The sequence below is a fragment of the Urocitellus parryii genome (genome assembly GCF_045843805.1).
Source record: "Urocitellus parryii isolate mUroPar1 chromosome 13 unlocalized genomic scaffold, mUroPar1.hap1 SUPER_13_unloc_2, whole genome shotgun sequence".
In the NCBI taxonomy this organism is placed as follows: domain Eukaryota; kingdom Metazoa; phylum Chordata; class Mammalia; order Rodentia; family Sciuridae; genus Urocitellus; species Urocitellus parryii.
Window position 1 is genome coordinate 271,421 of NW_027551770.1, and position 144,179 is coordinate 415,599.

The 144,179-nt window shown below is 40.7% G+C and overlaps 1 pseudogene; it reads right to left on the bottom strand.

Annotated features, from left to right (window-relative positions):
• Positions 1-113,015: 113,015 nt before the first annotated feature.
• Positions 113,016-114,100, bottom strand: LOC144251414 (14-3-3 protein theta pseudogene; annotated as a pseudogene).
• Positions 114,101-144,179: the final 30,079 nt, after the last annotated feature.

Sequence of the window (144,179 nt, forward strand, 5' to 3'; positions counted from 1 at the left end):
ATACAAACAGGGCTGTGGATGTGTCTCAGTGGTCATGTGCCCCTGAGTTCAATTCCCAGTAAGAAAAAAAAAAATCACTGGGTATCAGACCCCTGGGTATTCACCATAGAGTCCCAGGAACACAGATGAATGAATTAATAAATGGATAAAAACATTATAAAAATATTTAGATGTGTTCACTGCAACAAAACAAACAAAGGAATACACTTATGTTTGTGCAATAATGAGCAAATATTTCCGTGGGATGAATACTGTCACGAGTCGTCCATGGGCTGTGTGTGAACTGTTGAACACAGTAGCCAAATGAGGGCACAGGCCTGGCACTGCAGGCTCCCTGTGAGGGAGTCATGGTGAGATGCAGGTTCACCTCCCCTCTAGCTCTGCCTAAGATCCCACACAGCACCTGAGATGACTTCGACTTGCCAAGCTGTCGATCACTCTGCTGACCACGAGACATCACCAAGAAAGACTCCACCCTTGAACCTTGAAACCTTATCCCTGCCTCTGATGCCCCCCCACTATAAAATAATGGAAACCCAGGCTCATGTTCTCTTTCCAGCACTCTTTCCAATGTGGAAGCTGACCCTTAAGGTCACAGGGCTGTCCCGCCCTCGATTTGAAAAACTTATGTCCATGTCACATGATTTTTTGCTGTTAGCTTAACGTTGCAGCCAGTTCTTTTAAACCCAGTTTGACTGGTCTGCACGGGTCATGGGCGAGAGAATTTCTAGGTATAAAGTTGCTCAAAGTGTGCGTGGGTATTGAGCCATGAGCAATTACTATCCAGTGGGTCCTACCCTATTCTTTTACAAGCAAAACAGAGTGGACAGCGCCATGCCAAGTCTACCTATTTTCGAACTTTTGAATTTTTGCTAACCTGATGGACAGAATAGAGTACTTTAAGTTTTCATTTTTTTGATAACTAGTGGCCATGAGTAGTTTTCCAATGTTATAATTAACTACTAGGGTTTTTTTTGTTTGAATATTTTGTTTTTTTGCTGCTGTCCATTTCTTCCTTTAGTTGATGACTTTCTAACTTCTTGATTTACAATACACTGTTTGCATGGTAGTAATACTAACACTTGTTAATTTGTTACCCAGATTCTTTGTCTTTGGACTATTTCTGAGTTTTATGTTGTGGTGTAAGTTCTATAGTTTGGATCTTAGCTGCTCCCCGAGGCCCGTGGCTTGGTCCCCAGGGAGGTGTTATCAGGAGATGGTGGTAGCATTAGGAGGTGGAGCATAATGGAAGAAGTTAGGTCACTGGGAGTGTGTCCTTAAAGGTGATATTGAGACTGTGACCCCTTCACCCCACCTTTGGTTTCCTGGTCACATAAGATGATAATTTTTTCTCCATCACACACTCCTACCATGACATTCTGCCTAATCTCAGGCCTCAAAGAGGCAAACTGACCATGAACTGAAACCTCTAAAACTGTGAGCCAAACCAAAACTTTCTTCCTTTTAAGTTGTTTTTCCCCCTTCAGGTATTTTGTTACAGTAACAGAAAGCTGACTAACAAGCACACACTGCCTTTAGTATCTGGCACACCCATGAGGAGCCTCTAATTCTCTAAAACCATGAGCCAAATGTAAACTTTCCTCTTTGTATCTTAATCATCCCAGGTATTTTGTTATAATGATGGAAACTGACTCACACTGTGTGTGTGTGTGTGTGTGTGTGTGTGTGTGTGTGTATTTCACTTCTTCAACTCTATTGTTGTTATCTTAATGGATTTATGCTTAGGAAAGCCACATGTCCCTAAGATTTTAAAAATATATATTGTTTGATAACTTTTTTTGGAGGTGAGGGGGGTACCAGGGATTGAACCCAGGGGCACTCGACCACTGAGCCACATCCCCAGCCCTATTTTGTATTTTATTTAGAGACAGGGTCTCACTGAGTTTCTTAGCATCTTGCTAAGTTGCTGAAGCTGGCTTTGAACTTGCAATCCTCCTGCCTCAGCCTCCCGAGCCTCTGAGATTCCAGGAGATTCCAGGCCTGCACCACCGCACCCAGCTCATTTGATAACTTTAGTTTAACATTTAAATCTTTTAGCTATGGTTTAGGTCTCATACAAAGCAAGAATCTATTTTCTGTCAAACAGAATTTTATCCCAAAGTATAAACTCTCTGATTTTCATTGGTTTCCTAGTTACCATTTAAATCTCTGCTATTGAGTTTATCAGGGTGATTTAAATACTCTCTTATACTGCTCCTTTCTCATGTTGACAGTTTCTACGGCTCATCTTTACCTTGGCTTGCAATACTCTCTTCTTGAAAAAACAAAAACCCCAAAAAACAGTGTCAGTGATTAAGGTACTAAAACTCTCCCCAGTCAGCTTCACAAACAGAAAGACTTTAAGAGCCTGTTTGTGTTAATAGAGAACTACCTGGGATTCTGCATAAGGCTCTGCTGAATCTCTGGCAAACAGTGGCTTCAGGGCTGTCCTGAAGCAGATCCCCGGATTCCTCTTGGTTTCACATCCCTTATTCTCACCCGGCTCCCTGGCCTAGCACAAGCTGCGTGAAGGCTCGGGAAAACAGGACCATTGTCACCCTTGGGCATGGCGACTTGGTGCCCCACTGAACCAGAGGCCCCGAGTTCCAGCCTCACCGAGCTCACTGGTCCTGATGAAGGTCAAGAAGTCCCTCCATGCTCTCTTTTACTTAGCCTGGGCTCATTTGTGGGGCAGTTCACACAAGATGATGACAAATGTTTCTATCAATACCTACTTCTGTGATGAAGGGAGAGGAATAGCGGAGTGTCCTTGCCACTTGGGGAATTAAGGCACAGAGGGACAGGAATCATTGCTGGTGTCCGACACAGGTAAACACTGATAAAGGAAATATGAAAGGTGAATGTCCTTGCTGACCAGAAGAGAGGACCATTCTCCATTAGCATCCATCAGATCCTCATTACGAGTAGATAACATGAAAACAAAGGTGCAGAGCCCTGACCTGCACCCTGCACACACACCTGCAAGATCCAAGCCTGCTTCCTTCCATCTCACTTTCCTTTGCTCAGGACTCCTTATCTTGCCTCCACACACCGTCACCTCCTCTATGGGTCAGATGCCTCAGTGCCCAAAGCAGAGCATGGGTTTCAGTCAACAGAAACAGAGAATCCAGGGTTGAAGGGAAAAGAATCATGGTGGATAACCTACCATGTGGAGCTCGGGCAAGAGAAAGAGAAGTCAGTTCAGAAACTTCCAGAACCTAGAATTAGACATGTCTTCAGAGACAAAGCAAGTGTTTGGAGAGAGTCTCAGGAAGGGGAAAGCTGGTAAAGGTAACCAGCAGGCTTTGGAATCTGTATGCATTCTGGATTTGGGGGGATATCATTTCCAAGTCTGGGAGACAAGGACCCCAACTCTGGAGGAAGTGGGTTAGTTACTAGGAAGAAGGGGACACCCCTCCCATTTGAATGATAGCTGGGGTCATTTGTTGCCACCTATGTCAGAAAGCAACTCATGCCATGGTTAGGCAGGAGCTTCACTCCAGGGAAGGAAAGCTTGGAGCCTAAGACTGCGATTGAGGAAACAGGGCCCTCAAGCACCCTTCCATCACTTTGGAGAGGGATGTGCGAGTTCTATGGTTTGACCTGAGCAAGGTTGAATGAAACTGTCCCCTCCCTCCTTAGAGAACATCAGAGAAAAGGGCTCTAGCAAGCTGTGCTGATTTTATTTCTTCAAAATACAGACAACAGCATTCAACCCCAAATTCCACCCAGTTAGAGGGGCTGATCAGCAACCTGTGAAAAAAACAGATGCAAACCCCAAACGCCACATTACCCGCTCTGATGCGCTCAGCTGTCACCAAGGTGCTGTGTGAAAATAATGATTTCCAAACACATCACAGAAAACATTTCTTGGCTCTGCAGAACAGTGTCTGACACTTGCCAGCAAGTACTTACTTGGCTAAATTTGGAGGAAGAAGGTCTTGGAATAGGAAGGAAGTCCTTTTGGGTTCTCAAATTAAAAATTAAGAACCACATTTGTGGAAAAAATAAAGAAAATTCTTCCCAATTTACATAAACTTGTAAATTCAGCATGTAGTTAGCATGTATGTAAATATGCATATGTGTAGCTATATGTTTTTAAGTATTTATAGTTTCATTGTCAGGATCATCTGGTCAACCTCATGATCAGGTGGAGAGGAGGCATGAACATGGGGGACCAGGCCAGGAATACTCTCTCCAGGTTATGAAACCAAGTGTTATGGGTTGAGTTATCAGGTATCCCCAAAAAGCACATGTGGGAAATAATGCAAGAATGTTCAGAGGTGAGATGATTAGGTCTCAGTAGCCTTGACCTAATTATCAAGTTCATCCACTGATATAGATTCACTAAGGCATAACTGTAGCCAGGTAGAGTGTGACCGGAGGAGATAGGTCACTGGGGCATGCCTTTGGGGGGTGTATTTTGTCCCTGCAGAGAGGCAATCTCTTTCTCCTTCCTGGCCACCATGTCCTGAGCTGCCTTCCTCTGCCACAGTCTTTTTCCATGATATTCTGCCTCACCTTGGGTCCAGAGCTATGGAGTCAGCCAATCATGGACTGAGCTAAAATAAACTTTTCCTCCTATATGTTGTTTTTCTCAGGTCTTCTGGTCACAGTGACAGGCAATTGGACTAAAACAACAAGTCTGGAAGACAAGAGTGACTCCTGAAGATACGCAGGTCCTAATGACTGGAACCTGTGAATGTTACATATACAGTCAAAGGGATTTTTGCAGATGTGAGTACATTATGGATTCTGATTTAGTGCTGGAGAGATTATCCTGATTCATCCTGATGGTGTTGGCATAATTGCAGCCATCCTCCTTTCCCCCACCCCCCACTTCATGAATACTGTTCTTATTCCCAAGAAAAAGAAACTAGCCTGAGATAAAACCTCCCAACCTGGAGACATGTCAGTTTCCCCCTGTTCCCTCACTGAGAGAGAGGAGACAGCTTACCGGCCCCTGAGATGGGAACATGCTGGTTTCCCTGTTCTCTCCTTGAGAAGGTAAAGGTACATGCCAGTTTCTCTGTTCCCCCTCTGAGAAACAGGAAAAATGCCTGTCTCTATTCTCAAGAAACAAACTTGCCTTCTACATCTAAGATCAGAGAATGCTTACTATGTCAGTCAAGACTAAACCCGCCCCTAACACAGGGCCCTGATTCTAGCCTATAAAAGATGACATTCAAGAGGGAGTGGCTGCTGATGTCCCCCTCTCTGTGCAGAGCAGCCTTGTCAGGCTTTTGACAATAAACCCACTTCTTGTCCCAGGTGTGTGTTTGATCAGTCCTGTGCCACTCTTCTTTCAGATGGGACCACGTGTGATCACAAGCATCCGCATAAGAGAACTGCAAAGGGAAATTTGACTACGGAAGTAGAAGAGAGAAGCAAGAAGTTGGGAGAATGCGAAGAGAAGGTCAAAAGCCAGAGAATGCAGGTGGCCTCCAGGTGCAAGAAAGGGCAAGGAAACAGTCTCTAGAAGGAACGAATCTTGACGGCACCTTGAGTTTTATACAGTGAAATAGATTTTGGAGTTGCCGGTTACAGATCTGCAGGAGAACGGGCAGTTGTTGAAAGCCACCAATTTTGTATGTGATGGTAACAGTCAAAGGAAACAACTATGCCAAAGAAGTCATAGAAATTGTTTTTTCTAAACGTGAATCTGATGCAAAAGCAGATAATATTCAGAATATCAGAGACTGGCAATTCATTTATAAGACTCACTTTTACAATCCAAACCTTTTGAGATTTAATAGGATGAAAACCCACCATGCATCATCATCACCATTATTATCATTGTCATTATTATTATTATAGTGAGCACTTGTGACTTGGCCTCTTCCAATCATGGGGAAGCATCCTCAAACCTAGCCCCCAGCTCTGCACTCACCAGGATGAGATCAAGTTTCTCCACCAGGCACAGAAAGGGAGAACCAGGCAATTGTGCTCACAAGTAGGGTGACAAACCACTCAGGGCACCTAATGCAGCCCAAGACAAGGCATGGGAGATTGGTGACACAGGTTGAGCAGGCCTTGGGACTGGGGCCCAGCAATTCTGCTACCTGGCTTCACCTTCCTCACTGGTCAACACCTTTTTTCTTAGGTTTTTATTTTCTTCTGCAATAGCAGCTTTGTGATTGGTCCTTTTCCCAGGAGGCGATACCACTCCTAAAGTAGACGTGCATTTCAAGTGGAATTCCTCTTCTATTCTGACAACCATTTTCAGGAAAATTGAAAATTGATTAATATAGCTGATTTGGAGAGAGAATTTTAAATAAACTACTCTTTTAAATCATTTGAGCCTCATTGGCTAATGTGCTTGTAAACCTACAGCCACTGTCTCAGACCTGGGAGAAGATCAGACACCCCACAGGTCTTCAGAAGAGCACCTCAGCTAGATCCCATCCCTCAGGGAGAGCACAGGTCAGTTCTCAGGACAAATTAGGAACTTGATACTGCAGTTCCTCAGAGGCACACAGACATATGGAGGGTCTAATAAGGCCCCCAGGTTCGACATTATCTCTAACATTTGGTTAGCATTCTTCATAGTATAATTTAGAGTTGAATATTATTAAGTCACTGTAAAGTCATCTAAGTTACAGGAAATAAGCATTGTTTCCTAATCCACTAATCTTGAATCATCTCTCAATGTATCTGAGAATCAATCTGTCTACGCATCTGTCTGTCTATCTATCTACCTACCTACCTACCTACCTACCTGTCCATCATCTCAGGTATCCACCAAGATACTATCTATCAGCTCTTCATCTTTCAAATATCTTTCTACTGGCCATCTGTCCATCTATTTGCTATTGGTTGTAGGACATGCCTATAACCATGGATGGATGCCACCCTGAGTTTATGATGGCAGGACTGAGGATAAGGTCATGATGATATCCTGTTTCTCCCCTTTAGGAGTCAATTAATGAATTTTAGAAGGATCTGCCTTCTTAACAGGTTATTTGGTTTCATCTGGTGGTCTAATATGTACTTTGCACCTATTCTTAATTAACTAATGCCCAGATTTTGTATTTGGTTTTCATTTCTGGGATTTATTGTTTTCTACATATTACAATATGGTCATGATTTTTTTGTTTTCTTTTTAATTTCATTATTTTTATGTAGATGTACTATTGGCACATCTTTATGGAGCACAGTATACCTGATTTAATATAGGTATACATTGTGTAATGATCCCATGAGGGTAATAAGCACTTCCATTCCCTCAAACACAAATCATTTCAATGTGGTGGGGATTTTTATACTCTTCTACATATTTTGAAGTATAATGACTTCCAGTTCCATCCATATTGCTGCAAATGACAAGATTTCATTATTTTTTATGGCTGAATAATATTACATTGTGTCTATAAACCACATTTTAAAGAAAACATATAGGAAAATGTGGAATCCATAAAGGACATTTCAATAACGTGCAAGCCCTTGTAACTTTCACCTGGGTCACGAATACCTCTTATATTCTTGAACACACAACCTGTTTTTTCAAAGACCACCACTACCTTCCACTTTCATGTCAGTCACTGTCTTTCAGTTTTAGCTTTCTGGCCCAGGTAAGCACTGGGGACCCCAAAGCTTACTTTGTTTGTTTTCAGACTTTATGTAAGTGGAGACTGTGTGATTTCTTCCACTCAAGATTGATCCACATACTGTGCTGTGAGCATTATAAGATCATTGCTTGCCACCACACACTCCACGGCGAGCCCATCAAAGGATTCGTTGTTCTAGTGCTGATGGATATTTCTTTTGTTTCCATTTGGAACTATGAGGGATGATTCAGGTTGACATATTCTTGAATTTTTCTTTGGAGCTTTGGTCCTACATTTTTTTAAGTACATCTTTAGAAATGGAAGGGCAGTTTCAGATTTTCTAGGTGATGTTGACAGTTTTCCAAAGTCATTGTACCAACTCCAGTTTCTGAACATCTTTCCTGACAAGTGGCATGACTAGTCTCTTCCATTTGACTCATAGTCTCAGTATAGAATTCTGTCATATTTTGGATTTTATTTGTAGTTCTTTATGTACTTTTATGTACTTCTTTATGTACTTTTTTATTTGTACTTCTTTAATGAACAATCAGTTTGAATCTATATATGCATATGGTGTGTGTATGTGTGTGTGTGTGTGTGTGTGTGTGTGTGTGTATCAGGGACTGAATAATTCAGGATGCTTAACCACTGAGCCACATCCCCAGCCCTTTAAAAAATTTATTTAGAGACAGGGTCTAAGTTGCTTAGGCCTCACTAAGTTGCTGAAGCTGACTTTGAACTTGTGATCCTCCTACCTCAGCCTCCCAAGCCACTGGATTATAGGCATGTGCCAACACACTTGGCTTTGACTATTTTCTGGATATCTTCTTGTTTAACTCTTTATTTTACTGTATTGTATTTTTTCAATGGCAACACAGTAAAATTTACTTCCTGGAGTATGGTTCTGTGCATTCTGCGTATGGATTTGTATAACCACCACCATAACCAGGATACAAATTGTCTCATATTGTGAAAATATTTATACATATCACCCCTTTATAGTGACATCTGCCTCTCACAAATAACTCCTGGGAACCCTGGATCTACTTTCTATAAGGATAGTTTTTATCTTTTTCATAATGTTATATATTCAGCTATTCTTTTTTTGCTGGATGCATCCAAGATTTTTCTTTGTCCATAATCCCCACCTATTTGTGTTCAGTATGTCTGAAATGGAAATTTAAAAATTTTTTTTCAGCTCCTAAGTTCTTTAAGTGTGTGGGTTTTGACCAAATTCTCACAGGTAGCTACTCCTTATCCTCTGTTTTGTCTTTACTAAACATTAGTGCGACTTCCCATTTCCCATCAGGCCCTTGAGCACTTCTTGCCCTCAAACAAGCACAGAAATAAGGGTAATCCCCCCCAAACATCATCTTCTCCTGATAATCAGTTGACTCTCTTCCCATCAGCCCCCCTGGTTATTTTCTGTTGCTCATCCAATGTCATCTCCACAGATTCTGCTTACCTCTGCCTGCTCCCTCCTTTACGTCTTTTTCTATGTGATTTTGAGACATCACAGACTTCTGAGACTGGTGTGTTCTCCCTATTGCAATAATCTTTCTAATTAAAACCCTGCCTTACATGAATTCATCGCTTGCCTTTTCTTTCTTTTTTTTTCCTACAAATTTGGGGAGTCTTTAAGTAATATTTCTTTAAGCATTTCCCTGCCCCCCATATGCATTGTTTGTTTTCTCCTTCTGAAATACCTTTGTATTGAACATTCAGCTTTTTGGTATGCACCATAAATCCTTAAGGTTCTGTCCCCTTCTCTTGTTTCATCCTTTGCTCTCTTTTGCACAGATTGGGTCATTTCTATCTTCATAATTCCCAATTGTTTCCTCTCATGTCCATTCTGCTGCTCTTGAGATCTTTTAGTGAATATTTTATTTTGCTATTGCATTTTTCATCTGTAAAATTTCCCTGTTTTTTTAACACTTTCTACTTTTTTCTTCCTGTGATTTTTCTAGCTGTCCATTCATTTCAAATGTGTTTGCTCTTCCATCTTGGAGCATGGTTATAACAGTTGTCCACACAGAGTGATGAGAGCCTTCTCTTGACTTTCCTTCTCTCTGTGATTCCTGTGGTTCTCTCCAGTCCCTGAAGCCTTCTTTCCTTGTGTTGTCACCATTGGTTAGGCTTCCTCATTTTCCCACACTATTGCTGTGGCGTTCTGCATCCCAGGGCAGGCACTCAGAGGACAGAATGAGAAGAAAGAACAGGAAGGATTTGCCACACACTCTTGGGATTGCAATTCTCTAGTTATAGGAACAAATTTCTCCTCCCTCATTTTTGGGACCATGCCATGGCTATTAGTGCTGCTGCTGTGGCCATGGTGCAGCCTGAGAACTGGCTGCCGAGAAGGGAAAAATGAGAAGAGAGGCCTGTCTGTTCTTTCACCAGTGGTTGTCCCTTCTCCTGCTTCCTAGAGCAGAAAGAGGGCTTCTCTTACAGCTCATCTGTGCACATCAAGTGCACATGTAAGGGTTTCAGTCTGTCTTTGGAGTCCCATTCAGGTGACACTGGAAGAAAAGAAAATGATAAAAACACCCTTGGTTTGGTGGACATTTGAACATTCTCCCCTCCTGGAATCACTGGAATCAGTACCAGATTTCATTCTTGGTGAAACATCTGTTCAAGTCTTTTGTATATGTTTTCCATTGGATTCTCTCTCTCTCTCTCTCTCTCTCTCTCTCTCTCTCTCTCTCTCTCTCTCTCTCTCTTTTAACTTAAAAATAATTCTGTAAGCTGAGTGTGGTGGCACATGCCTGAAATCCCAGTAGCTTGGGAGGCTGAGGCAAGAGAATGGCAAGTTCAAGCCAGCCTCAGCAACTTGGGCCCTAAGCAACTCAGCAAGATCCTCTCTCAAAATAAAAAACAAAAAGGGCTGGAGCTGTGCCTAGTGGTTAAGCATCCTTGGGTTCAAGCCCTGCTACAAAAAGAAAAAAAATGCCATGAGAAGATGGTTCCTGTTAATTTTTAATGACTCCTTGGAGTGCCACACTTCTCAAACACTCAGATTGATATCACAGGATTTTCTCCTTATATTCCTGAACCCCTTCCACTTTTAGAGGGATTATTTTTGAGATAAATCTGGTTTCAAAAAAAATGGAAATTATATATCTTTTAATATTGAAGCAGGAAAGTGAGAGTCCCCTTAAGGAGACAGAAGATAACGGTACCAGGAAATTGACACTGGCTTGTTATTACACTGATGCCCTACATCCAGGTTTTGCACAGCCTCTCGGGAGTGGGGGGCAATGGAAATGTGGATCTCATCAGCTAGAGATGTTTATATGTCTCTATATAGTACTTATATCAAACTGCTTGACATGAAAACACTGTAAAATTAAAGTTCATACATCTATTACACTTTTATAATCTTAAGCAGATACATAGGTAGGTAGAAGGACCCATGTTTTCATTATAGCTTGAAAAAATAATTTAAAATATCTCTGATGTTCAATTGGAGGCCAACAAAAATTATTGTGCTTGTTTATGTGATTGATGATTAAGATAGATCGTCATCTGCTTCTTAGATATTTATGAGTTTATCATTTTTAGCAAAATTTAGAAAACAATAACCAAATACATGGTCCTTATCTAGTATCTTCTCCAGTGGATTCAATAATATTTTTTCCATAGTATTGCTCCAGGGCAAACTGTATAAAAATTGCACCAGTTTCTCTTCTTATTTGAAGGACATTATAACCTTAAAAGCATCATTTTTGTATGTCTCCAGCACTCAGGAAAAACTTCTTTTTTCTTGAAATTATAACATGTGTAATCAAGTTCATCAACTATACTACTATATATTATAAATCACATAAAATAACATGTCAGGAGGGGTATTATTTGTAATATCCAGTATTCTTAGGTCTAAATACCTACTTTTTATAGCAGTAGATAACACATGTGTGGTATATTCATGGTGATGATGTCAATACTATATTAGTCACTTAAGAGTATTTTAATTCAGGACAAAATGTGGACATTTTCCTTCCTAATCTGCTTAAAGTGGACACAGCAATTATGATGTATGATAGAATTCTCCACCTGGTAATCCTGGTTGCCATGGTGATGACCGTGTGGGCAAGAAGCACTGTGACTCACTTTATTTTCTCTGCTTGACTTCATCATCTCTGAAGGGGAAGAATGTGCATCTGGCCAAGGATTGCCTTTCAGGCCCCTTTGTATCTCCAGACCTGTCAGTTAGGAGGGAGATATGAACAGTGTGAAGTTGCCTTATTAAACACGATTTCTGCACACAAAAGAAGGGGGTAATCTGTTTTGTTAAAACACATTCTGCAACAAAACAAAGAAAATCTGATTTTCCATCATGGAGACAACATGATTATTGTGGTCCAGCTACTGAGGCATGATTAATACTCTGCGCTTGATGATAAAAATCAAAACAAATGTGCACTATTTAGGTTCTGCGCCATGTCTCAGCCACTACTGCAATTGTGAAGTGAAAGAAAAAAACGTTTCATTGATCAATCTAAAACCACTTTGATTCTCTGGAGGTGAGTTTTTAAAAAATATTTAAATGCTTTTATTTTTATTTATTTTTGGTACCAGGGATTGAACTCAGGGGCACTCGACCACTGAGCCACATCCCCAGCCCTAATTTGTATTTTATTTAGAGACAGGGTCTCACTGAGTTGCTTAATGCCTCACTTCTGCTGAGGCTGGCTTTGAACTCTCAATCTTCCACAATAATCATGTTGTCTCCAAGCTGCTGGGATTGCAGGCATGCGCCTCTATGCCTGGCTGAGTTATATATTTCTAAAACATCATTATCAGTTCAGAGATGTGCAGATAATTTGAAGTTATGATTCAATGCCTGGATGCTTTATCTGACTGCTCTGAGACCTTCAGAATATTACTTAATGACTCAGTGGATTGATTGTATCATAGTTAAAAGAAAAATATATAATATTAATATTATATTGTATTTAAAAAGAAAAATATATAAATATATAATAGTAAATATATAATAGTAAAAGTACATAATGGTAAAATTGGAATGAGAAATATATGTGAAAATATGTTAGTATATAATAGTTTCCCTTTCTACAGGAATGCATTCCAAGACTCTTGTGGATACCTGAAATTAGTACCTACATATACTGCAGATAGAACCTATCTCTACACTATGGTTTTCTTCTTACACATGCACACCTATGATAAAGTTTAATTTACAAACTAAACAAGGAAATTCATGCTAAAGTATAATAATAAAATATAATAATCATAAAATATATATTGTAGTAAAAGTTATTTCAAACTTATGAATAATATGCTTCTGGAAGTTTCCATTTAGTATTTTCAGACTGCAGTTGACCACAGGTAGCTGTGGAAAGTGAACCCACATGGGTATACAATTACAGTACTTCATAATCCTTCACTGAATATTTGCTATCGTCATCCTTATTAAGTATCTCAGCGCCCTGTGTAAGGCAGCTCCATTTCTCTAGGGTCCCGAAATGCTTGAGGTCTCCTAACTCTTGTCTGAATCTCCCCTTGGATTAGGAATGGGAATGACAGCAACAGGCCCCAAGTTTCTCACTTAGGTGGAGTTGCTGTGCTCAACACTGAGATGAGGGCTTTCTGGATTAATGATGACTGGAAATTTCCCCCTGGGGACTGTCCCCAAATCAGCTTGGCAGGCCCCTTGGCCTTAGGCTAAGCAGCCTTCCTATTCCAACTAATCAGCATGTGAGATGATTGGCTACTGCTTCTACTCTTTCACTTCTGATAAGAAGCAGGACTCATGTGGGAAGAAAGAAAACCATTTAAGCATCCTCTCAAAAGATCATCTTTGTTTTTTAAAAGGCTTAACATTTAATTGATCTATCTTCTTGAATCCCTGCCAAAAGAAACAAAATGTAAAAATGTCCCAATAGACTCCTGGAATTCAGGGATCTGATTTCTATGTGAAAATGATAAAGGAGATGATTTTTTTTTGGTAGTATGTGTTTTGTTATGAGATATTTTTCAATTATAGGTGTTGGATTTTTACATTTCCACTTATCATGTGTTTTGTTATGAGATATTTTAAAATCACAGGTGTTGGATTCTTACACTTCCACTTCTAATATGGTTCAAGACCACCAAGGACTTTCTGAATCATACCTATTCAGTGTTTGAGCTGCATTTTCATGACACTGTGACTTTATCCTTCTGTGGTAATGAAATAAGAGAGGATAGAACATTCAGATCTGATCCCGGGGATGTGCCCCAACAAAACAGAGAGCTGGGGCAGGGACATGGTGTTTCAGCTGACACAGACTGCCTGGGAAATAGAGAAACACACTTGGTAAAATTTACCAGGTGAGTCTAATCCAATGACTCAGAAGATTCCAGAAAGGCTGAATTCATCAAAGTTTGATCATTCTTGAGGATTTCCCAGTGATGTTTTCTTTATTAGTCTCATGATGTTCTTCTTCTTCTTCTTTTTTTTTTTTTGGTGGGCCTTACCTCATCAGTAAAGTCTTAGTTTGGGGAAGTTGTCAGACTCGCAATGGCAGATTGGAAGACAGCTGTCTGTCTGCATCAGTGGTCTCTGTGGAGTCGACCAAGCACTGAGTGGAAAAACTGGAAAAGAATGTTGTCCATACTCAATGTGTCCAGACTTTTCTTTCTTGTCATTATTCCCTAAATATTACAACTGTTTATGTGGCATTTGCATTATATTTAAGTGTTTTATAAGTAATCTGGAGAAGATTTAGAATGTATGGGAGGAGGTACGTAGATTATATGTAAATACTGCATCATTTTATAAAAGAAAAGAGACTTAAAAGTCCACAGATTTGGATATCTGCAGGAGGTCCTAGAACTCTGTGCACACAGACACAGCTGTACTTCAAGATTCTAATTTTCATTTGAAAGCTCCAATGTCACTATTGGCAACAGAAAAAAGTCAATTATTTTTCCTGAGTTGACAGGTTCACTTTGTTCATTTTTAAGAAAATGTCTGAAAAATCCAAGTCTGTTTAACCATAGCTTGCCTGTTGGTAGCTCTAGCCAGCACAAATGGTGTTCCATGAGGAACGTGACTAATTCGGCCACAAACTCCAATAAGAATTGCATGTGTGATTTCCTTGAGGCTATTCTCTTACCTACACAGGGCAGACCAGGCCTGTGGGCACCCCTCCTCCCATCACACACAAAATGGAAGAGATGTGTTCCTCTGGGTAACAATGTATGAAATTAATCCATTTTCCTGTTTAATCAAGAGCATTCCTTTTGTATATCAGGGATTGAACTCGGGGACACTAGACCACTGAGCCACATCCCCAGCCTTATTTTGTATTTTCTTTAGAGACAGGGTCTCACTGAGTTGCTTAGCGCTTTGCTATTGCTGAGGCTGGCTTTGAACTTTAGATCCTCCTGCCTCAGCCTCCTGAGCTGCTGGGATTATAGGTATACACCACAGCACCTGGCTCATCAAGGGCTTTCTTAAGCATCAAGGCCACTTGTTTCCCTAGGAGCACGTGGGGGTGGTGAATGCAAGGAACACTTAATGCTTGTACCACTGATGTAAATATCAATGCAGCAAGAAAAGCAATTGGCAATTGGTGTCATTGTAAAAATAGTCTGGACCCCATTAACTTCTTGAAAGGGTCTAGGGAACCTCTGGGGTCCACAGATCATACTTTCAGAACTGGTAATTTAGCTCATTTCCCCTATCCACTGAATATTAAGGGTCTAGCTACATAATTAAACCAATTTGCATATATGATGGTGATGTTTAAGATTAAGTTACTGAAGATCTTAAAGAGAAAATGTGCTGGGACACATCAAAATTGAATGAGCAATATTTAATTACTTTTAAATAAGTAAATGATTTCAAATGAACACCTCATATAGATTGAGCTGTGTGAGACAGTGATGAATCTTCTAGATTAAAAAACTAGAACATCACAGGATGACCACAAAAATTTCCAGGATTCATCTTATAGCATGACAGAATAATTATAAATATGACAAAAACAATTTTCCTCCCTCAAGCTTCTCAATGATTATTAGTGTATCCAAGGTAACAATATTATAATTATTCTTTAATGTCCAATTTGACAAATTATATTTTCAAAATATCCATGTCACGTCAGTATTCTTTTCCTATTGAAAGATTGCCCATTAAATTACTAAAGAAAATGCATGATTGTGATTGCAACTCCAAATTTGTCTAAGTCTCTCAGGAGGAATCAAAGAATATGGGCTGATGGTCATGTTTTACAAAATAGCTCTGTTTATACTAGTGTCACAGAATTTCTTGAGCAACTTATCCTTCCTCTTTTTTGAAACAACTGTCTATAGGAAGCTTTCCCTGTTTTTCTTCAAAGACAATGAACACTTCTCTCTGAACTTCAGAGACCTAGAGCTTGGAAAGTCCTTAATTAAATTCAATTTCTTTGTTATTAGACTATGAATTTTTTAAAAAAATTCCTACCCTAGACAATTTTGTCATTTCATATTCTCTCAGAATATTATCCATCTCATCTTGGCTTGCTATATCTACTTGTTTAAAACATTCTTTTAAACGATATACCTGTGATTTCCCCTTTCACTCAGAAGTATGCTTCTTCAAGTCTACTTAAGTGACCAGTCTTTCTGGGGCTTTGTTTATATTTTCAAAGAAATAGTTTTAGCTTTTGGTAGTTTTTTCTGTTAGGTGGTTAGTCTTCTTTTTCTTTTTCTTTTTTTTTAAGATGGACACATCTTTATTTATTTTTATGTGGTGCTGAAGATCGAACTTAGTGCCCCACATGCACAAGGCAAGTGCTCTACCGCTGAGCCACAACCCCAGCCCCTACATGGTTGTTCTTTAATCCAGTGATTTATTTCTGTTTCTTTCTTATTTACTTTATGGTAAGCATTTTTCTTTTGTTTTCTTTCTTTCTTTTTCTATTTTTGGTACCAGGGATTGAACTCAGGGGCTCTTAATCACTGAGCCACATCTCCAGCCCATTTTATTTTTATTATTTCTTTTTTACTTTTGAGACAGGTGTTTGCTGTTTCTTAGGGCCTTGCTTATTTGCTGAGTCTGGCTTTGAGCTTTAGATTCTCCTGCCTCAGTTTCCTGAGTTGCTGGAATTATATGCATGCATCACTGCACCCAGCTTATGGTATGATTTTTGTTTAAATGAGTTCTTTTTCCTAACTTAAATTCTTGGTATTTGACATCTTTGCTCTTCTGAGTTAAAAGCATGGACTTTCCTTTTACAATCACTCTGAATACTCATGGGTCCTGGTTTAACATACATATTGTCATTGAATTGAAGTCATATCAGAAGGTCACTTTTTTTATTTTCCACTAAACAGGTCATGCATATTTAAGTTTCACACACATGATCACACAGAAATCGAATGCTAACACTTTTTCAGTCTTATTTAAGAAAGCTGCACCTAACTTAAGGTCAGGAAGCTATCTTATCTGAAAGTTTCACAGTTTTACCATTTTCCTTCATGCCTTTAATCCATGTGGAATTTGTCTGTGCATGCTTTAAGGTAGGAATCATTCAATTTCTTCCCCGTGGACAGAGTTGTGTTGAAGAGACTGTGGTGTCTCCACTGTATCAACAGGAAGTGCCACTGTATGTGACATCAGTTTCTATGATGTTTACTAAGATTGACTTATTTGACTACCTCTGCCCAAATACTATGAAACCTTAATTATTATAATTTGTTATAATTATAAAATGAGTTTTGACATGTTAGAACTAGCCCTCCTAGATTGTTTTTATTAGGTAAACAGTTAATATTCCTGGTCCTTTGCATTTCCACATAAAATTTTTAGAATCAGTTTATCATATAACATGCACAAAAAATAGAATTTTTTTCATTGAAGCACAATTTGGGAAAAAAATAATTTATTGAAATAGTATTCCAATCTATGAACTTTAGGTGTCTTCTGACTTAGTCTGTTGTACTATTTCTCAGTGTGACAGAGGCAGCCGTGACACCCTCCACTATGAGAGAGCAGAGAAGCCACCCCAGTCCCATGTTCTAATGCGTTTTCTTTCACAAGGTGACCACTGCTCAGTGTCATTGCTGGCTGTTAACAATGCATTCCCCATGGATCCAATCTTCAGAACAGTTGGCAGTTTCTGACTTTGGGTGCATTGCAATGGGCTGAAGCTCTCAGGCTAAGAATGCACATGTCCAATACACACCAGTGCTACATTAGCCCAGTGAGATGTCTCCAGAACAGATCTGTTGGTGAATTAGCCAAGCAGTCCTGGTGTTTGTGGTATGACAGAGTTTCCCTACTTCCACCATAATTAGACCTCGACTGGTCTCCCTACCACACACATACTGACTGAGATACACGTTGGTTTTGTGTTTCTGATCTGAACCCCAAAGAACAATTTGATAATTTTGCTCTGAACTGAAAATTCCATATTAGTGAACATTGGCAATACATTACTGGGGCTGGTGGTCAGTTGGAACATCTCCAAACACCTTCAGACACCTTGAAACCATCCAAAGCCATTAGTATGAGATCAACTTACAAAGGATAGAGAACTTGGACTAGAACAAAAACTTGGCATTTTTTTCTTTTTTCTTTTTGATTTTTTTAAAAAATAAAAGCAGAATGTATTACAATTCTTATTGCATGTATACAGCACAATTTTTTATATCTCTGTATATAAAGTATGTTGACATCAATTCGAGTCTTCATACATATACTTTGGATGATAATGTTCATCACATTCCACCATCCTTGCTAATCCCCTGCCTCCTCCTTTTCCCTACCACCCCTCTTCCCTATCTAGAATTCATCTATTCCTCCTATGTGCCCCCTCCCTACCCACTATGAGCCAGCCTCCTTATATTAGAGAAAACCTTCGGCATTTGTTTTAGGGGGATTGGCTACTTCACTTAGCATTATTTTCTCCAACACCACCCATTTACCTGCAAATTCTATGATTCTATTCTCTTATTGCTGAGTAAAATTCCATTGTATTACTGATTGCTGTCATGATAGACAGCATATTCAGGGACTGCTAGAGAGATGCTTAGAATTATGGCATTGAGTTTCTTATTTAAAACAAGATGCACAAGGCAGGTCTACCTACCAAACCTTCCAATTGGATTTATTGACTTTTGGGGTATAAAATTCTGAAAGTGAATCAACTGCTACAGAATTGCCATATTTGTCAACATTTCTGCCCCCCCCCAGAGTGACTCATTACCATGAGAAGTCTGTTGCTTAATGCCATCTGGTGATGAACATTTTGGCAACATTTTCCAGAATATTCGATAAGACCACTGTGAAGAAAGCAGCTTTCTGTGGCTGCCAGTAGGGTTGCTACGGTGCGTCACCTGACGGTGACATCACGGCATTGCTGCTTCTCTTATTATACAAAGGGTAGAACTTCAGAAAGGAAGTTGTCTCCTGTTTAAATTTGTCAGTTGAAGGGTAATGCACGGTGTTATGTTGGCATGGTAAAAGTTATGTTTGGTGGGTAATGTCTAGAATTTATTGATTTTGTGATTTAGTTCAACTTTTACGTCTGTTAAATTTGACAATAATAAAGATTTGATAATTTGAAGGCAATTTGTTTTTGAATGAATCATACTAATATTTTTTTCACTCCTATTCAGAGCAGCAAAAGCCATGTTCAGATCAAGGAAAGAATAAACCCATCATTTGAGGAAGATGAGCCCCGTACAATAGAGAACAAAGAAAGAAGATGCTCTTAAACCTGCTTTTCTTCCTTACAAGAGCAAATGCACATTTCCTTTGGTGTTGAAAACAGCAAGCCCTAGTTCCCTAACACATGAATAACTTAGCATGTGGCAGAGACATTTGAATAGCTCCTAGCCAAAACTGCTTTATTTTGGAAAGACCATGGGCTTTCACAACGCTTGACATCCACAGGAGATTCAGCAAGATCACACTGCAGAGCAAAAATAAATAAGTAAATAAATCTTGCTGGCTGAGCTGACGTTTACTGAAGATTTCCCTCATGGCTGCAACAGAAATTGACTGAGCCCTGTGCCAAAATCCAGAGCTAGTGCCTGGGGCGCTCACTGCTTTCTGCTCTTCGATTTTCTTCTTCTAAAAACACCAGCATGCTTCTTGCCCAATTTGTAACGTTAAAAGGATATCCAGAAATACTAATACTTGATCATAGTATAATGGCTGAAATTGATTGAGCATTGGATATATGTGTTTGAAGATCAATTAGGATAATTCATGTGATGATCTTAAATATAGTAGAGCATATGTTGAATCAACATGAGGGCGTCTGTGCTTCTTGGCCCTCAGGGATGCTAACAATGAGCGTCCAGGGAAAAATGAAGTTACGTTTTATCACCTTCATTTTATTTACTTTAAAATGACCTCCACTTCAGGTACAGGCCCTCTTGACCATCTACAGTGGGACATTCTTGGGTCCACATATGGCTTTGTTTATGCTGGGCTCAGATTCCTGCTTCAGGTTCTACTCCCTGAGTCATATCCATTCTGGATTCTTGGCCCACTTCCTTCTGATCATCAGCTTGACCTGGTGATTCCTGTTCATGTTGGCTCCTTTCCTGGCTTTGTCTGATTGACAGCATTCATGCTTTTCAGAATCTAGACTCTTTGTGTGTCCCACAGGGACACATGCTACAGGAGTGTGGGACAACATTGCTTTTGCTCTTTCTTACAGGTTGCAGGCTAGGAAAAAGCCAGATATATAATTGACGATCAAACTCACTGAGTCATTATGGAATTTCAATTTTCAAAGTCTCCTTTTATCACAATTATGAACTTCATACATCTTTCAAATTAGCCGTCTTTGAAGTGACTATGTTATTCCACACATTTGGGAAATAACCTTTTCAGTTTCCATTTTAAGTATTATTAGTGTTTTCATTGGTTTTTCAGCCAGCTACCCTGAAAGTCACAGTATCTGAATCACAGTGAGGTGCTCAATTTCTTTCTTTCTTCTTTTTTTTCCCCTAATACAAAAACACAGAAGATTCACTTGGGGGAATCTTACAAAAAAAGAGGCAGCCTGGAGATGAAGCTCAGGGATAGAGCACTTGCGTAGCAGGCAAGGGTCCTGGGTCCCATCCTCAGTACCACGAAAAAATAAAGAAAATAAAATGAAATAAGTAAAGATGCTTACTATTCATCTCCATCCTCACCCAAGGGCTTTCTGTTGAGAGAAGCAAATGAGTTCATGAGAAATCAATGCACTGGTGGCTTAGGATTCCATTCCTGGAGGACACTTGTCAGAGTCTCCATATTTTAATTGTTATCTGCTTCATTAGCCAATGGAACAAGCAACTATTACACACTAGACACCAAAAAAAGATGCTGGCACATCTAGAAAAATCATCTGTGTCAATGTGAAGGATAGAGTCAAGTTCCTGAAGAAATAGGAACTGCATTTCAGTATCGTAACGCTTCTGGTTTCCCAGTCAAACCTTGAGGCAGCTTCTGGGCTTGGGGCTCATCTGTGGAATTTCTTACTTGTCTTGAGTTAAATTTCTCTGAGTTCTGGAGCTGATGGAAGTTGCTAGAATGCTGAAGGTACACCTGGAGGTAATCTGCAGGAAAAAAAAAAAACTCAAAAAACCCAGAAACCAAAACACCACTTCAAAAACTAAAACTTGTGAGCTCTAGACTGGTGACAATTGTTTCTTTTTATTGCTTCTCTGAGGTTGCCAACACCTTCAAACTTCATGTAGAAGCAGAAAATGAAATTAGGATTGATAAGAGCCTTGAGTAATGCATAATAGTTTTTATTGTCTCAAAGACTGAGTCAGGGAGACAAATATTTCCCATATTCAAGAGAATATGTGGGTTCAGGTTTGCTTCTTTTATTATCTTTTAACACGCTGTGCTCAAAATATGACTTGTGTTTTTCTGATTCATACATATGAAGCCAGGATCCAAAAACCTGCACAGCAGCTCAGGCAGAGTGCCCTCACTCAATAGATGCTTCCCCAGGCTTTATAAATCCTAGTCAGAAGCGCAAAACCAGTGTGGCAGGCAAGTGCACCCCAAAGGCTCAGGTGTTGAAGGCTGGGTCCCCAGCCTGTGGGACTATCAGGAGGTGGTGGAACCTATAAGAGTTAGAGCCTCCTGGGAGCTTTTAGGTTATTGGTAGCATGTCTTTAATGGGGATAACAGGACTCTGGTCCCTTCCTCTTCCTCTCTTTTACTTTTTTGCCAGGCGGTGAATGGCTTTCACTCCATCACTTGCTTCTTATCATGATGTGCTCATCTTATCATGGGCCCTCAAACAATGTGAGCAGTTGATGATGAAATGAAACCTCCAAAGCTAACATTTAACATTTCCTCTTTATAAATTGGCTACCTCAGGTATTTTGTTACAGTAATAGAAAACTAACACACACAGATAAAAACTGAAAATTTAGCATCTAAATAATACAAAACATCTATTGAGAAAAAAGTACATGCCAGACACTATTCTTATACTTACACTCATGAAGTAAGTGCACTTTTTAATTCCCATTTTACAAGAGAAAACTATTGCCCAGTTAGGTGAAAGCTGCAGGACCACAGAGCTATACTCTCACCCTCAGACGACTATGGAAATGAGAATGTGAGCTTGATAGCTATCAGTGTCCTAGAGACCCTCCCTTATTCTTTTCTTCCTTTTCATGTGTTCTTGGGCTTCCAGTTGAGTCTGTTCAATGTGAAAGAATTGAGCAAAACTTGAGAAGAAATGGAGGTCTTAGTATTTATTCCTTCCCCGAGGCACCAGTGGGTTAGAGTCTTGGTAAGTCAATGACTATCAAGTGGTCCTTCCACACCACACCCATTTTTTTTCTGGCTTCTGGTACTTTCTTCTTATATTGCCCCTTTAGAGAGGAATAGCACCCACCATGATCAGCCGTGGGAGAGATCCATGTCTTTCTTCCCAACTGCAATACCATCTTTTTCTGCCAGAATCCGGGTAGATTTACAGAATCTATCAGAATAAGTTTCAGCAGAAATAAATGATAAAACTCCTGGGTCATTTCTCAGCCTTGGGAAGGGGATATATCCAATGAGTATTTATGAATGGTCAGTAAAACAGACATGTCTGAGCTCCTAGCATAATTTCTGATTCACAAAGTGCTTCAGAAATTGGATTAAAGCAAATTTGAGTCAACAAGTGCTTTAAATCTTTAAATTACTAACCTACCTCTGACATGCTGCTATATGAATGTATCTTGGCAATTTCTCTCTATATTTCTTAGCCTTTTTCCCATCCTGAATTTTAAGGTACACATTCTACTCTAAAAATTTTAAATTTTAAATTAGTAATGTACTAGTGTTTAAATTTTTAAGGTTTTCTTCCAAGGCAGAACATTGGAACTGTGTGAAATTAGAAAGTATTGCATCATGCCCATCGAGTCCAGGGAGGATCTCAGACGTAAAAGATCATTAGTGTTCATGACGACACATGGGCTGCTCTCTGAACAGCCCAGCTGAGGGGATGAGATGGTTTAGCTTACTCTTTGGTCTGAGTCATATTCGTTATCATTTGTAGACTTTAGCAGGAATGAAAGCACCGGAAACATTATTTCCCAGGAAGGTGAGGATGGCACAATCTGGATTTATTTGTGCTTTGTTCAAACAAGTGGGATGAATTAATTCATGAGAATGAATTAATGATACTTGGTGATAAAAATCCCGCTTGGTGAGCATTGTCTTGGCAAGTTTTCTGGCTCCTCTCTTAACAGCCTCCACCCTACGTAGAATCCCATCATCTGTTATGTTGTGGCCTCTATTACCTGCAGCTGTTCACCTGATGTGTCTCCCTTATGGGGCTGTGGTCCTATGTGGATAGAGGGTAAAGCATAACCTGTAGGAAGAACTCCATCAGTGCTTGTGGAATTTCAGTAAGCTACCATGACACTAATGAAAACGAAGAGCTCAAGAGTGCAGTCTCTGTGTTCGAGGGTAGGGTGTGATTTGTAACAGGTCTGTGGACATTTACTCTAATGGTTTTGATCAAGCTGGAATGGAAAATCCCAAACATTGCAAAACAAGGATAGAGAATGAGGACCCAAACAACCTTAGGTTATAGTGCAACCTTAGTTAAATCAAAATCCATGGTGGGAAACATGGCTTTAGAATTCAGAGGGGCTGGGGTGGTGGCACCGTGGTAGATCATTTGCCTGGCATGTGTGAGGCACTGGGTTCGATTCTCAGCACCACATATAGATAAATAAAATTAAAGGCCCATTGACAACCAAAAAAGTATTTAAAAAACACAACACTTAATTCAGAGGCCTTGTTTGTCACTCATGTAGGAGGGTTTATCATAATGCAAAGCTGAGGAAATTGGCCGGGAATAAAATGTCAACTTGGGAAAGATAAAATCAACTTTGACAACAGCTAGATGAATCACAACATACTCTCTATAAAAACTAAGAGTTCAAGGTTTGTGAATTAGCAAAAGCTACTGAAATTCCAATTTTCTGTCCATCAATTTGGGTTGTTTTGGACCAATATATCTGCTGAGAAAAACTAGAAAAAAATCATAAAATGTAAAAACAGAAATTGGCTCAATATGAGAATGAGTGGGGTCCAGGAGAAAAAAAAAAAAGCGCAACCAAGACAAATGAGCCAAAGTCTCCGTGTCAGTTTTTCCTTCAAAGAGACATTTGTTAGTTTTAAAGGAGTGATGGAGAAGATGGAAGGCCTAGCAGCTCTGTCAACAGCCAGGTGGGTTTAGGAGGGGAACGTTGGAGAAGAGGCCGTGTCAGGGAGGAGCAGGCCAGAAGATCCTCCGGCCTCTGGCTGAACACAAACTGCTCTCAGATCCCATGACGTCCCTGCCTGAGGCATTTCAATTCCTTTCTGTATTCCAGTGGTCACACTTTTGACAAGGCCAGAGCAGTAGTTAACCATCTCTGGGTAAGACAGCACCATTTAGAAAAAAATTGCCTTAAATTCTTTTTTATACAAATTTCAGCTTTCTATGAACAATAAGGAGAAACACATGAATGAACTGGACAGATCCACAGGAAAAGCAGCCAATACAAACAGATCCAGAGATGACCTAGATAATGGAGTTATCAGACCCAGACGTTAAAATAATCACAATTGCTGTGTTAAAGAAGGTAAAAGACAAACTGGAGAATTCTAGCAAAATAAAACTTAAAAGAGCCAAATGGAAATTCTAGAACTAAATGTATATCAATGTATTCATACGATTGGTATGTAGGTAGAAATCTGTAGACATCTATCATCTGTCTGTCTCATCCATCTATCTATCCATCTGTCTATCAAATTAAGAAGCTAATGGATAGCTTTTAGAATAGACCCCGTTGAAGAAAGACGAGGAAAGAGAGAATATACAGTCGGGACACAATTTATTTTCTTTTTGCCTCTCTTTAAGATTGGAAAATAAGAAAAAGACAATAAGAGTTTATAAAATACAGTGTCGAGGTCTAACTTATGGGGGAAAGTGGAAGCAATCTTTATGGAGATAACAGATGAGAAGGTCTAAAATTGATGAATGATATCAAGCTACAATATCAACAGCACCATGAACACCAAAGCTCGGACAATACAAAGAAAAAGAAGTGGATACACATTTGATATAACTGCTAAACAACAAAGATAAAGAGACTCATCTTAAGAAGGAGGAAGACATCTTCAACAGAGAAACCAAGACCCAAGGCCAACTTTCCCCATAAAAGACAACAGAAGTAATTAGAAAATGCAAAGTTATCTTCAAAGCACTTAAAAAAACAAATCAAAGTGAAATGAAACCCACCAACCTAGACTTTCACATCCAGAGAAAATATTTCTTGAAACTTTTTCAAACATCCAGTGAGTGAATTTCTGTGGGCACACTCACCCTAAAGTGGATGCCAAAGAGTGTCCTTTGAGTAGCCTAAGAACGATCCTCCATGAAATTTCAGCCACCTGAGGAGTAACAACCATGGGACAAAAGGTAGGCAGGTTAATCTACATTAATGCTCACTGAGCTAAACAGCTACTATCGAAATGTCCTGGGGGATTTAAGTACATATCTAAGTATCCATCAAATTAAAATGCTGTCCCAAAATAGCAGCATAAAAGTCGGAGTCTATAAACCCTGTCAGTGTTCTGACTCACCCATGAAAGTGACAGCACAGATGTTTGTGTGAACTGTAGTTTTTAGGGTAATTACTGAAAAAGAAAAAAGAATGTATAATCACCACTTAATTCAGCATGAGGAGAAAATGAGGAGTAAACAATATTTATTTCAAAAGCAGATGAGAAAAGATAAAGGACAAAAAAAGGGAATATAGTTGTATGGAATAAGAAGAAAATTATAAAATTATAGATTTAAAACAAAATGTGCAATGGTTATATTAAATAAAAATGGAATAAATTCTCCAACTATAGTACAAAAGTTACCAGTCTGGATTTAAGTATATATGTTTAAATTTGTATCAGTCTGAATTTATATATGCAAATATATATATATATATATATATATATATATATCAATTTGAATATGTATATCAATCTACATATATACATATGCATATATACATATACATATATATCCCTATGATAAAGACCTAACACTAAGACACAGAAGGCAGAAGTTTAAAGAACAGAAAATAGAAATCAGATAAACCAAATAAGAACTATGTAAGTGTAACTACACTAATATCCACTTCTATTTTTAAGTTAGATTTTATTTGGAAAGTACTGCAGATTCACCACTGTAAGAGATAATACAGAGAGCTTATGCATCTTTGACCCAGTTTTCCCCAGTGGTTACATTTGGCAAAAATATAGTAGAGTATCCCAATTGGGACATTGACGTCGACATTCTCAAGATATAAAAATTTCCAGCACCACTTATGCCCCCTTCAATAACCACGCAACCTTCCCTTCTTCCCCTGTCACCTGCTTAGCTCATGGAAGCCATTAAAATGTTTTTCATTTCTAAAAGATGGTCACTTTGATAATGTTAAATAAATGACATCATATAGTATGTAGCCTTGGGGAGCTGGCTTTTGTCACTTCTAATTGATTCTCCAGAGAGATTCATCCAAGTCATTGTGTGGATCAGAAGCCACTCCTTTTTAGGGCTGAGTAGTAGTCCACAGTGCAGATGCACCACAGTTTGAATTTTATCTGGGTTGTCTCCAGTTTTGTGCTATTACAAATAAAACTTCATAAGTCTCCTCCTAGATATGTTTGAGTGGACATCAGTTTTCATTACTTTGGGATAAATACTCTAGAATACTATTGCCAAGTCATATAGTTTTACATTTTTAATTTTTAAATAAACTATCAAAATATTTTCTAAACTTGCAAAACCATTTTACATGTAGGGGTATATGTATGGGTGACCCAATTTCTTTGCATCCTTTTTTTTTAGCCATTCTCATGGTATATAAATAATGCTATGTATTTTTTTATTTTAACTTGAACTTTACTGAAAGCTAATGGTATTGAACATCTTTTTCTGTACTTATTTGCCATCTGTACTATCCCCTTTCAGTGAAATGTCTGCTCATGTCTTTTGCTCATTTTATGATTGGATATTTTTTAGTGCTTTGTAGTTATGAAATAACTGTGGGGTTCATTTTACATATTCATAAATGCATATGACACAGCCATCTTCATTTCCATCCCATCCTACCTCTTTCTCTCCCTCCTCCCTCCTACGATCCCCTTCCTCTTCTCTATTGATCTTCCTCCTACTGATGTATTTATTTTTCAGCTGGTGCACTGTAGTTATATATAAAACTGGAATGCATTGTGATATTTCATACATGCCCATAGTGTGATTTTGTCAACTCATTCACCAGTTCTTCCCTCTCCCCTCCTTCCTCTTCTTCTTACCCTGCTTCTATTCTACTGATCTCCTTTCTGTTTTCTCAAGATCTCCCTTTTCTTTGTTGTTCCTTTTTTCCTCTCTAGTTTCCACACAAAGAGAAAAGCCTTTGATATTTGACTTTCTGGATCTGGTGTATTTCATTTAGCATGATGATCTCCAGTTCCACCCATTTACCAGCATACCATGTAATCTCATTTTCTTTGTGGCTGAGTAGAACTTTATTTTGTATATGTACCACATTTTCTTTATCCATTCATCTATTTGTGGGCACCTGGATGGTTCCATAAATTGGCTATTATATTGGTATGTAGGTATCAGGATAATACGCTGATTTTAGTTCTATTGAATAAAGACTGAGGAGTGAGAGAGCTAGGTTATATGGTGGTTCCATTCCTAGTTTTCTGAGTAATCTCCATATTGCTTTCCAAAGTGGTTGTACTAATTTGCAGTCCCACCAACAATATGTGAGTGTACTTCCCCCTCCAACATCCTCACCAACAATTAGCATTATCTGTGTTCTTTATGATTGCCATTCTAACTGGGATTCGATGAAATTGCAGTGTTGTTTTGATTTTTATCTCTCAGATTACAAAGGCTACTGAATACTTTTGCATGTATTTGTTTGTCCATTTGCATTTCTTCTTTTGAAAAATGTCTTTCTAGATCTTTCCCCCATTTATTGAGTGAGATTTTAATATTTTTTTTGGTGTTAAACTTTTTGTGTTCTTTATATATTCTGGTTATGAACCCCCATTGGAAGAATAGTTGGCAAAGATTTTTATCCATTCTGTAGGTTCTCTCTTGATACTCTTATTTCCTGTGCTCTGCAGAAGCTTTCTAATTCAATTCCATGCCACTTATTGACTTTTGGTTTAATTTCATGAGCTTTTAAGCGTCTTATTAAGGAAGTTGCCTGAGTCAACATGTTGGAGTGTTGAACCTATGTTGTCTTCTAGCAATTTCATTGTTTCTGGTCTTATTCCTAGATCCTTGAATATATACCCATATCTTACTAATCCATAGTAAAAATATAAACATCTCAACATAACAGTCAAAATATTTTAACTTCATAGAAGAGTGCACGTGAATGTATAGTGAGCAGGAAAAGGTATCAGAAAATGAAAATAAAAACCGAAGTGATATTATGATTTCAAACCAAACAGACTAGCTGAAACACAAAGAGGCTCACAGCATCAAATATTGTTGACCATATGGAACAACTAGAACTTTAAATGTAAGATGTTCAACATTTTGGAAAATTCTTTCTAAAAATGTAAATCATACATCTGCCCTCAGATGCAGCAATTCTGCTAAGGTAGTTACCCAAGAGGGATAAAAATACATATTCTTGTACAAGGATGTTTATAGTTAGCTTCAAGCTGGAAAGAACACAAATGTCCATCAACTTGAGGGTGTTTAAATTACTTGTAGTAGAATACTACCCAGTAATGCAAAAGTTGAACTACTGAGGCACACAATCATATGACTGAATCCCCCCTCCCAAAACTTTGTATTATGCAAAAAAAGTAGTAAAAATATATTTCTACTCATATGAAGTTCAAAATCACAAAAAAATTAATCTGTAGTAATCCGAATCCGTAGTGATTGTCTTGTAGAAAAAGGGTGGTTTGGGATTGAGTAAAAATGGGCTGATGGTAGCTTTAGAAGGTAATGGGAATATTCCTTATTTGGTGTGAGTTGGTTACATAAATAGAGATTTTTTAAAAAAAACTCATTGAATTGTACACGCAAGTCTTCTGGATTTCCCTATACAATTTTTTCCCTCTATAAAATTATTTAAAACACATGAGCTAACTTATGAAAAAGATGTATGCATCACACCTCACTTAGAAGATACACAGATATTATCTAGAGAAAGTACAAATTTTACACAGAAGTTACATAGAAGTCAGTTTTCTACTATCTTCCATAGTCTGCTTCACAGAATCATGACATTAATCTCTAGTCGTTAAAACTAATTCCATGTTTTTCACATTGTGCAAAAGTGAAGGTTACCATTATAACAAAATATATGGACTCAAGTAGAATAATAATCTGTCTTCACTCATGTGATTCCCAAAGTGATACTTCTGATTGGCAGGTCCGCCTCTTCCAGGTGGTCTTTCTCCTCCCTCTGTGGCACCATCATTTTTACCACTTGTCACATTACACGTTGGCTCTGTGCCAGCCACGGGAAGGGAAAGCAGCTTGGGGATTCATGCCTGGCAGGCTTTCAGGTGTCAGATTGGAAGGATCACACACCATGTCTACTCGCATTCTGTTTTCCAGAACACAGGCCCACAGCCACATCAAATTGCAAGGGAAAAATGGAATGCAATCTAGCTGTGCGCTCAGAGAGAGAGTAAGTCTGATGAACAGCTAACCTGTCACATCTAAGAAGAGCTCTGTGCGCAGGAGAGATTTCTGTTTCTTTCTACCTCGTTTGCTTCCTCCTTCCTTTTTCAGTTTCCACTGGGGAAAATGTTCAAAGGATTTCTTGTGCAAATCTGAATACTGAGTGCTTATTATTTAATCCTAAATGCATTGAGAACCAAATTGCCGGGCATATGCATGAAGCCCTCGTATTCTACATTTTCTGGCTACAAGTGTTTGAGAAAATGACTTCCTGTCTATGGCCCAGAGAGTCCAGGGGGACCTCAGTGAAATACAAAAATGCCCGTGAATCTACATGACATCTAAGTAAGCATTGTCTTGCAGATAATGTAAATGCCATGTTTCACACATTTGGGTTCTACTATTTTTCAGGAATGGTAGCACATGCTAGTTAATGCCCAAGTTAATTGATAGAGATGTTTTTGACTGTTTTTTTTTTTTTTGTCACTATTCATTCTTTCAATGGCACTTTAGTCTTTATTCTAGAATGGGATTCTTAGGTCCAAATATTTGGAAATCATTTTATTCTAGATTATTAGCAAAGCTAAAGCCAACACAACACAGTGTTTCAAGACATGGATTGGTTCAGATTTTAAAAAACCAATCAGATTAATCATGATTATATGTGTAATTATAATGCAAAAATTATATAATTAAAATAATAACAGTAATGGAAGGAGAACAGTAGAGAATGGGGGTTGGGGGAGGGAGGAAGGAGGGCAAAGGAAGGTACCCAGAATGAGATTGATCCAATTATGTCATGTGAATGTGTGAGTAGGGTGTAATGAATCCCAGTATTTTTTAGTTGTAATATACCAATAAAAAAGGTGGGTCTTGGGCTGGGAATACAGTTCAGTTGGTAGAGTGCTTGCCTGGCATGATCAAGGCACCTGGGTTTGCATCCCCAGCACCATACACACACACACACACACACACACACAAATGGATCTTAGGGAGACTTTTGAAAAAGAAGACAATCAGATTAGTTCCCAGCATTAAAATCTTTTGAATTTCTTAAACTCTTAACATAATTATTTTTCTAAAAAGCTTTTTTATTTTTTATTTATTTTTTTGTCCCAAGAATTAAAAGACATCAAAGCAAATCTCCTGCTGGGAAACAAACCTCCAGTCATTGAGCATGAAGTTCCAAGACAATGAGATCTCTGGTATAGTCCCAGCCTTGTCCTGTGGCCAGGTCTCTTTTGAGGAATATGCCTCTCTGCTTATCCCTTACCACCCTGCATTTCTTTCTCAACCTTTGAGCCTGTCACATTCACTATGCATCTGCCCCACTAGACTTCTCAAGATGACCTCTAAACCTCACTCTCCACCTGATTCTGCCTCTTCTTTTGCACAACATCAGCTCCACCCACTAGCTGGCAGATCTTTACAATTAGTGTCTAGAATTTTATCCTTCATCTTAGTAACTCTCTGTAGGAATACAGTTTCACGGGCCTTATTCGCCTCTGCAGAAGCAGAACCGTTTCTGCTCTACAAGTGAACAGGAGGCAAAGTCAGAAAGTCAAGAAGACTCATCTTGCTACCCAGGGTCCAGCCATTTCTTTACTTGAGTAGACAAGGAGATGGTGCCCAGCTGTTAGAATTAAAAAGGAAATGCCTATCTTCTTTTGTGTTTGGAAGAAAATAGGACAAATTGCTTTTGCTTTTTTAGTTGTAAATAAGTGCGCTCTTAGAGGTCTGGCATCTTTATGGAATTAAAGAACCCGTTGACAAGGCAGAACAAAAGACATCATGAGGTACGTAAATGAACTGAGAAGAGACATTCCAAGACCCTGGGTACCAGGCAGTGGAGGGACAGACTGCTCTCATGGCCAGTATATGATGCTCAGAGCCAGGTGGCAGCCTTGGAACAAAAGAGCAATATGGATGTCAAATGGACCTGTCTTGGGGTATGACATTATTGAACGGAGAGCTCAAGTTCTCCTTCAAAACATACTTCAAGACGGGCCTCCCACACAATTCCTGTTTATGTGAAATAAACGTAATTGATATCACGTTCTTATTTTACGAAGTCCAAAATATAGTATATAATAAAAGTCACAAACTGTCTCATGATCCTTGGACATAAAGTCCCTTAAAAAGGGTTTAAAATGTTAAAAAGCCTTTCATGTCAGACTCTTGGCAGCTTATGGCCACCAACGTCATTAGCCTGTCTGTTTGACTCTAAATGAATTACTCCAGCATAGAAGCTGATTTTGTGGCCTGGAGTGGAAATGAGAAAATGCAAAAGCGTCAATAACAACGTTCAATAAACAAGATGCTGACATGAAATGGCTCCTCGCATCTTTGCTAAGTTACCTCCTAAAACTCAGGGCAGATCTTCTCTTCCAAGAGCTGGGTCCTCTTTTGCATCTACAAACAGATTTGAGGAGAACAAAACATGCTCATGTCTGTCACTGTTAATTAGTGTCTCTGGAGTGTGGCTTCCTGCCTGAGGCGCTGGCCAGACCCTGCCAAGCCCTACAGGGACACTCAGAAAAACCTTGTTTACAACCCAGCGTGGCTCTTGTACCTAGCTATTCTATGGTATTACAGAGAAGGACTCATCAGCTCCTTTCTGCGGGAGTGGGAATCATTTGATATGCAGTGAGAAATTCACCCGAACTAATCTTGGAGTGTGGAATCCTCATATTTATGATTATGGTTGTTGAAATTCTTTCCCAGGGCGATCACAGGATCTCAAATTAATGTGCCACACTGACACATGCTTTCAGTCGTGGTTGTTAGATTATCTGTTGCTGGGTGTCCTCCTCAGTCCCCTTTCCTTCTCCTGGTGGCAGGATTCACCTCCCAGCCGTGGATGTGAGACCCACTGGGCCCTGGGACCTTTTCCAGGACTTCTCTGGTGCTGTGGGGAGAGAGGCAGGGTGTAACCCTGGCTGCAAGCCCAGGATGGAGAGCCGGTAGAGCTGGGTCGTGGTCCTTCCTGAAGATAAAGGAAACTGGAGAGACAGAGCCAAAGGGGGGGGGGGAGCAGAGCCAACAGGTGGGAGCGCTGGGGCTTTGGTGGGATAGTGCTGTTGCCAAGGGAATGTTGGGGAACAGACAGATGAGGATGGTGGGAACACGTGGTTAAGGGGACAATTCTATAAAATGGGCCCGCTGTGCTGACATCCACAGGCTTTGTTTTCCAAGAAGCCATTTACCTGCAGCCGTGCCTGGTCTAAGTGGACAGGATAAGTCACATTCCTCAGCAGACTGTGTTCACTGCAGGAGAAATGCAGGCCCAAGATAATGTCCATGGGAAGAACCCAGAAGATTTTTGTGACCAGATCCTGAAACTCTGGGAGGAAGGGTAGTTCCTCCTAACGATAAAATCTGCAAGAACATATGGTTAAGAATCCAAGTAGAACTGGTCAGCATGGGCAGCTGACCTAGAATTGCCCTGTCATGGGGACTTGAGAGTCTGATGTCACCTGCTGTCCATCCAAAGTCAAGAGGTGGACTTGGGTAGGACTCCAGGACTCTCGGGTCACTTCTCTAGAATAAAACTGGGGTGTAGAGGGGAACTTTCTCTCTCTCCTCTCTCAGAGGACCCACTCTATCTTGAGGGTGTCCCCTTCCCCTTTTCCTATCCCTTCAATAAACCCATTCCTGTTACAATGAGTGACGTGTCTGGAATCTTTCTTACTTAATCACAAGAAGAGGCATTTGAAGAGGGTCTTCATGGTGCCTCAGTTTCTCAGAAGGCCCTAGCTCCAGAACAGGAGGAATCCCCTTCCTGAAGTATGGTTTCTTCAGGGACCATCCCTCCTCCATTTGGACTGGGTGTCCTTGTGTGCCATCTCCCTCGATTCAGGAGTCCAAAGCCGACTGGGGTTTAGAGAGGAAGTATCCCTACCAAGTCCTTTTTTATTTTTCTAGTTGAGAGATAATATTTGTACAGATTTAAAAGATACAGTATGATAACTTGAAAGAGGCCTATAATGTGTCATGTTCAAATTAGGGTGATAAGCATTTCTTTCTCCTTGAATAACAATCATTTCTATGTGTCAGGAACTTTTGTCCTTTAATTTTCTGCTTATTTTGAAACATACCATGGACTGTTGTGGGCAATAGTTACCCTACAGGGCTATAGGAAAACAGAAGTAGTTTCTCCCGTTTGTGTTTTGAAGCCTCTTATCGAATCTCTTTCTTTTCCTTCACTCTTCTCAGTCTCCTGTGACAATTATTCCACTCTATCTATGAGATCAACTGTTTAGGGTCCTTGAGTAAGCATAATATGGGTATTTCTGTACTTGGCTTCTTTCAGTTTGCTTAATGTCCTCTAGGTCTGTTCATGTTGCTGCAAACTAGGGGGCTTCAGTCTTCTTTATGACTGAAAAACACTCCTTTGTGAGTGTGTGCCACGTTTTCTTTATCTATCCGTCCATTGAGAGGTCCCTCAGTTGATTCTTGGCTAATGTGAATAACACTGTAATAAACATGGGCATGCGGGTGTCTCTTTGGTATGCTGATACCATTTCCTTTATATGTTTACCCCAGTAGTGAAACTGCTGGATCTTATGACAGTTCAGATTTTAGCTTTTTAATGAACCTCCAAACGGTTCTCCACAGTGGTTGGGCTAATTTACATTACTACCAGCAGTGTATAAGAGTTCCTCATTCTCTGATGCTCACCAGCATCTGTTATTTTCTTTCTTTTTGATAAAAGCCATCCTGACAAGTGTGACATTTTGATTTGCATTTCCCTGATGATGACTGATGTCGAGAATCTTCATATATTTGTTGGCTATTTATCTTTTGATAAATGTCTACCAGTATCATTAGCCCATTTTCTAATTAGATTTTTTTTTGTGGTTGGTTTTTTGAGTCCTTTATATATCCCTCAAAGTCTTTCTGTGTGTCTTATCTCCATAGTTTCTATCTCTACTTGTTTAATGATTATTAGAAAGAACCAGCTGCTCATAATAATGGAGTATTTGCATAAAGCTACTCCTGTCTCCATATCCATATCCATCTCACTCTTTTTGTTCTTTGATTTTATTGAGACAAAATCACTGTCAAATTGGATAGTGTTTGATTTGTTTCAATGCTTTTATTCATCACAAAATAAAATTTGGAATCTTTTCCTATGTGAGACCTAGAAAAAAATAACACTAATTTTTGAACACCATAGGCCAACTCTATTTTTCTTGGAAAACTACTGAGTAGTTATTGCTTTGCGGAATGGTTGGTTTATATTTTCCCTTAGGCTCAATGGTTCTGGGTATAGACATAAAGAAGTGATTCCTCACACACCCAGGAAACACCAGAACTGTTCTCTGCCTAGTGACTTCACAACACAACCCACTTTCACACTGCCACCCACTTCCGGATAGGGAGAAAGGAGAAGCTTTGTGAATGACAGCTATGAATTGAAGTGACTTGAAATTATCCTTTGGAGATCTGTGTTAGAAATCCTAAAGTCAGAAATTACTTTTGCCAGACGGTTGGATTACCGGGCTGTACTGTCTGGCCTCAGCAGATTTCTTTTGACTTTCTGAGCTTGTGTTTCTTTAGTCATAAGTTGGAGATCATAGAAATTGTCTGACTTTTGTGAGGGTTAAAGACTGTCATCAACATGCATCATGCCAGTGTGTTAGTAGATTGTCAATCTCTTTTCTGTTGCTAAAACTGGATTTCATAGACTGGGAAAATTGTGAAGAATAGAGGTTTATTGAACTCACATTATGGAGACTGGGAGGTTCAAGTTCATGGCTCCAGTACCTGCTTGACCTCTGGAGAGAGCCCTCTTGCTGCAATGTGGCATGGCGAGGGCATCCCACAGTGAGTTGGAGCAGGTATGCTAGTTTGGGTGTCTCTTCCTCTTCTGGTAAAGCTACCTTGGGGATGACATTTTTAACCATGAAATTTGGGGAACACATTCAAACTATAGCATTAGTGAGGAAATACAAAACACTGTTGCTATTATCTTCCTCCATTTGTTCACGGCCTCTAGGTCCTCCATATGCATTTCACCAGTTCTTTGATGATCCCATTCTTATGATGTTGGGATTAGAGACTGTGGACACTTTTCTAACCCTCCAAACAGGTGGGAAGCCATATCTATCAGGGAGATAGTAAAATGGAAAGGGACACAGGAGAATAGAGGTGCATGCTTAGGTCCTAAAAAGTAGTCATGGATGGCTAATTCAGAGAAGGGCACGGGGGACATCTCCAGGTGGGGCTCACCTGCCCCCAAGGAGGGCTGAATGGGCTGTATGAGGGTCACAAAGTGGTGCACATGTTCAGAACTCCACTGAGACTTCCCCTTGCCAACTCCTCCTGCAGCATCAACAAATAGTTCATATCTCTGTTACGATTTGGCTCTGAAGTGTCCCCCACAGGCTCACATATTGAAGGCTAGGTTCCCAGTGCTGCTAGGTTCCAAGGTGGAGCTCTGGGGAAGTGGCTGGGTCATGAGGGCTCTGACTCATTAGTGAATTAATCCATTGGTAGCTGAATGGACGCCAGGGAGGCAGTGGGAATGGGGAAGTTTTTGCAGAAAGCAGGTTGCTGTGGGCACTCCCCAGAAAGGTATTTCTTGTCCCCAGGCCTTTCTTGTTCTCCTCTCTCTTCTTCCTGGCTGCTAGGAGCTGAACAGCTTTCTTCCTCCAGGCCTTTCACCATGATGTGCTGCCTCACTCCGGGCCCAAAGCAACGGAGCCTGCCAACCATGAACTGAAACCTCTGAAATTGTGAGACAAAACAAATCTTTACTCCTCTAAGTTGTTTTTCTCAGGTATTTGTCACAGCAGCAAAACACTTACTAACACAAGCTGCTAACACTAAGATCTGGAAGTTATGCCATGTCACGAAGTCTTCAGGCCCCTGACATGCATGGTGGGCTGGCCAGTGCACTGCAGAACTTGTCCAGGAGGGGAACCAGAATCTCAGAGAGAACCAAGGGAATGTAGTAAAAGACTTAGACTAATGTATTTAGAGATCTAGGTGAAACTGCCATGTTTTCCAAAAAACAATATGACCAGAATTAACTTCAGGGGTTAGAAAATCTTAAGATAAATTCTAGAAGTGATTCAAGAACTCACCTGAAAACAATCAGGTACAGATAAGTGGGTGATTACTGGGAACTCTTTAGGAAATAGCAGCTTCCTAAGGGTTGGAGATGTTGTCATAGTTTGGAGAATTTGTATTCCATCCCCAGTAACACACACACACACACACACACACACACACACTCACAAACACACGTACACGTATGTGTGCACATACACACACAAAATGTGCTGCTCCCTAATCTACAACATGAAGAGAGTTGGTCATTTCAATTTCAAATAAGTTTGCCAAATGATAATAATGAGTTTATATTATATGAAAAAAGAGTAAAATCTTAATTAGGGTGTAAAAATGACATAAAGACATGAACATAATGATCATATTTCTGATACTTCCATTCAATCTGGCAATTCTCCCTGAATCAGTACATTGAATGTAATTCTGATCACAATTTCAATGACATTTTTACAGAACTTGACAAGCTCATTTTAAAGGTCATGTGAAGGAGGAACTATCATAGATCAGCGCTAACTCAGTGATTGGATAAAAGGCCTGAGGTGTACCAGGCCCAGCAGACATCTTAACAAATCATGAAATAAAGAAGACCAGAAATGCGAAGATAATTAATAAATGTATAACTCAGGGGACCACATGGAGAATTCAGACAGACAGACACATACACACCCACTGTGGCCAACCTATGGACATCAGGATGTTTTAATTTAAAGAGGAACACATTGGAAAGAATGGAGGGGTGCACATGCCCCTGACATGGGCTCCTGAGGGGATACGAAACTGGAATAACCCAAACATCTAAGTGTTTGGATCTCTCATACAGAGGCATTGTTTAATGGACTATGGAATTTCAGATGTTCTTTTGAACATTCTTGAGTCTTGTGTGGTCTTCTGTTTTACTAATTTGTTTAGCTGTTAAATTTGTTTTGTGAAATGGAAGAAAGAACTTAGAATGCCAAGACTTTCCCCTTGGGCTAAGACTTCCCCTTTGAACAACTGTGTTGGAATCCTGGCTGCAAACCTTCCTGACTGCGGGATCCTGGGTGAGTTATTTAAGCTCTTTGGATCCCAAGTTCCTCACCTGGGAAATTGGAGACAATACTACTCTAAGAAGGTGGAGATGAGACAGGCCGGGTGCAGGATAGGAGAAGCTCCTTAGGAATGTCAGTGTGACACAGAATGAGGTCCAGCATGTGTGGAAGGCATGGGGTTGGTGGCTGATGTCAAGAGGAATAGTTTAAATTTCAGATGATCCCTCAAACAATGAGAAGCATTGGAAAACTTCTGTGCCACAAAAATTTATCATCAAATTTATCCATTGAAAAAATTCCCTTGGCAGATCAAACTTATTGTGTTATAATTTATTACATTTTATAATTTAATTCTATGCTGTAAAATTAAATCTATTCCATACTACACCAAAAGTCTTAGTTAATAGTCAATATGAGCACTCATGTATAAAATGATATACACTTTTAAAAGCCTGCTTGTGAAGCATAATTGACAATTACCTTACCCAAGAATATATTTGGGGGCTCACTCAGTCAATTTAGAAGAGTTGAGTTTTGCAGCCCACCTAATTGCTTGTGAGACAGGATATCAAACAGAAAATCCACTGTCAAACAGAAAAATCAGCTCCCCAGGCAGCTCAGAAAAATCTTTGGAATTCAAACTTATGACCTTGGGACACTTGAGTTTCCAAATTATATGTTTATTTTGTACTTTGTTACCATTATTATTTCTTAGTTCACTATTTTTATTATTCTAATTTTAATTTTTATTTTATTATATGAAGAATTATTTTAAGAAGCACCTCATCACTCCAGTCAGAATGGCAAATATCAAGAATACAAGCAACAATAAATGTTGGTGAGGATGTGGGGGGAAAGGTACTCTCATATATTGCTGTTAGGACTGCAAATTGGTATAATCACTATGGAAGGCTGTGTGGCGATTCCTCAGAAAACTTGGAATGGAACCACCATTTGACCCAGTTATCCCACTCTTCAGTTTATACCCAAAGGACTTAAAATTAGCATACTGCAGTGACTCACCCACATCAATGTTTATTGCAGCACAATTCACAATTTTTAGCTTATGGAACTATCCCAGGTGCCCTTCAACAGATGAATGGATAAAGAGAATGTGGTAGATATCACAATGCAATATTACTCAGCCAGAAGAAGAAGAAAATTATGACATTTGCAGGTAAATGGATGGAGCTGGAGCATACCATGCGGGGGGAAATAAGCCAATTCCCTAAAAACGATATGCATATGCTAATTCACAATAAGGGGGTGGGGCTAGGGAAAAATAAAGGTATTTTGGATTAGAGAGAGGGGAGTGGAGGGAGAGGAGGGGATATGAGGGTTGAAAGGATTATGGACTGAATGGGACATTATTACTTTATGTGCATATGTGACTATACGACCAGTGTGTTTCTACAATGTGTACAATTAGAAGAATGAGAAGTTATACTCCATTTATGTATGACGTGTATGCATTCAACTGTCATGTATAACTAATTGGAACAAATTAAAATAAAAAACAAGTACATATGTATACATATTTAATTTAGATATATAAGCACAAACCTAAGCTTCTGAATAGAATTAGAGTAAGTGGTACTGAATTGCTTCCTATGGCATCAGAGAGTGAATAGAGAATTTTAATGCACATTTAAGATTTTGACAGCATATATATTTAAATTGCACATAAAGCTGGTCTCTGAATGCAGCGTAAAAGCTTTAAGAAGACACCCTTCCTAATGTGTCTCTTTTCTACTTATTTTAAATAAACATATGTAAGTCTTGTGACTTACAGGGTGTTATACAGGCTGCATTTATTTCCAGTGACTCTTACTTGCTCTGCCTTTGACATTTCAATCTTTCCAAAACATTTGTCAGATAGGTCGAGAAAAACAATTCTCTTTTACAATCCTAGGGAGAGAAAAATATCTGCTAAAAAAAATGTTGGTGGAATTGGATATTTGTCTTAAGAAAGTAAACAGAGATATATTAATGTAACTATTGAACTAAGGGAATCGATAAGGTGAGGTGAACTGAGTACTTTGCCCATAATTTTGATGCTAAGACAGAGAAAAACAGATGTCCATACCATAGAGAATTCTATAATTGTTTGAAAACACATTTTCCAGTTGTTTTCAAAGAGTGAATGGATACATTATAAAGAATATAATGCAAGTATTTATATTAGAGGAAACAAATATTTGTCTTAAATTAGAACTAAAATGTTCATTAAAACTCAGCTCATTTTCTGAGACAAGTTATAATCTTGTGGGTGTGAAATAGCTTAGGCCAGAGACCTGGATGAAGAGATTTCTTCTGCCTAGAAAAAAAGTAAAAAAATATAGCTTTTCTTTAAATTTTGTGAAATTGAATGATATTCAAGAATTACCAAATTCAGTCATTGAAGTTTTCCATTTCTGTGAAGTACTGGCTTTTAAATGACCATAACCATTACAGGATATTGGAAGTGATCGTTACATTTTTAATAGTTATTTTTAATCTTCTAACCATGAGTCTTATTAATGTACTTTAAATAGGGAAATTTAAACAATATTAATGGAATGTTTGCAAATTTACAGTTAATATATAGAATATTTAAAAAACTGGCCTGGCCAAACCCCAGTGACTCCCACCCCTCTCTTCAAGTGCCCCCTTCCTCTTCCTAGCCCTCTTGCCTATTTGGGACTTCATACATGCTTTCTGTGTATAGAATGAGTGACAGAGAAGAGCTCTGTGGTTGGTTATTGGTTTAGCCCTCGGTTCCAGTGTCAAGTGAGATGGGAGCATCTGTGTTTTCCACCGATTAAAGATTACTACCACCCACATCCCCTCCAGCCAGGAGCTGGGAATGGGGTTCCCCTTGGTGGAATGGGCTGAGAAATAAAATCCAGGAAAAATAGAACAGCAGGAAAAAAAATCAAAGAACACAGAAAGTAGTTTCAAAAGCAGGAGCCGGCCAGACAGCTTATGACACAAAGGATCCCGGCCTGTTTTATTTATGTGGGAAGACATTAAAGAAATTCCCTGGAAAGTTCTTCCCCCAAACAGGTTAAAGGTGGGGCCAGGTGGGCTGCTCTGTTCCTCAGGAGTTACGTCCATCTCAGGTGCTATATGAGGGGCCTCTCTAGCAGAGGGGAGGGGAAGGTCTGTCACCCTGGGAGAGTCACGGCAAGTTCCCAGGGCCAGACCTAGTCCCTCCCTGGCTACCACGCTGGGAGAAGGGCCTCCTGGAGTTCATGGATGGCTTCCCGCAGGTTACCTTCCCATCATGCTCCTGGAGCCCAGGTCAAGTGGGAGGATATGTGCTTGACTTCCCTGGCAGCGGTTAGGTGGCCCTGGATCCCTGTGTTTCCCTGGCTTTGCCCTCCAGTGTCCAAGAGCTGAGGCCCAGGACAAGAGGAGCAGAGGTGCTAATCCACTCTCTGCCATTTTTCTTTCTGTCAGGGGAGTCACTTTATGAATGAATCTCATCAGTAGGTTCCTGTGCCCCCCTTGCTCTAGTTCCTGTGTGTGTTGGCCTAGTGGGAAGGGCTGGAGGGAGAATGGGGGGCAAAAGGAAGGAGAAATCAGGGTACAGATTCTTCCAGCACTTTCTCTACAGGGATTCTGTGAAAGGAAGAGTATTCCAATGTTTGGTAAGATGGCGAGGAAGACACTTTATTCAGAATAGGACCACTGCAGTGTCAAGGCTGTTGCAACAGGGAGAAGAGATCAGGGTCAAAGCTAAATACTGTCAACATGGGAGTCCAGGAACAGGGTGGAGGAGTCCGTGGGTGAAAAGTGACTAAGAGGAGCCCAGTATGCTAAACTGGCACATCTGCATTCTCAGAATTAGGCAGGAATGATCAGACATCACTCAGGGAGAGGTATGGGTTGAGGATCCCAAAGGAATATGGGGATCAGAAAATGGGAGTGCAAGGCCTCTCTGTAAATTGGGTTCTTCTTAATACTAGACTCTCTAGAAAAGGACATGGAAGTCCAAGGACAAGGCCTAGTTGAGGAGGGGGCCCAGGAGCCAGGGCTGGTCAAGGCCATGTTTCTGTGGGTGTCCTCTCCTTCAACTACAAAATTTGTTTTATGTCAGAAGAACCCCCTGGGCAAGAGGTTTGGGGTGGCTCCCTGCTAGGATGCATACCTCCTATTTAATTTTCCATAAGTTTGACTAAAGCTTGGTAAAGAGTGTCCTTTGAGAGCACTATCAGTTTTCAGCTGAGACTTGATAATGTGATTAGCTGATACCGTTTCTTCCATGGGTCTCTCTCTCTTTCTCTCTCTCTCTCTCTCTCTCTCTCTCTCTCTCTCTCTCTCTCTCTCTTTCTCTCAAAGCTCCAACCAGGCAACCTCTGTCCCTTGCCCAATATACAAATATGCCTCACATTCATGGCTTGTAGTTCCTAAAACTATACCTCCCATTCTTCCGTCTCCACTCTCTTCTTTTTGTTCAGACATTAATTCTAATGCCATCTAACAAACGAACTCCCCTCCCAAATATTGTCTCAACCAACATTTCTTCTTTGCATTGATCACAATCTGAAACTCTATCCTTCAGACATGTGTTTACTGGAATGGTGAGGGTTCTGTTGCAGACAGCAAAGTTTACTGAACTACGTTTAATCAGCAGAGAGAGTTTATTTTATTTATTTTTTATATCTTGCATGATTTGGCTTACTGAATCTCAAAGATTCTCAGATGATCTATGTACCACTGCATACTCCAGGCCTCCGGTGATAACTGCTATACTCTAAGTGTGCAACAACTTTTAGTGGCATAAGTGAATTCTAAAAATAGATTTTATTTTTTTATTTACACAAAATGAACATGCCATATGGTCTGTATCTGCTTCTATTGTTCTTTAATCATATGTCTTAGAAAATTTTTCCTATATCAGCATGGATAGATTTACTATACTACTTTTTAATGTGGCATGGAACAATCATTACATAATTATTCATGCTATTTAAAACCAGTTTCCTCTTATTAATTTGTCTTCAATGGTTTCAATTGTTTAATGTTGAATTGATGATATAATAATAAAAAAAAAAACTGGAACACATATACTGTCAAGCAGGACCCTAAGGTAAATTTCTGTCTGGGAAATCGATATCTTAGAGTATGTGGATACATAAAAATTTAGATAATATTGTCTAGTTTCTTTTAAAGAAACTGAACTCTCAGTGAAAATAACAGAGAGCCTAGTTCTCCACATTTTTGTAGCAAAATACTATAAAGGCATAAAAAATTCACCATTTTATCTATTTATATTTTAACACCAACGGCAGTAAGTGCATTCAGAATACTGTGCAGCCCTCAGCTCCACGTAGTTTGAGGTTTTCATGACCCCAAGTGGAACCCCAATACTCATGAAGCAGTCCTGCATTCTCTGCAGCCTTTGGCAACCAGTGAATTTTCACAATTGGCTCCAGGTCCAGTAGTAGGATCCATCACCCCCGAAGAACCTTTTTCTCATAAGCCAATTTCCCCGCTAACCAGCAACATGAATTTTAATCCTAGAGACTGGTTCTGCCCACATTTCTGCTTTACACAAATGGAATCACAGAGAATCATGCACTTGAATGTCTGGCTTCTTTCATTCAAATTCATATTTGGAGATTCAACTTTAGTATCGTGAATCTTATGATTTTTGTACTTTTCCTTTCTGTATAGCATTCTACTGAGTGAACACCTCATGGATTATTTATTTTAGACATTTGGATAGTTTCCAGAGCAGTGTTGCTATCTTGACTTTGTTTAGCATGTAATTACTAGGTTATAATGTATGCATATAATATGTTTTAATAGAGACTTCCAAAAAATTTTACAATGAGACTATAGTAATTTATACACCCACCAGCTGTGTACATGAGTTCAATGAGCCTGCATCTTTGAAGATGCTTCATATTATCAGTCTTTCTATTTTAGTCATTATGTTGGCTAAGTTGTGATAACTATCAAGTTTTAATTTGCATTTTCTTGATGAGATGTGAGATATTCACATTGTTACATATTTATTGGCCATTTAGATGTGACTATGTGTAAAGTACCTATTCAATTTTCTTGTCTATTTTGCTATGTGTCTTTTGTTCTTATTGATTTTAGGAACTCTTCCAATATTATTTCCCTTGTTAGATATTTTCAGTGTAAATATTTTTTTTCACTGTTTTCACTGTTCTATGGTATTGTTTGATATAATCTTTGAGCTTACAATTCTCTCTCTCTCTCTCTCTCTCTCTATATATATATATATATATATATATATGTATATATGTCATAAATAAAAGAATTGAAACTATATGTGTGTATATATAATATACATATAAATATCACCATAAATAAACAATATATTACATTCTGTTATCATATAAAAAAACAGAATGAATTTTTAAAAAAGAAACAATATTTTGGTATATATGTATACATGGTGTATATATGTGTATATACATATATATGTGTGTGTGTGTGTATGTGTGTATATATATATTTGCCATATATATATACACACACATACGTGTATATATCCTATTAAGAAAGCCATTTACCTAATCTAAGGCTTGGTGTTGATTTTTTCATGGCCTGTTATATTAAGATCCCCAGTCCTACATTCTCTAATTACCTTTTCATTATGGTGTGAGGGAGGAATCGAGAACTGATGTTTCCATGTTGATATCTGGTGGGCTCAGCATCATTTGCTGGATAGGCCGTTGCTCTCCACACCTCTGTGGGTTCATAAAGGTGACACTGTCACTGGTGATTCCAATGGAGTCGGCTTCAGAGACCACTCTGTCCTTTTGTCTAGTGTGTGAACTCTTGCATGAAACCACACTGATTTTGCTCACATTAACCTTATAAAAATCTAATTATCTCTATAAAAGTGCTTGATAAATCACTTGATGAACTTTGTTCTTCTTCAAGTAGAAACGAAACAGGATCTAGAGACAAACCATTATGAGTAATCAGAGGCTATACAGCAAGTTCTCTGGATATAAAGTCAAATATAAAAATTTAGTTTCAACTAAGCAAGAAGCTGGAAAAAAAATTAAAGACATTTAGTTGGACAATCTCAGCACAGTCACCAAATACTTAGAAATAAATCTAACCTCTGCAATGTCTCTACACTGAAAACTAAGCTAATTAGAGAAATTAGAGCAAACATACATATGAAGGGAAGTACCACATTAGAGCCTGAAAGCCTAAGGATTGTAAAGGGGTGTCTTCTTCCATGTTGATCAATAGATTAAGTTCAATTCTATTAAAAATTCTAAAAGTTGGTGCACATATATGTGGAATCAGACAAATTAAGACTAAAACTCATAGGAAATGCAAATGAGGAATCAACAATTCAAGACAGTAAGATAATTTTATTGCCCTTTTGAACTTATGTTTATTTTGAAGATTTATTTTATATCTTTAAGTTTTTGCTATTTCATGGTTTTGTATTGTTGTGGCCTTATTATCATTAAACTATTTTACACAATAGTCCCACTGGGCACGTATCCATATTGTGAAAGACTGAAGACTTCAGTGCAAAGTATCCCCATCTGGTAACCATCCCCAATCTCCATATATATATTTGAGGGGGGATAGGTAATGGAATATATGATGATTTTATTAGGATCTTAAATTATTGCTTTGTCTTTTGGGGTCAATTGTGTTAATAATTATTTTTTTCTTTAGAATTTCATCCATTTTTATATAGATTTTAATTGTGTTTATACCAAGATTCATAAATCATGATTCTTTCATTTTGTTGGTTTCTGTGATTGTGATTTGCTTTTACAAATTCTCACTTGGATTTGTTTGTTTCGTCTTAAATTAGATAAACTTTATTATCTTTTGGGGAAAAAATGACATTGTTCAAGATATGAGCTCTAGAGTAGGTAAGCCATTTTCTGTTTTGGGGAGACCTGCCTGTCTTGAAGTGTTGACTACTCTTTGGCATTTCCTATGAATTTTAGTCTTTGCTTAGCCCAGCTGCCCGATCCACAGTCACATTGGCACTTAATATGCCACAGCTGTCCTGAGTCTGGGAGGAACATCTTGGAAAGTTCAGGGAACCACAAGAAGTGTGTGAGTCGCCCCTGTAAGAACTCACTTCTGTTCCTGCCCACCGATGAGGACTGTGTGGGTCAATGTTTTACTGACACCTGTGCCACTGAAGCATCGGGCTTTCTTCTCTGCCCCCAGGGACCTCAGGATTCCCAAGGGGCCCCACCTGTGGAGACTGCACCACCTCCCAATGGTGCCGACATTCCAGATCCAAAGGACAGCATCCCGACACCCATGCCCTCGTTTATAGGCCTGTCCTTGCCACAGTTGTGATTTTTGTGGTTTGAAATCAACCACAGTTTAATAATATTACTATAATGCCATGAAGAGTGAAGATTTTTTGGGGGCGGGGGGAGAGGTTACATTCAGTGACTTTTATTGCCATCTATTTTTATATTTATTTTACTCTATTATCAGTTATTGTTAATCTTTTACTGTTTCGAATTCTGAAACTTCATCATAAGTTTGTAGATAGGGAAAAACATAGTATCTATTGTAGTGGCACCTTCTTTCTCTACAAAAAAGTCTTCACTGGGCTTCTCCAGAAACCTTCCCCAGGGCTGATTTTGGGACTGTCAGCAAAAGAGTCTCTGCAAAAGAGTTCAATGTAGATAAACTTCCTATTTTCGTGTCGCCCTGTTTTACTTGGCCACTGGCCGGGAAGAAATCAGCACTCCAAGGTGCTGGACACCCCTTAACTAGTTTTTCACAAACATGTATCCAGTATAGTAGTTTGTAGAAATGTGTAAACAAGGCCTCTGGCCTTGAGCTAGGCTTCACAGAGATGTCTACATTTCTAAGATGAGAGAAGTTACTAGTTGGGCTCCATGGTAACAGCTGGCAGGGGAGGAAAGAAAGGGGAGGAGAAGCTCTCCCCTTCTCAGGTGCTGTCCTTGAAGGGTTAACTTGCCCAGAACAGCGAAAGAAAAAGCTGCTTTATGTGAACTTCTGCAGACTGTGAACTTCTGAGCCCTCCCCTGACATGCTGGGTATAAAACTCTGAAACTCCCTGAACTTGGGGTTCAGGGGATTGATTGATTACAGCAAAAGCCGTGCCCTCTGCACCTGGCTGCAGCCAAATTAAACTGTTTCCTGCTCTCTTCGGTGCCTTCCCTCGTTTGTCCCTACAACATCTATAGTATGTGGTGCTGATGTTTTAGGAATCCTTTGGGGGTCTGGGAGTACATCCCCCAGAGATTGGGGGCGGGGGACACTGTAGGTGACTCTAGAAAGGGCTTGAGTTTTCTTAACTGAGGGTGTCTGTCAAGTTTGGCTTTACCTTGTGTTGAACCCATTCTATACTTTTTAAAAACATTTTTACTTTCATTATCACTGCTGTGTATTTAAAAGTTTTAAATTAAAAGTCTATTTCATATTTAATTTTATTTCATTCATGAGAAAGGGATGATCTGAGGCAGGAGGGTCTCAAGTTCAAAGCCTGCTTCAGCAAAAGGGAGGAACTAAGCAATTCAGGGAGACCCTGTCTCTAAATAAAATACAGAATAGGGCTGGGGAGGTGGCTCAGTGGTCGAGTGCCCCTGAGTTGAATCCCTGGAGAAAGAAAGAAAGGAAGGAAGGAAGGAAGGAAGGAAGGAAGGAAGGAAGGAAGGAAGGAAGGAAGATGACCTGTATGGTACCAGAATTTTCTTTGGATCACAGTTTGAACACAACTAGTAAGATTCCACATCTTATTTTCCTTGTATTTCCTCATTTTTTTCTCCTTCACAACCATTTTGTACAGGTTTAACAAAATCCTTCTTTTAACGATTACTTTTTATCATCTCCCATAGCCATCAGTGAATGTTGTTGCTGGTTTCAATTTTCTTTTTTAACTTGAGATTTTTTGCTCGTGGTCAACTTGGCTACATTTCTCAACATTTCACAGTTGCTTCAGACACACATATTACTGTGTGACTTCTCTGTCTTATCTGTGTCTGCCTGACATGTGGGCCCATGACGGCCGGGCTGTAAGTTCTCTCTCTGACACCATTTCTGTCCCTTGCCTGTTGGATCTCTTGGGCCTGTAGACTTATCTCTGTATGGCTTTGTCATTGAGGACAGCTTTTATCAGGGTTTCTTTCCCTCTTTGTTTGTTAACAACCTTTGCTTTGAATCCAAGATTATCAGGTATAATTTCAAACCCTACTTTTATTTAGCTGCGATTTCCTGTTTAATCTTTCTGGATCCTTTTACTTAAAAACTTTGTAAACTGTCTATTGGAAATAGCATACTCTTGCATATGGGTTATTTTTTCATTATTATATTATATATATTTTTTAGTATTATATTATGTTCAAATTTAGTATTAACTAAATTTACATATATACTTTTATGTACAATTGTTTATATGTTGGTTTTTTGGTTCTTTTTTTCCCCCTAATGATCCTTCCTTTGCCAATCAAGTCCCTTCACCCATGAAGAGAAATCATGACAACTTGGTCTTCATCCTCCAGATTTCTCACACCTGCATTTACCTGTAACTGTGTCCATGTCTGAATCTATATCCACATCTCTCCCTACACCTGCCTCAACACCTGAGGGTGTCATGCAGCCCAGCGCCAGGCGCCTGAGTGTTGAGCACTGGGTCCTTCCAGATTCTCCTCATTAATTTCTCAAATATTTGAGGAAGTTCAATGCTCTCGAGACAAGTTGTAAAAAAGTCAAGTCTGCTTTAAAACCGGGTTTTAGTGGGATGGTTGACCTAAATGACTTGGTCTATTGTTATTAGATACTTGATGTTCATTTCATATTAATTTTTGTAAAATTAACATGTATGAAAAGCAGTCTTTATATCCTTCCTGCTTGTTTATTTCTTATTTTTTTGTCTTCTGAAACATTGTCTAGTTCTGCAGTGTATATGTATACATTTTTATCTATGAGTGTGTTCTGTATATATGTATATGCATATGTGTGTAGGTATGTGTATGTGTGTATGTGTGTGTGCATGACAACATTCTTTTTTAGGTATATTCTTGTACATTTTTAAAGTTTTGCTGTTCTTGTAAATATAATGTACAAATGCATACAGTAGTTTCCTCTTTATTTGCAGGGGATATGTTTCAAAACCCCAAGTGGATGTCTGAAATTCCAGATAGTGCCCAAACACCTACACACACACACACACACACACAATATTTTTCCTATGAATACGTATTTAAGATAAAACCTCATTTATAAATCAGATGTAGTTAAATATTAACAACAATAATTAGCAATAATTGATAAAATAGAATCATTACAGTATAGCAATATATGGTAGTGAAAGTTATATGACACTTAGGAATAATTTATTTCTGGAATATTTCATTTATTATCTTCAAATTTTAGCTGACTGTAACTGAAACTGTGGAAAGTGAAACTGAGATCAGGCAACTACTGTGTACACGTTTCTTTTTCTATTTGCTTATTGGGAGAAAGCACCCTGCTATGGTGGAATAATATAAAACGTACACTTGGTCTTTGTCCTGATTTCCTGGTGTAGTACTGCTAAAACACATGTAACTTCCTGGGTGATGGGGATGAGGGAAGCTTCATGGTTACTCAGGACTAGCCCCTTTAACCCCCTGGATAGTTTTAGAATGGGGGCTGGTTGCCGGAGGAATCCACCCTGCCAAGCCTCCTGGGAGGAGAGAGGGGCGGGACAATCCAGTCAATCACCATTGGCCAAAGGATTCATCAGTCCTGTCTATGTAATGAAACTGCCATGGAAACCGTAGGCCATGGGGTTCCGAGAGCTTTGGGGTTGGTGAACACATCCACTCGTCAGGAGTGTGGCACATCCCAGCTCCACAGAACAGATCCTTGGGACCCTTCTGGACCCAACTTGTCATCTGGCTCTTATGTACATCCTGACTAATATACTTTATGGTTAAAGCAGCAAATACAGGTAAAATGTTCCCCTGAGATGGGTAGGCCTTGACCCCACGTTATCAAACACCAAGAGAGAATTGGGAGAACCAGGTCAGGCAGAAGCTGTGGGTAACCGAGGACCTACTACTTGCAACTGGTATCTGAAGTGGGGTTAGTTCTGTGAGCCTGAGCCATGGGATCTGTACCAGCTATGGGGAGTGTCAGAATTGAATCGGATTTTTCAGTTTGGATCTAAAGAAAACTGGATGATTGCTTGGTGTGGAAAACTCACATCCTTGATGTCAGTTGTGCTCGGTGGATAGAAATTAGATTATAGTAGCATGGTGAGCACTTAGGGACTTTCATTTATGTTCACCAAACTTGTTTATTTTACCTGGAGTGTCTTGGCTTATCTGGGATATTCTCATATCAACAGCAAAGAGAATTAAGCTTCCCCCTTGTATTCCAATGTTTGTATAAGCTCTATAATTTTGGTCTTGTATTATTAGAACTGCTCAATGTTGAAAACTGCTGGGTGCCCTGAGATTGAGTCAGTTTTGAAGAAATATTTAGGATACTATTGACTCCTGGCTTTTAAAACATATTATCGTCATTTTCATGTAAATTTCTTCAATTCTCAGTGCTAATGTTTTGTTTAGAATTTTTATAGCTGTATTTGTGATTTTTCTGTCCCACCTTTTTATTTTAGAATTATAGTTATGCTGACTTTTTAAAATGAATTAGAAATGTCCTGTGTCTTTCCTGTGCTAACATCCACAACTTGAGCTGGTGAGTGGAATCAGTGGGCTTCATCCTTTTGTTAAGGGAAATTCTCTCTCTCTCTTTCTCTCTCTCTCTCTCTCTCTCTTTTTGTTTTTTTTGGTACCAGGAATTGAACCTGGGGCACTTTACCACTGAGCCACATCCAAACCCCTTTTTTATATTTTATCTAGGGACAGGGTCTCGCTGAGTTGCTTAGGGCCTTCCTAAGTTGACAAGGTGGCTTTGAACTAGAGATCTTCCTGCCTCAGCCTCCCAAGCTTCTGGGATGACAGGCATGTGCTCCTTCGCCTTGCTCTTTATTTTTCCCTCAGTGAAAATTGGTCTTCCTTTTGGTTCACTTTGAGCAGTTTACATTTTTAGAGTAAGTCATCTCTTTCCTCCAATTTTGAAACATCGCAAAATATTGCCTCTGGAAAAAAGTAATCACTTATGATTTTTCTTACCGCCTTTTCCCCCCACCTCCTTTTTAAGATGAGGCCTCTTGTGCCTGATATTGTCATTTTTTACTAACTTCCTTTCTTGTCCATTTGGCTCATGCAGGGTTAGCCTCTCCTACTCAACTTTATAAAATCCTTTTTTAAAGGACAAGATCATCTATCACACAATATCGATGTATCATATGTTGTGACTTAATAGATCACCTTATTTTAAGCCTCCCACCCCCCTTATTTTTCTATTTTTTGCTCTCCGGCTGATCTTTCTTTTTCGGTGTTGTTTTATATATGAGGACCTGTCCATGTGGGTTGGCCTGTTGGTGATTTGGAAGTCGTATGATCTGCTTTTGGTTTTCGTAGTTGTTCTTTTTTAACTTCTTCAAGATATACTTAACACCCTGTTTCTGAATTTAGCACTCTTCCAGAGCCTGTGTTGACTCTGTTATGACTAAGAGAAAATTGCCACTCTTTTACTTCCTCTCTCCTCCCCCTCCACCTACAAACTTTCCTTGGTTCGAACCTTATTTTTAGTTCTGGGGTAGTTCCCTTCCCACTCCAAGGAATACTCCAAAGGCCCCTTCTGGGCTCAACCTTTCACATCTGGCCACGACGGATGAGGAAATGACAGTCCTTGCATTTCCTGCTTCCTCCCTGATTCTTGCTGGTTTTATGTGGGTTTTCATTTCTTTATGTGAGAAACATAAAGTTGGGTGGCCCATTACCAGGATACAGTATTTAACCTTAAAGATAAAATCGGGATGTCAGAAGGGCAGTCCGAGGGGAAATCAAGCAGGAGGGAAAGTTACACAATAGCACTGCAGCCTACAGATGTGACAGATCCAAAGTCCATACGCCTAAGAGCCCCTTGACCCTTCCCAGGTGGAGGAAAGAGTGGACCTGACCAATGGAGATGGGAAACTCTCTGTTAAGGAAGAGTAACTCAAAGAAGTAAAAGCTGTGTACGTGACAGAATGTGTGCACCCCAAGAAGGCTTTCTTTCCCAGAGGGAGATGGGAACAAGTAAAGGTACATGTCTTTAAATAACCCAATAGGGGACAGTAAAGCCTAGGTGACATTTGGGTAGACTCTGTACCCCATAGTACTCAGCCAATAAGGAACCAGGAGAAGGACCTTGCACACCAGGAGTAAAATACTGGTTGCAACCATCCTGTGGGGCCCTGACTCCCAGGCACCCAATCTTGCAAGACTGTCATTAAGGTCAGTCTCTCTCTCTCTCTCTCTCTCTCTCTCTCTCTCTCTCTCTCTCTCTCTCTCTCTCTCTCTCTCTCCCCTCGTGTCTCTAAGCCCACTCTTTGGGTTTGGGTAGGTGAGCATGTTTCTCCAGATAAGTATGTTTCTCACATTTAGGTTCATAAAATGTACCTTCTGGAACTAAATTGTGCTCGGAAATTTTGTCTTTGTTTTATATTTACATGTTTCCCTGAGTGCTGAGACTCCTGTTACTGTCGAGGGGTGCTGGATTTGTTGTCTCCGTGCAGCAAAGAACACAGAGATAGCAAGCAAGAAGTAGGTTTATTGAAAGGAGACAGAGAAACAGAGAGAGATTTCTCTGGAGAGAAGGGCCCTGGAGCTGGCCATCTGGTCGAGGAGTTTCAGCCTGTTCTTTTGTGATCTCTGGAATTTCCTCCTTTCCTTATCTCATCCCCTGTCCACACACTCCTCACTATTATTGATCGGTGTCCCCTCTGTCCATGCAGCTGTTTTAGTTTTTCTACTGGGTCCTCCGTTTAGGTGCATGAGGACAGAAGTGTGTGTCTGATTGGGTCCCCCCTCTTGTGTCCACAAGCGCTCTCATTCAGCAGGAGGTCAACCTCGTCAGAAGACCCTCTTCCCGCTCCTTTCTTCTGGCCCTGACCCCAGACTCCTCACTCGCCCTCTTGCCCTGGCTGCCTAAGTCCGTCTGTATCTCCCTCACTTTGACTGGCAGCTCTTCCATCACTTGAACATCCACATTCAAGCTTTTTTTCTTTTCTTGCAAACATCACACAATGGCAATTGCTGTGGCCTGAATGTTGGCCACCCCTGCCCCTGCCACAAAGTTTAGAGGTTGAATTCCTAACCTCCCTGTGAGGGTGGTAAACGTTGGCCTATGGGGATGATTAGATCCTGAGGGTGAAGCCCTGATCCATGGACATCTCTTAAAGGAGGTCCCAGAGACCTGCCTTAGTCCTTCCACCATGTGAGTTCACAATAAGACGACCCCATTTAAGAACAAGAGAACCTTTGACAGATGGTAAATCTGCCAGTGCCACCGTCTTGGGCCTCCAGCCTCCACAACTGTGAGCAACAAACATCTGTTGTTTGTAAGCCACTCGGTTTTGGGATTTTGTTAAGGCAGCCTGAATCACTTCCTGTGTGAGCTCGTGAATCATTTCCTGGGTGAGCTGCTCCATCTCATGACAGCTTTGAATCACAGTTGGCCTGCCCTGGAGGTCCTAAGTCCCCACACCTGTGCTGCAGCCTCTATAGCCTGTAACCTGGAACGCCACTGTTTCCTTGGGCCGATTAGGTGCAGGCTGTCATTTTGTATCTACCCTTGCCCTTGATTGCATGATTGCTCTGTCCTAAGATGTCTGGTTTTTGAGAATTAAATTTAAAAACAAGTTGTCTTTGCAAATGATTTTTTTTTGCAGGTTTGGGGAGATGGTGGTTTACCCACTAGACTTGCAGCTTCGATTATTCCTGAGGTTTAGGAAAACCCTTCTATTGTATTTTGAGTACACTCCCCTTTCCTCTGTCAGACCCCAATGCACTGACCACACAGATCTTTGTGTTGGACGTACCTGTTCTTCATCAATGTCATCTCCTCTTTAAATGCCTTCTATCCGATTCCCTTCTTCCTTCTGCATGTGTAAGCTTTCTGGGTCATGAATGATTGGACTTATTATAGTTCCTGCTGTTACATTGATCAAGTACATATTGGAGACGTTTGGATTCAAATTGTTGATCTCAGATGATTTTTTTCCTTTCTGGACTAGATCTTTCTGTGTGCAGTTTCATATTATATTTCTATCTGCTACCTTCCCTTCTTTCTTAATTTTTTTTTAAATCATTGAAACATTCATTCATTTATGATGCCCAATGTCTGTGGGAACAAGGTATTTTTTTTTCCATGTTGCCCATGCTTAAAGTGGGTCATTCCATCTAGGAAACAGGTCCACCCTGATGCGGTGTTAGGAGTCCCTTACGACTTCTCCCCTCCCCTCTGTAACGGTTCCTTAAATGCAGGTGGAGACTCCACAGTAGGACGTTGTGCCCACCAGAGGGAATTCCTGGAAAATTCTGACTTTGTGGTAGCACAGAAGTTCTTCCTTTCTTAGGGTGCTATTGTTAGGATTATTTTATACTGTTTCTTATTTGCCATTTTTTATTTTAGGTGTTGTAGGAGGCAGGCTCTCATTTCTCATTTCAGTGATCTCAAAATAAGTCCCTAAACTTGTTTTTTGGGGGTGTTATAAGATGACACTCTGTTCTCCTGTGAATTTAGACATCCTGAGATGGCGGCTTTCCTCCATGCACTCAATTGGACTGGGTACTGCTGGGACTTGGCAGAAGGGCCCCTCTCAGATCACTGCCTGTCACACACTTGTCACCAGCACAGGTGCTCCAGGAGAGGCCATTGAGATTTATGAACCACACACTGTTAGACGCTCTCATTGCAACCTGTGGTGTTGTTAGAGTGTCAAAAAATAAAAGTGCTTAAATGATGTATTTTAATAGGTAATAATAAAATTGGAGGCCTCTTTGGAAGGATGAACAAGAGGATACAGATTCTGGAAATGTTGCTATAGAGAATAAAGGAACCATTCGTCTAAGTCCCTTTAAAGGTCAGTAGATCAGTTGACTCATGTGCGTGGCCAGGTATAAGTGGGAGGTGGGGGCAGTAATGAATTGCTACACCTGAAAGTGTTCATCATAAAAATCCTTTAAGCCATGCGCAGTGGCACATGCCTGTAATCCCAGCAGCTCAGGAGGCTGAGGCAGAAGGATCATGAGTTCAAAGCCAGCCTCAGCGAAAGCGAGGTGCTAAGCTACTCACTGAGACCCTGTCTCTAAATAAAGAATATAAAATAGGGCCGAGGATGTGGCTCAGTGGTTGATGCCCCTGAGTTCAATCCCCAGTACACCCCCAAATAAATAAAATCCTCTCTTGGTGTCCATGGAGGACTGGTTCCAGAATCTCCCACAGATACCAAAGTGTGCCCCTGCTCAAGTTCCTTATATAACAGAGTATTATTTCCATAGAATCTATACACATCCTCCTGAACACTTTAACTCATCTCCAGATTACTTACGACACATAAGACAATGTACATATTAGGTAGATAGTCGCTATGCTGTATTACTTGGTGAATAATTAGAGGGGAAAAAAGTCTGTACATGTTCAATCAGATGCTATTTTTTTCTGAATATTTTCAATCAGCAGTTGGTTCTATTTACAGATGTGGAACCCAAGGGTATGGCGGGCTTCCTGCATAATCACCAGCGTGGTGGGTATTTGAGTAGAGAAGGAGCACAAGGAGCACGGCCTCTCCACAATCATTTATTTAATAGTTTTGACAGTGCATCTACTTGCTGATAGCCAGCTAGATTATGATATCATATATTATAGCCATGCGTTTCTAACCACAAATTGATCCCTCTTACCCATGAATATTCTCTTACGCTTTGTATCTATTAATTATTTTCTAATGGAGAGATACTTTTCCAGCCACTTCTCGGAAAAGGTATTGTTTTCCACTTTGTTTTGAAATTCATATCAGGGATGATTCAAGGTTCTGGAAATGATATATGGAGAAGATTCTGGCTGCAGCCTTTTCTTAGTGGACATCCCTCCACTTATCTTGTTACCAATGAGACTGCTAATGAGGTCAAAGTCATCCCTTGTCCACAGAGAATCCCATTACAACCTTGTAAAGAGCTCTATGAACAGATGGGCCAATTAATTTTAAAACTAGTGTGGTAGGAGGGTCTAGAGGGAGAAGTTAAGGGTTTTTCTTCAGAAGAGGTCTGTGAACCTGAAACCTCTGAGTTACCAGCTGGTTCTGTGCTCTCCTGGGGATTCTGCTTGACATGACTGCAACCATCTTGAATCATAACTGCCATATTTGCTCCAGAGTCACCCTGGTTGGATCCCCCCCAGTTTCTCAGTACAGTAGAAATAAAGAAAGCTGTGACAGTGGTACGTGGAGCTTTAGGAGAAGACCCAAAGGCTGGCAGTGTCAGGAATGTGCCCAAAGTCTTTGACATTAATCTTGAGTTAAGCCAAGTACACTGTGGCTTCAACAAGGTCACTTTTGTCCTAACCCATATACCTGCCCCTCCTTCTGACCCAAATCACAAGAATTCCAGTGGTCTTGCTGCTGCCTAGGACCACGATTCTGTCACTAAGTTCCGAATAAATTGTACTCCATGCAATTCTAGATCTGTTTGCCTCCTTCTTGAATCTCGAGGTTCCTTGGGGTCATTTCCATACAATGAGACTGGATTGCTCTGGTACTCCTCAAAGAGCTGTTACCCTTGACAAAGTGTTTACATTATCCACATTCATCATTTCATTTAATGCGTATCCCAGACCAGAAAAGAATGGGCTCTGATTGTGTGACACTGCCCAGGGACACCTGAGGTTGAGGCTGGGTGAGCTCGTTCTGTTGTGCCAGAGACAGGGTGTTGCTAACTGGCGTGTCTCTGATACCCACCTGGGTGGGACACACATTTGATCCTGACATGCAAACACTGGATTGAGGAATAAGATAGCTAGTAAGAAGCAGAACTGCTGTACAAAGCCAGGACAGTCTCATTCCAAAACTGGTGATCCCAAACCACTGTGACAGTGCCTGGATATTGCTCATGGCTTTTTTTTTTTTTTTTGCATCTTTCTTCAGGCTCCAACCTTGAACCATGATAGTTCATCAAAGTAATATTAATGTAACAGATCTGAACTTCGGGTTCTAGGAAAATTATGAGGTTATTTCTTGCAAACATTCACAAATGAGTCATTTTCTTTCTTTGATTAAGTATATATTTATATTTAAGGCCTATTTACAAACAACTTACACTAAGCCCTGTACATGCTCAGTTTTCAAACAGACTCTAAGAAGTGCATTTGCTCCTATTTGCAGAAATCTGCTTATATCATAGACAAAGAGATTACGACACCATGCAACAAAGTGTACACTGTCTTGGTGGAGCATACCCTAGTCCTCCCTTGTCTGTGGGAGACATATTCCAAGACCCCTCAGAGCTACCTGAAACTTTAGAGAGTACCAAACCCTATAGATATTTTTTCCTACAAATACACACTTTTGATTAAATTTAATTTATAAATCGGGCACCATAAGAGTTTGGCAACAATCACTAATGATAAAATAGGAAAGTTATACTGAGATAAAAGTTACATGAGTTTCTCTCTCTCTCTCTCCCTCTCTCTCTCTCTCTCTCTCTCAGGGTTACGTGAACACAAGCTGCGTGGTACCTTCACAGTCTATACATGGGCTGCTAGGTAACTAACATACAGAGCGGATCGTGGTTTAAATGGCAAGTGACAGCGTGCTTGGAAGTCCTTGTCCTTGCCTCTCACAGCTGGAGCCAGTGAGTGTGCTGGCTCCAGGCATCTTCCATCTGGAGATGGGTTCCTGATTCAAATTTCAACTTTGGTCATTGAATCACATCATTGGACCAGGAAGACTGGTGCTCCTGAGAGAACGGGAGAGAGGAAAGGGGGGAGGGAGCAAGGTCACGGAGTAACCCAGGAGCCACACACTGACCCTTCCACCCTCCCTGGGCCCCACCTCTCTCCCTTTGCATTTTGTTTTGTTGGAATGGGTTAGAAGAACACAGCACCATCTTTTGACTGGTGCATCTCTGGGTTTGTGCCCTGGGACAGGCTGCCTGGTGGGTACGTAAAGGAAACCTTGGTACTTTCTCCATCCTTTTCAGATGTACCAAATGAAATTCCAGATGGCCCTCTGTCACCATGGGTTCTGCATCTGTGGATTCAACCAACCATGGATCAAAAATATTTTTTAAAAAATTGCATTTGCACTGAACACGATCAGATTTATTTTTCCTTGTCATCCTTCCTGACACAGTCAAACAGCTCTTCAGAAGTCATTTGCACTGTTAGGTATTATGAGGGATGCACAGGTGATTTAAAGTATATGTTCACAGGGTGTGTACAAATGCCAGGCCATTTTATAGAAGGGACTTGAGCCTCTGTGGATTTTGGTATCCAGGGAGGCCCCTGGAACCAGGCCTCTGCAGATACCAAGGGATGACCATACTCTCTGCTGAGTATCAATGAGCCAGTGGAATATCACTTCTTCCTTCCCCTGCAGGCAGACATCACGACTTTAGTTGTAAAACTGTTTATTGAGCTTGTCACATGCACTAGATATTGTGCTGGATTCTGAAAATTAGCAAGGCAGATTTCCTAGAGCTTATGGTCAAATGGTGGAGAAACATCAGACCTTCCCGTCATGCATGACACACACTCCATAGTCCTCCTGTGACATTCTGACCTGGTTCCTTCTGACCTGACCTCCACTCCTGCTGCTCTGAATCTCACTCCCTGCCACACCCACAGTCCTCCTTCTCCTCCTGGTCTGTCCAAGCTCCTTGCTGCCCAGGATGCTGGCTTGAGGCTTCTTCCTCCTGCTGTGTTTTGAGTAGGACCATCCCAGGACACACACCTTGATCCTTCAGGTTCACCTCAAGAGGTCATTTCCCAAGAAGATAGTCCTCAGTTTCTAAGGTTTTCTGCTTATCTCTTTTAACAGATCTGTTCGCCATTTGAGACTACAATAGGATTTCATCTGTTTACTTGTTTTCTCTCTATCTTCTCCATGGTTACCTTCCTGGGGAAGTCTCTTCATCTTGTAGTCCCAGTCCTGGAATAACTCATAAAGGAAGCACTTGATGTTGACTTGATAAATGGATTAAATAAATGAAAATATCTGTCCCAGTCTATTTTCTGTTGCTAAAACAGAATACTCGAGACTGGGTAAATTATAATCAAAAGAGGTTTATTCTGGCTCACAGTTCTGGAGGCTGGGAAGTTCAAAGTTGGGCAATCACATAGGATGCGGGTCTCGGGCTGCTTTGGTGAAAAAGTTGAAGGACTAGCAGGTGTGTCGGTGGGGACAGGCAAAATACAAGGGGCTGCTTTGTTTTATAAAACCTTCTCTTAGGGTAACTAATTCATACCTAGAAGAAGAGCACCGATCTCTCTTAATGACCTAATCACTTTAAAAAGTCCCACTATCCCTCATCTTTAAAGGCTATGTTGAAGACTAACTTTCAACATAAGTTTTGGATGGGACAAACCACATCCAGACCCAGGGCAGTGCTTCTTAGAAATGCACTTGACTGAAGTTTCAGAAAACACATTCTTGGACACCAAAAAAAAAAAAAATTGAGGGTTTATGTTTTTCATGACATAAAAGTTTAGGGATAGGTTTTTGTTAGAGCATGTAATTTCTGATATCTCTGAAGATCTCTGATTTGTGATCAGATGCAATGTGAAATGATGCAATTTCTGATTGTTCAGCTTTTCTTTGTGATCTCAGCCTCCGTAGTTGTTCCTGTCATTTGTTTCTGCATGATAAGCCACTCCAAGAGTTATTCCTTCACACTAACAGCAATTTATTATTTTTATAATTGCTTTTTGTTTGTTGTAATGACTTATACATGACAATAGAATGAACGTCATTCATAAATGGAGTATAACTTCTCATTCTTCTGGTTGTATGTGATGCAGAGTTACTCTGGTTGTATAATCATATATTCACCTAGGGTAATAATGTCTGAATCATTCTACTATCCTTCCTACCCTCTCACCCCTACCTCCCTTAACTCTCTTCTGCCTAATCCGAAGTACCTCTATTCTTAATTAGCCATCCCCCCAATTATTCTCTTTCTATTTCTTTGGGTTGAATTCAGTGGGGCCAAAGGACTTAAAATCAGCATACTACAGGGACACAGCCACCTCAATGTTTATAGAAGAACAATTCGCAATAGCTTAACTGTGGAGCCAACTTAGATGCCCTTCTGTGGATGAATGGATAAAAAATGTGGCATATATACACAATGGGATATTACTCAGCACTAAAAGAGAAAAAATCATGGCATTTGCAGGTAAATGGATGGAGCTGGAGAAGATAATGCTAAGTGAAGTCAGCCAATCCCCCAAAAAACAAATGCCCAATGTTTTCCTAATATAAGGAGACTGACTCATAAGTGGGGCAGATAGAGGGAGCATGGGAGGAATAGATGAATTCTAGATAGGGCAGAGGGGTGGGAGGAGAAGGGAGGGGGCAGGGGATATGCAAGGATGGTGGATTGTGATGGACATCATTAACCAAAGTACATGTATGAAGACTCGGATTGAGTGTCAACCTGCTTTATATACAACCAGAGATATGAAAAATTGTGGTATGTATGTGTAATAAGAATTGTAATGCAAAAAAAAACCCACAAAGTACGTGTATAACAACATGAATTGGCATGAACACACTTTATATACAAAGATATGAAAAATTGTGCTCTATATGTGTAATAAGAATTTTAATACATTCCGCTGTCATATATTTTAAAAAATAAAACCAATTAAAAAAAAGAAAAAAAAGAATTCAATGGCGTTGCTCTCCTGTGGAATCTCTTAAATAGTGCAGTACTTGAAAGCAATGGATTCAATGTAAGAAGACACAACTCAGGGAGTTAAAAGGCCAGCTCAAGTCCTTTGATATTCTGCAAAAGCATGATTTATAGTATATGATTATAAAAATATCTTTTAAAATTTATCTTCTGGAACAAGTTTTTCTCTTGCCTTTGATGAAAACATGTGTGAATCCATAAGTTTGTTCTCTCTTGGTTAACACGAAATCCTTTGATCAATAATTAAGATTGTTAGTATCATGGAACTCTAAGCACTGGTTCTGCTGTTGGTGGAACAATTCACATCTTTCTGTGAAAGAGGAAGGCTTTATTTTCTCTGCACTAATTTAGAACTCCTACTGCTCTATGGAAATGCAGAAAAGAAAGAAAAGTTTTTATCTAATTGATATTGTCATAATTGGACCCCAGCTCTCTGGGAGATGTTTTAAACTAATTGCATCCATCATAATTGTTTTTAATGGTTCTTCAAATCAGCATGGTTGCTGTATAACAAAACATCCAAGAACTTAATGGTTTAAAGTAACCATGATTTAATATATCTCATGACTGTCTGTTTCAGCAACTTGGGCAATAATCAACTAGGTAATTCTGCAGCTCATTTGGCATGGATTGTGGTCAGTCTTTATTTGCCACATCGCTGGTGATCTACCTGAGGTGGTGTCTGAGTCAGTTTAATGTGGCTATAACAAAATACCTGAGCCTGGATACATTGATAATGAAAAGAGGTTTATTTGATTCACGGTTTTGGAGGCTGAAAATTTAAGATCAGATGGGCCCCATATGTTCAGTTGCTTTTGAGGGCTTTATGGCTACATTACCACAGTATGACAGCCAGGAGCATGCCAATGAGATATCGTATCATGAAGAAGGAAACAGGCAAGCAAGTCAAGGAAGGCAAAGTCATTCCATGGCAGCCCACTCTCCAGTAACTAGCCCAGTCCTGGGATACCTGAGCCACTCCTGGAAGACTGGGGTTCATCTGCTCCGAGGGTGGAAGACCTAAATGAACACCAATGACTTAAGTTTCACACCAGGCCCACCACCTCTCTGTCCTGCCCTTCTGGGGACCAAGGACCAACAAATGAGCCTTTGGGGGATGTGCTTATACCCTATCAGACCCTAGCAGGTGGCCTCTCACTTGCAGCTCTTGGCTTGAGAAATGCGCACTGCTGGGGCTCATCCTTCACTTCCTGGGCCCCACACATCCTGCAGAATCTCTGCTGCAATCTGACCGTTCTCTGCTGCACCTGGTGGGCAGCACCTGTGACAACCTGAGGTGGCCACTCACACAGAACAGGAGTCACACCTCATGCCCTCACTCCTTCCCCAAGGTGGCCATTCCCCCTGGCCTTCTCGCTGGTCACCCTCTAGGCCTTCTGGGACTCTTCCTGTTTCCCACGTTGGAGTCAAGGTACAGGCTACAAGGAAGACTTAGGCTGGAGTGTGGGGTCTCTTCCACCTTCCTCCTGGGTGGAGCAGGGGAAAGCTCAGCCTTGGCCTAGGTTTCTCTCCTCTCTCAGCCCGTCCAGCCTCCTTCAGAGGCAGAAGTGATAGGCTCAGTCTAGACACATCTGGTTCCCGTCAACCCAATTTTGCAGCTCATTTGTCTTGATCAGCTTTAAAATGATGCATCTATTGCTGTTGTGCCTTACCAAAAGCAAAGATTCCCATTGAGTTTTTATTAGTTGTTGTTGAAAAATTATGTATATGGGCGTTTTGCTAAAATTAGAACTAATAAGAAAATGGTGTAGCTTGTTTGATAGTCACGATTTGATGAAGGCAGGAATATTTGGGCTACATACACACATGGCACTTTTTATAACCTCCTAAGCTAGTACTTAACACTCATGGTGGGTGGAGCACGATGCATGTTCTGTAAATACACAGCGCAGGGTACGTTTCAGATAGGCCTTTGCAACATACTGAGATTGAATTATTGCATCTGACACTACTATCTTCATTATCTCAGATCTTGTCATTTGTTTTAACTTTCTCTGCACTGTTTTAACTTTTCTCATACACAAAATTGGAAAAATAATGCACAGTAAGGTTTACATAAGACAGACATACAAAAAGTATTACAGTACTTGACACTTTCTCCTAAATGGGGCAAGAGTGATAATGAGTGAACATATTGGATTCACTTTTTACACATTAACCGTTAGAAACGACTTTACATATCTTTCTCAGAAAATTATGCCCTGAGATGACATTCCATCATATTTCACGTGAAACCTTGTTGCTGAATTACCTTGCAGACTTAATTAGATGTTTTGTGTCGAGTTGCCCCAACTGTCCATCAAACTCTTGGCGTTTATATTTTAATTATATCATTTTGATAGTCAAACGTTTGAGGAGAACTAATCTATGAGAGGAATGGTGCCGTTTTTGAACATTCAAAGGTCACATTAGGAAAATGAGTTCAAACTGTTTAATTTTCCAAAACCTTGCAGCCAAAAAGAAAAAAAAATCACAGTTCTTCAGTAATAACGGTGCCTCATCATGGTTCACCAAGTGTAAGAAGCGATGAAGACTTGTCTAATTTAAAACCAGCAGCAATTTTTGCCTCAAGTGACCCAACTCCATCCAAGAGGACACATTGAGTCCACAGTGTGTGAAGTCACTTTGTAGTGTGGACATAGCTGCTCTACATTACAAAGAAAAACAGCTCATGTGGGTCTCAGGGGAGCATGGGGTTGCAACACACCTGTAAGTCCAAATTATGAGTCATTGATTCATTTAAAAAAATTCACCAATGGGTAGATTCACTCAGTCAAAAGAGATTGGCGGTAACATGTCTTGGTGGAAAGAGCTTGGGTTGGATGTAGGAAGATACGACTCTTCATCTCTACGCTACAATATATCAGTATGAAATTACAACAGAGCCTGTTTTTTTTTTTTTTTCAATTCTGAGGCTCAGTTTCTTTTACTATAAATTGAGTCACTAATTATCTATGGTATTGCTAAGAGGACTCCGTGTATCAATCAGTGATTTCTATCAGAGGTAATTCCAACTCTTAGCAGAAGTTTGGAAATTGACTAGCAAAGGTGGCCTGGAATTGTACTTACCCTTCGACATTAAGAATCCTTCAAAATCTGGCATATCTATTCCATACTCTAGAAAACCATCATCTGTCCAAATTACTGTGAAATGTTCTAGTGGAAATAATGGGGCTGAAACCATGAGTTTAGAGTTTTTGCCCCATTTCATATATAAAAATGATGCTTTGACATGATTGTGATGTGCTGAACTTTCCAGAAATTAATCTACCATAAAAGTTAAGGGGAAGATCTTTCTGCTGGGTACTTGGAGTCATTCATTATTTTGGAAGAGCATTCTGCACTGAGAATGTTATTGCTGGTAATGTTACTGCTGGAATCATCAATAAATTCCATGTTATGAATCTGCATTTGTAGCAATCATGTTTACAGTGGTTCTATGTAAACATATAAATATGCAAATTTAGCCCTCATTTAAAAATGTCAAATATAAGAATAAAATGCCCAATAATGCTCAGTTCGATATTTAATATTGACAGCACCCCAATATTTACCCTTCAAAAACAAAGTAAGTGCATAAACTAGGTAAATATTTTTCTCCAAAAAAAATGCACAGAAAATGTCAAATATGTATCACTCTTCTAAGATGTCAATAAATTATTTGAAAAAGGTATTAACACAACTTGACATAGTGAAGCACTTTGGGATTTGAAAGCAAAATATTTTATTACATCTTGGGTGAAATCAATGCAAAAATAAAGTCAAATGTGGCAAACTATGTAGTACTAGAGAAAAATCATGCTATTTTCTGAGTAATTATTTACACAAAGATGGGAAGAATTCTAAGATAAGGCATTATTTTTCCCATTTCATGGAGCAATGCCAATGTTTGAGAAGAATTTTGAGGTAGAAAACATTTGAAATAGAACCCTAGAATGACCCTCTGGTAAGTAAAATTTCCATATAGGTAAATAAATATCTCAGGGTACAGTGAAGTTTTACAGCTTGCATATGTCAAACTTGTCAGGAATGAAAAGTCACAGATGAAATATTTTCAGAATCACTGGTGATGGATATAAAGGAGTTTCTAACTTCCTGAACCTTTGGTATTTATAAAAATAGTCATTCCTCAGTGTTGCGGCCCCAGCTGCACAGGGAGCTGAGGGAGGCCCTCAGAAAAGCCACGCAGGTGTGTGAGCAATTGTTGGCCCCTGCTCAACGACACTCAGGTGCCAAGAATGGCAGCGAAAGAGCCTTCAGATGGCATCGGGGTGCACCCTTGGATGATATATTATTTCAGGGACTTTGCAGTGATACCAAAGAGGTATTTAAAAGCCACATTCTAGGGGCTGGGGATGTGGCTCAAGCAATAGCGTGCTCGCCTGGCATGTGTGCGGCCCGGGTTCGATCCTCAGCACCACATACAAACAAAGATGTTGTGTCCGCCGAGAACTAAAAAATAAATATTAAAAAAAATTCTCTCTCTCTCACTCTCTCTTAAAAAAAAAAAAAAGCCACATTCTAGAGCCTGGGAAGTCGTTCCTTCGAGGAGCATGTATTTTAAAAGATCTTCTTCACCTTTGATGCTATTGAATAGCTTTCAAATTTATTAATGGAAAAATTATAGGGTGAAACTGAAATATTGAGAGCATGCAGGACACATTTTAAGATACTAAAAATATGAAGTGAGTGAATCCTCCCTAAATTGTAAGAAAATAGAGACAATTCAAAGAGGGTTATATTTAAATAAGTTTATTACCCATAATCTTGCTCATTCAAAATTTCTTAGGGGTACCCAGAATGGGTTTTCTTTTTTTTTTTTTTTTTTTTTTTGGTACTGGGTACTGAACTCAGGGGCACTTGACCATTGAGCCACATCCCCAGCCCTATTTTGTATTGTATTTGGAGACAGGGTCTCACTGAGTTGCTTAGTGACTCGCTGTTGCTGAAGCTGGCTTTGAACTCCTGATCCTCCTGCCTCAGCCTCCCAAGCCACTGAGATTACAGGCATGCACCACCATGCCCCGCCAGAAAGGTTTTAACTTGTGAATATATTCTTCATCATTAGAATATATTAGTTTAGAATATATAAAGAATTGTTTTAAAGCTCTCTCTCTCCATGTAATATACCAGACCAGAGTACTAATCTATTTTAAAACCAAAAAACGTGTTAACCATTTGCAGGAAGCTACATAAATTTAAAAGACAAAAAAAAAAAAAAGATTTTGAGACTAAAATATCTTTTGATTTGTATAGTTAGAAAGATTTTGTATTTAAGATTTTCACATCCACTCGTTTGGAAAGAAACAAAATTACTTATTTAGTCCCATTCCAACTCTGTATAATACTAAAGATGGGTTTAGTGCAGTAGGTGGTTACTAAAGGAAAAAAAGGCAATTGAACCAATTGTAACTTGGTAATTGCAATATGGCAGACTATGCAATATGGTAAGAAGAGGGATTCGAGGGTCTTTATATCAGATGGAGAGTAAAATACTACCAATAATGAAAATGCATGGAAAGTGGGGATCTTGGCGGATTTCACCAACAAGAAATCCTTAAAGGCATTTCCTTTAAAGGTATTTAAAGGCACATGCACACAGTTCCATGGCGCGAGAATGGGAGTTATGTGTCTTGAAAAGGGAATATTGGCTCCAAGAGGTCACCATTATTCACGCGTCCTTCTCTTACCTGTCCTCCCAGGCTTCCCGTACCAGTTCTTCATACACTTTTCACTCTTTCTTTCTTTCTCCTTTTCTCTCTGTCACTCACAGAGGGATACAGTCCCCCAAATGTGAATATAAATCAAGATAAGTAAAAGGAGCACACCTCAGCCTATTTAGAGTACAGAAAACCAAAGACAACAAAACCTGGAAGAAAATAAAACACCTTGCACACAGAGAAACAAGGAAGAAAACTGCAGCAAAGATAGGAGTAGGCTGAACTATAGAAGAGCTTTGAAATGTTTCCTTAGCAGCCTAAACCTCGAGGTTCAGAAAAAACTCCTTCCAAAGTGAAGGAGAGAGTATCAGTGTCTAGATGGTGGAAGAGAAGGTTCCCAGCCGTAGTCTCTTGAAAACACCAATTTGGATGATGAAGCCTTTGCAAGAGTGAGGTGGAGGTACTCTGGTGGGGCGCAAAAGGAAAAGATTCTGTATTTAAGAAGGGTAAGAGGAAGCAGTTTTACATTGATTTTGTTTTTCTACTCTAATAGGAGAGAGAGAGTCCCACACTGAGAAGGATCCCTTTGGTGTCTGATTTATCAAGTGAAGTAAAGAGAGACAGAGGCAAATACACCTTCCCATCAACTCAGGGTGCTACCTGAGAGGACCACTTCTGTCTCACCTCATGTGGATCACAGGGGAATGGGCATCCGTAGACCCCATGAGGCCAGCTAGGAACAGGGCAAAGGAGAAGGAGCTTGCAGGGACTGCTACGTAAATCATGGTAGAAGGTCTACGCTCCCAGTAGTGGTCCTGATCAACCAAGACCCTTGTCAGGATTTGGCTACATTAAGGAGTCCAACCCACCTGGCCTGGCCGAGGAGTGCCTCCAACTAGCTGTGTCCAACTGCAGAGGCCAGCCAGTGGTCTCACCCAGTTAGAGAACACAGCAGGCTTCCCTGCCCAACTGCAGAGCTCAGCCACAAGTTCCTTCACCAGGTCCTCTGGTGCTACCAGGTGGTCTGCACAGCAACCAAGGTGGGGTCAATGCTTCGAGCCTCTCCCTGCTGAAGGCAGTTTGTAAAGATTGGAAGAGGTGACCACCTCCTCAAATGCACAAGGGCAAGGACACAAAGATCAGGAAGATTCGAGGATGATGTTATGGTTTAGATATGAGGTGTCCCACCAAAGCTCCTGTGGAAGACAATGCAAGAAAGCACAGAGATGAAACGATGAGGTTACAAGAGCTTTAATCTAGTCAGTGCATTAATCCTCCGAAAGTGATCAACTGGGTGGTAAGGATAGGCAGGTAGGGTGTGGCTGGGGAGGTGGGTCATCTGGGGTTGTGCATTTCAGGGTGTGTATTTTGTGAGCTGAGCTTAGTCTCTCTATGCTTTCTCTTGTCCTGTCCTGAGCTGCTTTCATCTGCCACACCCTTCCACCATGCTGTTCTGCCTCATCTCTGGCCCAGAGCCATGGAATTGGCCATTATGGACTGAAACCATGAGCATCAAATCAACTTTTCCTCCTCTATGTTGTTCTCCCCAGTTCTTTAGGTTTCAGCAGCAAAAAGCTAACTAAACCCATCATTAGATTAGAAAAGGTTTTCTTTTATATATATAACAGTAGAATGTATTCTGGCAAATTATACATACATAGCATATAACTTATTCTATTTAGGATCCCACTCTATAGTTGTACATGATGTGACCTTACTCTGATTTTGTATTAAAATACAAGGCTGGGAAAGTTAGATCTGATTAATTCTACCGTCTTCTCTATTTGCCTCCCCCTTTTCTTCCCTTTGCTTTCCTTTGTCTACTCCAGTGGATTTCTATTATTCCCCTCCCCAACATCTCTTGTTTTGGATTAGCATCCAGAAATCAGAGAAAACATTCAGGCTTTGGTTTTTTTTTTTGGGGGGGGGTTGGCTTATTCGTTTAGCGATGTTATTTTCCAATTCCATCAATTTACCAGCAGATGCTATTATTTCATTCTTTATATGGCTGAATAATATTCCTTTGTTTATATATACCACATTTTCTTTATCCATTCATCTATTGAAGGGTACCTAGGTTGTTTCCATAGGTTGTCTACTGTGAGTTGAGCTGCTATAAACTACAATGTGGCTGCATCACTGTAGTATTCTATTTTTAAGTTCTTTTGGGTATAAACCAAGGAGTGGGATAACTGGGTCAAATGGTGCTTCCATTCCAAGTTTTCTAAGACATCTCCATGTTGCTTTCCATAGTGATTGCATCAATATGCAGTCCCACCAAAAATGCATGAGAGTACCTTTATCCCACCATCCTTGCCAACATTTATTGTTGCTTTTACTCTTGATAATTGCCATTCTGACTGGAGTGAGATGAAATCTAAGTGTAGTTTTGATTTGCAATTCTCTAATTGCTGGAGATGGTGAACATTTTTTCATGTAAGTTTTGACCATTCGTTTTACTTCCATGGAAGTGTTTGTTTAGTTCCTTTGCCCATTACTTGATTGAATTATTTATTTTTCTGGTATTAAGTTTTTTGAATTCTTTATATATCCTGGAAATTAATGCCTTATCTGAGGTTCTGGTGGTAAAAGTTTTCTCCCATTCTGTGGGATATCTGTTCACATTCTTGATTGTTTCTTTTGCTGTAAAGAAGCTTTTTGGTTTGATACAATCCCATTTATTGAGTCTTGATTTTACTTCTTGCCCTTTAGGAGTCTGGTTGAGGAGGTCAGTTCCTAAGCTGACATGTGGAGAGTTGGGCCTACTTTTTCCTCCAGTAAGTGCAGGGTCTCTGGTCTAATGCCTATGACGTCCTTGATCCACTTTGAGTTGACTTTTATGCAGGGTGAGAGATAGGGGTTCAATTTTGTTCTGTTACATATGGATTTCCAGTTTTCCCAGCACCATTTGTTAAAGAGGTTATCTTTTCTCAATGTATGTTTTTGGTGCTTTTGTCTAGATGAAATAACTATGTGGGTGTGTCTCTGTGTCTTCTGTTCTGTTCCATTGGTCTTCATGTCTGTTTTGTTGCAATGGCTCTGTAGTATAATTTAACGTCTTGTGATGCCTCCTGCTTCACTCTTCTTGCTAAGGATTGAGTTGGCTATTCTCGCTCTCTTATTTTTCCAAATAAATTTCATGATTCCTTTTTCTATTTCTGAGAAGAACGTCATTGGGATCTCAATAGGAGCTGCATTAAATCTGAATAGCGCTTTCGGTAGTATGGCCATTTGATAATATTAATTCTGCCTATCCAGGAACATGAAAAATCTTTCCATTTTCTAAGGGTTTTCTTTATACAAAATTTCACCTAATAAATGCAAAAGAAATAATGGAATTAGAAGATCAGCATTTTGCTAGGACTGGTTGATATAAAATTATATGTTGGGAAGATCAGACCAACACATCTCAATGTTCTGTTTAGCTTAGCATTAATAGAAGTAAGATGTTAAAAAGATTAAATTCCTCCTAATGAATCCTATGGGAGGTTCATAACACCATCTATAAAACATTTAACCTGGATTAATCATAACTCTGTGTCTGACCACCAACATATAGGACACACATTCAGAAAGAAGAACACATTGAATGATTTCACAAAGAAACAACCCAAGATGCAGCATGTGAGGTTTCTCAGTAAAATTTTTTAGATTCTCCTCCAAACTCCCCCAAAAGCAAATGGAAAAAAAAAAGAACATATAAGAACTAAGTCCAATTTGTGGTTGTTGTTTATATTATAATTTAAACAATTTCACTATGAAAATGTTTTTAAGCTAATCAGGGAATTTGAGTATGGAATGTGTATTCAGCAATGTGAAGGAATATTTAATCTTATCGGAGGTGATGGCGGCCTGGTGGCCCTCCAACAGGAAGCATATGCCAGTAGTGTGTGGAGAAGTGTCTACCGCTCCATGGCATGATGCCTAGAGTTTGGTTTGAAATGTTCCACAACATTTTTACAATATCTTGAAACAAAAGGGAGAAGATCAGTGAAAGGAAACCATCATGAGTGGATAATTGTTGAAGTCAGATCATGGATAGGAGAGGTTATCCCACCAAAGTATCCGTTTTTTGGTATGTTTGAAATTTTTAGCATGGGAGACTTACAAAGTAGCTTTGATGCTGCTGGATAGACACAGGAACTCTGACTTGGTGACAGTAGAAAGGAAATTGTCAGGTGAGAGAACACGTGGGCAAGGGTTTTATTAGGGCTTCTCCCAGGAGAAGGGAGATAGGGCACTGACCAATGTCAGGATGGATGGCCCCCAGCAGAGGGAGAGCTTTGGTTTTATTCTTTTGAAAGGGATGTTTGCCAGGGGACGAAGGTTCAGGAATGTAAACAGGTTTTAGGTGCATTTCACCAGTGTGTTTTCTTTTCCCATCGTGACACCTTAACTCTGAGGCTGTCAGTCATCCTGGAGCCAAATGTGAGTCTTTCCTATGCCACATTCTGTAGAGACTTTTGATGTGATAACCAAGGATAAGTCCCTGGGGGCTGAGGGCACGCAGAGGTGGGGAATCAAAGAGAACTCAATGATGGCAGGCAACAGGTCAAGAACCCTGGGAATTCACTATGTTGGGCTCTTCAGCAGCTTTTTATCCTTTACACTGTTGGTTCCTGGACACTCAAGTAACAGCACCCTGGCCCTAAGGAGGGCCCTGGCACTGAGGCTGAGGAGGTGGTGTAAAGGCGCTGGTAAGGGACAGGCTGGCTTTTAATACCCCATGGACTATGATTTATGGTGGGAGAGAGGAGGGGAAAAGACAGTTCTTTAATGGACGTAGGGTCATGAGGCGGGCAGTGTATTTGCCCTTCTTTGGTGGTCTCTGTTTTAGCTTCTAAAATATGTTTGACTTTTTATAATGTGATATTTTCCAGAAACACAAAAATGAAAAACTACTTGTGTTTATGAAGCTAAATTAATACAAGGCATGTTCCTTTCCTAAGGCAGCATCTTTTTTCCCCAGAATCTTGGAGCAATGGAAATACCATGCTCAACCACAAAAGTTGCCCAGTGCTGATATGAGTAACATGAACACAAGAGGAAGACAAGGGAGGAAAAGAACAAAGGAGAGGGATGAAGGAGAGAGAATCATTGATTACCTTTTTTTATCTTTCAAAAATCATCATTCTAGTAATGTGAGAATGTAGCTATTTTAACATCTTCAAAATTGTTATGTTGTCCAGCAGTTATTATGTTGCCTATCAAAAACCTCTTGCAAAACAATTTTGAATTTGGTGATTATTTTATGAAACACTCTGCAACAAGCACTTGGATTGATGTTAACAACAAGACATGGTGTACCAGCCAGGTGTGGTGGCGCACATCTGTAATTTCAGCAGCTCAGGAGGCTGAGGCAGGAGGATTACAAGTTCAAAGCCAGCCTCAGGACTGGTGAAGTGCCAAGCAGCTCAGTGAGAGCCTGTCTCTAAATAAAATACAAAATATGGCTGAGGATGTGGCTCAGTGGTGGAGTGCCCCTGAGTTCAATTCCCAGTACCAAAATAAAACAAAAAAGGTATTGTATACCACACAACTATCCAGGTCACAGAAGTACCCTCAGAGCTAGAAAGTACTTACCACAACATTGACACTGACCTGAACAGAAAGATGGACATCCAAATGCACAGCAGGTCAGGTCCCTGGCGTGAACGGCAGGGTATTTGCATTTAACCTATGCCATCCTCCCATGCACTTTAGATCATCTCCAGATGACCTCGAATACCTAACAGAATGTAAAGGTCCTGCCGATGACCGCCACACTGTGTGGTTTAGGGAATAATCACAGGAGATGGCCATATGCACACATTTCAGCACAGATGCAATCGTTTCTAAATGTTCTCTGTATGACGTTGGCTAGATCCTGCCATGTTGCCGAAGCTGTGGATACAAAGGACCGGCTGTCTGCTGAGCCACTTAATCTGAGGATTCCTTAATTGGATTTCTCCAAAGCTGAGTTCCCATGTGTAAGACTGTTGCGAGGCCACCAGTGGGAACTGGCCCAGTCCCCTGCTGACTCACTGGGAGCGTGCCATACACTATGCAGCCCTGGGTGTGCCCCTTTTTTCTTTCTTTCTTTTTTTTTATTGGTTGTGCAAAACATTACAAAGCTCTTGACACATCATATCATATTTCATACATTTGATTCAAGTGGGTTATGAACTTCATTTTTACCCTGTATACAGATGGAAGAATCACATTGCTTACACATCCACGTTTTTACACACTGCTATACTAGCGTCTGTTGTATTCTGTTGCCCTTCCTGTCCTCTACTATCCCCCCTCCCCTCCCAGGGACACTCTCGTGTGTTGGGAAGGCTGCTGTGTTGAGTGGACCGTTTCAGTCCTGGGCATGATCGACCAGGAAAGGTGGGTGGCAGGTCAAGGCCAGCTGCACCCCTGGGCTCCTCATGGGCTGATGCCGTGGGCTCAAGTCCCACCTGGCATCCAGCAGACCTTGCTGCTACCATGGAAATGCTTGTCACCTATGTCTGACACAGAGCCACAAGTCACGTGTGGCCGCAGGCCCTGCACATGTGGCTGATATGACTGGAGAACTTAATTTTCAGATTTATTTAATTTTAAGTAATTGAAATATAAATGGCTCCATGTGGAATCTCCATGGGGGAAGTCAGAGAGAGGCCTTCTGTACACACCTGGGCACCAGGCAGTGCCCTCCCTGAGACCAGGGTGGTAGGGACTGCAGGTCATGAGGGTATCACATAAACATACCCCAGGAACAGTATCTGGGTGGCCCAGATACCTCTCCCTTCCAGAAATTTCTCCTACTTGGGCCAAATTTGGAGGCTCTACTGTTTTATTTATTTATTTTTTAATTAAAAGGATGGTTACATTTTTCTCCAAATATCTAGTTTATTATATCCAAAGCTTCTCTAAAACTATTGGAAAGGAACTTTGAGAGGACCCAGAACATGCAAAGAAGGTATCCTTCTAGAAGTACAAATCTACAAAAATGTCCAGGGCATGGTCCCCAACTGGATGCTTTAAAAGTATACAATAGAGGTCAAAAATCATGTGACAAAGGTTTTAGGGCTTCAAAGTAAAAGTCATGGTATGGGGAAGGGTGTCCCTGTCCAAGGACAACCTAACTTACTAATTCCCCAACACATGATCAGCTTACAGAAAGCTTGCTTCAAAGTCAGGAGACCCTGTTGGGCAACCGCCATTCTGTTGCCGTGACCCTCCCATAACGTGTCTTAAATTCATGTGACTCATACACAACCCCTTTTTTCAAACTCCAGGTAACCCGCAGCTATCTATCCCCGATTTTCTGCACTTGACCATGAACGTTTTGCAGAGGGCCTGTTCTTCACAAGCTATTGGTCTCTGTGCTTTGCAGGGAGCTCCTCAGAGCCTGACAACAATCCCAGGGGCAGGTATTTTTAGCCTCCTTTTGCAGGTGAGGTAGCAAGAGCTTAGGCAACTTCAAGCAAAGTCTGTGCCCCACGTCCAGGGACCTGGTCTGCTTGCGCCAACTACACTCCCTCAGAGAGGACTCTTGGAACTGCGCTTTTGGGACTGGACGTTTATGGGACAAAGCCATAGTCCTAGGGATTTCCTTACAAAGTGCATGGCGTGAGCTCTGGGACTGTCCTGGGTGAGTGTGTACAGTGTGGATGGAGGCAGTCATGGCTGGGAGGTGACAGCACAGTTCAGATGGGCCACACAAGAGCAGCCTTCAGGTTACATCTATGGCAGCCTGCAAGACCCAGATGCCAAGCCATAGCCACCAAGAGACCAAACATAGCCCAAATTCTCAACCAGAAGTGAGGCTGTTTGTATCCTTCTCATGGGAAAAAAAAAAAAAAAAACAGTTCACATTAGCAGGCACATGACACAAGGTCTGATAGTGACTAAGTGCAGTGGGTTACGTAAATCCTGAGGATGGAGGCGATTCCGATCATCCTGTGCAGACAATGGCATGGAGGTGGGTGCACACATTCCTTCTCTGGGAGTTATTTGATGTGCATCCCCTCCTCCAAGTGTGCTATTCACTTGCCGGGAGGGCACTGATAACACTCGAACGCCTTCCTCTCCAAATTCTGCAGACTGACAGACTTATAATGCAAGTTCCCGTGCAGTGAGACCTCCACAATAGTGCATGAGTTCTCTCTTTCTCTGTATCTCTGTCTCTCTCACACACACACATGCATTAAATAGGGAGAGACTACTTCATTCTGTCCCATGATCAAAGGCACACACCATCGCCATTATACATGGCAACCAAGTTGATTCCAGTCTGGTGGGAACCTCCTTCCAAGATGTGCTTGTGTGCTATGAAATCCTGCTAACTAGTTCTATCATGGGATGGGCTGGGAGGCTGTACCCTGGGCCACCCCAGCATTATTGGTTCTAGGGCCTCTGCATCAGGATTGAGACAGGTTCCTAGGGTCATGGTGTGCAAATATGTTTGAGAATCAGGGCTGCCACCTGAGCTCACTCCTCACTACAAGGCAGAATCGCCCCAACAGTCATGATGGGAGTTTCCAAATAAGTTTTCTTTCTTCTCTCTCATATTATTCATCCCCCACCCCCAAGCAAACCCTATTTTTTCTAATTTGAAAAAGACACACACCTTCTTTGCAAAGACACAGAGTAAAAATGCATATTTCACTTTTTTTTCTCCAGACCAAGTCTACTCCTCAGATGAATGCTGCTCTCTCTTAGGTACTCATGTTTCCAGATTGTTCTACGTACACACACACACACACACACACACACACACACACTCATATTTGCATAGTTGGATATGCACTGTTATGTGGTAAATGAAAATCCAATGTCAATTGCATCATTATGTGCCGGCATAAGTTTTGAAAAATATAGAGTGACATGTGACAACCTGCTTTTTCACTAATATAGTTTTGATATCATTATAATTTGGTGTCAAGATACAAATTAATATCTATATTTGTAAAAAGACTGCAGAGATTATAATGCATGGACAGGTTATAATTTATTTAACCAGGTCCCTTCCTGATAGCTATTCTTTTTCCTGTTTTTTTTTTTTTTTTGCTATTACAGAAGTAAATGTTGCAATGCATTACTGTATGCATACATAAAAATTTCCCCACTTTTGTTAATATGTATGTGCAATAAGTTCCCAAAGGTGAAATTGTTGAGTCAAAGTACTTGCGAGTTTCATCCAAAGCTGTTACCAAGTGGCCCTGCGGATTCTCCCTTATGTTCTTTGTCCTATTGATTCAAAAGAACTTATTACATATTAAAGCTATTGGAGCTCTATCATAAGCACTGAAAATAAATGTATCTTACAGGGTTTTTTTTTTACTGATTTTCTTTTTTCATTTGCATAAGGGTTTTCTTTTAGGAAGTCATTCTTATAAGTCTTTATCTATTGTGAATTCCTATGTCTATCATATGTAGAACGACCTCTTTACTCCACAATATTATTAAACTGTTCACCTAAGTTTTAGTAGTTTTATGATTTCATTTAGATATACTTATTTTTTAATTCTATTTTATTGGTTCTTTAATTATATATGACAATAGAATACATTTTGATAAAATTATGTAAGCATAGATACATCTTCTAATTAGGATTCCATTCTTGTGGGTGGGCATGGTGGTGGGGCTCATGTAGGTATTTTCATAGGTTTCATAGGAAAGTTAGGTTAGATGCTTTTCTACTGTCTTTCCTATTCCTATCTCCTCTCCCTTCTTTTCCTTCCCTTTTGTCTAATCTATGGAACTTCTCTTCTCCCTGCCCCCTTTTCTTGTGGGTTAGCTTTCAAATATCAGTGAAAACATTTGACCTTTGTTTTGGGGGGACTGGCCTATTTCTCTTAGCATGATAGTCTCCGGATTCATCCATTTACTTGAAAATGCCATAAAGTCATTCTTCTGTATGGCTGAGTCATATTCCACTGTGTCTATATAACCACAATTTCTTTATCTAATCATCTGTTCATGGACGTCTAGATTGGTTCCATAAAATTCAGTTTAGAATGTATTGTAGTCTCAAGAGCAAAGTTTTATTTTACAAATAATTAGCCAGCTTTCCTTGTATCATTTATTCAAAACCCTGACCTCCCTCCCTGACAGATGTGGAATGATTCCCTGCTCTGTACTGATTTCTGCATGCAATTCGAGTCTCTTGCTCTTCTCTCCGTGACAGTTTTGACTTCTGCTCTTGTGCTCTCCCATCTACCATTCGTCATCCTCCTGCCCCTGTCTCATTTTCTTTTTTAAAAAAGCTTTTCCAATCTACACACAGGAAACACTGTACATGAAGTACTTCAGCCTGCTTGGCTGTGGTTTGGTTTTGACAGGTACCATGCTCTAGAACCCTCTGTGTATCGAGCCTATTCAGGTGGCTAGGGAGAGACTACTCTGGGGCCCTTGGTGGCACCGCAGAGAGAGACACCAAGAGAAAGGCCAGACTGATGGATCAAACTGTGTCCACCCCCAAGTTCCTTAAATTCAAATGTTGAAATCCTAAACCCTAGAACTTCATATTGGATTTTTACTTGAAGATGGAGTCTCCATAGAGGTGATTAAATTAGGATGAGGTCCCTAGGAAGAGCCCCAATCCAACATGAATAGTGTCCTTATGCAAAAGGTAAACTTGGCCAGAGAGAGACACGCCTGGGAGAAAATGGCCTGTGAAGATGAAAACAGCCATCTATAAGCCAGGCAAGAGAGGCCTGGGACAGACTCTTCCTCATACCTCTCAGAAGGAACCACCCTGCCAGCACCTTGATCTTGAACTTCTTGACCTCCAGAACACTGAGACCAACACATGCTGCTGCATAATCCAGCCAGCACAGGGTGCTTTGTTACAGCAGCCCTGAGCAAACTAATACGCCATTCCTCTCTGAATGGGAACTGACCGTTTCCAGAGTTTACTTAAAATAATTAAACTAGAAAGAATTTCTTGCATACATGTTTTTGCAGAAAATGTTGTTCCTTCAGGGAGACTGTCCTTCACAAATATTCACCTTCTGCTTCCCTTCTAGAAGGTGTCCTTCTCCCCAAAAAACAAGATGTCCTTTCTTGCCTGGGTCATCAAAAACCCACCTGCATCACAAAAGTTTCCATAACTAAATGGAAATGAGTCTCAAATTTCTCTTTTCCTCCCATTTCATTCCAATGCTGCAGAAGACCTAGTTCTCCTTCCCAGCCCAAAAGGTAGTGATGAAGTCAGGCAGAACCAATTCTACCCCTTTGAGGGACAGCCACAGATACTACATTAGTCAGCTTTGCATCACTATACCAAAATACCTGACACAGCCTACCGAGGGGTTAAAAAAAAAAGGTTGACTTGGCTCAGTTTTGGAGATTCAAGGTCATGGTGCCTGAATCAGTTTGGTTCTGGAGAGGAACAATGGCCAGAGTTCACTGGAGAAAGCAGTCCCATCTTGAGCCAGGAAGCAGAGAGAGGGAGGATCCAGGATCACCCCCTTTGCAACAAGCCTCTTGTGAGAACTCATGAGAGAAACATCATCAGTCAGAATAGGGTCCCAGCGACCCCAGCGCCTCCTACCAGTTTCCATTTCTTAAAGATTCCATGGCACCTCCACAAACCACCATGCTCAGACTGGAACCTATCATCCCAGGGACCTCGGGGGGCACCCAAGCCATCTCCGAACCAGAGCGGACATGAAGGTGTGCTGGAAAGTGACAGAGCGGGTGACTGCACAGTGTACCTTTCCAAGAGCTTCCCACAAGACGCCAGTTCACTCTGATGGGGGTTTGGAAGTGAACTCAGTCTCTGTGGAAGGGGGACAGCTGTGCAAATGTATCCAATGTGCTCATATTTACCAGTCACGGGGCCAGAGGTTTTAACAATTTCTTATGAAATTTGCTTAATTGCTCAACACAAAGCTAGAGGGATCAGAGCAAGTTTTCTGTCACTAGTGGGTGAAAAGTGAGGCCAACATATCTTATGCCAAGCTCAGGTCATCCCTCTGCCCTTTCAAGATTCCTTTAGTTAGCCGGGCGCAGTGGTTATAATCCCAACAGCTTGGGAGGCTGAGGTGGGAGGATTGTGAGTTCAAAGCCAGCCTCAGCAAAAGGCTGGTGCTCAGCAAAAAGCGAGGTGCTCAACATCTCAGTGAGAACCTGCCTCTAAGAACTCTGGGGGTGAGGTTGGCCTCCCAGCAGCATGGCTTAGTGAGTCTCATTGCCTCTAAACAGGTCAAACTAGATGGTCCCCATGATCCCTGTCACCTCCCACATCCTCTGCATCTTTAGTTGAGCGTCTAGAAATCTCGGACTTGCACTGTCCTAATTAGCAACATGGCTGTCATGGGGACTTTCTTCTTAGACTTCCTGAGTGGACTACAGGATCAAAGGGTGCCGGGTTAAGACCACAGAAGCCATCAGCATTTGGGGAACTCAACACCAAGGCCTGGGATGCACCCTCCCCTGCTCTAGCAAGTCTCTTCTCTTTCCTGCTTTCTGGGCCTACCCCCCCACCCCCGCCAACAGCCATGGCCATCAGCTGACCAGAGTCACTAAGAAAAGGAAGTGGTGGACTTCCGCCTCCAGCCCAGGCAGCCGCTGTAAATGCAGAGAAAGGAAAGAAATGACACCCAGAGCACTTGGCAGAAAATACAGCCATCAGTGTGCTGGGGTGCTAAGGACGCAGGCCGCCAGTGGCAGGGACACCCATGGAGAAGACAGGCTGCTGCTCAGGAGACCTCTACCCCCAGAGCAGGCAGGCATCAGGGGGCACAGAGCAAGGAAGCAGAAGAGGGCCTGCAGGGAGAAGTGCCCTCAGGCAGCCAGGCCGTCCCCAGCTCCCTGGCTCCTAAAAGTTCCTCTAAAGGGAAGGATGTCAAGTTCAGGTGGCTTAGACAGGAAGGGCCTGGTCTATAGGCTCACGCTGCCCCGTGTGTGTCCATGTCTTATCCTGTTTCTGTCTCATGGGGGACAGGATGCAAGATGGTACTATCACAGATGCAGCCTCAAAATACCCAGGGTACCTTGAAAAACAGACCAGTGTGCAACCTGGAAATGCCAAACAGGACAGGTCAGGAAAGCTGGGGCCACCAGGGAGAGACACCCAATGGGCAAACAGATGGACGAGGAGATGGAGCTCATGGGCAGGAGAGAACGTCTCTACCGCCACGCGTGACCAAAACCACGTGCATGTCCCGTGTCATTTAATAAAAACAAAGTCTTAACTGCATTCCTTGGAAAGGAGCCGCCCACTTGCTAAAGTAAAAAAAAAAAAAAAAAAAAAAAAAAAAAAACTCCAACAGTGGCCTGAATGAAGGACAGGACCAACAGCTGTCTGGGGATAAAGATGACCCAGATGGCGCATGCAGATAGCAAAGGAGAAGAAAAGAAAGAAAAGAAAACATGCATGACTTAAAACATAAAAAATTAGGACAGAGAATCTAAATGCCTCTCAATAAGCTACATATTTTTAACTTGGTGGAATAAATTAAAATAATCCCAGGCATGGAGCTGTCAGTCAGAGAGCAGTGAAGGTATCATGAACACACCTAACATGGGAGCTGTTGCAAATCAATATATGTATCCACATATGTACATGAACACACAGGACAAGGCTTGGGAGGACAGGTACCAAACTGCTTTCCCACCGTGGGACTGGAGGGCAGAGGTCAGGGTGCCCCTGTTGTTGTTGGCATTTGAATTCTTCCCTTTCCACATGTGCCAGTGTGTAGTTGAAAACTTTCCAGAATGAGAAATGCAGAGAGTTCTCCCCTCTTGGAGATCAAAGAAACTCACTTTCAAAGTTGTGGCTGTTCCTCTGAAACCTTCTCTGGGAGTACAGTTATTAGCCTCCATCCAAGACTGTGGGGGCAGATCCCCAAATTCCTTGCCTCCCCCACTAGGGCTGCAACAGGTCGGTCAGTCCTGACCACAGCCAGGGACCAGGCACTGCCTCTGGTATCAGAACAAAACCCCCCTCTGGGATCGTTCCATTCAAGAGTAGCTTAAAAATCTAGAATGGGGGATTTGAACACAATGAGACGTTGACCCCCAACTCTCAACCACCATCTGTAAAAGTCTTCAATAAACGTGAGTTTGAGACATGATGTTAATCAATGATCTCAAGCATTCTTAGCACTTAAGATAAAAACAGCCTCAGCATTCTTCCTCTGCCAAAGCAAATCCAAAAGACTTGTGAAGGAGCAGAAAGAGGTCACTCTGTGTTTCCAGAAGGGGCTGCAGAAGCCCCAGGCCCCCAAGATGCCCTAGGGCAGGTGCACTGCATGGTCTCAGGAGAAGTCCTCCTGAATGATCTCTATGCACATCACCTGCATGAAGGCCCTGCAGGAGCTCACCACATGGCTCCCTGCTGGCTCAACTCCACTCCACCCAGTGTTGCTCACATGTGAGCAGAGATAGCTCACACTACACAGCATCTGCATTAGGAAGCAGGGAAATCGAGGCAAAGACCAAGTCTCTGGCTAAAGGCTCATGGTCTCCCTAGAAAAAATACAAATTCTCCTCATTCATATAATAAAACATTGGGGCAGGAACAAATACAGTGGTGACAAGGATACTGATTTAAAATATAGATGTTTCACTGCTCCGTGAGAAGTCAAAAAGATCTTTCATAAATCATAATTCAAAATATCTCCTGACAGCAGAAATCACAAAAACTCTACGCAGTGAAAAATAAATAGGTGAACCAACAAATGCAGAAACACAGAGTTGAGGGAAATGTGTTCAACAATTATGGGAATGGATTTATAAGAGGTAAAATGAAAATGGAAGTTTTTAAGATGCATTTGAATACTCCAAAAGGCAAAACAAAGAGTGCAATAAACAAGTGGCAGAAAATACATGCAGTCAACAAGCTCCCCAAGGTACTCATGTACAGCAAAACGAGAGCCACTGTCAGAATAGAGCAGAAGAATTTCGCAGAAAAAGAGAAAGAAAATAAAACTGAGAGATTACTTGGTTTATCTGATTATGGAAACCTCTGTCAAGAGGGATATCCACTCTTATTCTCAGAGAATTGAGAAGAAAATTATCATAGGAACAGTGCAAACTAAGAAAAACCCCAAACAGATCAAAGTTGTGCTGCAGAAAAAAACAAAAACGGGTATAAGAAAGAAAATGTGATTATACTATATGCTGTATCCGTCTGTTTATTGTTGCTATAACAAAATTCTTGAATCTGGGTATTTGATGAAAAAACAAAAAGAAACTAGCTTAGCTTATGCTCTGGGGCTGAAAATACAAGATAAGGTGGCTCCATCTGTTTGGCTTCTGGTAAGGGCCCTAATGGCTACATCACAATGTGGCGGATAGTATCATGGAGGGAACCCATGGAAGAAGAAGGGATCACACGATAAGACAGAAAGTCAGAAAACTTCAGGGGCCAGACTTGCTTTTTTACAACAACCCACTCTCTTGGGAACTAATGGGGGTTCCATAAGAGCTACATTAATCCCTTCTGAGGGTAGTGACCCCAAATACCTAACCACCTACTACTCACTATTCCCCTACCTCTCAACACTGCCACACTGCGGGGGGGAGCCTCTTGTGGGAAGTACTCAGGCCATATCCTAAGCACAACATACACCTGGTTGTTGAACTGCAGAAGCTGCTACCCCTCATGGCTGCAGCAGGGAACCCAGGTGTGGGAAGACAGTGGCTTCTGATCTGGCGTGCTGAGTGGACGATGCTGTTATCTGTTTGCAGACTGTACTACTAGAGGCATAATAAAGCAAACACCCAAAAGCTTTTAAACCTCAAATAATACAATACTTATCCTGGGACGATGTGGGAAGAGGGTAGAAGGTGACAGGTGATCTAGGACCACCGACTCCTCAATTCTCAGGCTAGGAAGTCAGCACACTGTTGGCACTTGACACATTAAAAAAAATAACAATAGTAAAAATAACAAATACACTGAGTTTAAGGAAACAAGGAGAATTCTAGAAGAATTCTAGTTCAAAAAATTGAGAAGCTTGTTTTTGATGAGCCGAGCTCATGGATAGAAAGAATAAAAGAGGAAGTTATTAAATATCTAAATTAAACAAAAAAGGTAAATTAGCCCAGGGCACATCCAACATGTCCATGGCAAATCAATGGGAACTGATAGATGCCATAAAGTATCATATTGATGGAGATAGAATGAGGATTTATCAGTGAAGTCAAACAGATGGAGGGAGGCAAGAGTCAGTCACATGTACATTCAATGATTTTATAGTTAGGCAGAGCCCAAATAAGTCAATCTCTCTTTAAATTGCCGATTTCTTTACATCTCTGCCCTGGGCCATCTATGTCCCCATTTACAGTACCTAGGGTTAGGGCCTCAGTCACCTGGACCCCAGTCTGACCCCCTCCTGCAGACCTGCTTCTGGCCTGCTTGGTCTTCACAGGGGTCACAGCATCTCTGAAGGCCCCACTGTGTCCCCACACCTGTGTTCCCTGCCCAGTCCTGGGGGACAGCTGTGGGGATCGCAGCCTCCCAGCCTCAGGATTCAGGACCAGCATCAGGGGGAAGCACCCTCCTTGTTCCCCCAGAGAATATCCATCAGAAAAGCTCAAGCACCTACCGGGTGAGGTGAGGAATAGTGCCATCACCAAGATTCCTAATTGTCTCCACCTTTCCCTCCACCATCGGCTTTGGCCAACCTCCAGAAATAAAGACGTGATTTCCAAGAAATAAAAGAAGAACGAGAGCACCACTTTTGATTTGTTAAACCCACTGTAACATAACTGAAATATTCTCTCTCTGGGTAGTTTTGGACTTTGGATAAATTTGATTGTATTTAACATTCCAACTCAAGGACCTTTCAAGAGATACAGGGTAAAAGTTACAAACTTGATTCTTAATGTTAAAAAAAAAAGAAAGAAAAGAAAGAAAGAAAGAAAGAAGGAAGAAAGAAAGAAAAAAAGGAAGGAAGGAAGGAAGGCAGGCAGGAAGGAAGGAAGGAAGGAAGATCAAATGGATACAAGCTAACTTTTGTCAGTTATAAGCAAATAGAAAAATTTCCTGATAACAAAATATCAAAATTATGCACTTTCCTAAAATTCAATTAGCCTAATTATTATTTTAATCTTTTCCAAATCTTTCAGTAGTAAAATTCCCATCTCCTGATGTTCAAATCCAACCTGTTCAAATCAAAGATTAAGGTGAGAAGACATAATTTGGGCAATTTGATGATAATCTCATTGGGACTCTGTCTTTTTATTTCAACTGCTTAAGAAGGAAAAAACAAAAAAGGCTAAGTGTGTAGATATTTTTTTAAAAATTCCCAAAGGCCTAAATTCCTATTTTTTTTCCTCCACCCAGTTACAGCTAACTCAATACAGAAAGGCAGGAAAGTGTTAAAACATGGAAAATGGGGACAGGAGAAGTGGATTGGGAGGCAGCGGTTGAAGAAAGGTAAGAAAGCAGAAATTATATTGGATACAGACTGCCCTGCCATTCCTCAGGTAGAGATAGCAGGGGTAGATAGAGCCATCTGCAGAGTGACAGAAAACTGTGCTTCTTCCAAGAATGCAGTGCAGCTGTGCAGGGTCCTGATAACCTGTTCTCTGAGTAACTCTCATCTGCTTGCTCTCAAATCCTAAGACCTTCACAAACCCTGCTGTTGGAAACCAGATCGCTAAAGGCTGAAAACACCCACTGTACGAAAGGATCCATATTTTGATTGATTTGATTGGAACTTCAATGCTAGCTGCTATTTCAGACTTGGTGAACAAGATGGGAACTGCCAGCCCAGTTACTGGAAAGAGTGAGTTACTGGACAATGTCAAGGTCCTTTGCTTTCAAAACAGACAGTGGTTCAAAGAAGTTGAATACAGACTCAGTTCTGAAAAGGAAGGCTTTTGGTTTTCTGGGGTTTTTTTGTTTGTTTGTTTGTTTGTTTGTTTTTGGGTTTTTTTTGGCAAGTTTTGAGGAACTTCAATAGTGACAACACCTGCCCCAAACTGACACACAGCTATTTATAGTCTTTATTTATTCCACTTAGACTATGAATATGTTAACCGGGAAAGTGCTCAAGGATTCATGTGAGGGAGGGCAGGGTGCTATTGGAGTGTACTGGAGCTGTATGGAACCCAGGGTGTTGGTATGCACATATATCCACCTTTCTAAATTCTGAAATTGAGAATCTAAATTTAAAATTCCAAATTCTGCAAAAGGCTGAATTCTGAGGCATATCTTGGCACAAAGGTTTTGGAGGACTATGAACAAATAACATGGTGCATGAGTAAAGTTCTACAAGAGGTGTTCGGTTTAAAAAACAGAGTGATTGGACCTGCATATGTAATGTTATGAACGACCAATAAAAAAAAAAAAAAAAAAAAAAAAAAAAAAAAAAGAATATTAAACACCAGCCCAAGGAAGACCAACAAGAATCATCTCTGAAACGCAGACCTAGTAATAAAATAATCAGCCTACCAATTTTCTCCCTCAGGAAAGGTAAAGATCTAAAGTATATTCCCCATTTTTATCCTAACTTAAAACATTAAAAAAATTTTAATGTGTAAAGGTAATGAATTTGTTCTTCAAAAAAATGCTTTATTTATTCATATGCAGTGCTGAGGATCATACCCAGTACCTCACACAAGCTAGGCAATCTCTCCACCACTGAGCCAAACCCTAGCCCATGAATTATTCTTAACTAAAACAAAGAAATCAGATGACAGAACCAATCCCATTTACTCCAGGAATTCTCAGACATTACATGATTAATGTTTTTTTTGTTTTTTTTTCCAAATGAGTACTCAGACATGGCACATTTCCAAACCTTTTTATTACATCCTAGAATTCGGTGAAGGTTGAAAAAGAAGAGAAAAAGAAAAAAAAAATTCTTCCAGTCGATGGTTTCACTTGAGTTCAACCCAATCTTTCATCAGTCAGATAGAACTCAGAAAATAATCTGCAATAGCTTCTCACTTTTTTTCAAAAAAAAACAAAAAACTTGCAAACTCTAATTTTTCTAATGACTGTCTTCCTAGTTTCTCAAACATTCAAACAGCAGCAGGGACTACATTTGTACAGTCCTTGGGTGAGTGACTTGGAAGCCATATTGCCCCCTTCCTCAAATATTTAACTCAAATTTATATTTTCCCACTTAAAACTTTTCTCTGAGTCGTTCACGGACTGAGTTCGTTGACAGTGAACTTGTGCCCACCTGGACCCAGCAATCCTGCTCCATGTTAGCAGGGGTTCTGAAAGTTTCTTTTCTCCACGCAACTGCTCTTTCTATAGCAAAAGACCCGCGTCTGCCAAGCCTCAGAAGCCATGCGTGCATCTCCACCTTGATTAATTGACTTTGATAAATATTTTTAATATTTTGATCCTTTCCTAATGGATTCGCCTAAGGGGCCAAAGGGAAAATGCTCTATTTCAGAGATGGAGCTTCTGGGGCTGTGCCTGTCCCCGGCCTCGAGCTTCCCAGGACCTCGCCGGCTTCCGCACTGTGCGCCCAGGCTGGAGGCCAGCGCGGGAGGCGGTCCCGAGGTCACCTTCTGCTCGGTCGGACCTCCGGCGCCCCCTGCGCCCCCCCGGCAGGCCCTAGCCCCCGCTCTCCCCGCGCAGGGGCTGGACCCCCGGCTCCGTTTGGGGACAGAAGCCGGCAGGACCTACCTCCTCTTATTTAATGGTTAGGACTTTAGCGTCCTCCTTTAAAAGGCCCAGAGCCCGGCGGTCACCGCGCCCGTGTGCCCTGGCGCGCAGGAAGAGGGCAAATGACAAACACCCCCCGCTGTGCCCCCCCCCCCCGTCACCCTCCTAACCACCAGCGCCTCGGGAGCGCCCCGGCGGCGGGCCAGGAGCGAGCGCGGCCACACCTACCTGGGCCAGGTGAGGCGGCCTGGGCGGTCTCGAGCGCGTCGGTGGCGCGGGGCTGGAGCGGGCGCGTCCTCCGGGACGGCTGGGACACCACGCCGGCCGCCCGCTCCTCCTTGCTCTTTGGTCGCCAGTGTTGCCTCAGCCACCCGGCTCCCTGCGCTTCCTCATTTTGGGCAACTTCCTTAACGCGCCAGGGCCGGTGGCCCGCACTTCCTCCAGGCCGCCGCCCAGGCTCTCCCTGGCCCGCTGGGTTGACAGCACCTGGGCACCCCAACGCGAGGGCCAGTGGCCCTGCAAGCTGCAGCGGGAGAGAAGCCTGGATGGGGCGCTCCGCCTTCCCCTTCCCTCCTCCCAGCTCAACAAGCCAGGCAAGGAGCTGTCCCACGTAAAGAGAATGGGACAGCTAACAACATGAACCACAGCTGGGCCCTTAGCTGCCCATGTCCTCCCCACCACCTGGAGGACATCTTTGACTCCTGAGGCCCTCAAGGCACTCAGGGTCCCTTTTCCTTCTTTTCTTTTTCTTTTCTTTTTCCTCCTCTTCCTCCTTCCCTCCTCCTCCTCCTTCCCTCCTCCTCCCCCCTCCTCCTCCTCCTTCCCTCCTCCTGCTCCTTCCCTTCTGCTCCTTCTCCTCCTCTCCTCCTCCTCCTCCTCCTCCTCCTCCTCCTCCTCCTCCTCCTTCTCCTCCTTCTCTTCCTTCTCTTCTTTTTTTTCTTTAATTTTTTTTTTTCTAATTTTAACCATGCCTTCACTTGGAAAAAGAATCTTTCTTGTTCATTGTCTGGTGTGTTTGCAGTCCACAGGCCAAGGTACCTGCTCATGCTGTGGCCCAGAGACCCGCAGAGCCCAAAGAGCTCCCTTTTTTTTTTTTTTTTTTTTTTAAAGAGAGAGTGAGAGAGGAGAGAGAGAGAGAGAGAATTTGTAATATTTATTTTTTAGTTCTCGGCAGACACAACATCTTTGTTGGTATGTGGTGCTGAGGATCGAACCCCGGGCCGAACGCATGCCAGGCGAGCGCGCTACCGCTTGAGCCACATGCCCAGCCCCAAAGAGCTCCCTTTATGGGAACATCTAGTGGGTGGGTCCCGCCTGCCCAAAGGGCTGTTTTTCTGAGGGCTTTAATGATCTCAAAGTTCTTTCCATTGAATCCACTTCCTTCCATCCACAACTAGTCCTGGGGTCTATATGTAATCATATTAAGGGTAATTCTTTTTTAAGGTCCTTAAAATGTTAAAACCTGTCTTCCCTTCCCACCCATCCTTTTTATTGTTAAACTGTGACTCTTTTGTCAAACCTTAACCTAAATGCATGATAAAGCCCAGAGGGTGGTGAAGGAGGGAATGTCACCCACCTGTGACCTCAACAAGAACTGTCACAAGAACCTTCCAGAACCACCATCTTGCACAAAGACCACCACAACCTCATACCGTAAGGCTCTGCTTGAGGGTATCTGTCCAGCAGCTGCCTGTTCAACCTTGGGTAGATGCCACTCTTGTTAGCGATCCTTACAGCCAGGATCAAAATAATTTATAAAATTATCCTATTTCATGGATAAGGAAAATGTGATAGGTATACACAATGGGGTTTAATTCAGTCTTAAAGAAGACTGAAATTATGTCATTTGCAGAAAAATGAATGGAACCATTGAATGAAATAAGCCAGACCCAGAAAGTCAAGAGTTGAATGAGTGTCTTCTCTCATATATGGAAGCTAGAGAGAAAAATATTTTTGAAAAGGGATCCCATGGAAACAGATGGGAGACCCGTAGAATTGAGGAAGGGGCTCTGGGGGGGGGGACAGAGAGGGCTGGGACTAGAAAGTGAAATTGATCAAATTATTATGTGCATGCATGAACATCACAATGAATCCCACTCTCATGCATAATCCTAATGTACTAATAAAAACAATTCTCTTCATCTTGCCTTTGAATCTCCACCTTTTTTCTAAACCTCCTTGAATATGCTTATAGCTTCCTATGGCTCATGTATTCCCATTGCAAAATCTGCTACTCCCAAATAACTGTGCTCTTTTTGGAGAATCTCTGTATTATGTGGGTTTTGACAGGACATTAAATGTTCCCATGAAACAGGGTCCAGGTCTTCTTGATAACACTTATTTACCAATTCCTGTTTTTAAAAAATCTGTACCCTGAGCCCAAACACAATAATCCAAATAAAATACACAGTATGTCAGATTATAATCACTGTGGAGAGCAATAAAGGGATGTGGAGTGTTGACCTTCAGTTGGGCCCCTTAGTCTTTTGCACTTCAAATCTTGTTGGAATGGCTCTTCCATTAATTTTTCTAAACCTGTATGGAGGATTTTATTATGTCTCTATCTGTAAATCATTAGACTGAATGTTGCTTCGACAAGCCAGCAAAAATCTCGGTTGTCCACAGGAGGTTTTCAGAGCTGCTAGTGTTGCTGGACACCGGCACTAGGAGTCCTGCCTTGGATCAGCCTGTGAAGAGCTAACCGAGATTTTGCTTTAGATCAAGGGCTTCTTTAGGGCTTCACCTGGTGGAGGTGAGGTGAAGTTCTAGACCCATCTGCCAGCGCCCCTTCAGCACTGCTGTAGTCTTTCCCCACGTTGAGACATCTTCCGTGTTGATTACTATGCTTGCAGTGGCTTTAGAAAAAAAAAATTAAAGTCATCTCCCAAATAGCTAGAAAACAATCTTCCTACACATCAATCCATTTCTTCCACCCTTTCTTCTCCCCTTTGTAGATTTTGTTTTCCAATCTCTCACTGTAATATATCTAAGTTATTTCCAGACTCAGGCCTCCAACACAACCACTTTTTAAAATCTCCTGTCCCTTTTCCTGCAGATTATTATGTTTTACATTTCTTTAAAAATAGTATATATGGTATATTTGTTTTCTGTTTCTGCTGGCTTAATCCCAACACATGAGGTCTCTCCTCATCTGTCTATATTGACTCACTGCTTCTACTGGTTCTGAGTACCCAGTATTTTCCTTGGGTACTTGGTGATAGCTGACTGGGAGCCACTTGTCTTGAAAAAGTATTTGTGGGGATTTGTTGATACCTAAGAAGAAAGTGTTTTCTTTGAAAGAGAATTTGCCTTTGCTTCTGTTAGAAACACAGGACATAACTAGTCTTTGGACATTTTAAGGTAAATACTCAGTTTAAGTGTTTTGGACCACACAAGTAATATTACTTTGAGCTATAAGTTGGAGTACGATTTTTATCAATTCATGGTTACAGTTTCTTAAGAATTTTTTTTACTGTTTCCTGCTTCCTCTTACCTTTCTTTTGCATTGGAATCTGTGTGTCTCATATTCCTCTCACACACAGTAGTTTTTTTTTTTTTTTTTGAAAAATGGAACTAGATCTTTTTAAGACCACCCATATCCAAAATGTTTCCACCCTCATGTTTGATAGATGCTTTGGGTTGTATAGTTTTCTAGTCTTTCAATTATTTTTTCTTCACAATTTTATTACCTTCTTGCTTCAAGTGTTATTGATAGACCCAAACCATTCTTATTCTTTATCTTTAATTGTAACTTCTTATTTTCCCTTTGAAGATTGTAGCATTTGCTATATGCCCCTAGTGTTTGATAATGTATGATGAAAATGTGGATTTTCCTAGGATCAATTTATTCTTCATCACAAATACAGTGCAAACATACTTTTAAATACAATTCAGTTTTATTATAGATCTAGAGAATGTTTTATTTATGGAAAAATTTATTCAATTATTTTGTCAATGATCTTTTACCCTCATTTTTTTTTCTTTTTTATCTTTTTGGAAGTGTTATATTTGCATGCTGGATTCTTTGTGATACATTCTTATGTGCTTATACTGTTATTTTTGTAGTATAGCATCTTAAAAATGGGATGTCTGGGCCAAATATTATGTACATTTAAAAAAAATTAATTTTCAACATATTTAAACAATTTTCTCTTTCACTTGTGGAGAATCTCATTTCTTCATGCTTTCCATTTTTGTGGTATGAAGGATGCCTGATGATATCTCTGGCATATATTTGCATTTTCCTATTCTCTAGGGAGACTGAGTTTTTGGACATTTGCATTATTCTTATAATGTGCTTGCTTAATATCCTGCATCCATTTTTCTACTGGGTGGTTAATTGATTTCTGACTCATTTATAAGAACTGTCCCTCTCCTGCCCCACCCTGCCCCGGATTGGACCCAGGGCACTTAACCAGGAAGCCACATGCCCAGCCCTTTTAATTGTTTTTAATTTTAAAACAGGGCCTCACTAAATTGCTAAGGCTGGCTTAGAACTTGCAATTCTCCTGCCTCCTTCTTCTGAGCTGCTAGGTTTACAAGCATACACCACCATGCCTGGTTTATAGAAGATTATTTTTCTCTCTCTTTTTTATAAGGAAATTTTTTAAATGTAAAAAATATTAACAATCTTTTTATCATACTTGTATATATGGTCCTCATTTTTACTTTTCTCTTTTACTTTGTTTTATGGCTTACCTAATCTTTGTGATTTTCTGAAATTAAATGCATTTGATTTTAAAATCCATCTATTTTTATTTTATTTTATTTATTTTTTTGGTTCTGGGGATTGAACCCAGGAGCATTCTTCCACTGAGCCACATCCCCACCTCTTTTTATATTTTATTTAGAGACAGGTTCTTGCTAGGTTGCTTACAGCCTCCATAAATTGCTCAGGCTGGCTTTGAACTCCCGATCCTCCTATCTCAGCCTCCCAAGCCACTGGCATTACAGGCTGCACCACTGTGCCCAGCAAAAATCCATCTATTTTCTAAACTCCTTTTTAATAATGCCCACTTAAAAATCGCTAAGATCTTTAGTGTCCTCACGACACACACACATGCACACATACACACACACACACACACACACACACACACTAGAACCCTTTGAGCTGACAGATACCAATTAGCTTCATTGTGATAATCATTTCATAATGTATACATATATCAAACATCTCATTGTACACAGTAAATGCAATTTTTATATGTCAATTATACTTTAATGAATCTGGAAATTTTTAAAAAATAAAATATGGCACCAAACCTTACCAATTTCCTACACTTTCTTCTAATATTTCTAATTTTTAACTTTTAATATTCTTGCTTCCCTCTGAGATCTGTATAACCTTGTATATATCGTGTTATGTGAAATTCACCTGTTTTTTTCCCAAATGAACAATGATACCAGTTTTGATAAGCAATCCTTTTTCCACTGAAATGAAATGTCAACTTTCTCATTGAATGATCATAGCAGTCATCAAACATTGTTCCTCTTTCTGGACTCTAATCTTGTTCCATTGACCAGTTTGCCTGTCTTTGAATCAAAACCCATCGTTTTTAAAAATCATCAAGAGAATGAGAAGCCAGGCCACAAACTGGGAGACATTATTTGTAGAAGATACATCTGGTAGATTATCATTCAGAATCTACAAAAGAACTTTTAAAACTCAACCATAAACAAATCATCCAATTAAAAATGGGCCCGAGAACTTACCCGACACCTTGCCAGAGAGAGACATACAGATGGCAAAGCAGCTCATGAGACAATATTCCACCTCATTTTTCACTGGGAAATGCAAATTAAAATGTCAGTGAGATCCCACTACACCCCTATTAGATTGGCCAAAATCCAGAACACTGACAATACCACATGCTGTGAGGATTCAAGCTTCTCTTACCCTGCTGGGGGGAGTGCAAGATGCAGTGGTCACCTAGGAACCCAACCCCTCCTAGGATACGATGATTCACCAACTATGCTCCTTGGTATCTACCTAAAGGACCTGAAAACTTCTATCTCCACATGGGCACAGGGTGTAGCTCAGTGGTAGAGTGCTTTCCCAGCATGCTCAAGGCCCAGTTTGACCCCCAAAACTGCAAGTAACAAGCCAACTAAAGGATAAGCCTGCACACAAATGTTACCAGGACCTCAGTTTTGCTGTGAAGCTAAAGCTTCCCTTAAAAAAAAAAAGAAATGAAATAAATAAAGTCTTTAATTTTTTAAAAAATTAACTTTATTTTCATCACAGTGGCAAATAATAATAATAGGATATTCTTGACATGAAGAACAATACAAAGAAAATAGAAAATTCCATCAGGAACCTCAGGTGACCATGACAGAATTTTCTCTTTCCATATACGCACAAGGCCATGGAGGGGATGAGCATGGCTTTCTCTCAAAGACGATGCCTCCATCATACATTTATGTCCATATAAAATACGACGATTCTACTTAAATTTAATAGAATAAAAATCCTAGTGTGAGAAATGAAGAGTTACTGACTCTGTGGAAATGACTTGACCACAAATGTGTGTCATTTCTGGAATGATGTCACTGAATAAAGCCAGAGACAAGTGAAAATAAGCAGTTTTAGTCATTTTTTAAACAGTAAGGTTTAATTTTGGACAGTGTTGGTTAACCCTGCTGTCATGAGCTAATTCCCTCACACTGTGTTTCCCTCATCCTCCAAGTTGAGTTACTCATAGAAGTTTGAAGTTGCCAAGTGTTTTAAATTTGACTTCATTTTTTTGTAGCCATCACCCCTTGGTTGTTTATCCTTACTTCTGCATTTGAAAGGATTCCACACCACACCCAGGCCTTCTTAACCAGCACTCTGCCATTCCTAACTTCTCTATTGATTTCAACAAGTGATAGCACATATTGAATCTATCAGTTCTCCCAAAACTGAGGGTACGAGTCTATTACCATTATTACTACATGGGAATAATATCAAGTGTGGCCACATTGCTCCTTGGTCCTCTATCCTCTCAACTAAGATTAGGTAGATTTAACTCCCTTATCTTTTGGCAGGAAAAGTTGCTTGGGGAAAAATCTGAGAGTAGCCAGTCCCCTGCTCTAATTTTGGATGACTTGCTGTCTTAGTCTGTTTTCTGTTGCTATAACAAAGTGCCCAAGGTTAGGGACTTTATAAAGAAAGGAAATTTATTTAGCTCACAGTTTTGTAGACAGGAAGTTCAAGATTGGGTGGCCCCATTGCTTTTGGTTCATGCTGAACAACATCACAATGGTGGGAACATGTACATAAGAAATCACATGGTGAGGCAGGAGGCCACAGAGATATTTGGATCAGGCTTGCTCTTCTTATAACATCCTGCTATCACAGAAACGAACCGGGTTCCAAAGGAACTACATTAATCCCTTCCTAAGGCTGACCCCCCCATGACGTAGCCACCTTGCACTAGGCCCCATCAAACTCCTCAAGGTCCCCCCACCTCAGTGCCACCACCCTGGGGACCAAGCTGCCAGCAATGAAACTGTGGAGGACAAACCAATCCAAACTACAGCTCTTTCTCGTCCTCCTGGATTCCTAGAGGATACTTTTTATTATTCTGCAATTAAGAGACTTAACAAGGACATATATGGCCATGGATCAATCTGTATCTTCTGTGTTTTTAACACAATGTGCTTTTTATTGGCTCAGGACATTCGTTGTGTGTTATTTTGAATACCTTTCCATTTGCTGGGTCCTCATCTTCAAGGATGTGGATTAACCTTTTGTCATCCATATCTATTATTTTATCTTGGATTGCTATCATATGTTTTTACTTCTGTGTTTATAGTGACTTTCTTTCCCTTTTTAATCAGTAATTAGCTGTTCAGCAGGGTCTGCTTCATGGCTTGCCCTTTCTAACTTACCTGGAGATGGGCTTATTGGTCCTCAAGTTATTTACTTACCTCTGACTTCTCTCCATCTCTCCCACTAGTTATTATTTTCTTTGGTTTATTCAGTTGATCTTTGAGATTTTTAAAAATCGAATTTATATTCTTACTGAATCATTTTAATTATGTACACTTAAAATTTCTTTCAGACTAGGTTTGTGTTTTGCTTGCACATTCTGGTCAAGTTCACATACCCCGCTCGCTCCCTGGGTCATATCTCCTCTGCACTTGGCCGATCTAGACTCCCCTTGGCTCTGTCCTGTTTGGCTCTGTTCTGTTGGATCTTGTTCCCTTCTCCTTTTCTGTGTTGCCTCAGGGTTCACACCTCGTAGACAGTTCACACCTCGTAGAGGGTTCACACCTAATTTTCTACAGACTTTGAGCAGGAGAAGGAGGGATGGGCTCAGCTGGAGTTGCATTGACCACTTGGTCTCTGCTCCCTCATGAGACTGGGCACAACATCCAGGATTCTCTCCCCCTCTGGGGAGAGGTTGAGGGCCCTCCACGGTGGGTGGGGGGGGTGTTGAGCTCCTCACTGCCCCCATGAACAGTGGGTTCATGGAGTCTTCTCACTCTGATGAGGCACATCCTGACTTCCAGGTGGTCTCTCTGTACCCTCATCTCCATACCACCCATCTCCACCACCCACCAACTCCAAAACCGGGAAAGCCAAGGAGGAGCCATGTCTCCATTCACTTCTGCAGGTCCCAGAGGGAGTCTTCAGGACGTGGTGAGCCCAAGGGGCGGTCCTGGGAGGGGGAGTCTGACATCTCTGTGGCCCTCTCACACTTCCGTTTCTCCCGTGAGCCAGCACTCCAGGAAGGGCCTCTTCTGAGGTGCTTCTCCTTTTCTCCTTTGGTTGCCCTTGGAGACCATGTTTGCTTTCTTCCTCTTCCCTTTTATCTGGGTTGGGGGGCCTGAGGAAAGGGAGGGTTCCCTTCCTCCTAGACGGCAGGACCTTCTGTGAGGGTTTCACCATTTCTATCCAAAATTTAATGCCACACGCTTTTGCTAAAGAATCGACATTGTACCTTTTAGTATTAGAATGCAAGATTGTCATTTTTCACCTCTTTCACCCCTCTTTGGATTATTTGGATTGCAAGTAAAAGAATACCCAACTTCAAAACTAGTGAGATAACAAAATTTTATTGGCACACAAAGGAGAATCCAGCATGGTCAGGACTCCATCCTCTGTACTTTCATACAAATCAAATGGGGACGCAATTCATCGCAGGTGTGACTTGTCTTAGGAAGGTAAGTTAATTATGATTGACAACCCCTGGACGGATCCGTCCAGCCCTGTGAGTCTCACCTCCTAGTCCTACCCACCCAGTTGCCACTATGCCACAGAATGTAGCAAGAGGAACAATCTGCTCCGGATGGTGTCCCCCAGCCAATCCCCATTGAGCAGATTAAAAGTGGTTTGTTACCTACTAGGGACATGAGGGATGGCGTTCCTTCTGTTTTTTTCCCCCTTCTTTTTGCTGGTGAGATTCTGAGCCAAAACAAAAACAAAGTAAAGTTCCTTAGAGACCAAGGATCATGTTTGAACTCTGACCATGTTGCTGAAAGCTTGGTCCTTGTCCCTAATGCCAATCCAATAATGAGTACATAGTTTTGAGAAAAAGGAAAAAGAAGTTTCATTGCTTTGCTAGCAAAGGAGAAACACAAGGGACTTCTGTCCCAAAGGCTGTGATTCTTTCTATCAGCAGGAACAGGGGGTTTTAAGGAGGTGATTTAAAGTTACACTCCAAGAGTTCTCCAGTGCAGTTAATTTGGGAGAAAGTCATTTCTGAGATCTTCTGGTGCCATCCCCAAAGTCTGGATGACTTTGTTCCTATGGTGGGTTTGTACTCAGGGACAGGTAACTCTGCCCTGGATGGGAAGAAAGGTAATCCTGTTTCCCCTGGGATGAGGGACCTGGAACTATTAGGGAGGAGCAGGGAGAGAGGAAGAGAAAGAAACATGCCCATTAAAAAAATAAGTTACAGTAGCAGAACAGCAAGGGTTATATACAAATCATAAAGTGGACACAGTTACCACCACATGTGTGTAGACCCAGCCATGAGTACCCTGAAGGAGGTCAGAAATCAGGGAGAATATTCCAGTTCTCTGTTCCTGTCCTTGTGTGTGGCTCAGAGCAAGTCAAGTCTCCTCTGTACACTTCTGATTTCTTGTTTCTAATGAAATTTAAGTCAGCAAACAATTATTGAGGATCTTATATTGGTCATGCACCATCCTAACCACTAGAGATGAAAAGGGGTGGGGAAAGACGTTAAAAAATAACTTCTCCCCCTTATCTGTTCTATAGGTAACTATCATTTGCTGGACTGGTTACTCTTTGTAAATAAATAATTACTGAATTGGGAGATAGTTTTGCTTTTTGGGGTGGGGCAGGTACCAGGTATTGAACTCAGGGGCACTACCACTGAGCCACATCCCCAGCCCAATTTTGTATTTTATTTAGAGACAGAGCCTCACTGAGTTGCTTAGTGCCTCACTTTTCTGAGGCTGGCTTTGAACTCATGATCCTCTTGCCTCAGTTCCCCCAGCCACTGGAATTACCACCATGCCCGGATGCTCTTATTTTTACCTTAGTGAAAATCATCTCAGTCCCTAGATTTTCTCATACCAAGATACCATTCTTTTTACATGCAATTCAATTTTTGACAGTTTTTTTTGAAGGTACAATTCACGTTCTATACCACTTACTCATTTAAAAGGTACAACTGAACAATTTTCAATATATGCCCAAGGTTGTACATCATCACCCAAATCAATATTAGCATCTTCTCCAACAACAAATGAAGCCCTGTCCCCATTATTAGTAGTTTTCCATTCTTCCCACCAACACAATCCATCCCCTCCCCACTACCTGTGGTCCTAGGATAATTATCAGTCTGCTTCCCGTCTCTGTGGATGTGACTGTTCTGGACACTTCATATAAATTTAGTCATATAATCATATAACATGTGCTCTTCATGGCTGCTTCATTTAATGCACATAATGTTTTCTTTCACGTTATAGCATGCATCACAATTTCATTTATTTCCATTGTCAAATGATCTTGCATGGTATGGATATGCCACATTTCATTGACACAATCACGACTTCCTGCTCTATGACTATTGCCATGAACACAAGCTTTTGTGCTGATGTACGTTTTTCTTTTCTTTCTTTATTCTTCATCTTCTTTTTTTTTTCTTGGACTGATATCTGGAAGTAGAATTGCTGGGCCATAGGATAAATCCATGTTTGTCATTTTGAGAAACTAACAGGTAATTTGCTAAAGGGACTTTACTATCTGAAATTTTTACCAAAACAAGGAGGCAAGTTCCAATTGTTCCCACATCTTCAGTGACTCTTGCTGTTGGCCATTTGATATCAGCCATGGTGGTAGGTGAGAGGTGGTATGTCATACACAGGCTCTCTGGGGACAAGCCAGATCCTGGGCCAGCCAGCAGCAGGGGAGGTGGGGCCCCTCCTGCTCCCTGTCAAAAAGGGATAGTAGGTAGGATTAGGAAGAGAGTCAGTAGGTTTAGGAAGAAGAGTGAGTATAAAATTTGGACCAAAAGTTCTGTAGCAATAGGGTGTCGGTTAGAGAGTGAATATAAACGTCAGCACATGTGAAGAGTCAGTCACAATGATGAACTGGGGAAAATATGTAGGAAAGCAGATATCAATAGAGATATTAGGAAATCAGGCAAAGTATAAAGTGAGTGATAGGATTAGACATTTTCAACAGGGTTGAGGTTGAATATATAACCTTAGGAAGAAACAAATGTGGAGTCACCAATGGGATTGACACTGGAGAGCATTAGACAACCTGGACAAGGATGATTTTAGTAATCCATGCTCACTTTCCAATTAGGCTTTGGTACAATCATAAGTGTGACTTTGCATTTTGTGTCCAGAATATCACTGTGATAAAATGTATATGTAGATCAGGTGACATGAGTATTTCTTCCACCATTGCTGGGAGCAATATGTTGAAGAATTATAAATTAGCATTTGGGGGTACAAATAGGTGTACCCTGGGTCTATTAATATAGAGATAATGCATGAATAGACCATACTGTGAATAAATAATATAACTGGTTCCAATTTAAATGATGGATTGAATTGATATCTGAAAATATATAGGAAATCTTATATTGATACACAATCATTCATTCCAACCAGTTATACATCTAATGGTAATATTAGGGTTTTAGTTTACCATGAAGGGTGTGTGAGTGTTGCTTCAGAAGTGATTATGGAAATGGAAAATAATGTGTTTGGAAAGAAGTCTCATGAACAAACCAGTCAAGAAACATGGAGGAATACATGTGTTCTGAAGCAGGAAGTGATTGAATGTGAACCAAATGCCTAAAAATTTGTGAACTTGAGGATGAAATATATACCCTATGATGTGCATCAACTGAAGAAATAGTAATGTACCAGTGTTGAATAAAAATGAACGTCAAAATAGACATCATGTCCCATAGGAATCTACTAGCATTGATGTTAAACTGTGTCAGTTACTGTAGAAATATTAGGATTTCTATTCACCATTCCCTGAAGTTAGTTTTCAGTACTAGGAAACAAATATGTATTTCAGGTGGATGAATATTTCTGAGAATAATCTTGTGAAAAGTTGATTATAAATCCACATACATGAACATGAATGAATTTATAATAAGACATATATTTTTCATATTTTGAAAAATCTGGAGAGTGTGTGTATGTATATATATATATATATATATATATATATATATATATACACATATATATACAAACAAAACACACACAGAAACATTAAAAAGTCAAAATATATATGCCAATCAAAATTCATCATCCACAGATCCAAAAATATTTGTTTTACTGAACATGGTTTTATGTATCATGTTGTTCAAGTAGGAAGCTCACCCATAGGTTGAATTTTCAGTTCCAAGAGCATTTAGGAGGAGTGATCTCTTCTCACAATTTGTATCTGCCAAGTCAGCCACCTCACAAGAATGTACGTGGGATACCAGGTAGGATTCTATATGTGCATGCAAAAATACATGTGCTGAATAGGCTACAGAGAAAGGGAGACAGGAATTCACATATTTGTTAACTTTCAAAACACATGGAGAACTATTTCTCTTAAATTGGACTACATTTATAACACCTACCCTTTATAATGCAAAAGCAAGTCCAACTCTACACCATGCCTCCTCTGAACTGCTTGTATTTCTATTCTGTTTGGGTTATTTTCCTCCATCATAAGTCTGGCCTAAAGACTTCTTGGGAAACTGCCTCTGAGGTTGGACACTTGAAATATATGTTGTTGTCAGGAGCTTTAGCTTCCTTTGTAGTGAGACCATCAAAGCTGGGTCTGCATCTATGTGACCTGGAGGACATGGTTTCTGATTTTCCAATGAACATGAGGCAATAGTGCTTAAGTCTCTCTTTGTAGGTAAACTGTGGCCACTGGGGCTAAGTGTCTCCCCGTGTGGACTGTGAGGCCATTTGGTCATCCTCCACTTTTCGTGGTGTTTCTTGCTGCTTCACTGGGAGTTTCCTATTTACTTCATGAAATACAAGGAGTTCAACTGGGACACAGTGCTGGAGGGAGTTTTGTCACGTGTGCTGACTCAGGGTCCTAGGAGAATGCACCAACCAGGCTTCTATCCCACAGAGCTTGCCCCCTTGACCATAGCAACCTGATTCTGAATATTGCCCTGAAACCTCTCCATCTAACAAGATGCCTTTACATATAAGGGTCTGCTGGCTGCACCATGTCAGTCACAAGCCATTTGGAAGCCAATGTCAGATCCACATGGCCCCACCACAGATGTTTTATCACACACCTGCATACCACTGCTCTAGGCCCACTAATCAGCAGGCTCCAACTTACTGGCATCTCTGTTCTACACCATTTTCATGAAACCCAGTCAATCAAGGCACTTTCTGGTACACTCATGATCAGCAACAGGACATCCGAAGGTTCTCCAGTGCCACCTGGTCATGGGAATTTCAAATATTTCATGATATTTATCAAGACATTTTTCAAGGATGAAGTTGGAGGCACTGTGGGTTTCTATTCATTCAGCAACCACTAAATGGTGAAGAAGCTCATTTCAAAGAAAGCTCTGAAGAACTCTCACAAACAAGGCGTCCCAAAGAGTGGCAAAAAGGTCACATGAAGCCAGGCCCATTGAGGTCTACAATGTGAGATCCATGTGTGTTTTGACTCTCAACTATGGCTGCCATGTCTTTAAGAATAAAATCATGGTGTAGAATGACTCTTGGGATTGAAGTTAATGGTATCTGGAATAGCATGATCAACAAGCTTGATATATACATATGTGTAAATACATACATGCAGACACATTTTTATGCCAAAGGAAACCATATCTTCTTTTCAAACACCAATAGAACATTTACTAAAATTGTTGCTAAAGTAGAACATCTTGGTGAACTTCAAAATTCAAAAATTATATTAGTCACATTCTGAAGAGACTGCAAAAAAGAATGAAATAAGGATAATATTGAGAGGTTAGAAAATTGTTCATTTCAAGATTTAAAAATACAACTTCTATGGTTTCAAATGTAGTTTGCCTCTGACAAAACTCATGTTGCAATTTGGTTCCTTAGTAGAGGAAAGAGACCAGTGGGGAGAAAGAAAGGGAGGAAGGGGTAAGTACTAGGAAATGATAGTGGCCAGATTATATTGTTATATTCTATGCAAATTTCACCAGTATGTATAATATAAAAATAGGAAGAAAAAAAAAGAAATTTGGTCCCCTGTATAAGTGTGTTGCAAGGTCCTGGGATCTCCTGAGAGATGCCTAGGTTATGGGAAGTGTCCTCATGAGCAGGTGAATGCCTTTCTTGAGTGTGTGAGCTCTTGTGGGGCTGGATTAGCTACCATGAGAGCAGTTTGCTATAGAGGGAGACTGCTCCTCATGACCCCTCTCTTTCATGCATGCCCACTTGCCCTTCCACTTTCCACCATGAGTTATAGCAGCATAAAGCCCTTACTGGCACCAAATTCTTGGACTTCCCAGTCTTGAGAACTGGGATCCAAAATAAACCTCTTTTCTTTATAAATTTCCCAGTCTTAAATATAAACTGTTATAGCAACAGACAAATCCCTTTGAAATAAAAAGAAATCTAAAACTGAATCTATGCATTGTGGATTTAGAAATAAATGCCCATGTGAGTTCTACATCATGGAGGATGTGGACAAAGCAATCATTAGAGGAACCCTTGTAGCTTTCAATCCTGGTGTTGGAAAATAAGAGAGGCAGAAAAAAAATAATAAAAGAATCTCAAAGATAGTGGAAGTAAGGAAATTATAAAGTAAAAGTAAAAATCAGTGAAACAGAAAACAAAAACAACAAAAGATAATACTTTGAGCAAAAAACATAATTTAAACAAATTTGTGGCTACTCTGAACAAGTGTAAAACAGAAACCAAAATACAAAACAGCAATAAGACACAAATGAAAGCATTAGATATTAAAAACTGTCCATACCTGCATTATTAAAAAAGATTAGAATTTAACATAACTCTATGCTAGTACTTTTAAAACTTCAGATGAAAAATGGTGCAAGGAAATAGGAATGAGAGAAGAATCTCTCTTATCTAACACAGTCCAGACCTGCATCCAATAATGAAAAATGAAAAAAGTTAATTAAGGGGAGAGATTATAATACAATGTCATTACATTTTACTTTCATTGAAAACACAAAAACATACATCCACTCACCAGTCTTTTAATGTAGTGTCAGAATTTTTTATTTGAAAAATATTTTTTTTAAATTTTAAAGTGTATGTAAATCTCTTGGGGATCTTGTAACAGGGCAGACACTGAGCAGTAGATGTGGAGGGGACTCTGACATTTGGCATTTCTATCAGACTTTCAGGTGATGCTGGGGCTCCTGGTCCATGGACCACACTTTGAGTAGCAAGCACATAGATGTTTATGATTCCTGGCACCCACCCATTATTAGCACATTTAATTCTAAGTCATTGATCGCCGTGATTCAACCCTATCTATTCCTACTAAAATATTCAACTTAGTCTTCACAGAAATAAAAACCTTCTTCCACTTATTTCATGGTTTACATAATACAGCATTAAGTTAAATGATTATAACAGGTAAACCTGTCATAAATAGATTCAGGAACAAACACAACTGAAAGCTGGTATGCATTCACCTTTTGTCTTGATGATAAACACCTGAGATAAATCCTCTAGAAGGAGAAAAGATTTATTTTGGCTCATGGTTTCAGAGATTTCAATCTGTGTTTGGCTGGCTGCATTGTCTTTGGGGCCTGTGGTGATGAGGCAGAGTATCTCAGTGGGGAGCACATGGTGGTGCAAAGCCACTCATCTGGTGATAGCAAAGAGAGACAGAAAGGAGCTGTGGCCCAATACCTCCTTGAAGGCCACACCCCCAATGAAGGCCACACCCCCAATGAAGACCACACCCCTAATGAAGGTCACACCCCAATGGCCTAACTTCGTCCCACCAGGCCCCACCTCTTATAGTTTTCACCACCTCCCAGTACCACCCTGGCTGGGTGGGGACCAAGTCTTCAATACATGGGCCTTTGGAGGACCTTTAAGATCCAAACTAGAACACAGAGAAGCAGAATGTAGACTAATAACAGAAAGCAGCCTGTAAGCCCATGAGAATATCCACCTTATTGTGAAAATTCTCCCCTCAAATCACCTAACATGCCAGCGCCATGGCACATGCCTGTAATCCTATCAGCTCAGTAGTCTGAGGCATGTATCATGAATTCAAAGCCAGCTTCAGCAAAGGCAAGGCCCTAAGCAACTCAGGGAGACCTTTCTCTAAATAAAATACAAAAAATAAAAAAAAATAAAAAGGCTGGGGATGTGGCTCAGTGGCCTAGTGTCCCTGGGTTAGATCCCTAGTACTGCCCTGCCCCCCCAAAGCACCTAATGTCTGGTTTACCTAACTTGCACAGAATAAATAAGATCCATCTTACAGTTTATGCATGTTTTCCAGTTAATGGAGAATAAGACATACTGGTATAACCTTAATCCAAACTAGATTACAGTTCAAAAACATCAAGCTTGTTTTATTTGTGAACCTTCCTACAATTTAGATGTGAGATGTCCCCCAAAAGCTCAAGTGTAAGAAAATGTAAGAGGTTTAGAGGTCAAATTATTGGTCTATGAAAGCCTGTATGGTGTGGCTGGGCATGCCCTTGGGATCTATATTTACAAGCTAAACTTAGTCTCTCTCTGCTGCCTGTTTCAATATCTTGAGCTGCTTTCCATCACCACACTCTTCAGCCATGATGTTTGCCTCACCTCAAATCCCAAGGAATGGAGTCAGCTATGTATGAACTGAAACCTCTGAAACTGTGAGCTCCCAAATAAACTTTTCCTCCTCTAATTACTCTTGTTAGATCTTTTTGTCACAGAGGTGAGAAAGCTGACTAAAACAATCCTACTTAGGAAAATTCCAAATAAAATTTTAACTGGCTAATTCTAATTGTATATTAAAGAAATAAAACTTCATAAATAATTAGGGTATATTCCTAGAATATAAGTACAACTCAATATCAGAAAATATATTGACACAATTTTTTCCCTTGGTGGATAAAGAGAAGAAACCGTATATTTATTCTCTTAATATATATTTGATATACATAATATATAAAATATAAATAAATGGGAAGACTTACTGCCTTTTGAAATATCTTAATCTTACAAAGATTTCAGTTATTTCCAAATAATACAATTAATTTATCACAATCAAAATCCAAATAAAATGGCTTCAATTAGAGTGAACAAACTGACACTCAATTTTCATACAAAAGAAAGAGCACAAGAATAGCTACTCTGAAACATTTGGAGAAGACAAGGAACAAAGAGGGAGAGGACATTTTGCAAATAAAGAAACACAGTATCCCCAATGTATGAAGCATTGCAACAAAGCCACAAAAACTGTGCAAACAATGGAATAGAAAAATAGACAAAATAAGTAGACAATCCATAGGAAATGAAACACAAGTGGATAATAAACATTCACAGTACCCAGAATCAGGGAATTACAAACTCAAATAAGACTTGATTTGTTGGGCTTTTTGGCAATCAGATTGGAAACGTGAGGAGGAGTTGATAAACAAATTGTATTCTATTTACAAAGGAAAAAGATACACAAATGTACTGAATACCAAGACTGGTGGCTTAGTGAAGAAGAAGAGTTTGTTCCCACCAAGTCAGTGCATTGACTCTTGCCAACCACCTGCCCAGATGCATCCATAGGGCTCTCAACCGGGACCCAGCAGGGCAGAGGGGGGGCCAGACACAGTGTCGTGTACAGTTTTCTCTGGACACTAGTGTGCTATTTAGCTCTCATGCCTGAGGATCTCTTAACAGATTTTCAACAGAATTGCCCTAGCCAAAATTCTATGCCTTCTAGAAGAATATTCTGTTTTTGTTCCCTTCAGACAGTAGCTCAGTATAGAATAAGATGTTTCTTCCTGAAACTTCTACAAGAACTATTTGATTATCAAATTTAGCATTCTGGTCCCATAGAAAAATAACAATGCTATATGAAATTACCATTGCCAAGTAGGTGGCCAAACTATACATGTGACATTCTTCATTTTTCAACAAACTCAATATGGCTGAGGCACATTTCTCGAATGCTTCTTCCAACAGCCAAAACATAAAATTATCATCCACACAATTTACATTCCCAGAATTACAGTTTGCATTCCAACAGATGAAGAGGCTCCAGGGACCTTCCCACTGTCCTGCAGTGTGTGATATGTTCTGGGAGGACTGTCCCCTCTCTCTGGGACCTGGTTTGTTACCTATACTGAGGGGAAATTGAATGAGCCACTTCTTCTCAGAGGTCATCAAGGATCAATAAAACAAATTGGAAACAAAGAGTCTTGATCCAATATGAATACTTATTGGAACAATTTATTTTGGATTCCAGGGACTTTCCCCACTTCTAATTTTAGAGTGGAATGTGTTTTGTTTTTGGATTCGAGTTTATGAATTTCCTGGCCACTTTTAAAGCCCTTTAAATACTTAGCTATTTTGCTTTAAAGAAAAAGAGAGACAGAGATTCCACTGTTTGGGGAATTCATGCTCTGAGTAGATATAAGCCAGTGGCTTTTTATACATACAGGATATCAGACTCCAATTTGAAAATCTCCAACAGCTTTATCCTCAAACAAGTTAAATCTAGTCCCTCCCTGTCTCATTGTCTCATCAACTTGCAAAGCTCAGGAAGGGAAACCATCTTTCCACTTACCCGGAGGGAATTATGGCAGTAGAGCTGCATATGGAAGTTCTTCCCTCCTCTCCATTCTTTCAAGAGCCAGGGAGCAAAGGACAGGATAAGACTGACCTGGAAGAAAACATGCTAATGCCATCACCTCCCTCACCTCCATGGAGCAGGAGATGGGGTTTAACTTCAGTTCACACTTCTTTGGGATTTGGTTTCTGACCAAGTCAACTGGAGCACTGCCAGCCTCTCAAGTCAGCCTTTACTTTATGTCTTTAACCCAAGAAAAAAAACAGCATTTTCTTTGATGCTTAGTTTTAATTTACTGATTTTCTTTTTTTCCTTTTGAAAAGGAAAAAAAATCAATTCAGAAATGCCTTACAGGATCCCTGGAGATTTAGAATTTGAAATGCTCTTTTGACAAGTTAAGAGGTTAAAAAGAGTGTGGAAACACATGAGAGAGGCTCATGGGGTTTTTTAGAACAATTTGAAAAATATCTTTAAATGTGGGGAAAATCCTTAGAAGTAAACATGCCCATAGCATCAGACTGTTGTCCCAGTGATGCGACAGAGCTCTGCTGCAAAAGGTCGAGGCAGGTGAGAGGGGACAAACCTCAGGGTGCTGTTAAATCTCCACATGCCAATTGCTTCTCTGAGTTGGCCATAATCAATGAGTCCCTCAATCCCCCTCCCCCTGTCCCTCTTCTTTCCTGATTGAAGGGTCCCTCTTAAATGGGTCTTGAGCCTCTGTTCTAATTTGCTGTCTCCCAAATGGAACCACTTTGCCCAGCTAAGCTGCAGTCTGTAGCTTTACGGCAATACTGAATATAATTTATTTTCACTTAAAAAGTTGCCTGTTCTGTTTACTGTCACTCTTGGGGTTCTTAACCTCATTTAAAAGGCTGACTTTGCTCTGCATTATAGAGTTGTTTGGGAGCTTCCAAGGCTCTTTCATCTCAGTACTCTGCATCAGGCCAGCTCCAATCACCCTCTAGCTGCCCTTGCCCCTCTAAGCTTTTGTTCAAATGCTTGCAGGCACTCCTGACAAGAGATTTGTTTCCATTACAGTGGCCTGCCCTTTGCCAGTGTGACCATTCTGTACTTGGGGCTTTACAACTGGCATATTTCAACATTCCTAAAATCCAGAGAGGACCTCAAAGTAGAATAAGAAATGAAAATTTAAATTACAAGCAACAGCCTTCTCAGGAATGCCAACTTTGGATAGAGAGAGTCTTGTACCTTGCTCCCTGCCCCCACAACAAGGGTCCTTTTTTCCTGCACCTTTGAAATACCAGAGGCAATTACACTTCTGGTGATCAGCAATGTCTGTTTGAAAGGGAAGCTGCTTTCCAGTCACCTAAGGTTGGAAAAAGCAACCTCAAGCCTTTTGAGGGTCAAGAACCCTGGGATCCCTTGGGAATACACAATAAAATGGCTGCTAGAAGGGGTGTGCCACAGACACCCACATTTCCTGCAGGGAGAAGCACAAACAGCCCACATCACAGGGTGGATGGTGGTAGAGTGAGGCCCAGTGAGGGTTGTGTCCAGGAAAATCTGAGACTGCCATGCAAATGTGGAGTGGTGAGGCCCTCCTGATCCCACTCTGCCATGGCCCCTCCTGGGGCTGGGGTTCCAGCAGCCATCATTGCCTTCTGAACTTGGCCTCCCTGTTCCCCTGCTCAGCCCACAAACCCAACCCACAGGGAGACAGCAACTGCTTCTCAAGATGGACCCAGAACTGCGGCTCCCTCACCCACTCAGCAAAAGTTACACATTTTTTCCAGCTCAAGTTCCTACCACCAACAACACATTGAGCTTTTCCCATACACACATTGGAAAGGGCCAACCAAGTCACAGTAAAAATGGCCTGACTGCTATTTCACCTCTTGCCATGGTCTGAATGTCCCCCCCAACCCCCAAATTCATGTTAAAAAGTGAAGGCCATGTGCTGGTGTGAAACATGGAGACTTTAGAAAATGAGTAAGTCATAATGGTAAAGCCTCAGTGAACATGGTGAAGACCTTTATCAAACACGCTTCATAAAGCATTTGTCTCTTTTTGCCCTTCTGCCTTCTATCTCATGATGTGACAGGGTTCAGGGTGCCATCCTGGAAGCAGAGGAAAGATGTCACTGATCCTGATTCTGCCAGTGCCTTGCTCGTGGACTCCTGTTTCTGTGGTTCATAAATTACCCAGTCTCAGATATTTAGTTATAGCAGCACAAATGAACTAATACACTTCACTTCTCTTCTTCTCCAGTTTTCTGAGTACAATCCCCATAAGGTGTAAATCACAGAATGAGAAGCAGGGCATGTGGAAGAAGCTTAGTAGGAACATGAGACTTTAATTCTCCCTTGTGACTTTCCTTTTAGCATCTTATCTCCTGCTGGTGAAGAAGGGATTCTGGGTCATAATCCATACTTTATTCTTCTGTGTGCTGCACACTATCTTCCCTGTCTGCTCACCTTCCCCAGAGATGCTTGAGGATTCCCAGTGACATGAAAGTTTTAATGCTGGACTGTCCAGGATTGAGTAGGACACACCTCAGCTCCCTTCCGTTTCTGGGGGGAGTCCAGCTTCAGGGTAAAGCTTGAGGAAGGTGCTATTGAATTCATGGCTCCTTGGAGAATCAGTTTCCAGGAATTGGATCTGGAAGACCTGGTGTCCCAGGGCCTGTCTCCATTGGGGTACCAACAATGTGTGTTTTCTGAGCAGCACAAGGACATGGTGTGCAAAAGTCACACATGACTTTTACTGAGAATCTCTTCCTTGCTTGTCTCTGTTTGTACAAAATTATGCACTAAAGAATTTTATCAAAGGCTCCTCTCAAGGAATGCATTTAGATCCTGTGTGGTGATAGGATGCAGCCACAAGCTGTAGTACATGGGAACATTTCCTGCACTTGATACTTGACATTCAGTCTCTCCTGGTACCACCTCAGGGCTTAAGCCCAGGTTAGGTCTCTCTCTTCATCTTCTTCTTTCAAACCTGGAAGTGACCTTTTGGGGTTCTGAAATGGGTGGGGGGAGGCGGGTTGCTGCTTCAGGAACCATTCATCCAGTTGGGGTGACCATGTGCCTAACCCCCTAGCACAGCACTTTGCCAGTATGTGTTTTTGAGAAACACCAGCAGGAGAAAATGGAAACAACATAAATGAGTTCTGATTGTAGGACTCTGGGATTCACATTGTTAAGATAAATTGTAAAAGGCTGAAGGTTTCACACCTTTTTTGTTGTTTAGATCATGCTAAATATTCTATGGATTTAATATGCATTGGAATAAGTGGGTCATTGCCTGTGGCTTAGAAATAATTGAGCCAATCCAAGACCTAAGTGGCCCAGGGATGCCATTATCACTTTGACTCTTCAGCCTTTGGGAAAGTGCGTATAGCATTGATGTTGTGGGGGCTGGGGTAGCTCCATCAGAGAAACCTATGTTCCAATACTGTATCTATTTGTGTGACCCACGCAGATTAACATGCTAAACTCTAATTTCCTCAGTAGTAAACCAGGGAATAATTATAGTCTCTATTGAACAGAGTTCTGAAAATTATATGGGCTCAGCCCAGAGATTGACAAAAAGTAAATCTTCAACAACAGCCAGTCCTATTATTAAGGCTTTTAATCACTGATGTTTAACTTCCTTGCTGAGTGATTCCAAGCTTTTTGTTTTTCTCTGCAGGGGAGAGATTGGTCTGTGCTTTATTAAAACCTGTTGGCTTTCTCCACACCCTGTCCCTGTCGCCATCCAGAGTAAGAATTCATTCCAGGAGGAGGCAGCTCTGTAACTCAGTAGCATGTAAAAGGAGTCTGGAAGGTTCTGTTGCTCCAGTGGAGTGCTGGCTGGCTGGGTGTTGGAAGCTTCAGTCACTTGTTTTATCTCCCAATAAAGCACACAGCAGTTTTTTGGTGGAAACGTTTATTTTGGGGAAATGGAAACTCAGGGGCACTGGACCACTGAGCCACATCCCCAGTTCTATTTTGTATTTTATTTAGAGACAGGGTCTCACTGAGTTGCTTAGTGTCTCGCTGTTGCTGAGACTGACTTTTATCTCTTGATCCTCCAGCCTCAGGCTCCTCAGCCACTGGGATTGCAGGAGTGCACCACTAAATCCTGCAAGCACACTGTCCTTTTCTATTTTTAATTAGGAACCAATAAGGGCGTCTTCTCCCGTGTATGTTCAGTACACATTTGCAAAGAAATTGGATAAGTGACGGAATGAATGAATGATTTTCTTCTTTGTTGTTCCTTGAGAGAGGTTTTGCTTGAGGGTTAGAGCATGTGTCAGAGCTACAAGAAACTAAGCCTAGTTTCCAGTTCTGACATTGAACCCATGCCAATACATGGCTTATTTGTGTCTTATCATGTTCATTTATCTACTTATCCTAACATCCACCTCATAAGAATAGGGAGGGGGAAATTAAGCCAGGTGAGCTGGTTCATGCCTGTAGTTTTAGCTATTTAGGAGACTGAAGCAGGAGAATTGCTTGAGTTTGAGACCAGCCTGGGCAACCTAGGGAGACTGTCTCAAACAAACAAACAGAAGGAAAAAAGGATGTGTGTTTGTGTGTGTGTGTGTGTGTGTGTGTGTGTGTGCGCGCGCGCGCGCGTGTGTAGGGGGAAGTGTGGAATGGGGATTAAATGGCTTAATGACAGATTTTTAGCATAGGATAAAGAAATCTTCTGAGTTTCTCCAGTGAAGCTAGAGGCTGGCTGGATATTCAAATTTTCATTCACTTGCTCTGTCTCACAAGAGCTCCCAAATGCCTCATGACAAGACATGCATGGTAGGTTCATAAAAAGCATCATCAGTGACATCATAGTCATCATTAATTCTTTCCCTGGGCTTTTGTATTTCCACCTAAATTGCCTCTTGGATAGAAAAGGAAGAGCCAATGGTCATAGTCAACCCCAGGCCCATTTTGAGTTTCAAATATTGGTTGCAATCATTACAAATATGTGTATTGGCTGCATGTATTTACACAGGCTCTTTGTGTACTTAAGTTGGTATTTGGGTGTCTGCATGTGTGTTGTACAGAGCTCTTGGCAGCTCTGCTCTCTGTCTCGTGCATTTAGACTTTTTCCTTCCTTACCATGTTCCTTACCAGGAAGAACTTTTCATGCCTAGAGGCTTTTTTTCTCTTTTATGAAGAAAATTACCAGCATTTATTGAAAAAAATATAAAAGAAGATCTCAGTAAGTAATGAAATATGACAAATGGAGGAATTGACTTCAATTATCATAAAATTACCATTTTTCCCAAATTCAATTATGAATTCTTCATGAAGAACAGAGAGAGGAACTTGAATGACCAGACATTGATACTTAATAGAGCACTATCATAATTAAGATTCTCAAAACATTGGGTAAGTGAAGACTTCTCAAACCTTCATGCTACAGGGTGGTTCTATTTTTAGTTTTCTGATGAATCTTGCAGCTATTTTCCACAGTGCCTGTACTGATTTACATTCCCACATACAGTGTATGAGAATACCCTTTTCTCTGCATCTTTGCCAGTATTGGTTATTTTTTGTCCATTTGATGGTAGCTCTTCTAACCAGGGTGAGATGAAATCTCATTGTGGTTTTGATTTGCAGGACCCTCCCTGATGGATTAGTGAGCTTGGGCATTTCATGAACTTGGACATTTGCATATCTTCTTTTGAAAAGTGTCTGTTTGGTTCTTTAGTCAATTTTAGAACTGGATTGCTTGTTCTTTTGTTGTCCAGCTTTTTGACTTCTTTAGGTATTCTGGATATAAACTTTTTATTCAAATGAAGAGTTTGCAAATATTATCTCCCATTCTGAAGGTTTTTCTCTTTATTCTGTTCATTGTTTCCTTTTCTGCACAGAAGTTTCTTAATTTCATATAATCCTGTTGTCTATTTTTGCTCTGGTTGTCTATGCCTTTCTGGTCCTATATGAGAAATCATGCCTATCTCAGTGTCTTGGAAGGTTTCCCCTAGGCTTTCTTATTGTAATTTTTGAGTTTTTAGGTTTAACATTTAGGTCTTTGATCCATTCTGAGTTGATTTTTGTTTTCAGTGAGAGAAAAGGATCCAGTTTCAGTCTTCTCCATATGCATAGCTAACTTTGACACACCTTTCTATAAAAAAAAATTGTTGATATTTTTAAGGGAATTGCATTAAATATATAGATTGCTTTGGGTAGGATGGTGCTTCTAAAAACATTGATTCTTATTGTTCACAAAGGGGGATATATCAGCATTTGGGGGGCATCTTCTAAAATTTCTTTCATCAGTATTTTATAATTGTCACTGTAGAGAGATTTCACTTCCTTGGTTAAATGTTTTTTTTTTCCTAAATATTTTACTTATTCTTATAGCACTGTGAATGAGATTATTTTGTAAATTTCTTTTTTAACAACTTTCTTATTGGTGTATAAAAATTCTGCTCTTTTGTATTTTGATTTTATATCTTGCAACTTTCCTGAATTTTTTATATGTTCTAATAGCTTTTTGATGGATTCTTCAGATTTTCTTATGTATAAAATCATGCCATCTGCAAATATGGATGATTTAATGTCTTCCTTTCCAATTTTGTTGCTCTGCATTTCTTTCTCTCACCTAATTTCTCTTGCTAAGGCATCTAGTACCATATTAAAGGGTGGTGAAGGGAGACATCCTGCCTTGTTCCCAATCTTGGAGGAACCACTCTCATAAAGAGCCTGTAGTATTTTGTAATATGCTATTTCTATACATACTGGTTGAGATTTTTTATCATAAAGGGATGGTGAATTCTATTAAATGTTTTTCCCACATCTACTGAAATGCTCAAATGGATTCTGTCCTTCACTCAACATATTGTATGGGGTATGTTGATTTGCATATGTTAAACCATCTTTGCATTCCTGGGATGAATCTCACTTGATCATGGCATGTGATTTTTTTTTTGATGTATGATTGGATTTCGTTTGTTAATATTTTATTGATAACTTTTACATCTAAGTTCAGGAATCAGATCTTTAGTGTTATTTTTTGACATATATTCTCTGGTTTTGATGTCAGAGTAATGTGGTCCTCATAAAAAGAGTTTGGCAGAGTTTCTTCTATTTTGATTTTTTTGAATAGTTTGAAAAGAATTGGAGTAAGTTCTTTCAGTGCTTTGTAAAATTCAGAAATGAGGTCATATATTCTGAATTGTTTTAAATTGGAGATTGTTAATTATTGCTTCAATCTCATTACTCATGTTTGGTCTTTAAATTTTCTTCTGCTTGATTCAGTTTTGTTAGGTTATATATGTTCTGGAGTTTAGCCATTTCTTCTAGGTTTTCCTTTTTTAGCATATAAGAATTGATATTAGTTTATTATGATCTTTTTTTATTTTTTTTATAAAATGTAATTTTATTTTATGTTACTCTGCTGTTATATAGGGCATAACATTTTCACAAGGCTTTTTTGGGACTACAGTCAATGATTAGCAACACACAATAGTGGTCCAACTCTCTAAAGAACAATCACGAGACAAACTGGACACCCTCTCACATGTGCACAAATCTGCATGGAAAAGTACTAAAGTTTTAGACTTGGACTTGTGTACTTTTATTTCCCCTTTCTAGTGTATTAAGAAATGATATGCACTTTTAATTTGCCAAAAGCAATGCTTGTATTCTGGCAGCAACATGCTACTTCTATTACATAGTAAAGTAATACCAGAACTACAAAGGCAGGAGGTGTAAGTGAATTTTTATTGGGAAGGGAAGTTGTCAACTTAAACAGCAGCAAATGATGAGTGAATAAGGAAACTCCCTGTGATCACAGATGGACATGACCTCCACAACATGGGATATAGGAGGCATTTCAATTTGTGACCCCCCCCCAAGCCAGGAAATGTCAAGTGCTCTCCCATTCCATCTAATACTTCTGGATTCCCACTAAAAAGGAATACAGTAAGAGTATAGAAAGTTGCTTACTGAAAGGAAACCCTCAAAGAAGAACAAAGAAGGGAATGTAGAAAGTAAGAAGTCATGTAGAACACTCTTTAAAATTGCAGTTAACTACATTTTCTTATCTTCACAGTAATACAAAACACAGTCACTTGTAGAACTGGTTCAGATTACTTAAATATCAGATACATTTTTAGTCCTCTACTAAGTGTTTGGAATTACTTATGTTTATATGAAATGAAGCTATTAATACTTTTCTACAGCAGTAACTGCACACCAGGAAGGCCAAGACAAACACAAATCAAGGAATGGAGTTTTCCCAAAGCTGCAGTGTGAAAAGACTATAAACAGTTGATTGCATACACATGAATGGGTTTCTTTGCTATAGGAAATCCAAGTGGAATAAGGAATGGAGATGTGTAAAAAGGTTTCTTGAGGGAAGAAGGATGACACCCTGTTTGCATTTAGTTTTCAGCCCCTTCTGCTGCATCACATTCTTCTCCTGCACTATCTGATGTCCATAATGTTAAGTTATCTCTAAGCAACTGCATGATGAGGGTGCTGTCCTTATATGAGTCTTCATTCAGTGTATCAAGTTCTGCAATGGCCTCATCAAAAGCCGTTTTAGCCAGTGTGCAGGCAAGCTCTGGATTATTAAGGATCTCATAGAAAAATACAGAAAAGTTAAGAGCCAGCCCCAGGCGGATTGGATGTGTGGGTTGCATCTCTTTCTTGCTTATATCAAATGCCTCTTGGTAAGCTCCTCGGGAATTATCTATCGTTTGTTTCCGATCATCACCACAGGCAACTTCAGCAAGGTACCGGAAGTAATCTCCTTTCATTTTCAGATAGAAGACCTTACTCTCTGGATTAGTTGCATTGGCTATTAAATACTTATCCAACAATTCCAGGACCGTGGTGCAGATGGACCTCAGCTCCGACTCCACTTTCTCCCGATAGTCCTTAATCAGCTGCAACTTCTTGTCGGAGGTGTGGGTCTTCTGCTCGATGCTCGAGATGACCCTCCAGGCGGACCTGCGGCCCCCGACCACGTTCTTGTAGGCCACCGAGAGCAGGTTGCCCTCCTCGTTGGACAGCTCAGCGCCCTGCTCGGTCACGGCCTTCATGCAGGTGGCCATGTCGTCGTAGCGCTCAGCCTGCTCCGCCAGCTTGGCCTTCTGGATCAGCTCGGTCTTCTCCATGGCGCGGGGGCCGAGGCCGGGGGCGAAGCGAGCGAGGGCGAGTGCCGACCCTGATCCGGAGTCCTCCTCCTGAGAGCTTCTCGTCTCCGCGGCCGCGACCTGTTATGATCTTTTGTATCTCTGTAGCATCAGTTGTAATGTCTTTCTTTCTGATTTTATTTATTTGGGTCTTCATTTTTCTTGGTTAGTCTAGCTGTAGACTTGTCAGTCTTGTTTACCCTTTCAAGAAACCAACACTTTTTTCATTAATATTTTATACTATTTTATTTAGTTAGTTTCAATTATATCTATTTCTGCTCTGATCTTTATTATTTCTCCCCTTTTACTAATTTTAGGCATCATTTGTTCTTGCTTTTCTGTGTACTTGAGGTACATTGTTCATTTGTGTATTTGAGATCTTTCTATTTTTTAACATATGAATCAATTGCTATAACTGCCTTCTTACTTCTACTTTTGCTGTATCCCACAGACTTTAGTTTGTTGTGTTGTCATTTTCATTTGTTTCTAGAAGCTTTTTGATTTCCCTTTTATTTCTCAATTGTCCAATTGTCATGCAGGGTCACATTATTTAGTTTCCATGTGCCATTATACTTTTCATGCTTCTTGTGGCTGCTTTTTAGTTTTATTCAGTTGTGGTCTGAGAAGATACATGGGATGATTTCAAATTTTCTAAATTGAGACTCATTTGGTCCTAATGCATGAGTCTGTCCTGGAGAATGTTTCAAGTGCTGATGAGGAGAAGTGCATTCTGTTGCTGCTGCAAGAAAGGTTTTGTAAATGTTGATTAGGTCCATTTGCTCTATAGTGAATTTCAAAGTGGATGCATCTTTATTGATTTGCTGCCTGGATAACTTTTACAGTGATGGAAGTGGGGTCTTCAGCCCCCCTATTACTATTTCATTAGAGTCAACCTCTCATTTTAGATTTAACAATATTTGCTTTATATATATATGGGTGGCCTGATGTCAGGTGCATATATAATTTTATTTGCATTTGTTATATCTTCTTTCTGAATTTATCATTCTATCAATATATAAGGACAGTCTTTGTCTTTTACAGGATTTCTTTTTTGGTACTAGGGATGATTGAACCCAGGGGTGCTTAACCACTGAAGCACATCCACAGCCCTTTTTTTAAATATTTTATGTAGAGACAGAGTCTTGCTAATTTGCTGAGAATGGCTTTAAACTTGCTATCCTCCTGCCTCAGACTCCCAATCTTTCAGGTTTGATTGAAAGTCTGCTTTATCTGATGTTAACATAGTTACTCCTGCTCTCTTTTTATTTTTATTTAAGATATATATATATATATATATATTTTAACCCTTTACCAGTGAAGAGCAATTCTTGTAGGCAGTATATATTTGAATCCTTTTATTGCCCCACATAGCCAGGCTGTGTCTTTTGATTGGCATATTTAATCCACTTACATTAAAGGTTATAATTGATAGGTATGGATATTCTCCTGTCCCTTTTTTAATTGTGTTATGCTTGTTTTATAATTTTTTTCCCTTTCCACCTAACTTACTATTTATTTTTATGATTTGGTAGTTTTCTGTGGTGCTAAGATTTGTTTCTCTTCCTGTTTTATGTACCAGTTCTTCTGTGAGTTGTGCATATTCATGTTTTCATTATGTTAGTTCTCATCCCTTCATTTCTAGTGTGGGTCTCCCTTATGTATTTGCTACAGGGATGGTCTGCAGGTTAAGAACTCACTAAGTTTCTGTTTATCTAGGAAAATCTCATGTTTGCTTCAGTTTTGAAGGATAACTTTGCTGGGTACAATATTCTTGGTTGAGCAGGGCATGATGGCTCATGCCTTTACTCTCAGTGGCTCTGGAGGCTGAGGCAGGAGGATCATGAGTTCAAACCCAGCCTAAGCCACTTAGGGAGGCCCTAAAAACCAACAAATTCTTGGTTGGCAATTTTTTTTTCTTTCAGTATTTGGAATATATCATTCCATTCTCTTCTAGTCTATGAGATTTCTGCTGATAAATCTGCTATAAGTTTAATGGGCATTCTCTTGTAGGTGACTTGGTGGTTTTTCCTCTTGCTACTATTAGGATGCTGTCTTTGTCTTGTACTTTTGAAATTTGAACTATACTGTGCCTTGTTTGAATCCAGTTGTTTTTCCTTGAGATTTTTATGACTGGATGTCTAGATTACTTTGAAGATTGGGCAGATCTTAATCTATTATTTTGTGAGATAAGTTTTCGATGTCTTTCCTCTTTTCTTCACCTTCTGAGCTTTTCATAATGACAATATTTGTTCACTTAATGTCCCTTAAGTCTTATAGATTTTATTTTTTTCCAATATATTTTCCTATATTTTGCCTGACTGGGTTAATTAAACAGATCTGTCCTAGAATTCAGAAATTCTTTTATTTATTTATTTTTTTCTTAGTTCTAATCAGTTATACATGACCACAGAAAGCTTTTCTATTCATTGTACACAAATGGAGTGCAAATTTTCATTTCTCTGGTTGTACAACATGTAGAGTGGCACCACATGTGCAGTAAAAAATGTATCAAGGGTAATGATGTTGATCTCATTACACCATCTTTCCTTGGCCAAATCAAAGTTCCTCCATCCCTCCCCACTACCCCTATTATGGATTAGCATCCACTTCTAAAAGAGAACATTCAGCCTTTGGTTTTGGGGGATTGGCTTACATCATTTAGAATTATATTCTCCAATTTCACCCATTTACCTTCAAGTGCCATAACTTTATTCTCTTTTAATGCTGAGTAATATTCCAGTGTGTATGTATACCAGAGTTTCTTTATCCATTCATCTATTGAAGGGCATATAGGTGTGTTCCACAGTTAGCTATTGTGAATTGTGCAGCTGTAAACATTGATTTGGCTGTGTCACTGTAGTATGCTGTTTTTAAGTACTTTGGGTATAAGAGAATGAGTGGGATAGCTGGGTCAAATGGTGGTTCCATTCCAAGTTTTCTGAGGAATCTCCATAGTGCTTTCCAGATTGGTTGCACTAATTTGCAGTCCCACCAGCAAAGTATGAGTATGCCTTTCCCCCCACATCCTCACCAACACTTATTGTTGTTTGTAAAAATTCAAAAATTCTTACTTTTAGTTATTCTAGTCTATTATGAAGCTCTGCATTATATTTTTTATTTCATTGATTTAATTTTTTAGTTCCAAGACTTCTGATTGGCTCTTGTTAATCATTTATATCTCTTTGATAAATTTCTCTTTCATATCCTGAATTGTTTTTCTCACTTTTTTGAATTATTAATTTGTATTCTGCATCTCACTTAATATCATTAGGATCATTTTAAATTATTTTCCAGGTAATTCATAGATTTCTTTCTAATTAAGATCTACTTCTGAGAATTATTGTTCTCCTTTGAAACTATCACATTTCCTAAGCCTGCACTGGCTGAAGGCTTCTGACAAGGTCAAGGTTTAGCTGCAAGCCCCTAAGCCAAGATGGTGTCTAGCCAAGGCTACTTATAATAGATTGATTTCTGGGCTTTGAGGAGGATCCATAGTGAGTACCTTCTTTGAAGCAGAAGAGTCACATTTAGTGCAGCCAGTTCTACAAACTGGATTTAAAGATTGCAAGTACTGTGGAGTTCTGTAGCTAGAACTTCCAGTCCACTGGTATAATCATGTTGACTTTCCTCCCTTCATGTGATGGAGGCTGTGTGTGTTTCCTTAAATTTGACCTGGCCTTGGTGAGTGACCATCAAACGGGGACATGGGAATGATGCTGTTGCTCCCAGAGAGATAAAAAAAAGCTGATATAGTTCCTAGTTCTTGCCTCCTGTCTTATCAAGACCTGATACTTTATAATGAACATATTTTTTTTTTGGCTCACAGTTCTGGAGGCTTTCAAGTCCAGGATTAAGGTGCTGGCATCTGGTGAGGGCTTCTCTGATGTGGCACCCCATGGCATAAGGCTGACAGGCCATAGACACCAAGGGAGGGCTGAACTTCTTTATTTATTTCTGGTGGTGCTAGGGATTGAATCCAGGGCCTCAAAAATGCTAGGCAAATGCTCTACCACTGAGCCACATCCCCAGCCCTGTGTGTTAGAAACTTAAATCCCCAATTCATCAATTCATGAGACTGGGTCTTTGGGGGATAAAATGAATTAGATGAGGTCATAAGAGAGGGCGCCCATGATGTCATCATTATTAGTCTTCTAAGATGAAGAAGAGAAACTTGAGTGAAGATTGTTGCTCTTTTCTCAACATAGGATGCCTTGCACCATGTTATAATGTAGCAAGAAGAAAGCACCATGATATGGGACTTCTCAGTCTTCAGATAAGAGCTAAATAAATCTCTACTCTTCTTAAATGACCCAGTTTGTGGTATTTTGTTATAGCAACAGAAAATGTACTGCTATAATCTGTTAGAACCAGCATGGAACCCAGAGTGCCTCTGTTCCCCTGGGTCAATATGAGTGTGTTGAGCCTGAGATTCTGCTCATGATATCCCCTGGGGGAATTTCAGGCTTCACCTAACCTTTAAGAAGGAGCTCAGAGGTGGATGCTGGGTGAAGATTCTTTTTTGCTCTCAGAGTAAGCCCAGAAGTAGCTAATGTTGAACACCACTTTAGCTAGAAGGAGATAAAGAGACTCACAAAGAGTTTTGAGAACTCTTCCCAAATAAGATTATTTTCCCCCTAATTTTTTACTATTTGTTAGCACCTGTGATTGTTGGGGAAATGTAGATTGCATTCAGTATGAAATAGCCTCTAAAATATTCACTTTGGGAAAAAAGAAGGCTCTGATTGACAGCTAAGGGCTCCATACTACTGTCTTGACTGCATTCACTTGCTGGGGTGCCTTGGGAGATGTGGAAAGTTCCAGCATCCTGACCCACCTCCTGAAGCCCTGATGTGGAGGTCTGGGGTGACACATGCCTCCAGAGGTTAGCTAATTTTTTTTTAGCCTTTGCAGGGTGTAGCTATCCCTCATTGCTGTATATAAGTCACTATTTCATATAGTTTTCCCTAAGCTCCACCTCTTAAATGTTCCACTACCTGCCAATAGTGCCACAGGTTAGGGATCAAGTTTTCAACACCTGAGCTTTGAGGGGACATTCCAGAACTAAACTATAGCAGTGAGTATTCTGAAGTGGAACATTATCTGTCATCCTTAAACCTTGATAAAAACATAAACTGCTTCTGTTTACTTTTAGTAGTTAGATTGGTAGTCATTTTAGTAGTTACTTATGAAACAGTAGAGCATTGTTTTTTAATGGGTGCTTAGCTCAAGGGCTGGATAATAGATGCCTGAACCGTTTTTTGTGCAAAAGCCTATGAATTTTTGAACTCTAAGAGCACATTTTAATACAAATTAGGTTCTCCTGTGTTGAGAAGTAATGCATGAATTTGTAAATATAAAAGTCCTAACAGTAGGATGGAGTTTGTAGTGGATACGAATCTCCCTTCCCACCTCAGATCTCCTGGGCCAATTCCATATGCCCCATTGTTAGTAGTGTTATCACCACATCTGTTTATGATAACTCTGTTAACAATGGACTGGGTACATGTTAGTTTTCCATAAGATTATACTGGAGTTGAAATATTTCTAACACCTAGTATTTTTGCTCTTTTCTCTGTTTTGATACACAAGTACTCACCATTGTGTTAAACAGCCTATAGGATTCACTGCAATAATGTGCTGTTGTTTGCAGCTAGGGAGCCACAGTTTATCATGCAGCCTGGGTGTGTAGTAGGGTACACCATCGAGGTTGGTGTGAGTACACTCTGACTAATCCACCACAAGTAAATTGCCTAATGACACATTCATAGGACTTTTTAATATTCAGGCCAACAAAGAAGGCAACAGATTACATAAAGGAGCGCATGCTCACAAGCAGATGCTTATGACCTTGAGTCCATATGCTGAATTAGGGTGTTTATAATCTTGACCAAGTACTAAAACATAGCTGGCCAGAAATCTCAGAGAGAAAGCCTAACTATAGCCATCTTTGTTCTGCCCTACAAATACTATGCTGTAATCCCCTGGTCCAATCCAGTGAGGCTGGAAGAAGGTAGATGGGGTATGATTCAGGGAAGCCCATGAGGGGGCAGGTTAGAAGATGCCCCTTAACCCCAGAGCCTAGTATCTCATTCTCCCTCTCATTCATCTGCTGGAAGCTTCTATATTCTTTCCATTCCTTAAATGTGGGTGCTCTCCTAGGCTTCACCATGGGCTGCCTGTCTTCTCAGATCATATTGTACCTGGGGCTGTCACCCTCCCCATGGTTATGGCTTCAAGGGTCAGCAATCAGCCTGTGGCTTGTGCTTGTGGGTCTTAAGCTCGGACCTTACACCCATCATTTATACACAACCACAGTGGTGCTCAGCCCTAACAGTCCCATTTCCCTTGCTGACTTTCCAGTTTCAACTCAACAGTTCTCCTCAGAGCTCCAAAGCAGGAGCCAGGAGACCTCTCCTTCTCGCCTCATTTGGTCAGGTCCCGGGTCCTGCCAGCAGTACTTTCAACACCAGTATGTGCCCTATCTCTGCTCAGGTATACTGCTGCATCCTTCTCTTGGATGCTGCTCCATTCTCCTATGTGGTACCCTTGCTTCTAGCCTCCCAGCCACTAACCTTCCTGTGACTAATCTAAATTAGAAATGTCTTCTTTTAATCATTCCATTTAGAACAGTTCATGCTTTCTGTTTCTATTCTGATGGAACCCACACAGTATAAATCCTATTTTCTACATTTCTGCATTCCAGGCATTTTTGAAATTCTGTTGTTCTGAAAACATGGCTTGCTCCCTCCTGCCTTTGCACTGTGTTCTCTCTGCATGGCACATTCCAGTCTTCTGCTATCTGTCGGCATCAACTGCTTGGTTCTACTGCCACTTGGACCTCACCTCAGAGACAGGGGTTCTAGGAAGCCCCAGGTATTTTCCATGCCATGGCCATCAAGCATCTGCACACACCGCTGGACTGCACCCTTGCCTCCCTGAATGTCCCCTGGCATCTGAGAATAAAGCCATATATCTGATGTTCACCACTGAATCTAAGTCCCAGGATCTCCAGATGGTTTATTAGTAGCAATGCCCAGCTGAGACTCCCCAGGACTTTAGAGCTGTGAATGGGAGCAGAGTGAGTTAGGATGTGGAAAGTTCCCAGCCTACCCCTGAAAATCCAACAGCAGTGTATCTGGTTTGGAATTCCTCACGGTGTATGGGCTGGGGCTGTCAGGAGCTTTCTTGGGCTGAATATTTAAATGCCCCCATCTGACATTCCTTCCTCCTTTCTCTTTCCCTTCCCTGGCTCCTTCCCTATCTGGTGATGGGAGAGAGCACTGAGCCAGTGGCATCAGAAGACACTGTAGGTACATAAGCACATTCTCTGCTGCCTGCTGCTTCACTCTTCCAGACACAAGCCTAGTCTAGTATAACATAGTGATTCTGAATTTATTAAACTCTTCTGCTTAGTAACCTGAACTGCTTCACTTGAGCAGTTCTCACCTTACTAACTACCATGGTCAAATGCATACTCATTCCATTGTTCTGGTTTTTCATTTTTAATTCAGCAGTTAACAAATTACACGTTGCATTCAACACTTTGCTATAAAAATAGCCTTTGTGTTAGTTGATTTTTCTCAACTGGAGGCTAATATGAGTGTTCTACGTAAAGCAGAGCCATGGCATTTGGTAGGTTAGGTGTATTAAAGCATTTAATGCTGCATGAAATCCTGAGATGTAGCTCAGTGTTGAGCACTTACCTAACATGCATAAAGCCCTGGGCTCTATCTTCAGCACTGCCAACATAAACAAACAAACAAAACAGCACTTTAAACTTGTGATATTTTCAACTTAACAAAGGGTTTATCTGGATGTAGCCTCACTGTAAATCAAGGAGCAGTGGTCATTTGACTTTTCAGATTTCTGTCATCCTTGGATTTTCTGTGATAGTTTGAATCTAAGGTGAAGTGAACATCTGTCTATCTAATTATATTGGAAGCTGTAGATAATGGAATCCATTCAGGTACCAGGCATTGTCTGTGGGCATCCAAAATACTAACCATGGGACAATCAACTACTACATGTATGGATTCGAGGCTGTGACACATAAAGTATAGCAGTGTTAAATAAATGTATTGAGTTTGGGCCATTATGTGTTTCCTCCATTATGGAATAGTAAGAATATATCTATGGTATCACATGGGGTATGTGTCTGTGGACAATTTGAATATCTAAAAGCCCATGGATGAAGGGAGATTGGAACTGGGGTGATAGTGATGTTCTGTTTTGTGTTCAAGATGCTTGTTGCATGAATATCATCAGTTTGCAAAAATGCATCAAGCTGTGCAGAATAATATGTTCCGTTTCCTATACCACATTACACTTCAACTGCAAAAAGATTTAAAAAGTAATGTTTGACAATGAAAACTCAGTGATCTGCAGAATAAAGAGGGGTGGATTCTGATCTGTCAGTTGAGGGTGGTAGAATCAGGTAAAACTAACCACAAACAATAAGGAGACCTTCAAAGGAGAACTGAACTCTAAATAGAGAGAACTCCATTTTCCATGACACTACCATGTTGCCATGCCTCCAACTCACAGCTGAAGAGAAGAGCTGTCTAAGGTAGAAGGTGCAGGGGGTGGTGGAAGAGACCAGGCAGACCTAAGAGGGTACCTGGGCTCGTGTGGCTCTGGGAACATGAAGGATTAAGGAGCCAGGACTGGGTGGAGCCAAGAGCAGACATACATCTCTGGAGGAGGAAGGCTGCTCTGTGGTGGATGGATAGCTCTGCCACTGATCCAGAGTAGAGTAAATGCCCCTGTGGCCATCCAGAAGGCTGGTGACCAGATAGTATTGTGATTTGCAGTGACAACCCCCAGGGTTGGAAATTTGGCTAAATGTCCACGATTCAGGTTTCACAGGAACTGGACTTACTCCCTAGGTCCTTCTCAACAATGTTCCTCAGCCACATCTGGTCTACTGTGGTTGATACTCCACATAAAGACTATTAATAATAAAAAAAGAGCCAACAAAAGACCGAGGCAAGAGTAAACTTGGGAATTAATTGATCAACAAGAGACAGGTGAAGAACACATATACAGAGTCATGCTTGAGATTGAAGAAAATATCAAATGCATGCTTCTCCATGAAAGGCAAAGACAAGGAAATGAATGGCTGTCTCCAAGAAAAGGCCTGCAGGCATTATGTGGCTACATGGAGAATGTCAGCTTGTCAGGATTAGGAGAACAGCAAACAAGGACCCATGGTATGCCCTACCAGAGTCTTGCTGAACAAGCACCTAGAGCTGGACCTGTGCTAACTGAAGGAATGAACTGGGAAATTTAGAGGTGGGTACAGAGTGTCCAATGAGGGCTAGATTGTGTGGAAATTCCAAATATGGAGCAGAATGCAAATGCTATCATATGGCAATTTAGAAATATAACCATTCCTTAGTATCCATGGAAAGTTGGTTCCAAGATTCCCTTCTCTTGTACCAAGAATCCATGGATATTCAAAAGTGCATGCTATGCACTTGACAGATAACTACAAAAGAGGAGCTCAAAAGCTCCAAACATAAAGCAATGACAAGGAAAAATAAATGTTAATTTCCCTGATTTGATCAGTACACACCATACCCCATAAATTTGTACAATTAAAATACTTGAAAACTTGCAAACAATTTCACAAAATATTTGCACATCTTTTTGCACACTTTAAATCATCTCTAGATTACTTGTGGTGCACAATATAATGTAAAGTGCTCTGTAATAGCTGTTACCCCACATTTTCTGGGGAATGGTGATTTAAAAAGTCTGTACATGTTCAGTATGAATGGAAATTACTTTTCCAAATATTTCAATCTTAGTTGGTCAAATCCTCAAATGCAGAGCTCATGGATACAGAGGACTGACTTTAATTTTGTAGTTAGCAAGAATTTGGAGATGAGGAGAAAAGAAGAAGAAAAAGGAAGTTGGCATAATTGCTGTTTTCCTAGCCTTCCGTGGTATGAGGAGATAAAGCAGGTTTTGAAGTTACAATTCAACATTTTCTTGTTAAGTATAATATATGCTATTTTAAATATAATTGCATCAGACCTGAAAGCTTTGCAATTATGGGAAAGGAAAAACACACATGTCCCATATTGTTGCCCAAGTATTCACACGAGCTGAGAGCAGAGTGAATTGTTGACATCCCTTTGTGGGGGAAATGATGTATTACCTTGTGAAATTTTTAATAAATATGCCACTTCTTGGAATTTATCCATATATTTATTTAGAAAGAACTTGGGCAAAAATGTCCATGACATGTGTTCACTGTAGGCGCAGATGCAAAGAGGCTTCCCCCAGGGATATCTTTATGTCCTTGATGGCTTAATATATTATCTTCCTTTTGATTTGCATTTGATAACAAATCTTTATGGTGAAATTACTTTCTTTTACCATTTCAAGGTGTATGACCTTGGAAGACCTTGAGCTTCTCATCTTGGTTATCTCATTAGCAAGTTGAAAATTATACTGTTTCCTATTCAGGACTGCTCCAGTTACAATGAATTGCATAACTAATCACCTAAAGACACAGCAACATGAAACAACTATTTATTTATGTTCATGGATTTGATGAGTTTGGAATTCAGAAGGGGCCTCAACTAAAAGACACTGGGGAAGGGGCTGGGATCTCCTGTACCTCACTCATGCATGTGTCTGGTGATTGGACCTGGTTGGTGACTGAGGGCTCAGTTCTTGTACATGCCATCTCTCCTCGTTGGCTAGCTAGGGCTTTCTTAGCATGGAACCCAAGTTCTGGCAAACCAGGGGAAACTATGATATTTTTCCCCAGCTATCTTTGGAAGTTGCATTCTGTTGGTTTAGGTAATTGGTTACAAAGTTCTGCTCAGGCTTAAGGGGAGGCATATTAGTTTGCCAGGGCTGCTAAGTGCCATATAACAGGTGACTTAAACAAAAAGAACTAATTTTCTTACAGTTCTGGAGATTAAGCAGTAAACAGGGTTGGTTATTTCTGAGACCTCTCTTCTTGGTTTGTAGACAACTGTCTTCTCCCTATCATCCCTCCATGTGTATCTGTGTCCTAATCTCCTCTTATAAGGACACCTGTTATACCAGATTAAGGATGCTTAACCTTCATTTAAAGACCCAACTTCAAATACAGTCCCATTCTGAGGTCTTTCAACATATGGATTTGGGACTTGGAGCACAGTTCAGCTCACAAGAGGACAGAATGTAGATCCTAATTCTTGAGAGAAGGTTAGGATCACACTGTAAGAAACATTTGTAGATGGTTCATAACAGTGTTCTAATACAACTTACGGGGTCATCATAATGCAATCTAACCTGGATGGAGGTGAATAATGACATAGCACATTCTCTTTTAACAGTGAACTAACTTATTGCCTCTGATTAAAGGTCCTATATGTTCCTGGGCATGTGTCATTACCCAGGAGGATCATCTGAGTACTTACCATGTGTAAGATGAACATGGCTGGGATTTAGAGCATGAATAGAGGTGACTTTTTGAATGGACTTTGAAAACAACCTCTGACTCCAATTCAGGTTTTTATTCCTATTTCTCAAGATGTAGGGCACACATCTAAAACTTTAAAAAGCACCTCTTGCTAATAAAATCTTGGGTGCTGGAGTCAACCTCCAGCACCTGCATCTCTGGGCTGGGTTCTTTCTAGCCTCCAGTATCTGATTTGCCCAACCATTCAGACTGGAATGTGGAGAGAATGAATACCCTACCTGCAGCCAGTGCCTTCCACCAGCCCCTGTGGGAATGGCCTATATGTCCCCATGCCCTGCTACCTGCCCTGTTGCTTGCACACTGAAGAGTTTCAAGTGGGGTCCCTCTCTGGTTGACCACAAGGGCAACTAGATTCATTCCTGCACTTTCTATACCCACCCCACATAGGTCTCCTTGGATAAACTCCCAAATCTGCTGCCTGCACTTGGATGTTATTTCAGGACTTGTTTCTGGAGGAATCAATCCAGCACAGAGGATACTTGATGATATGTAGAGAATGTAGCAAGACAGCCAAGGGAAGGTTACTGAATCCCTCTCAGGTCTGAAATTGTCTTTTGAGTTATCTTTATCTCATCTGAACATGAGCAAATGCCCAGGCTCCCCAAATCAGCTGGAGCCCCTCAGGAGCTCCCTACATTGTCTGAGCCCTGCAGCACTGCTGCTTGAACTGTGTCACAGGAAGCCACACAAGGGTGACCAACTAAGTCATCCTCTTGCCTTCTCTTTAATGGAAACCTGCAGAATTACTGATGTGGATCTGTTCAGAGTATCTGGCCCATACCCTGGCAACAGGGTGTTTCTTGATTACCTTTACCTTCCTGACCAAGCCCAGAATGACTGTTTGCCTAGAATAGGAAGCAAATAGTGTGAAATAGGCATTTAGAAAGTCATTCTCACACCTGTCCTGGTGTTCTGCTGTGGCTGCATCTGGTGATTGGTCAGCTGGTTTTTGTGGATGACACCTGCATTCTGGTGATTCTCAGCCTGTGAATGTCCTTGAGCCCGGGGTGCATGGGGATGAATGGGGCCAACTCCCCTGAGGCTCCTCTCTGGTTTTGCTGATAAATTCAGGCTAATTTTGGAGCCACAGAGAGGGACAATACTATGGTACCATGTCCCCTTCCCAAGGCCTTGTGCAAACACTATCTTTCCCTGGAGCCCAGCATGGCCCCCTTCTGGAGAAAGCGGGCAGCTGTCAGAACCCACTGACAATCTGTAATTCCTGGTACAGCAGAGATGCATAAAGAAAGACACACACACACACACACACACACACACACACACTCAGTAGAAAATGAGCAGCACCTTTATTTTTTTCCCTGCTTCTTTTATACAGCAAAAAAGAAACACATCCTCTTGGCAGCTTAATCTTTTCAAGCATGGATAAACATTCTTGGAATAACTTTGTTCATGGTCACAGTGCTCCATACTTCTTATTATGTGACTTGTAGTTAGTTAATTTCTTGGCAAGCATATATATATATATATATATATATAACTTGGCAAAACATTCTTTCCTATATTCTTAAGACAGCAACAAGGACACAGTTCAAAGAGTTCATAGTTTCTCATAGAACCCTTTGTTTGGGTAAGCACAGCAAAACTTAACACTTCGTGTGTGTGAGCACACAGGCAGCCCTACTGGCTGGACCTGCCTGGCTTGAACTGACTCCTGTCCATGGGAAGCTTTATTCTCCCTGCCTTCCCCAAGCTCAGACCCAGTTGTTCCCCTGGCTGGTGTCCCCCAACAAAGGCTCCTCCTTTCTCCCCATCCAGGGTGTGTTTACCACTATGCACTTTGTGTTGAACTTGGGTTAGACTTTCCTTCTGACTGGTTTTCAATGTTTCCTCTGCTGACTTATCTCCCATTGTGTATTCTCAGTTCTGGACCCTTGGGAGCTCAGCATTACATCAGTCTATGTGGGTGAGCTTGGCTACCTGAAGGGACTGAGGGGGACACTTGTGGGCCCATGGTAACCCACCCCAGCTCTGTCCAGGCAGAACACACTGATCCTCTTTGGCTTCATGGGCAGCTCCAAGTCTGGGCACAGAGGTGAGGTAAATAGAATTGATGATCACTAGGCACAAAGGTCAGGGGCTCAGCCACAACCACTCCAAATGAAATAAAAACAAGTCTTTACCTCATGGGGAAATGGTCAACCTGAAGAACCATGGAAAGAGTGGTTCTCAAAAGTGGAATAGTTTTATTTGGGAATAAGCAGATTGCAATCTGGAATGTGTGTGCCATGATGGATCATAGGCATTTTCAGAGAGGCAGGGGAAGAAGGCAAAGGCTTCCAAAGGTAAAACACGGGAAGTTACATAAGTTGTTTTGAAAAAGATTATCCTTGGCAGCGAGGCTCAAGAACAAGGGTGGAGTCAGTCCAAAGTTTAATAGGTGGCTGCTGGGTGGCTATCCTATTGAAATGCTCTTTGCATAAGGTTGTGGTGGCCTCTGTGCAAGGCTGTGGTCTTCAGAGACTTCTGGTAACAGGTTTTTTTTTCTTTCTTTTCTTTTTTTTTTTTTTTTTTTTTTTTTGCAAGCACGTGTGCATGAGAGATTTTTCTCTATGGGCTTCTGCCCCCATCTTCTTAGGGCTGCTGAGTCTCCATTTTAGTATTGACAAGTGTCACAACAGACCAGGAGAAGAGATCCATGTCAGACATTGCTGAGGGCTATGCTTCTAAAATTGCAGGAAAGAGCAAGCAAATGAAAGGAGGCCACTGGTTCAGCTGACGAACACATTTGGCACTTAGAAGCAGTGTTTCTTCTAAGTTGGTGAAGAATTTGGAAATGTTGAGCCAGGTCAGAATTTGGAGACTGAAGTGCTTCATGGATGGAATGCTTATAAAATTGATTAAAATAATTTACAAAATTTGCCTGGATGGGGGGAGAAAGAGCCTGTGAGGAGCTCTGGAGGTGGGAATTCAGATGCCTTTTCCTGCTCCATATGAGAGCTGAACACACTCTGAGGAAACCGTGAGTCTCCACCACAATCAGTGGGGCCAACAGCGATGTTTAAACATTTAATCAGACACAGGATACTTTGTTGTGTGTTCATTGCAGCTACAAGAAAGGGTGCTGTAACTAATCTTTAAATAGCAAACCTGCTGCTAAATTTCACTTCATCCATCAAAAGCCACTGCTCTGTCATGACCTAATTTTAACTGCTTATCAATTCCCCAGTGCTTGTCGGTTGATGTAACTTTGATCCTCTGATGCTAGATGACTTTTGTGCTGAATAGAGCTAGAATTTAATATAAATCGTTTGGGTGGCTGGCCAGAGGGGAGAGAGAGAGAGAGAGAGAGAGAGAGAGAGAGAGAGAGAGAGAGAGAGAGAGAGAGAACGAGAACATTGGAACATTCAGGCCATGGAGGTAAGATGAAAACAGACATCTAGGCTTCCTTATTCTTAGGAAATCAACTTCATATCACCAGGCGTGTATTCCATGCACATTATCCTGGAACTTTTAATTTCCCTCCTGAACAATGAGACTCTTCTCATGGCAAACACACAGGGGAGGCAATAATACACGGACACTGCCAAGATGTAATGATAGTGTCAATAATTGCAAGATGTTTTCTTTCTTTCTTTCTTTCTTTCTTTCTTTCTTTCTTTCTTTCTTCTTTCTTTCTTTTAAAGAGAAAGAATTTTTTAATGTTTATTTTTCAGTTTTTAGTGGACACAACATCTTTATTTTATTTTCATGTGGTGCTTAGGATCAATCCCAGTGCCTCATGCAGGCCAGGTGAGCATGTTACTACTTGAGCCAGCCCTGCAAGATGCTATGCCTCTGAAGAAGTTTAAAGAAATGAAAGAGATCCTCCAGGCCTGGAGGAGAAAGGCTGGTGGCTAGAGGCCCATCCAGGAGGCCAGTGTACCTCAGTGAGTCTTGCCAGTCTTCCTGTCTTGTAGCTTTACCTGAAAATTTCAGAAGATGGAGATCTTAAAGCCACATGACTGGGGAAAGAGGGAGAGAGAGAGAGAGAGAGAGAGAGAGAGAGAGAGAGAGAGAGAGATGGAACATTCAGGCCACGGAGGTAAGATGACAATAAACATCCAGGCTTCCTTATTCTTAGGAAATCAACTTTATATTGCCAGGCATGTATTCCATGCACATTATCCTGGGACTTTTATTTTCCCTCCTGAACAATGAGACTCTTCTCATGGCAAACACACAGGGGAGGCAATAATACATGGGCACTGCCAAGATGTAATGATAGTGTCAATAATTGCAAGATGTTTTCTTTCTTTCTTTTCTTTTTTTCTTTCTTTTAAAGAGAAAGAGATTTTTAATATTTATTTTTCAGTTTTCGGTGGACACAACATCTTTATTTGTTTTCTAAGCAAATCATTGCCTTCTCAGAGGGCTTTTATTTCCACTTATGGAGAGAGCAGCTGAGATGCTAAGGAGGAGCAGGGAGCATTCTGACAGGCCTCCTCCACCCCCTTAGTTTATTAGATAATGTCTTCTACCTCTTCTGCTGTCTGGCTTTTCATCTGAATTGCAAGATTTCTTTCATTCCTGTACTCCTGGCTCGTCAAAAGGGTCCCCTGTGTCACATGCAGCCCTCTGCCACCCACTCTGTTATCTTGCCCTGGTTTTGGCAGCATTTCTAGCTATAAAAAAAGTTATGTGGCTTTAAGATCTCCATCTTCTGAAATTTTCAGGTAAAGCTACAAGACAGGAAGACTGGCAAGACTCACTGAGGTACACTGGCCTCCTGGATGGGCCTCTAGCCACCAGCCTTTCTCCTCCAGGCCTGGAGGATCTCTTTCATTTCTTTAAAATTCTTCAGAGGCATAACTGCTGCTTGCTTAAAGCCTCCTCCATCCTGAGATTGGGGCTGAGAATGGTAATGTGAGGAAACAAATCTTCAACCTGGCAGGGCTACTAGTTATCAGTTTGATAGGGAAGAAAACCAGGACTGCCAATCTCAGGATGCCTGTGGGCATCACTGCAGGCAAATCTTGCTTGCAGCCGCTTTTCAGCTATAATCATCAGCAGCATTAATCTGAAAAGGAGGATGCTAAATATCTCACTAGGGAGTTGTGCCTTTAATGAATATAAGGTACCTTAAGATATCCAGAAGAGCCTGGTATGGTGGTGTATGCCTGTAATCCCAGCAGCTTGGGAGACTGAGGCAGAAGGATTGTGAGTACAAAGACAGGTTTTTGAGGTGCTAAGCAACTCAGTGAGACCCTGTCTCCAAAAAAAAAAATAGAGATGGGAATGTGGCTCAGTGGTTGAGTTCAATCTCTGGTACCAAAAGAAAAGAAAGAAAGAAAAGAAAAAGATATCCAGAAGAAAGTTTTCTTTAAAAGAGACAGTAAGCTGTTATAACAAAGCGGTCAGAATAAAAATAATTTTACCAACCTCACATGAGGACAGGTCAGACCAGCTTCTAGGTGCTGTGGAAATATCAGAGTTATTCCTTCGGTCCAGTCTGGGGACATCAGTGACTTGATAGGAAGAGAACACTTGATTTCCTATGCAAACATTTTAATCATACTTAAATTACTCTTTTTGTAATTTTCTTGAGCTTCCCATGCTGGGGAAGGCAGTTTGATTTCCAGCATGGATTTGTAGGGGATATGGGTTTGTGGGGATGTGGCCTCAGGGCTGGGTTGTCTTCATGCCAGGAGAGTGAAGACATGTGTCCATGTGCCCGTCCAGAGCCACCTGCACATATGAGACTCTGTCCTGAGCAAATCACACAGCAGGAGAGCAGGGGAGAGGCAGGAGGCTCACTTTAGATTAGAGAAGAGAATCCTCTGTGTTAATAACTCCATGACCAGCTAGCCATTCTTCTGACTCCTTGGTCATGGTTTAGGCTAAAGCAGCAAAGTCTTCTGCAGATCAAAATGGAATTAGATGGTGCATGGCTGGAGAGGCAGGTGATCAACTCCCCACCCCCTGCATTTATTACATAATGGTAAAAGCACTTTTTTTTGGACTCAAATTGTTAAGAGTGAGGCTTCCCAGAAATGAAAGGGTTTATTGAGCCACCACAGATGCTTGCCAGAAAAGGAGCAGGTCACTGGGTGGCCTGAACCTGGACCACCCAGAGCAATTTTATAATGGAAATACCAGTTGGGGGACATAATCATTCATGTTAAACCTGCGATGGATACAGGTAAGATGGGCATGATGATACAAAGTGGCTCTGGACAGGAGCACAGTCCCAGGTGAAGTTCTAGTGCTTCTGGATTGGTTGGGGTTAATGGTCTGGACACTTCCTCTGTCAGCAGGACACTGGTGGCACCTGGTGGCTTGGTGGCCACCTGAGGCTTTAAGTCAAGGTTTTATCCAGCTTGGTTGAGCCTGAGTCTCTAACTCATTAATTTCCCTTATCTCTTCCCCTTCCATCCTCTGGCCTTTGTAATTAACTTGAGGACATGTCATTTTCTAAAACCCATTCTTTCAAATGCCTGGAAATCTTCAAAGTGATGTGTCTTTTTATATGATAATGCCTTGACCAGTGACCAAGGGTCTGTAGGTGGCTTCAGAATGGGAGCTGGTCCTAAGAAATTATATTAGTCCTTATATCATGCCTCGGCCAAGAGAAGTTGAACCACCAAAGTCAAAGTCAGGACCTCTCTATACTCCTAAGTCAGGCTTTCAGTTAATTGACATACTAATTAGGTAGCAGATCCTCCCATTGGCCTATGGCTTAAGTGTGGAGGCCCACTCAGGCCAAAAGCAGTTTAACTGAGCATCAGCTCACTTACTTCATCAATTCTCTCAGAAACCACTCCATCCTGTGTTTCTCCACCAGAATCAGAAAGTGACTGGTGAAGAGAGCCTGCTGGAAAAGCACAGGCTCACCCAAGTCCCCTTAGCTGAGTTGTCCAGTAAGTGAGGTTCTTGCTAGTTCCTCTTTCTTCTTCCTTCTCTTTTGTGCAAATACAAAAATGGTCCCAACGGTGACACCAGTCACACAGTGGTTCCCACTTGGAGGACATTCACTTACCTCTGGATCTGCACACACTTCTTGACTGTGCACACACAGGTGCAAAGGTGAATCTGCAGTGCATGTACCACTTGAGTGCACCAGCAGACTCTGATGGACACCACCATCCCCTGGAATACAGCAGGCAAAGGCAGGGAAAGCTTATTTATCTCTGTCAAACAATCAAACTAAGCATGCCATGTTTTGAAGTAGTACATGGAACTGACCGGTGGACTTTTGAACACCTGGGCCAGAGTGAGGTACTGGAAAAGCTCTTACTTCCCAGAGAGGTAAACTCTTCCAAACAAAACCACCTGAAATGTATTCTTCATGAACTTTGAGAGCTTCACATGCACGGACAGCAGCAGGTGAGAGATGCACCCCAATTCATGACAAGATGTTCACAGTCCTGACTCTACTGAAATTCATAACATGGGGATATTTGCTTATTTATTTTGCAGTGCCAATGTATGGGGCAGGCCCAAGATGGTTATGGTTAGCCTCCCTCACTGAGAAATCTGGCCAGCTATAGAGTCAAGTCATACACACCCTGATTCAGCATCTGGACTCAAGGTCATAAATATCTGCCTGTGAGCATGCACTGATTTATACCATCCCTTGGCATTGGTCCTTCTTTGTTTAGCCTGCACCTAAAAAAGGCATATTAGACTCAGGAGGCTGTTGTCACCTTCAAATAAAGCAGGACTACCACCCCAACTGTTCTTTGTATCTTTTTCCAAATGCCAGGGACCCGAATCTGTTTCCCAGAGTTTTAACCCCTGCAGCACATGGGGATTGAACCCAGGTGTACTCTACCCACTGAGCTATGTCCCTACCACTTGTTATTTTTCATTTTAATACAGGATCTCACAAAATTGCTGAAGCTGACCTCAGACTTTTGATCCTCCTGGCTCAGCCTTCTGAGTCACTGGAATTACAAGTGACTTAGTTTAATGTTAGGATGTGAACCTGTGGCCTGTAGCTCCCCTGAGGCCTGGTTAACAACACACACCTTGTGGTCAGCTTCTTGAAGGCTCCACAGGGGCTTCTAAGTGGCTTCAAGTTTCTCAATGACCATTGATTTGCACAGGCAGAAGAATAAGTGGACACAGACTTCCATAGCGAGCTGACTGCTTTGGGAGGGCTCAGGACATATTTTCATGCTTTATGAACAGCCTGGCTCTGTCTTCCTCCATTCTCCAAGTATTGTGATAATGTGCACAGTGTTGGTGTGGCACATACCCCAAAACATTCCTCCTCTGGGAGAGGATTGATGGTTGGGCTGGAAGGCCAGAGAATGGTACAGTGCAATTCACTTATTTCAGATTTACAGCAAACCCCTCTAGTGGGATAATAATCAGATGAACAGAGTCAACAGTATCTTCTGTGGGAAAATGTAGTTTATTCTGGCTAAGCTATAAATGGACTCTCTATTTTACTTGTTTGTGAACATCAGAAAAATGACACCAAAACACCACTATTCACCCCATGGAGACCAGAGCATGACATCACAGATCTCCTCTGCTTTTTGAAGCACATCCTATTCTGGGGTGGCATACCCTGTAATCTAACATGGTTGGGAGTGCTTAGAGGGACCTCTCTCTCCTGCAGAACCCTGGAGGAGAGTTCCTCCTTCTCCCATGGGCCCTGGTTTCCCAGAAGGACCCTCTTCTTCAGTGACATTTTCCTTCCTAATGTAATCAGAGCCCTGCAGGAGCTTGATCCAAATTAGAGAGAATGACACTCAATCACACTAATTTATAGGGTGGCTTCTGGGGCCTGGGACTGCGGAGGCTATTTCTTCAGAAGCCAACATATTCTGGGAAAATGTGGAAAACTGAAGCTTATGAGATTTTCCACCCAAAGGCTAAATTTATCAAATCCCTCCAAATACTGGCACATTGAAGAATAGAATGGTCGCTTCCCTGTGAAACTGTCCCCAAATGGTACATTTTATTCCTGTTCATAATAAAATGAAACACCCAGGGTCCACTTAGAAGAAGGTGTCCAGAATGGCAGTTATCAAGAATGCAATTAGCAATAAATGTAGGTGAGAGTGTGGGGAACAGGGCACACTCATCCATTACTGGTGTGACTGCAAATTGGTGAAACCACTCTACAAAGCAGTATGAAAATTCCTCAAAAAACTAGGAATAGAACCACTATATGACCCAGTGATCCCAATCTTTGGTGAATACCCAAAGGACTTAAAATCGCCATACTACAGCGACACAGCCACATCAATGTTTATAGAAACATAATTCACTGTAGCCAAGCTATAGAGCCAATCAAGGTGTCCTCCAACAGAGAGATTAAAAAAGTGATATATATATATATATATAGATAGATAGATAGATAAAAAAGTTTTATATATATATATATATATATATATATATACACACACACACACACATACATAATTGAATATTACTAAGCTATAAAGGTGAATGAAATCATGGCATTTGCTGCTAAATGGATGCAACCGGTGACTACCATGCTAAATGAAATAAGCAAGTCCTAAAAAGTCTAAAGTCAACTGTTTTCTCTGATATTTGGAAGCTAATTCACAATGGAGGTGGGTAAGATAAAAAAAAGAATAGAAGAAAGATTAGTGGAGTAGACAAGGGGAATGAGGGAAGGGTGCAAGATGAAATAAGGAAAGACAGTGGAATGGATCTGACTTGACTTACTGTATGTTCACATATAAATATACCACAATGAATCTCATCACCCTTGGATATCCACAACACACTGATTTAAGAAATCTATAAATAGCAAAAAGATTAGTAGAAGGAAGGAAATCTGGGGCAATTCCTTTTAAAATGTCCTGTTTGTTCACAACTGTAGCATGTTTTTGGCCTGGCATCTAAAACCTGTTGTACTGCAGCTGCCATGACTTGCCCTTGTTCATTAATGTCTCTACATAATTTAATATATGTGTTTAAATCTTCATGTTTCCATGGTCTAATGACTTCTCTGCACCAATGATTCACTTGCTCATAAGCCAGTTGTTTTATTAATGGCATTGCTTGTTCTGTATTCCCCAAAACTCTGGTAGCTGTTTGAATAAGCCTATCTACAAATTCAGCATAAGCTTCATTAGCTCCTTGTATTACCTTAGATAATTGACCTTGTAAATCTCCATGTCCTTGTAAAGTCTTCCATGCCCTAACTGCATCTGCAGCAATTTGTGAGTATATAGCAGGATCATATGTAATTTGTTGCAGCTGACCCTCATAAGGTCCTTTTCCTAACAACATATCTAGATTTCTCTAAGGATAACCAGCTGCTGCATTTTGCCTAGCTGTCTCCATGCAAAATTCCTCATTTGCAACCCTCCATAACAGGTATTGTCCTCCATTTAGCACAGCTTTACACATACTAGTCCAATCTGCTGGCGTCATGTTCAAGTTGGTAATGGATTTGACCAAACTTATAGTGAAGGGTGCTTGAGGACCATAGGTTGTTACAGGCTCTTTTAGCTACTTCACTGTTTTGAAATCTAAAACATGGTGATTCCGCTGTCCTCCTGCCGCCTCAAATACAGGGCATGCTAATCTTTGAGGTACTGTCTCAGAATCCCATCTATCAACTACGGGTGTTGAGGGCCCCATAGGTGGAGCTGTTGGTTGGACACTTATGCCCTCTGGTGATAGAAAGGTCTTAGTAGCAGCCTCCTGTTGTAACTTTTCCCCTGATGGCTTTTTCTGCTGTAAACTTTCTTCCCCTTTCTGACTATCTTGAGAGGCCTCCTCTTTTTCCTCATCTAATATGTCTTCTACCATAATCTGAACTGAAAGGTTTGGACTAGGCAAACAAAATCATATCATCATCCACAATGGCAATGTGCCAACTGGCAGAGTTCCTGGGATTCTCTTTTCCCTGTCCCTTAAATCTTCACCATGATGGTCCCATGGTGATATATTCAACAACTCCCCCTTAAAAAGCCATGGGCTACATTTTTGTATTGTATCAACGTATGCCCTAATTGCTCTTGGTTTTACTGGGGTGCCTCCTTCCTCTAGCATTTTACTTAACACTCTTTCGGTTTGTTTTTTACTAATTTCTAATCCCATATTTGTGCTACAAAGATTACGCAACCCAACAAGATAACACAAAACAAAACTGAAACAGAATGAAACAAAAATGAAACAAAAATCATTGTATCAATTTTCCTATTTTCTTGAAATGTATATTCCTGGTCTATCTCTATCTCTTCCTCAGGGGCGAACCACTTAAAACCTTGAGCCAACCATTTTTCCCAGTTTGCCTGAGAAAGTTCTAGGGACAGGCAGCTTGAAACAAAAACAAAACAAATCAAAACAAAAACATATTGTTTTTTGAAATGGTCACCCATTCTCTCACTTTGCTCAGGGGTGAGCAATTTTACTTACCACCCCCCCCCCAAGCATCAGGCGTCCCCTGCATGGGCCACCAAATGCTGCAGTCTGGCTCGGCACAATTCACGAGCCACTTATCAAGCAGAAACTAACTTTAATTTTAGAACACACATGCCCATGACACGAGCTCTTCAGGAATTCCCTCAGAGCCCAACTGCCACCACCGGCTTTCCATAAGCCTCTCAACCCCCACTCCTCCTGCTCTTTAGGCCGATTGGCTGGGTCTCATGGGCGGAGCCAAAAGATTCCCCCATTGAGCAGCTCCAAGGTCTGAAAGGGTGGGAAAACAGCCTAATGAGCATCACCACAGAGGAGCCAATCTGCTGGCAGCTGGAAGTTTGCTGGGGCCACAGTGAGCCAATCAGCTGGAAGTTTGCTGGGGCCCCTTCGGCTGTGGCTCTCAACACTGTACTAGTCTCCATTCACCATTGGACTTCTGTAGGTGTATAACATGGACTGTCACAGCATCTCAAGAGGCCCTGTCACTATTATAACTTGTAACCATTGTTTAGTCTCTGATTTCAGGGGATACTGTTTTTGGTGGGGAAAGGATATAGAATCTTTGAGATGAATCTGGACAGGAGCAGGTCCTTTTGCTCCTGACCTTTTCCTTACTGTGTAGCCCAGACTTCTAGGTTAATGTCAATTTCTACTAGGGGCAGGCAAACTACTAGTCCTGATATCATATGAGAAGTGTGATGCATAGGTGGGTCAAAATATCTCTTTCCATGGGGGAGTGGGACTTTTCAGGCATTATCAAAAGGACATGTGAGAAGAGATCATCCCAAGAGCAGCTAAGAAGTTGGGAGCAATGTCCAGGCTTTCCTGACACTCCCCTTATGGTTGAACTGTGAGAGGAGAGGAGGCCTGGGTTTGAACGGAGCACAGAAAAAAATGGCACCAGTGTCAAGAAAGAAATTTTCTTTCCCTTGACAGTTAATATCACCCTGGGCTCCTGTACAGAAATAAGAGTCTGAATAGTTGGGAACCTAAGATGGATTCCCCAGGACCCATCAGTCTTATTGTTGGACTGTTTGAAGTGAAAGATTTGACCATTGGGCCTTGCCTGTGAGTGTAGTCCAACCACCTGTGATCCCCTTCAGTGACTGGTTAGGGTGTTGATGGCATGATTTCTTTCATGAGCAGGCTTTCTTGTAATATCCCTCTTGACCACAGTTCTAGCAGGCTATGGTGGGAGCAAAATCACTCTGGGGACCTTGTCTACTAGATTTATTCATCTATAGAACTGTCACAAGGGCAGTTGCCTTACTTTTGCCTTCCCTCCCTCCCTCCCCCCCCCTCTCTCTCCCCCCTCATCTTCTTCCTCCTCCTCTTCTTAGTCTTGATTGTAAAACACCCAAGTGGCATTTTTTAGAGATTATCTAAAGTTTTGTCTCCTTTTTGAAGTTGTTTTTTGTAATTTTTTCCTACTGTCAGTAACTGATTGAGTTATGAATTTGTTTTTTTTTTTTTTAGGCTGTTATGCTGGGGAAGCTGGGGACATTTAGATATATTTAATTAATGCTTCCCTGAGTCTTTCTAAAATGGTTGTGGAAGTTTATTCATTCTACTGTGTTACCAGAGAGTTTGGATAATTTAGAGATTTAGTATGGGTTTTCCTAAAGCCCTGTACCACACAATTTTGAAAATACTTTCCCTTCCAATGCCCCATGTGACCATCTGCCTAGAGAATTGTCTGTTGCTCTGTTGGCTGTTTCTTCTGAGTCCACTTCAGTTGGAAGGAGTAGGTCTCCTGGGCCTTGAACTACATATCTTTCATCCCCAGGGGTTTCAGCTGCCCATAAAGCATCGTAGCATTCAGTGCTAGAGAGAATTTGGTTCATTAACATCATTTTGTCTTTCCAGGTTAGGTCAAATTTGGTTAAGGCCCTGAAATATTCTGTATATTGATCAGGGTCATCTGGGAACCTTTCTAAATCACTCGTAATTTGTCTCAAGTCTTGGAGAGAAAAAGTGACTTGTACCATAATGAGTCCTTTGGGACCCTTTCCTATGACTTGTAGGTGTAGGAAGGAGGCTGGAGTGCATTTCTCCTGATTTTGTGTTCCCTCAGAATGTTGGGGCTCTGTTGGCAAACCCTGAGTAAGGAGGACATAAGTGCTTAGAAAAAGGCTTTCCTGTATTTGATTTTTCTCTAAGAGAAACTGCTTTCCATTTTAGCCTTTCCTGATGTATTTGCCATCATACTCATACTTACAGCCAGTAAAGTTCTATTCTATTTACTGCAAATATTGGTGTTAATATAGCTTGAGAATCTGTGGATTGCACTTTTTAGTGTAGCCAAGAGTGAAGAACCTAATTTACATTGGTTGCATAATTTTGGGTTGTGTCTCCAGGCCAAAAAAAAAAAAAAAAAACTTGTTATATATAGGGTACCTGTGGCCACTTTTTTCTCCCTTTTACAATCTAATGTAAGTGTAAACTGGTATTACAGTTTATACTTCCCTCAGGGGGCTATTTTTCTACGTCCTCCATCTGGTATTCAGGCCAAGCTTGGGCTCAGAAAAATACCAGACACTTCTTTAGGGTCTGCGTGTCAAAGGAATCCCAATGTTTCAAAATACTTCTTCAAGTGCCAGATGGAGTATTACCTATATGAAAGACAAAGGGGAAGAAGACATCCCTTGGCATCCCTCCATTGTCAGATTGAGGTATCACTCAGTGCTATGTGGACCTGAAAGCCATGGACAACCACCCCTTGAATCCTCTAGGTGGAGTAGTTGCTCTTAGCACCACAAAGTCCTGTGATCCTCAAGACATGAGCAACCACATTTCAAGGCCTTCATAGGATTTTGGATGGTCATATCAGTTGTGCTTACAAATGCATTATCCAAAATTTCTTTCCTGTGTCATCTCCCTCTTAAAATCAATGACCCTGGTTTTTGTGTACTGTTTTGCCATGCATTGTGGAGGCACTATAGACAGGGTTGCATGTACTGGAGGAATTCAGGTATTATTCTAAAAGAGAACCATGTCCCTCCAAGTCATGTGCCCTGAAGAAGATTCTAGCCTTTCCTGATATATTTGCCATCATACTCAGGGTCACTAAAGTCCTGTTGTATTTACCACAAACATTGGATCTAATATGGCTTAAGAGACTTTGGATTGTGGATTGTCATGCTGTATCTCCTTCTTCCCTGGGTTCTGAGCAGCAGAGTCCACTCCACGGTATGGGAAAACAATAAACAAACAAACAAAAAACCTTTTCTTAGCTCTCTCCCCTGGCGTAGGCAAAGTTCCAAATCTAAAGTCTACATTAAGAGAGGGATGAACTGGCATGGTTCTTCTCTGAACTGGCAGGGTTTGGAAACCTAGAGAATGGGACCTTGATCCTGGGTGAAGCTCTCTAGAGACAGCATGGGGTTTGAGTCCTAATGGGTGCACCAAGGTTTGAAATTTCCCCCAAAACCTCAACCATGTGTTCCAAGGGGTATAAGAAATCAGAATCTACTTGGTGTTTGGAGAGAGAGAGAGAGAGAGAGAGAGAGAGAGAGAGAGAGAGAGAGAGAGAAGGGAAGAAAACAGGAGTAATATACCATGTGGCTCATTCTCTGGGGATTAGTGGGTTGCTCTTTTTAAAAGACCTTGGATCAGACTAAGACATTGTGTTATGATCCAAGATACACAGGGTAAAGGACCCCTTCTCACCATTGAGTCCAGTCAGTCTGAAAGTGGAAGGAAGAAGCAAGCAAACACTTAATGGATCTATTGACCTGTTGTATTCCTCAGAGAGAAGCTGAAGTTGAGCTTGACCAACATTCCTCCTTTAGAGACAAAAGGAATTTAACAAGCTTCTTCCAGTAAGTCTATCACCTGTCACCTGTTGCTTTTGACCAGCAGCTGCACAATCGGATTTTAGGTGGGTGACAGGTGTTAATTATTTTTGAAAGAGAGAGAGAGATTTCTAAAAGGAGTATAGAATCCAGAAAATAAGAGGATAGTTTGTTGTTCCATTTTACTCACTCTCCAAAGAAGCCCCAGATTGGGCATGGAAACATGAAACTTGATTCTCTACTTTTGTTAGCAAGGGACACTGGGGGTTTTCTGCTTCTTCTGGCCAGCAAAGTCTGTGTAAGGTGCAGATCTCTGCAGCTAAGAAGTGGTGCCCCTCTCAAATGTGGGTTATACCCTCCTATGTTGATGCAGACCCCAGTTGCTCACCATCAATTCCTTCTTCCTGGGATCTTTCTTTCAAATTAAAAGAATGAACTCTGTAGACAAGTAAGAGTGAGTGTAACGGTAGGATTTATTGAAAAACAGGTATAGAACTCTTACAGTGCAAGAGGGGACCTGATAGCAGGCTTTCTCTACCTGATTGAGCTAGTCTAGGGGTTTATATTGCCCTTGGGTCACAATGTTGTGTCCAAGCTTATGCTGGTTAGTCTCTGGAAACATACAAATGCTATTGTTCCCAATTTATGCTAATTAGGGTTTGGAAAACCACTAACACAATTTGTTAGCCCCAATCCCACTCTGGTTTTCCTCACTTTTATTTTATGTATTCTTTGGGAAGCCAGAATTTGAGTCATTGAATTTTGCATTCTTAGTGGTGTGTCAGGAACTGCAGGGCCTGTGTGGAGTGTGCTTCTGCAGTGGGCATCACCCATGTGTGCAGGGGGGATCTTACAGGGTGATGGATCAGCTTGCCCCAGCTCACCTCAGTGCTGACAGATGCTCCAACTTATGTGGTCCATCACTCCCCTGATTGCTGTAACTTGTTGGCATAATTATTTCAGCACAATTAAAAACAGTGAAGTTATGGAATCAGTCTAGGAACCCATAAACAGATGACTATGTCATTTGCAGAAACATGGATGGAACTGGAGATGATCATGTTAAATGACATAGGCCAGACTCAGAAAGAAAAGTATTGCATGTGTTCTCTTCACATGTAGAATATAGGAAGGAAAGAAGATGACATGAAAGTAGGAGGAAGACTGTTAGGAAAGGGCAAGAAACAAGGAGAGTTAAGAAGAGGGTAAGAGAGTAGATAGAATCAAAGCATGTTGAATGGATTATGGAAATTTCATATTAAAACCAATTATTTTTTGCAATTCACATGTGCTAATAATTATAATAAATGTATTGAAATAGTTTTGGTTTAGGGCACAGCAAGGCAAAACCCTTAAAGTCTGTCTTGAAAGAACTTGTAGATGAGTGAGCCATTTTCCAGTGCCTAAGCCAATCCCCCGAGAAGACAGCTGATTTCCCGAGGAGGAAACTGTTTCCTGGTTAAATTTGTTGCAGAGCCTTTATTGGTTTCTAGCTTGCCTTTGGAGTGAGAATTACCTAGAATAAAAATTGACTCTTGTTGTTGACAGAAGACAAGTCAATCTCATGTCCAAATTTCATTATTTATGAAACTTTTTGTTTCTTTTTCTTGTTCTTCACTTGCAACGTATTCTGCATGGGCTCTCTTTCTTCCAATGAGGTCCATGGAACAGGTTAGAGGAGACTGTGGCTACGGAATCACTATTCAAGACCTCCAGAGACCAAGCAGGAAAGCAGGTCTGATTTTATTGTGCGGTTACCATGTACATATACTCAGGCAGTAGCTAAGCAAAGTACAGGCAGCCAACAATGCAATTTCTGGCCAACTGTCCTTGCAGTGACCAACAGATGAGCAGGCAGTGGAGCAAGTGCAGGGACTGCAACAAGGCCTCATGCCCAGGGCTGTGCCTGTAGGGTTAGCTGTCTGCCAGTCACATGCTTAGCACAGGGGAGTGGTTTGCCACTCAGATGCCCTTAACATATGCAATGTATATAGTGCTCCATGCATTTGTCCCCACAATGTTCTAGGTAAACTGATTTTATTTACATTTCCCCTTTTCATTAAAAAAAGACCTTATTAAGCTGAATGTTAACTAATTTGAGAATTATAAACTCCTGGGGATTTAGTCTGAGGAGGGCTCTTTTATGATTTTTACTTCTTAAAGGCTTGCTACATTCTTAACGTGAAGCTCTAAAGCCTCATGTTTTTTTTTCCAGAGGGAGGGGAAAAGTAATATATTAAAGTAATCCAAGAGTATTCTACACACACACACACACACACACACACACACACACACACAGACACAAAGACTATCCTAGAAGGGAAATACTTCACCAAAGCCTTGTCCGACTTGGTGAAAGAGAAATTCTACCCCAGTTCTACCCCTCCATATCTAACCTGTCTCACCTAAGAAGCGCAGTAAATCTAAGAATCACCTGCAACTGGCACAACCCAGAGGTCCAGGACTACTAAAATACTGAGACCCAGAGGATTCCACATGCATCTCTTCTTCCCACACTACATGAATGAGGCTGCTGTATAATAATGGTGGATTATACCTGGAAGAACTTCAAGACTTGGATTTCATATATAAGGTCATTTCTAGTGAAATTCAAAAAACAGAGGAGATGAAAAACCAAAAATACTAGAGAAAATTTTAACCTTTCAAATAGAGAGTTAATGTAAACAGCAAGCATAACCTAACTGCTGATAAATCCTCACACTGACAGCTTATTTAGTCTTTGTCTTTTATTCATGGAAGATATGCCCAAGATCAACAGTGGATGGCGCAAATCACAAGAAGTACCAAACCCTATATGTGTATGCTATGTTTTCTCCTCTACATGCATACATATGATAAACTTTAGCTTATAAATTAAGTGCAGTAAATGATTAACAACAATAACTACAATAAAGTAGAACAACTAAAACTACACTACAATAAAAATTAAGATAGTCTCTCTCAAAATATCTTAGAGTACTCTACTCATCCATCTTTATGATGATGATGATGATGTGAGGTGATGCCAGGCCTATGTGATGAGATGCTGTGGGTGAATGATGCAGGCATTGTGAGGCATCATTAGGCTTCTATTGATGTGTCAGTACATAAGAAGGAGCATCGTGGATTTTGAGTGACCCTGGATCATCAAACCTTCATGGTGTTGGGTGTGTAGTTAGATATGATTGCCACAGGGATGATTCACATCCTAAGCTGGGCAGAAAAGGATTCCATGAAATTTCATCACACTACTCAGTACAGTACACAATTCAAAATTTATGAACTGCTTATTTCTAGAATTTTCCATTTAGTGTTTTCATACCATATATGAACACTAGTAAATAAAACTATAGAAAGTAAAATCATAGATAAAGAGGAACCACTCTACCTTAGTTTCAGAATCGGATATATTATGTCTGATTCTCGAAGA